Source organism: Rhinichthys klamathensis, unplaced genomic scaffold (genome assembly GCF_029890125.1).
Source record: "Rhinichthys klamathensis goyatoka isolate OS25496 unplaced genomic scaffold, OSU_Roscu_1.1 h1tg000011l_1, whole genome shotgun sequence".
Classification (NCBI taxonomy): Eukaryota; Metazoa; Chordata; class Actinopteri; order Cypriniformes; family Leuciscidae; genus Rhinichthys; species Rhinichthys klamathensis.
The window spans coordinates 5285394-5429572 of record NW_026606564.1 but is presented as its reverse complement, the minus strand read 5'-3'; the positions used below and the strand labels follow the sequence as shown (position 1 = coordinate 5429572).

At 41.7% G+C, this 144179-nt stretch overlaps 1 protein-coding gene across 1 annotated transcript; it reads left to right on the top strand.

Moving 5' to 3' along the window:
• The first annotated feature begins 39408 nt into the window (after nt 1-39408).
• tmtopsa (teleost multiple tissue opsin a) lies at nt 39409-137096 on the top strand. The gene is made up of 4 exons (XM_056264708.1): nt 39409-39928; nt 48189-48517; nt 115813-116046; nt 136368-137096. The coding sequence occupies exons 1-4, from the start codon at nt 39448-39450 to the stop codon at nt 136611-136613; spliced, it is 1290 nt and encodes a 429-aa protein (XP_056120683.1). The 5' UTR covers nt 39409-39447; the 3' UTR covers nt 136614-137096.
• The last annotated feature ends 7083 nt before the right edge of the window (nt 137097-144179 follow it).

Genomic DNA, 144179 nt, shown 5'->3' with positions numbered 1-144179 from the left:
ACAGACTTTAACGTGAACCTGTGACCGGATGGCGTTCACATGCGCATTAAAAATTGATTCTATAGTTATATTCGTTTGAATATGTGTGCGCAGGTTTGTAATTTCCCTACCAACCATGCCTAAACAAACTACTTGTATTGCCTATAAATTTGATACAGAATTTAATTTTCTCACTTCGGGGTACGCAAACCGGATTTTCAACAACGCTTTATCTGTAGAGTGGGAAAGGGATCCTCCATAGGGAGAGGATATTTGACACTTCAGCACTGCATTGTCATCGGGTCCAGGCGAATCTCCTTCGTCAGATCTGGATACGCCCTGGATCCGGCATGCTGCAGGAAAACCTCGGGATGAACAAAGACACTAAAGTTAGCGTAGATGCCATTCTTCTTATGATGTAACGAGTACATCTGGATTTAAGGGAAGTGTTCCCAGTTCCAGCTGACCTAATCTATGCAGCCTAACATTGAATTATAGAAGTCTATAGTGTGTTATGTGTATGCTAGGCCAAAGAGATGTGTTTTTAGTCTAGCTTTGAACTGACAGAGTGTGTCTGCTTCCCGGACAATGGTAGGAAGACTGTTCCAAAGTTTTGGTGCTAAATAGGAAAAGGATCTCCCGCCAGCAGTCGATTTTGATATTCTAGGTATTATCAACTGGCCGGAATTTTGATATCGCAATAGACGTGAAGGACTATAATGCTTTAAAAGCTCGCTCAAGTACTGCGGAGCTAAACCATTTAGTGCTTTGTAAGTAATCAACAATATTTTAAAATTTATACGATGTTTAATAGGCAGCCAATGCAGTGTTGACAGAACCGGGCTAATATGGTCATATTTCCTGGTTCTGGTAAAAACTCGAGCTGCTGCGTTTTGAACTAGCTGTAGTTTATTTATTAAGCGTGCAGGGCAACCACCCAGTAGAGCATTACAGTAATCTAGCCTTGATGTCATGAACGCATGAACTAATTGTTCTGCATTTGTTAGTGAGAGCATATGGCGTAATTTAGATATATTTTTAAGATGGAAGAATGCGGTTTTACAGATACTAGACACGTGACTTTCAAATGAGAGATTGGTATCAAAGAGCACACCCAGGTTCCTAACCGACGACGAGGATTTAACAGAGCAGCCATCAAGTTTTAGACAGTATTCTAGGTTATTACGTGTGGAAGTTTTTTGTCCAATTATTAGAATCTCTGTTTTTTCAGAATTTAGTAGTAGGAAATTACTAGTCATCCAATTTTTTATATCGGCTATGCATTCCGTTAATTTTGTGAATTGGTAAGTTTCGTCGGGGCGTGAAGAAATATACAGCTGAGTATCATCGGCATAACAGTGAAAACTAATTCCATGTTCCCTAATGATATCTCCTAAGGGTAGCATGTACAGAGTGAACAGCAGCGGTCCTAGTACTGAGCCTTGTGGTACGCCATACTGAACTTGTGATCGATAAGACATCTCTTCATTTATTGCTACAAACTGATAACGGTCAGTTAAGTATGATTTAAACCATGCTAGTGCAACTCCACTAATGCCAACATAATTTTCGAGTCTATTTAAAAGAATGTTGTGGTCAATAGTATCAAATGCAGCACTAAGATCAAGTAACACTAATAGAGAGATACAACCACGATCGGATGATAAGAGCAAATCATTTGTGACACTGATGAGAGCTGTCTCGGTACTATGGTGCGTTCTGAATCCTGACTGAAAATCCTCGCAGATATCATTTCTTTCTAGAAAGGAACACAGTTGTGAGGATACTGCTTTTTCTAATATCTTTGATAGAAAAGGCAGATTCGAGATCGGCCTGTAATTGACTAATTTTGTATGATCAAGTTGCGGTTTTTTAACAAGCGGTTTTATCATAGCCAGCTTAAAGGTTTTTGGTACGTATCCTAGAGACAAAGACGAATTAATGATAGTAAGAAGAGGATATATGACCTCTGGAAGCATCTCTTTCAGTAGTTTAGTCGGTATAGGGTCTAACATACATGTTGTCGATTTAGATGAATTAACAAGTTTAGAAAATTCGTCCTCTCCTATGGCAATAAATGAATCAAATTTTTCCTCAGGGAGACTACAATGCACTGCCTGATGCGATACTGTGGTAGACGGTTGCATAGTTATAATTTTGTCCCTGATATTATCGATCTTATAAGTGAAGAAGTGTTGCTTGGACACTTCTGAGCTTGAAGCTTTCTTTTTCGTTAGTTTAGCTACTGTTTCAAATAAATACCTAGGATTATGTTTATTTTCTTCTAATAGGGTTGAAAAATAAGCAGATCTAGCAGCTTTTAAAGCCTCTCTGTAAGCAATCGAGCTCTCTTTCCATGAAATCCGAAATACCTCTAGTTTAGTTTTAGTTTTCTTCCAGTTGCGCTCCATTTTTCTGGCTGCTCTCTTAAGGGCCTGGGTGTGCTCGTTGTACCACGGAGTTGGACTATTTTCTTTAATCTTCTTTAAGCGCAATGGAGCAACTGCGTCTAAAGTGCTGGAAAAGAGAGAGTTAAAAGTTTCTGTTGCAATATCGAGTTCTTCTAAGCTATCTGGGATGCTGAGATGATGAAACTGATTAGGAAGATTATTGATAAAGCAATCTTTAGTGGCAGAAGTTATAGGTCTAAGGTATTTATAACACGGAGTCGGCTTTGCAGCCTTGGCTAAATGTTATTTACATGAAACTAGGTAATGATCTGAGATGTCATCGCTCTGCTGCAGAATTTCAACGGCATCAATATCTATTCCATGTGATAGTATTAGATCTAGAGTATGATTACGACAATGAGTAGGTCCCGACACGTGTTGTCTAACTCCAATTGAGTTTACTTTAAATGCCAATCCCAATGCATCTTTTTCATTATCTACATGTATATTAAAATAATCACCAACAATTAGTACTTTATCTGCAGCCAATACTAATTCTGATAGAAAGTCAGCAAATTCTTTGATAAAATCTTTATGGTGCCCTGGTGGCCTGTATACAGTAGCCAGCAGAATTCTCAAATGTGATTTATCGTTTACACTAAATATTTTTACATTAAGAACCAACACTTCAAAAGAAGTATATTTAAAACTAGATTTCTTAGTGGTTTTGAAAATATTACTATAAATTACAGCAACACCCTCCCCCTTTGCCTTTCAGACGAGGTTCATGTTTATAACTGTAATCTTGTGGGGTTGACTCATTTAAAGTAATATAATCATTTGGTTTTAACCAGGTTTCTGTCAAACACAGCACATCTAGATTATAATCTGAAATCATATCATTAACTATGAGTGATTTTGGAGTAAGGGATCGAATATTCAGCAACCCAAGCTTTATCATTTGCTCATCTGTATTATATCTGTTTTTTATTTGTTGAACATCAATTACATTTTTAACCTGACGTTTTTTGGATTTCCAAATTCGGGGAACAGACACAGTCTCTATATGATGATATCTAGGTGAAAGAGGCTCTATGTGATGGGATTTATCTGACCTTGGTGACGTGAGGCCGCTAGCAGACGGTCGGTTTAGCCAGTCTGTCTGCTTCCTGACCTGAGCCCCAGTTTGTCATGTTTTAGCTCTAAGACTATGAGCCAAATTACTAGAGAGAAGAGCAGCACCATCCCAGGAGGGATGAATACCATCTCTTTTCAACAGGTCAGGCTTGCCCCAAAAACTTTTCCAATTGTCAATGAATTCTACATTATTTTGCGGACACCACTCAGACAGTCAGCGATTCAGTGAGGCCAATCTACTAACTATCTCATCACTCCTGCGAACAGGAAGGGGGCCAGAGCAAATTACAGTGCCTGACATCATACTTGCGAGTTCACACACCTCTTTAATATTAATTTTGGTGATCTCCGACTGGCGGAGTCGAACATCATTAGTGCCGACATGAATAATGATCTTAGAGAATTTACGATTAGCATTAGCCAGCACTTTTAAATTTGCTTTGATGTCAGGCGCCCTGGCTCCCGGCAAACATGTGACTATGGTGGCTGGTGTCTCTATTTTCACGTTCCGTGTGATCGAATCACCAATTACCAGGGCACAATCAACAGAATTCTCAGTGGGTGTTTCACTGAGTGGGGCAAATCGATTTGTTATGGGAATCGGAACGGAAGAGTGGTTCTTTGATCCGCGACTAGAGCGGTGATCTCTCACAGTCACCCATCTGCCCTGCTGCACGGGCTCTACTTCAGCCGGAACCGAATCATGTAAAGAGTTCACTATGCTAGGCGCATCCAAAACACTATCTAAAGATCTAGCATTCTTACCATCCTCAATTAAAGTTTGGATGCGTGTCTCTAGTTCTGAAATCTTCTCCGTCAGCCTGACTGTCTCCTTGCATTTATCACATATAAATCCTATATTGCCATCGGAGAAGGCTATACTAAACATATGATACGTGACACAGGTGACAATAACAGGACAAGAAGACATTACTCACCGTGTTTGTTGAATGATTCTTACTTACCTGGACTTATGAACTCAAAGGCGCAGGCGCGCGAGAGAAAATAAATAAATAAAACAGGCTAACGTTAGCGAGTTAGCGTGCTGTGTTAACAATAACGGAAGCTAGAGATGTAAGGTTAATCTCAGATGTTGGGTAAGCTGTATTTAGTAGTATAAACAACTAGAAATGATAGTAAAAGATAAATGATGGCTCAAAACAGAAAGAAATACGAGGCTCAGGCGGAGCTTACAACCTCGAAGCAAACAAACACACAGCAGGCAGCGAGGCAGACAGGAGCAATCGATCAGCGATCCAGAGGACACAGACTAAACGAGGGAGTGTCAGCCTGTTGTCACACTGCACCAAGCACCTGGGATCCTGGGGCAGCATCCAGGTCCAAGCTGTAAAACCTCACGAATGTGAGCGGTGAGGACCAGCCTGCTGCATCACAAACGTCTTGGAGAGAACTCCAGATAATACGCTTAGAAGCCATACTCCTAGTGGAATGAGCCCTGACCACCAAATGGTTGGCCAGAAGACTCACAAGCAAGAAGAATAGTCTCGACTATCTATTTGCTCAATAGGTTGGATTTTCTCGACAGAGAAGTCCGATGAACATAAGTGTCCAGTGCTCGCACTGGGCACAAGAGGTTCAGCTTTTCCTGGTCCGAAAAATGGGGGAGGACAGAAACCTGCAGCACAATAGGCCTCGGAATAATGGTAGGCACCTTTGGAACATATCCATGTTTCGGGTAAGATTGCCTTGGCCATCCCCAGTGCACTCAAGGCAGGTGGGGACCGAAAGGGCCTGAAGGTCTGACTCTTATAGGGACGAAATAGCTAGCAGAAAATGGTCTTAAAAGAAAGGAACTTCTCTGAGACCAAATCTAAGGGCTCGAAGGGAGCCCCAGAAAGGCCTTCTAGAACTATTGCAAGGTCCCAAGCCAGCACCCTAGTGCAAGTTGCAGGCCTCAGCCTCAAAGTGCCACGAAGGAAACGAGTGATGCAGGGATCCCTAAGGAAAGTGGTTCTCTGTACTGGAGAAAGCACACTCTTCTTGGCACTGAGCCTCAACCCCAACATCTGCATATGAGTGAGAACAACACCTCGGTGCATTGAACACAACAATGCACCTCGACACAACAACACCTCGGTGCCGAACCGCTAACTGTTCTGATTCCGCTAGAATCAGCCAGTCATCTATTCAATTCAGAATGCGTATGCATTGCAGCCTGGCGGGGCCAGAGCTGCGTCTACACGCTTCGTGAATGTGCGGGTGATGGAGCTAGACCGAAAGGAAGTGCCTGATACTGGTGTTCTTTGCCCCAAAGAAAACCTCAGGAACCTCCTGTGCTGAGGGAGGATGGAGATATGGAAGTATGCGTCTTTTAGATCTATCGTGACAAACCAGTCCTCTGATCTGATTTGAGTCACGATCTGTTTGAGTGTCAGCATCATGGACTTGAGTTCCAGCACCAAACACTCCAACAGACGAAGATCTAGTATGTGACGCAGCTCTCCATCCTTTTTTGGAACAATGAGATAACGACTGTAAACACCTGACGCAATGTCGGGTGAGTACACCTGCTCTAAAGCTTTCTTTGCTAACAGGGCCTTTACCTCTTGCTCCATTACCAGAGCCTGCTCGGAATGCACTAACGTGAGCAACACCCCGTTGTAGCCTGGAGGACGAGAACCAAATCTGTCTCTTACTACTAACTGCAGGACCCATAGAGATATATTTGGCAGTAGCTTCCGCGCTGCCAGAAAATCTACCAAGGGAACCAGCCCCTCGAGGCTGGCCTCTGGTGTAATAAAGACAGCCTGTTTTCGAGAGGGCGCGAGTCCGACGCAATGTCGAGTTGACGCTGCGCCAGAAGCTCGTTGGAGACCGCTGCGCCCCGAAGCACCAAGGGTGGCGGGGTTGGCAGAACGGTCCCCTGAGGGCACCGAGATGGAAAGGGCACCGTATAATGAGGTGTACACCATTCCATCCCGGTTGGGGCTGCCCTCACCGGTCTGACGCCTGTGGCGCCAGACCTTTTCTTTTGAGCCGCAGCCTTCTCAGTGTGAAGAACGGTCCTCGGATCCGGCTTCTGCTTTGAAGGCTTTGGCTGCTGTGTTGTGTATGAGAATCTAGACGGCTGGAGCTGCTCACTCCCAGCAGCCCCAGGGGGTTGGACATAGCGAGGGAGAGATTATCTTGTATCTTTCTCCATGATTCCCATCAAATTAAGCCAGAGGTGTCTCTCAGTAAACACAAGGGCTGCCATCCCTAAAAGATAAATCTGTGGCCCGACGGAGTTCTCAAACCCCATCGGGCCAAACTCCCTCACTTCTGTCCAAATACCGCAGCAGGTCAGCCTGATATGCTTGTAGCACTGCTATAGTGTGCAAGCAGGCTCATGCTAGACCCACTGCCATATATGCTTTTCCCACTAGATTAAAAAATAGTTTTCTTTAATGGTTTAGTGAGAGAAGCCGACGCCTTCAGGGACGATACTGAACCGGGAGACAGATAGCTCGCAAGCGTCTGTTCTACCCCATAGCCATACTCTCTTAACCCCCAAATATCTGAATATACATGAATCTGAGGGCTAAAAGACAAGATGAGTAAGGCTTTTTCCATGATCTAGACAGCTCGCTGTACAGCTCGGGAAAAATGGAAGGCCCCGTGATGGAGGTGGAATAATAGAGGGTAGGAAACTCGTTTAATTTATTTTATTTTTAGGACGAGTGCCCCCTTATTTCTGCTGGCCATTAAATATTTAATTTATCTACAGCCTTAGTAAACACCTCCACCAGCTTATTATTTTTTATATACATTTTTTATATATATTCACTTTATTTTATATATAATATATAAACTATCATACATATATATATATATATATATATATATATATATATATATATATATATATATATATAGGCTATATATATTTCTCATACGCTGGGGAAAGAGATGGCAAATCCACTTCCCCCATGATTGTGTCACTTTCAATGCCCAGCACATCTACCTCCTCGGAGGTAGAGCACTGAAGCATTGATTTCTCTCCCCGGGCGGAAGAGACCGCAGCGCGGGCTTCCGAGACCAGCGAGAGAGCACTGGATCCCTCGTGGAAAGGGACGAGATAAGATCCGCGGACCCGTCTCCAACCTGTAAAGAGATCCTATTCGCGATCCACAGGAATGCATTCGGCAGACGCGGGTCCTGTCACCCTGAGAATCGCGAGCCCGGCCACTTTCCTCGAAAAGTGACAGGCGGGAGCGGAGCATGCGAAGCGAAAGCTTCTCACAATGTTGGCAATCAGCCCCCTCGGAGGCTGATACCGCATGCTCTACTTCCAAACACATTACACAAAGCTCGTGTGTGTCCCTACTCGTTAAATAGCGCGAGCAGGGAGAACACAGAGTTTGTGCAATTGTTTAGTTTCCATAGTTTAAATATATATCAGACAGACAACAGTAAATATAACAGACAGATTGGCACAGATCGCTTGCTGAGGCAACAGAAGCTAATGCCGGTTTGCACCGGATGCTCTTTTATCACTTCCTGGTCATGACGTCACCCGCCCGTGACGTTCATTCCTTCCATTGGACTAGTTGACATAGATACTTCAGACGCATTCACGCTGGGAGCGTTCCCAAAGCGTCGTTGACGCATCGCGAGTTCCCTCGAAAGGGAACTCTGGGCCCAGGCTTTGTGCTCCTTACACGAGTTATGGTCCTGTGTTTTTGTGTGATGGCCTTGGATACGAGCAGTTTCCGAATGGCATCCCTACTGTAAATTCCAGGATTATGACTCTCACAATGAACAGTTTTAGAGTTAAAAACACAGAGGTGCTGATTCAGTTCCATGTTAAAACTCTTTTGTGGCATTTTGCAATTATACGTTTACATGAAGATGATAAAAGAATTGTTTTCAAAGACTAGCACTTTGACACCCGCTTTCGAAAAAGTTTGTGTTATCAGGCTGCTAAAATGAGGTTGTCGTGTAAATGAACGGCAAAAACGCATAAACATTTTTCTGTTTTTAGTTGAAAAACGGGTTTCAAAGTGCAAGTTTTTAAAATCAGATCCAAAGCATGCAATAAATAATAATAATAATACAAAGAATACCAATATCACCCAAAAGAACAAAGAAAAACACAAAGATAATGCATACTAAATGTGAAAGTCAAATTAAATATACTACTAGTTTTACCCACATAGCAAAGGCAGCAGGGGCAGCGCAACATGTAAATTACATTAGCCGTTTTGCATGAAATTGTGCCTCTTATATTGAATTTTTTTGCAGTGTGAGGATGTTCGAATGTTTTAGTTTTGTAAGTGAAATTACTTTGTTGGCAATTACCACATCTATAGTTATAGTGCAAGTTTTTGAAAACAGTCTACGTGTAAACAACAAAAACACGAATTTCTGAAGACGATGACATCATGCACATGCGTATTACGCGTTCAGTCTATAGTGTTTCATCGCCATCTAATGGCCAGGCAGCAGAATACAGCGTTTTTAGTTGTTTTCGCAGATCCGTGTGAATGGAGATCGTCTGAGTCTGAGAAGTTTTTGTCAAATCCCATTGTCAAATGGTGTCGTCTGTATGCGGAAAACTTCTCAGTTTTAAGCATATCTTTGTTGTGTAAACGGACACTTAGTAGTAGTTGTAGTAGTACTTGTTACTGATGGACCTACCATTCTGGTGCCAAAATCCCATAGATGAAGTGCTGATTGTCTGTTCTTTTCTCTAGGTTGTTAATACTGCTTATTGATGTTACTATATAAGCTATACGGTTTTTGGGCCCTATTTTAACGATCTAAGTGCATCTGGTTAAATCTGATCTGATCTGCTCGTGCGCAAGGTTAAAGCAAAGTGTATGTGCGGGACAAAGTGTACGTGCGTTGTGGACCCACCAATTCACCTTTTTCACGGGAAGCTACCCGTTATGTTTTGCGCGTGCAGCGTAGGCAGGATGCTCAAAACTTCCGGTTCGCAGCTTGACGTGTTTAGGTAGGCGTTATTGGACTGCTCTGAAACGAAGGTTTTAATCTGTTTTACTTAATTTTAATGTCCATAATGGCAACAAGCTATGACAAAATTAGTTAACAACTTAACTTTGTCTGTCCATCATCCTACAAAGTTGACAAGAGCCCTACTCCTGGATTGATGATATGAAACAATGGCCAGCAGTCACAATTGTTGACATTCAATTATCTTGTTTTGTCTGAGGGTGTCGATGGCGAGGAGCTTAAAATGATAAAAGCATGGAAGCATACAATTACTTGCACAGTAATAAAATTGGACGAATTCTTTGCCACAATCATCAGCAGATCACATTCTTAAAACCCGACATAGAGCCGAGTCAGACTATAAATAAACACAATCAAATTGCGTGGGTTATGTTACAAAATAACGGAGTAGTGGAAACAGCTGGATGCTCCTGCGTAAAAATATAATAAATATGTAATATAGTACACATATTTAGCAAAATACTCTCTATAGCTAATTTTTCTAGCCAACTAACGTGCTATATGGTCATTAAATGGCTTTCCTGAGGTAAATGTAACGTTCCATTTGAGACGCAAGGCATCCTAAGTTACATCTCTTTCCCTCTTCCTCCATCCCGTCTCTTTCTCATGCTGAGATCACCAAAATTCACCCAGAAATCTATATGGTTTAATGTATCATTCAGTATTATACATGTTTGGTATCATTTGAAATGTCTCAGTGCGACTGGTACAAATGTCTCATTCCCAAAGAAGTAAACCAAAAGGTAATAAAGTTCTTAAGAGTTTAGAGATAACTTGCAAACAGTCTTCCAGCCAAATGGCATCCTGCCCAAAAGGTGTAAACTCTGAATCAAATTCCCATTGTTAGCAAATGTTTCCATGTGAAAGAAGTTTCTGTCTATATAAAGAAATGCATCGAGAGGCTCAGCACGATTTGTAGCTCAAATTAGCCCGTGATGCGGAGTGTGGGCAAGACACTAAGCATCATGTATTTTCTACTGTCAGGTTTGCATCTTTTCTCTTTATTCCAGAGCATTTGATGTTTTGTATTTATTATCTTTGAACAGGAATTGGCATGATACATTTACCTGACATAATAAATTGTAAACATTTGATTTTATGCTGACTGACTCTGAAATTGTTTTCCCAAGTAGATTAAACGGATTCGTATGTTACCACAAGTCTGCATCAGTTTAGTGACGACTAATATTTGTAACTAATTTAAACGTTACTTTTTTCGCAAAGGCAAGAAGTGAATTTCCGTTTAGAACAGCAAAAATGCTGCTTGACCAATCTAAATTTGGGTGTCTTACCTCTGTTTTAATTTAATGTTACTTTAGATAAGTGTACGTGGGAAACCACGGCATGGCCAGTCCAAAGCTATTATAAGAGTAAGTAATGTTGGTCTGCTTATATCTGTAGTAGTGGCCATACCTCTGCCTGAAGTAAACGTTACTTTAAATTCAAGTGTATGCAAAACCACGGGGGCTATACCAAAGTATCTTTGATTGTGTAAGCGTGAATGCGACCATCTCAGGTATATAGCCAATTACCTCTGTTTAGTGACCGAAGCTGGTGAGATTGTGATCGCAAGACCCGCGTTAAACAGAAGGCGTGAGGACCTCAAAGCGACATAGCTTCCTAAAATGAACGGGTCAAATATAAGTAACCAGTTAAATAGAACAATCAAATGTATTGCTAACCTGTTATATAATTGACCAATAACCAATTGGCAATCTAACCTAAATTCGAGGTCTTTATAAAATGGAGTTTGATAAAAGCTTAAATGGATTTAAATTACTTTGCCACGGTGGAAAGAGTAACACGCAGAGACCTTCTCCCGTTCTATCGGATGCCGCCATTGAACCGATTTAGACGGGCTTACACGTGACATATTGTTCTTCAGCAGTTTTATTGACCTCTTTCCACGGTTGAAAAACACTGATTGATCGATATTATGAATGAGGGATATACATTTCGGTAAGTTGTACTGTATCTTTCAACATAGGCTACCTATTGTTCATTCGTGTTTGTTGACTAATTCGCTGTAAAGTGAGATTGGTTCACCTGCCGCTACAGCGATCTGTCACGTCACATTTAACAGCAAAACGGTATTTATTGTTTGAATTTGAGAATCTGAGCGCTGAGAATTTGTTACTGTAAAGTAGCAGTAACCTGCTCTGTCTTGTCTGTCGGTGTCAGTGTCCTCTTTTGCTCCGCGATTTGTCTCTGTGTGAGAAAATGGATGTGTGGCGTGAGAGGCGAGAGCTTGTGAAAAGTGTCAATTGCGTGAGTCTCATTGCGTGAATGCCTGAGAGTTGGCAGCCCTGCAGTAGCTGTTGTGACAGCCTTTAACGGCACAAATTCTAGAGCCTTCACTATTTGCCATCACCAGTAACGTCGTCTAGCTGATGACAATTACTAAACGGAAGTTGAGAGCATCTTACTGGAAGTCACTCACCGCTATGGCGCCCCCCACAGTGAAGTGAGGAAAAGGGTGAATTAGATAACAAAGAAAATATTGCGTCATTGACTCTAGACCAGACCAGCACGCTCATGGGTGCGCAAATGGGCGCAAATGCATTTGCTATTTAAACAACGTGGCGCAGGACGTGAAAATGATAACTGCGTCGGGCTGAATTTAGCAAAAAACACTTGTATCGCGCCTGGCGCTGCATTGAGCCAGGCGTATGATAGGGCCCTTTATATTTTAATTACAACTATTACTGATTTATTAGAGCTTTTTACACTGATCCTCATGTGTTGTTGTATGGTAATTAACTCTCAAGTTTAGGGTTAGGGTTGGGGTTAAATTATAAACTCTTTTCACATTTCTAGGCTGGAAGTCATCATACATTAGATGGGCAAACTTCTAGTGGTGAATGAACGACTACAGCAAATGTGACTTTTGCATTCCAATTTGCTCCAATAGCAATTGACCCTTCGCTAAGCCCCGCCCTCCTTAGTTACTGTTGCTACGCCTGTCAAGCTTTCGCGGCTGCCACGTCTATTACAGTGTGAATGCACCGGTGTCAGGCATTCCCTAGGAGATAATTAGTCATTTTTGGCGAACAGGTGAAATATCTGAGAGAGCAAGACAAAAAGGGACAGCAGTATGCATTCGAGGGATATATCCACGACATAATATGCAACTGATTAGAGAATAATTTCATCAAAATTGAAGCTAAAGCCTATAACGTTACGTCCCAGCGCAAGCAGCAGCCGTCTCCTTAGCAGACCATTCACATGGGAAACACACAAATTGAACAGCTATGTTCATGCACAGCAGAGTAAGTGAAATGTGAAAATAATCTAATAATTACAAATCAAACAGTTTATCCATCAATCTAACACCGGGAGAGCCGCGATCGGATTGGGGTAAAGTTGGGTAACGTTAGTAGGCCGTCGATTAACAAAATGCTGAAATATATTTTAAAGTATGTCAGTGAGCCTTCGTTTAGCCTTTAATCGTCTTATTTTACGTTCAAATATTTGCATTATGAACAAAGAACCGCCATTATTTCCAAGCAATAGGCGTTTTTTTTTTTTTTTAATCCTATCGACATTTAGTTGTGAATGGGTCTCCCACACTGCTTGATCCACGCCCGGGATTTCTCCCCTTTGGCTTTTAGGTTTCGGGAAGAGAAAAAATGCCACCCCACCGTCCAAACTTTTAGAATCCCGGGTATCAGATTTGCACAATCAATCCATACGCACAACGCGTCGGCATGTTTCCCTTGCTCGAAAGCTTGACAGACCTCCCGCGCCTAGTTACGGTTGCTAAGCCACGATTGGCCAGTGGCGGTTTTCGGGCGTGGCTTAGCGAAGGGTCAATTGTCTAACATACAGCAGTCAGAAGAAAGTTAACTCTTTTTTTAAATTTATTATTTTATGACAAGGTTAATTTTATGAACAGTGTGCAGTGTCCTACATATATAGTATATTCACCTTTAAAAAAAGAAAAGGAAAATGAAGAATCAAACAAGTCCTCACAGTGTTTGGTACTGTAACATGTATAATGTGTTTTGGTTATGTTTTCCCTGTGCCTGATATTTGATCCAGTTTCCTAGTGTTTTTGATTGTTGAATTTAAGCCCTGAGTTTACCTCTGTTTCTTGTCTTGTCTCCTTAATGTGTTGGTTGTGTTTGCCTGCAGTTCTCCATTGTGTTCTTGTCGGACATTTATTAAACGATTATTGATTTATATATCCTTATCCTTGTGTGCTACTTATTGTATAACCACCCGTGACTGTGAATGTGACTGAATGTGAGAAATACAAAATTTTCAGTTGACTTCAAACACATTTAGTGGCAACTAGCTTATTTCTTCTAAGTGTCAAATACATTAAGAAGCTCTGGTAACAGGGTTGTAAAAAATTGCACATCTCATAAAAATGAATAAAACGGCTCATATAATGTGTAAGTTTGACCTCCTGAGGTTGACATTTGTCATTTTCTGAAGGTTAACCTTTTCCTGAAAAGTGCAAGTTACATTCCCTCGTCCACTAATAGCCATTTTCTCACAGTATAGGCCTATGAAATGTTCAGTGTACATTTATGTTTATATCTGCGCTAGATAGGACCCCAGATTTTTCTTTTGGTTTGTTTTCGTCTTCAGGGACATGTTAAAGGAAGACTTTGGTGCCGAGTAGACATATCCTTATACACATAAAGTAGTGGTGCACCAAAATATGGCAAGAAACAGAAGAGACATAAACCTGCATGACGAAAGGGTCAAGGCTTCCATTCATTCACAAGTAGTGAGAAACACCAAATCACCATTTTGCATGATTTCTGAAGGATCATGTGACTCTGAAGAAGTATTTGTCATCACAGGAATAATTACTTTTTAAAATATATATATAAAAAATAGAAAACAGTTCCTTTAAATTGTAATAATTCACAATATTACAGTTTTAATGTATTTTTGATTAAAAACATTTCTTCAATCTTAATTTTTACAAACTTTTTACCTGGAGTATACTGTCATGTGTAGTCAAACACGCACGAGTCAAACATAAGAAAATCTCAGTCTTTTAATCACAAAGAAAACATACAGAAGAGTCAAAACCCCACACTCACACACAAACAATACCGGACAAAGGAACTAACTCAAACTGAGGGTTTATATACACAGAGAAAACAAAGGAAACTAATGAGTAAATTAATAAACAACAGGTGAGCGGGATGAATCAATCTAAGGAACAAACAGACACACACAGGGAGACATGGAATGATGATATTGATGATATGCTTGATACTGTAAACTGGGATCTGTTACCACAATATTTTAACATTATCATACCCATAAACACACCAGTTTGCAGATCAAATAGTTTTAATGCTAATGAATCAGACGTATCCCACATTCACTGGAAGCTTACAAAAATAAGGTGGATAGATCAATGATTCTCACCTGGGGCCCGTTTCAGAAAGGAGGTTAAGTGAAAACTCTGAGTATGTTAACCCTGAAATGAGGGAAACGTCCCGGGTTACGTATGTAACCCTAGTTCCCCGAAGGGACGGACGCTGCGTGTAATCGCAGTGGGAACGCCCCCCAGCGTAGCGCGTCTGAAGCATGAATGAAATCAGTCAATGGAGCGTCACAGCGAGTGACGTCACCGACCAGGAAGCTATAAATATCCCCTGAATACACAAGCCACCAGCTTCTAATGTTACTGAAGCAAGCTATCCAAGGGGATGCCGGGAGTATGGCAGGACACGCAGCGTCCGTCCCTTCGGGGAACTAGGGTTACATACGTAACCCGGGACGTTCCCCTTCAGGGACTACCGCTGCGTGTAATCGCAGTGGGAACGCAATACCCACATCCCCATACGACCAAATCCCCGTCGTGTGTCATAAGGAGACACAAGCCGACGAGAGAACCTGAGCCCCAGGAGTGGAGCTAAGGTCAAGGGAATAAAATCTGACGAAAGTGTGCGGTGAGGACCAGCCTGCCGCATCACAAACGTCCTGAAGAGAAGCTCCTGAAAGAAGAGCTGTAGAAGCAGCCATACTCCGGGTGGAATGAGCCCTTACAGCCAAAGGTGAAGGCTGATGGGCCGAACCGTAAGCAAGCGAGATGGCCTCGACCACTCACTTGCTCATCCTTTGCTTAGATGCTGGACACCCCTTCTTAGGTGACCCAAAACAGACAAACAATTGTTCTGATTTCCTCCACCGGGCAGCTCTGTGGACATACGCATCTAAAGCCCTAACGGGACACAGCAAATTCAGTTTCTCCTGGTCTGACGTCAAAAAAGCCGGAGGACAGAAAGCCTGCAGTACTATAGGTCTAACCGAAGTGGTTGGTACCTTAGGAACATACCCTGGTCTCGGACAGAGAAAAGCTTTTACCATACCAGGAGCAAATTCCAGGCACGAGGGAGCCACCGAAAGTGCTTGAATATCTCCAATTCTTTTTAGAGACGAGATAGCAAGAAGAAGGATAGTCTTTAGTGTAAGGAACTTTTCCGAAACTTCCTCGACGGGCTCGAAAGGAGCCAGGGAGAGACCTTCCAAGACGATGGCCAGATCCCAAGCTGGTACCCTCGTGCGAACGGCAGGCCTCAGCCTTAAGGCGCCACGAAGGAAGCGAGATATAAGTGGGTGTCTCCCGAGAGAACCTCCGCTCGAAGGGTTGTGGTAAGCAGCTAAGGCCGCCACGTACACCTTCAGTGTGGAGTGGGATAACCCTGTGGAGAGACGGTCCTGCAGGAAATCCAGCACTGTACCAACCGGGCAGTTAACTGGGTCCTGCTGGCGCTCTCCACACCAAGAGGTGAAAAGTTTCCACCTCGCGGCATATAACTTCCTTGTGGCGGGAGCTCTGGATTGGAGGATGGTCTCAACGACCTCAGTCGAGAGACCAGAATCTATGAGCTGGGCCCCCTCAGAGGCCAAGCCCACAGCCTCCATAGTTCTGGGCGGGGGTGAAAGATCGACCCACTCGCCTGAGAGAGTAGATCTCTCCTGATCGGTATCTCTAGGGGAGAGCCGTCGAGGAGAGACACTAGGTCCGCAAACCATACTCGGGCCGGCCAGAACGGGGCTATTAGCAGAAGACTGAGCCCGTCCCGGCGAACCCTCTCCAGAACTCCCGGGAGCAGAGCGATCGGGGGAAAAGCGTACAGACGTGACCTCGGCCACGGATGTACCATCGCATCCAACCCCAGTGGGGCTGGCAGGCTGAGAGAGAACCACAGTGGACAATGTGATGTCTCTCTGGAAGCAAATAGGTCTACCTCAGCACGACCGAAATGTTCCCATAGGAGCTCCACCACCTCGGGGTGAAGACTCCATTCCCCGGGCCTCGGCCCCTGCCTCGACAGGATGTCTGCCCCCTGATTTAAGTACCCTGGGAGATAAATAGCTCTCAAAGAAAGCATTCTCCCCTGGGACCATAGGAGAATCTGACGTGCCAGTTTGTAAAGTGGGCGAGAACGCAGACCCCCCTGATGGTTGATATAAGAAACCACCGATGTGTTGTCTGTTCGAACAAGAACATGGTGGCCCCTTAGGTCTGGGAGGAAGTGTTTCAGAGCCTGAAACACTGCCAACATCTCTAGACAATTTATGTGCCATAGACGGTGATGGTCCTCCCACAGACCCCGAGCTGGGCGACCACTCATGATCGCCCCCCACCCCGTGAGAGAGGCATCTGTCGTTAGCATAACGCGACGACAAGGAGCTCCCAACACCGGGCCTTGGGACAGAAACCGAGGATCTTTCCACATAACCAGGGCGCGAAGACATCGTCGCGAACTCATGATCATGCGAAACGGATTTCCACTCGGGGAGAATCCCCTGGTTCTGAGCCACCACTGTAACGGTCTCATGTGCAGGAGGCCAAAAGGTATCACGTTGGACGCAGCTGCCATGAGACCTAACAGTCTCTGGAACTGTTTTACAGTGGACGACTGGCCTAGCTTGACCTGATCTACTGCGGCGAGAATCGAAGCAACACGAGCAGGTGACAACTGTGCCTGCATTGTCGTCGAATCCCACACTACACCGAGAAAAGTGGTTCTCTGTAATGGAGAAAGAACACTCTTCTTGGCGTTGAGCCTCAACCCCAACCTCTTGATGTGAGCAAGAACGATGTAAGGTATCTGGGGTAAATCATTGACTCTGTCCTGAACGCAAATAAAGCACATTCTTCCTAAAACCCAAAGTTTTTAGGATTAATGAAAATTACTGGACTTTGGTGCCAACAAGTCTGCTCCTAACACTTTTACGACCCTGCGACACTCGCCAGAGACTAACCCTACATTCTCCCACTCACGTAGTCCAAGCTTCAAAGGAATTCCAGAGAACCCCCCCCCCTGTTGGGTGCTCAATGCACGCAGATACAAATACACACACATATATGAACTTTTACTACTCTCCTCATTTAAAGACATTTACTGAGGTATATTTGATATGTTGTTATGTTTGTCGATTGCCCAGGTCCTATGAAGGGATCTATGAGTGTGTGTTAGTTTAAAACAAACTACAAGGGCAGTTAATTATGCTTTTAACCTCTTAACCTTCTCCAGAGCGTCGGCGCACTGAAGCGTTTTTTTTTTTATTTAGTTCAAATATACTATCAGATTTAATGTTATACCTTGACAAACTATACATCATTAAAAAGATATAAGACTCAAGATTCAGTATTTGACCACTATTGTATTCTGAGAAACTTATAGTGACAGTTATGTCTTAATTTGTGTCAGGAGTTATGAAATGAAAAAAATGAGTCGATACCTTTAATATGAATTATGAGCGTCAGCTGGTCCATTCATAAAAAACACTCCGTGCTGTCGTCATGATAGCGATTCACAAAACAACGTCCCTGAGGGCTTTTAGCTCAACAATGTGCAGATGTGGAGAAATATTGATATATTCTCATAGATTCACATCATATTTCTATAGACAGGAATAATATTTATTGAATTTATACCCAAATGCGTCGATGTAATCATAATGATCGCTTCTTACTGAGATGTGCTGTGTTTTCCATTCATACCAATAGCATGGGGGCGCTATTATGTCCAATAAAAGTCCATATATGGATCATGAAGAAGACCCATAGTCATGTGACATTCCAGGACGTCACTGAGTGATACAGAAAGTACAGAGATCGCTGTAACATGCAGATAAAGATGTTTTGAAGACAATAAACATGATTGCAATGATATTTGAGTTACCTGTGTTCTTCAAGCCATGCCAGGTATTTCATAATAATAGATTATATTTATAATGTAATGCTAATCGATATAGATTTCATCATCGTTCAGAACACTAAATAATACATTTTCTGTCTGATTTTTTTTTTATCTGAAGCCAAGTTAGATCACAGAAGATTATTTAAAACACTAGACTTGCGTTATATAGTGAGTTTGGAGCGCAAACATAGTTTTAATCTCATAAATGGTCGTGTATTGATGGTGTGCTAAGCTAACATGCTAGCGAGCCCAGGCGCACCTGCCACGAGCAGTTATTGTTTTATGATTTTTTTCTAAATAGGAATGCTTACTGAAATGTTTCAGTGCATTTGATACCAGTTTCAAATATTTAGTGAGAACTTTGATAAAAGAAATTAGGGTTTGAAACCCTATGAATAGCTTGTGAATAGCCAGTCGTTAGTAGCTATAATGCAGACAAAAGAAATGCATATTTAGAGCCATAAAAACCAGTCTGGAGAGGTGTAAATGTGTGCAGGGGAGACTGAGACTGAATGGGGCACCACAAAACAATAGAGACAATAGACTGAATAGATGACTCAGAAGATGACTAAACATCAGTTTGCTAATAGAGTCTAATCAAAATAAAGTAATTTGACATGATCTTGAAAAACATTGAACTAAATACAGAGCTTTATACTTATCATTTTCAGATTTTAAATATAAAATGGTCAGACATGTGGCTTTAGCTGCAGTGCATTTCTAGATTGCTCCAGGGCCAACTTCAATTTTATTTTCATGAAGATGTTTCATAAAAATAAATTTCTAATAACTTTACAAAACTTTGAAGCTATTTAAAATTGTTTTTTTCATTATGACAATAATTAATTCTACATTTACAATAAACAACCAGGTGTCAGCTTTCAAATGAGATCATACTTGTGCTTTTAGTGCAAAGGGTTCATGAACTGTATCTGTTTTAGTTTGGGTATGTCATTTCTGGGGATTTTTCAAAAGTGGGCTTGAAGCTTAACAGGTTAATGTAACTTTGCAATATAACTCTCCTTAAATGTCTTTCTTCCTATGTTCAGAATCCTTGTGATCTGACAAGGTCATTTATGTAATTGAACAAGCCATAAAATTTTACCATCTTTGGAATGATTCTGAACAAATTCTGACTGATCGTAAAACCTGTGAATGCGGCCATAATTTAGCTTTGACAAGACAAAGAGAATTTTGCCGCCAAGAACTGGACTCGCTCTTCCTGTCCCTGTCTTCTCTCCCTTGCTGGTACCCTGGACGCGCTCTTCCTCCAACATGTGACGCGCGCTTGACTCCTCCTGCTCTCTTACCTCTCTGGGACGCTTCATCATGTGACTCCTTGGTCCATCGGGACCTCGTGTTCATGCGATGACCCATCTTTCCTTTGTTTGTCTAGTTCAGTTTTATTTTCCTTTTTGTATTCTCCTTTGTTCATTCTCACCGGCGAGTGAAATGAACTTGGTTTGAATCATTTCTTTGGCAACACCTTCAACGGACGATTTGAACATCCCGCCACACGGGCGCGCCGGAAAGGACCTCTGACCGGGTTCGGAACACACACACACGTACACGAGAGAACATGATCAGCAAGTATTCGTTTTCCTACCGAGATCTAAATACTGCTAAGATTGCCTGCCCTAATTAGGGTACGATTTGACTCTAGTTGTCTCTCTTGACGGTTCTGTGTCTGTGATGAAGTTTGCCAGATCTCTCCAGATCTTCTCTCTCTCTCTCTCTCCCTCTCTGTCTATCTCACATGATTTTTCTCGATCATCTCTCTCTCTCTCTCTCTCTCTTCCTATATGCATTCTCCTTCTTAGATGTTTTATTGTGTTTGTAAATACATTTATTCCTTGTAACGTTTATTAACCGTATACGTAATCACCTTTATTAAATACATATATTCATTGATTGATTCTGCCTGTGCTCATACTTCAAATCACTTAAATGTTTCGATCAGCTACAAGCTTTGAAATGGTATAATACTTTAAATAGTATTGTGACAAAACAGGAGAGCTATCTTTTACGGCCGTAAAGATCGTCTCTTCCTGCGAGTCTCTTAAAGGTAATTTCTCTGTGGAAATTGATGAAGATCCATGACCAGTTTGCTGGACAAACAGATTATTCGATACTAATTAATTCCATTGAGGAGTATCCTGAGAATCTATATATTCTAGATTTGTATATGTATATGATTGTATATGATTCAATTTGTATATGAATATTGAATTATAATTCGTTATGATTTGATTATTGATAAATAAAATTGATCTATCTTGCCGATCTGTATGAATAATTGATTATACATCCATTGTATTCAGTCGTTCATAACAGATTGGCAACGTAACCCCCTTTGCCGGGTGATTTTTAACATGTATTGTTATCGAGGTCAACCCCGTATCAATAGTTATTAATTTGTAATTACTAAATATTGAATACATATTCCCCAATGGCCCAAATACTTTACAACGACATCTCGGTGCCGAACCGCCTGCTGTTCTGATTGAGCTAGAATTAACCAATCGTCTATATAGTTCAGAATACGAATGCCCTGCAGCCTCAGCGGGGCTATAGCTGCATCCATACACTTCGTGAACGTGCGGGGTGACAGTGCTAGGCCAAACGGAAGAACCCGATATTGGTACGCTTCGCCCCCGAAAGCGAACCTCAGGAACTTCCTGTGTTGAGGGAGGATGGATACATGGAAGTAAGCGTTCTTTAGGTCTATCGTGACAAACCAGTCCTCGGATCTGATTTGTGACACGATCTGTTTGAGAGTGAGCATCTTGAATTTGAGCTTCCCTACAGTGCGATTTAAGAGACGGAGATCTAGAATGGGACGCAGCCCTCCATCTTTTTTCGGAACGATGAAGTACCGGCTGTAGTATCCTTACTCCCTGCTGGGCGGAGGAACCCGTTCTATAGCCCCTTTTTGCAGCAGAGTTTTTACTTCCTGTTCTTATACCAGAGCCTGCTCGGGGCCCACCACCGTGGGCAGAACCCCTCTGAACCGAGGTGGACGCGTTCTGAACTGAATAGCGTACCCGTTCTTTATAATATTCAGGACCCACTGAGAGACATTGGGAAGCATTTCCCATTCCGCCAGGAACTCTACTAAGGGAACCAGCCTCTCGAGGCTGGCCTCTGGATGAACGTCCCGAGTGACAGACACAGCGCCCTGTAACATACTGGCAGGAAACAGCTGGTCTGAGCACTCCACAACCCTCCTCGGAGGGGGCGAGCGTCCCTCGGGAAATCGCTCGCCGAGTCTCTCTACGCCCTGTATAGGCAGGGTTAGTAGAACAGACCCCTGAGGGCATCGAGAAAGACAGGGCGCCGTGTCTTTGAGCGACGAACTCAAGTCTTTCCCGATGGGGACCACCCTCAGAGTCCTGAGGTTCAACCCGTCAGGATTTTTTCGACGCGGCCTTCCTGGCGACAATGACTGTCCTCAGATCAGTCCTGCCCCGAGAAGGCCGCGCCGGAGAGCGCCCCGCCTCGTCCCTCCAGTTTGTCTGCGGGGGGGGGGGGGCACGAGACGCGACACTCCGCTTCTGCTGTGCTCTTTTAGAAGACGAACTCGACGGCTGGGACTGCCCTCGCTCAGCAGCCCCAGTGACGCGCACTTTGAGAGGGATAAACTTATGAAAAGCAGCCGCCTGTTTTTTCTCTTCCTGGAACCTCTCAGTGACAGAGTGAAGAGCGTCACCGAAGAGGCCCGCAGGCGAAACGGGAGCATTTAATAGGAGAGATTTATCTTTTTCTTTCATAGAGGTTTGACTCAACCATAAATGCCTTTCTGTGGCCACCATGGCTGCCATAGACCGGCCAACAGATTTAGCTGTCTCCCTGGTGGCCCGGAGAGTGAGATCAGCAGTCTGCCTGAGCTCATTAATCATATCTGCCGAAATTTCTCCCCCCTCACACACATCTTTGAGCAGGTCAGCCTGATAAGCCTGCATAATGGCCATTGTATGCAAACATGCAGCCGCCTGCCCAGCCGCCGAGTAAGCCTTCCCCACCAGCACAGAAGTATTTTTTAGTGGTCTAGAAGGAAGAGCCGGTGCTATAAGCGAAGATGCCGAGGCAGGAGAGAGATAGCTCGCGAGCGTCTCCTCCGCCTTCGGCATCGTCACATATGCAGCAGACTTTGCACCAAAAATATGTGACCCGTCACGGAAACCAGGGACACAAGTCGGCAGCACAACTTGCGAGCAAAATGAGAAAGAAGCGTTTTTTTCCAAAATTGGTGATTTCCGCTTTTTTGCAGAATCTGTTAGTTGAGATCATGAAGAAGCCTCTCCATGTTTGAGATAACAGTATTGGTATATTTAAAAGCGTACATTTTGAGGTTGAAATCGGCTTGTTTTTCGGAGATTATAGCATGCAGTAGGGGCGTGTCATTGTCTGTGTGTATTTCCATACTGAATAGCCGCCGGGGCTTTTGCCCCCGCCCCCCAACAGCGTGGCTACTTATTATGCAGCGCTCTGGCCGGCTCTATCTGATATCAAAATTCAATGAAGATCGATGCCGCAAAGATTGTCGCAGACGAGCTGAACCGTGGCAGTTACACCGAAAATGTTTTCGCCGCACTTTGTGGGCTCGGGAAACTGAACCAGAGGTATGGGCGCGGCGCGCGCGCCCTCGGTGCTTGAATACGGCGGCTCGGCTCGCTGACAGCGGTGGCTAACTGTTTCGTATGTGACGTCCCGATTGCTTTGAATGGGGAACGTTTTGTGAACAGGGAACAGACTTAATGGACTGGCAACAATCTCCATAGAACATGAACTGGCACAGAGAATCGAAATAGAGGATGCAGTTAAAACCTTTGCTGCGATGAAGGCCTGCCGTGCGCGTTTCTGAAACGTAAGTTAAGCTTTATTTGCTCCTTAGTCGTTATGTAAGATGCTGAACCTGCTGATGATATAATGTGCTTGCGGACATTTCATTTGTGTGTGTATACGCACATAAGAAAGTGGTGTAAAGAGATTTGCAACAGTAATCTGAGGAGGAAATATGATTATTTGGAAAATTCCTGTCATGACTGCTTAAAGAAAAATGCCAGCAGGCATTTACCTCCTGCATAAACTTTAATATTGTTGACATTTTGGGCACACGCGCGTTGCGCACTATTTGCGTTATATGTAGGCCTATGGCTTATTGGTCTTTGTGTGTTGTTGCTGGTTTTGCGTTATATGTATATGGCATATTGGTCTTTGTGTGTTGTTGCTGGTAAACGTTGCAAATAGAGGGGCAGCACAATTGTTTTTCGCCTAGAGCGGCAGAAGTGCATTCGCCGGTCCTGGGGGTGAGTTTGCATTAAACATTAAAGTTTGTCGTTTTGTTTTAATTCTAAGAACACGTACATGTTATCTCATGTTTAGTCTGTTTAGACCTTCCCATACCTACCTATTGTTATTAGCTAGCTCAGGAAAGAAAAAAAAGCTGTAAAGCACAGGGGGAGCTTTACAGGGGGTATGGCTTATCTAAATGAGATGTAAATGAGCCCTATTGTCACTCCCAGCAGGAGAGAGAGGTGAGAATGCACAATCTTTTGAGGCCGTTTTCTCCCATTTGAGCTTTTTTGAGTTCCTACCTTCAAATGGCCACAACTTCTCCAAATATTATCAGATTTCCACGTGTTACACATCGTTGGAAAGCTTGGAGACTACACTTTCAGAATCTATGAATAACTCAAAATGCCGAAGAACCGACTTGTGTCCCTAGTTTCCGTGATCGGTCACATATTGCCATAAGCATTGGATTGATTAGTATATATTCTGCTCGAAACCGGTCTAACCCAGGTCTTTGAAACCTCAGCATGAAGATCTGGGAAGAACGGTAAGCACCGGCGAGAAGGCTGAGGACGTGCAGAGAGAAATCTATCATCTAGTTTGTTTTTATTTCTAGATTCCTGTCTATCAGTTTTTCAACAGCCCGAGATAACACATCCATCAAACCTTCTTCAGCAGTATAATGAAGTGAGCTAGTTTCCTCTGATGCCAAACTTTCGACATCCAGATCCTCAGAACTGGATAATCTAAGTTCCACATCATCATGTGCCTCCACCCGGGCGGAAGTAACCGCCGCAGCGCGTGCTTCCAGAGCCGGGTGAGAGGCACTGGATCCCGCCGGAGAAAGCTGAGATAGGGCGGGGCCCGTCTCAGCGTCGCCAGTGAGATCCATCTGCGAACCCCAAGTCAAGCGCCGCCGCTCTGCCTCAACAGAAGCGGGACCCGAGCCCTGGGGAGCTCGCAACAAACCACTCTCCTCAAAGAGCGATCGCCGCCAGCGCAGAGTTCTCAAAGGAAAGTGCTCGCAATGCTCACAATCGACTCCCTCGAGAGCCGATTGGGCATGCTGAACTCCCAAACAAGCTACACATAACTCGTGAGAATCCCCACCCGTGATGTAACGTGTACAGGGGGGAACACACTTTCTATACTGCTCGCTCATTTTTTTTTTTTTTTATATATATATATAGTGAAAAACTCCTGACAGAATCAGACAAACACAATCGAAAGATATCAGACACACACAGAGCGCTGCTGAAGTAACAGAAGCTGGTGGCTTGTGTATTCAGGGGATATTTATAGCTTCCTGGTCGGTGACGTCACTCGCTGTGACGCTCCATTGACTGATTTCATTCATGTTTCAGACGCGCTACGCTGGGGGGCGTTCCCACTGCGATTACACGCAGCGGTAGTCCCTGAAGGGGAACTCTGGGTTTTCTGTTTCAGAATGGGAGGTATGTCAAACCTGAGAAAGCAGGGTAAGTCAAGCCCGTTTCTGAAAGAGAGGTAACTTATCCTCAGAGTCAGTTACCATGGTAACTTACTCTGTGAACCTATCCTGGTCTGGAGCAGGTTTACTTCCGTAAACCCAGAGTTGATTTCGGTCTCCTCCCCTTTTTTAAAGAGCAAGCGGTGTTTAAACATCTCATTCATTCTTTCGGTACATTTATTCATTGCTGTTTTTACTTTAGCTTACCTGGCTAATGTTCCGAATAAAACGGCGATAAAAATGAGCCAACCCCAGAAACCGCTGGAGTGCGACGCGGGAATCGGGAACAGGCCATTCCGTGACGGCACGAACCTTGGTTGGATCCATTGCAATCCCCTCGGAGGAGATGACCGAACCAAGGAACATGACGGACGAAGCGTGAAACATGCATTTCTCAGCCTTGACAAATAAGCGATTCTCAAGAAGACGCTGGAGGACCTGACGAACGTGCTGAGTATGTATCTTGAGAGAGGGAGAAAAAATTAAAATGTCGTCGATGTAAACGAAAACAAAGATGTTTCACATGTCTCTAAGGACATCGTTGACAAGAGCCTGAAACACGGCAGGAGCGTTGACCAGGCCGAACGGAAGAACGCGATATTCCAAATGCCCTAAAGACGTATTGAAAGCTGTCTTCCACTCATCCCCCTCCTTAATGCGGACGAGATGATAGGCATTACGAAGATCAAGCTTTGTGAAGATCTTAGCCCCCTGCAGGATCTCGAAGGCGGATGACATCTGAGGGAAGGGGTAACGGTTCTTGACTGTGATGTCATTCAACCCACGATAATCGATGCAGGGGCGTAATGTACCATCTTTCTTCTTAACGAAGAAGAAACCGGCCCCCGTAGGAGAGGATGAGGGAACTATGGTACAAGCTTCGAGTGAGTCAGATAGATATTTCTCGAGGGCTTCACGTTCGGGCGCCGACAAAGAATATAATCTTCCCCGGGGAGGAGTGGTCCCCGGTAGTAGGTTAATGAAGCAGTCATAAGGACGACGGGGAGGGAGAGAAGTGGCGCGGGAACGACTGAAAACCGCCCGCAGATCATGGTACTCCTCCGGAACACAGAAACAGAGGACACAGGAGGAGAGGCAGATACTAAACAATTTACATGACAAGGTAAATTCCAAGAGAGAACGGAACCTCTGGCCCAATTAATCTGTGGATTATGCTTGACTTGCCAGGGATGTCCCAAAACAACAGGGGTAAAAGGGGAGTGAAAAATGAAAAAAGAATTGTTCTCACGATGATTACCCGAGACAGTGAGACTCACCGGAACCGTGGAACGGTGTACCCTGGCGAGAAAACTACCATCGAGAGCGTACACCGGGGTGGAATCCTTTAAGTCAATAAGGGGAATCCCCTGATTGCGAGCCCACGTCTCGTCGAGAAAACTCTCCTCTGCCCCAGAGTCAATGAGCGCAGAGCAGGTACCGGCCGAGCCCGGCCAGCGGAGATGTACCAGGAAAGTAGTGCGACGGCATGGCGGAGGGACTAAAGTCGAAGCGCTCACCAGTAGTTCTCTTCTCACTGGTGAGCTCTGGCTTTTACTGGACAGGAGGACTGAAAGTGAGAAGCAGATCCACAGTACATACAGAGGCGTTCGGTAATCCGGCGCTGGCGTTCTGCTGCGGAGATTCGTAATCCTCCCAACTGCATGGGCTCCGTATCAACAAGGGCAGAGGAGGATGAGACAGGTGCAGGAAGGAGTGATCTATCCAAGCCCGGCGGCGTAAATCGAAGCGTTACTCTGTGCGGATGGCAAGATCAATCAGAGGATCTAGGCGTGAGGGAGAAGCACGAGCAGGATCTCGTCTTTTAAATCGGCATTCAAACCCTCTAAAAAACAGGCCACTAAAGCAGGTTCATTCCACTCACAGGAACTCGACAACGTTCGAAATTCAACAGAAAAGTCTGCTACAGATCTCTTGCCTTGACGAAGTGAGGAGAGGAGTCGAGAAGCTTCAGCACCATGGACAGAGTGGTCGAAGACGCGTAACATCTCCTCCTTGAAATAGTCATAACTGTTGAGACACTCCGAGCCAGCGCTCCAGACAGCGGTCCCCCATCCCCGAGCTCGTCCAGAGAGAAGGGAGATGACAAAGGCGATTCGGGAGCAGTCCTTGGCATAGGTGGTTGACTGCAAGGAAAAGACCACCTCACACTGTGTCAGGAATGATCGGCACTCGGCCGGCTCACCAGCGTAACAGGGCGGGTTGTTGACCCTGGGCTCTGGTGATGCGTGGAACTTGGAAAGGGGCGCTTCAACGCGGAGATGCAAAACCTGTTGGGTTTGGTCGGTCACCTGGGCGGCGAGAGATTCCACAGCGCGACGGGAGGCAGCGAGCTCATCCTCGTGGCGGCCCAGCATGGTTCCTTGCAGCTCAAGGGCGGACTGGAAATGACTCTCCTTTGCTGGGTCCATGAACTGGCCAGAGTATTCTGTCATGAAGAGTGTGGAGAGAGAACCCAAACCCAAAGGCAGGTTAAATGTCGCAATTCTGTCTTTTTTTTCTCGCAATTGCAACTTTATTTCTCAGAATTGCGACTTTATATCTCACAATTACAACTTTATTTCACAGAATTGCGACTTTATATCTCGCAATTGCGACTTTATTTCTCAGAATTGCGACTTTATATCTCGCAATTGCGACTTTATTTCTCACAATTCTGACTTCATATCTCGCAATTGTGAGATAAAAAGTCACAATTTTTTTTTTTTTTTTTTTTATTCAGTGGCGGAAACAATGCAGTGGCAGTGGCTCAGTAGACATGTTGATTGTCTACAAACCGGAAGGTTGGTGGTTCAATCCTCGGTTCCACCTGACCAAGTGTCGAGGTGTCCATGAGCAAGACACCTAACCCCAGCTGCTCCCGACGAGCTGGATGGCGCCTTGCATGGCTGCCGTCGCCCGTCGGTGTATGAATGAGTGAGTGAATGGGTGAATGTGAGGCAATTTGTAAAGCGCTTTGGTGGCCATTGGGTCTGTGAAAGCGCTATATAAATGCAGTCCATTTACCATTTACCATTTACCATTCTTGAATTGACCAAAGTGTGTAGAGGGAGAAGGTAACATTAAAAATATACCTTTTAAAAATGTATGTTAAATCCATATTGTTTTAAACAGAATTGTTCTATAGTCTATGCAGTATTTAATGCAATAACATCAGATTTTACTTTATATTACAGATTTTACTTTATATTAAGAGTAGTCCCTTTAACTGAATTACAGTATTTAGATTACTTGGTAATTAATTACACCCAACACTGTATAACAAACATTAAAATGTAAACTTAAGCATTGACTCAAACAGTTGACTTAAAACAGTTCTGCTGGTGAGAAAAATGCAGACCTCTTTTTGTCTGGCGCTGTTGCCATGGTGACTCATAATATCTGCGCTCCATTGATAATGGCTTTTTATGTGGTGCACACGCTTAACTCAGAGTCAGTCAAATTAGAGTTGATTGAACTAACTAATTTCAGCTGTTCTGTAACCGAAAACTCAGTTTCCCATCTCATGGTAGGTCAACTCAGAGTTCAAGTTTTAACTCAAGAGTTGGTTGAACCTCCTTATTGAAACGGGCCCCAGGTGTCCTGGAGCCTCCACAAAGCTGCATGTTTTGGATGTTGCCCTTGCCTTTGGATGTGTCACAGGTGCAGCAGAACTCAAATGTAGGTACAAAAGGCTGAGTAGAAGAGCATAGGTGAGGGAATACACAGTAAAACAGACAGGAACTGTACTTTATCATTTTGTGTCTTGTTTTTGCTTTACTTTGTAAAGTACTTTTTGCAAAGCCATTAAATAACCTCTAATAGGCTATTTAATAGCAGGTACCCCTGCTACAACTTACCTCATATTGTGTGGCTACATTGTTCTCACTTGATGGTGTGTTTAATGAACTGTATCTTTTTTTCTGGGTTATGACATTGGAAAGCCAAGACTTTAAGGTATGTCCTTTTGAAGAATCTTTTTTTAATAATAAACACATGGGAAATATTGACTGAAGAAATCAGTGTGCCAACTAGTACATCCCCTACATGCTAAGCACACTTATCTGGCATTATTTATATGAGGCACTAACTGTCACTGATTTGTTTGCCAACATATACAATCTGTCGTCTATATCTGTGAGGTGGTTATGTCCAAATTCTAGTGATCTCACTAAGTACAGCAGACCACTTCAATACACCAGCCATGATCAATTTCCCTCTTCCCAGTGTGTCCATAAACATGCAACACACACGCATTGTTTTAAAATGCATGATCATCGATAGAAACATCTGCATGATAGTTGCCTGTCCGTCATGTTTGTGAAATGAGACATTTGCTTCAAAATAAGAGGTTGGCTCAACACCACCACTGTGTATTGACTTCCCATACACACTCCTTGATCTGCTTTGACAAGCAATAACTTTGATTATCAAGGCCTTAATGATATGTTACCTTGACACTAATTCCACTAAATCAATAATATGCGCAACGTTGCATATTTCTCCAGATCAGGTATGAAGGTTTTTTTTGTTTGTTTTTTTAGCCAAAGGTGGACTCAAATTCTTGCATAAAAATAAATAAAATAAAATAAACAACCCCAGCTATGATTCTTATCTATCAACAATGTGCCTCGCCTAGGATTTTATTATCGCTGAATTTCTGATGTGGCTCACTAATTTGCATAAAAAAAGTTCTGGCCATATGTTTAGTAGACAAACATAAACTATAAATAAAAAACGGACACATCTGAGTTACGTTTAATGTACAGATGGGTTGTCCATTGGTAGAGAAACTCAAAATATATGCAGCTGGAGGCAGTTGGTTTGTGTACTCTACTAGTAGCATATTAAAATCAGTCAGCAGGGTGAACAACTCAAGGTCGTTGTCAGAAGTAAGGCAAATGCTGGCTCCCTGTGGGGAGAGAGGTTAGTGAGACACAGCATGAGAGTGTTAATGTTGTGTGCTCCACGTCCATTTATGAAGTATATACTGCCAGTTTTATCTTGATAAGGTTCCAAGGTTCCGTCCTGCGACAGCAGGTCCAGGATCAGATCTTATAGGCTACCTGGAGCCATTTATAAAAGTGAAAAGTTTGTCTCAAATTAGTATTTTGGTTTTGACAACACTGTGAAAAGTGACCAGTTGACTTAACTTAAAAAAGTGAGGAAACCCGTTGCCTTAAAGGATTAGTTCACTTCGGAATTAAAATGTCCTGATAATTTACTCACCCCCATGTCATCCAATGCATGTCTTTCTTTCTTCAGTCGAAAATAAATTAAGGTTTTTGAGGAAAACATTCCAGGATTTTTCTCCATATAGTGGACTTCAACAGGAACCAACGGGTTGAAGGTCCAAATTGCAGTTTCAATGCAGCTTCAAAGGGCTCCATACTATCCCAGGCGAGGAATAAGGGTCTTATCTAGCTAAACGATTGGTCATTTAAAAAAACAAAAACAATGTTTTAACCACAAATGGTCGTCTTGCATTAGCTCTGCAATGCACCACGTTGGAAAGGTCACGCGGTAAACTGATATTGGTGGAAAATGTAGGGCAGGGTGAAAAACTCATTCCACAAGACCGTAAGTGCATATGAAGTGTGCCATTTGTGACAGGGCCATAGTATACAAATAGGGTATACAAATAGAATACAAAAACCAGAATGTAGTACAAGAGGTATACTTATGGACACACCTATCACACACACTTTGATGGAAATTGACTAACATAAATCATGAAACAAAAACGTTGAATTGAACCGTAGACTGTAAAGAAAGATGTACGACGTGTCTCCACTTCCATCCACTGTAGAAAAATGAAGCCAGAATATTCCCTGCCTGGATAATTAGAAGCTATTTATCCACATTGCAGGACTCTTATTGCAGACACATCATAAGACTGCAAGATCGTCTTTTTTGTAGACCCTGGAGGATAGAGTATGTGATTCAGAATTCAGCTGTTTCGTGCTCCAAAGATATTCCAAGTGGCCATGGGTGGTTATTACTTGAAAGGAGAAATGAGAAACCTCAAACCAGTGGCGCCACTTCCCCAGCGCTAGCTTGATGGATAACATATCCTGGTTACCAATATAGCATATATATAATACCAATATATAATACCAATCATAGTTGACCTCCGAGGGGCAAGATCTTACAGGAGTAGTAGGCATAAGAGAAGAGTTTAAGAGGAGTGCCATGGCGCTGCAGAGTACTGCTCCCACGACGAAACGCCATTCACTCCACTCATTATCCACTCATTGCCCTTTCTAATGCGGTTCAAATTATAGGCATTTCACAAACCTAACTTGGAGAAAACATTCCATTTAAGTTGCATAGGTTCTTCCAAAGAGTGAGATATAGCAAGAGGGGTCGAAGGACTGAACACAGGTGACTCAGAGGTGGGACAGGGTAAACAAGACTGCATTTGGTGCGGCACTCGGATGGATTGTTAAATTTTACAGCCCCATGGAGTCATCATACCCTTACAAGACGGAGTCGGAGAGTAGTATAAAGACCCTGGCAGTACGCTGTCAACAGTGTGGGCTAATTCTAGCCACTGGCTGCTGCGAAAATGTGAAACGTCATATTATTAATGATTGTATTCCTTTTTGTAGATGATGAGGCTGTTCCCTGGCCTGGGTGTCACCTGTCGGACCAGCAAATACCTCGCAAAAATGGGCAACAAATGCTGTGGCGGAGTGTGTGATGGGACCATCCCGCTCCCATATGTGTTATCCCATTGAAGTATTTAAATGAATGAAACTTTCGCCGTCTCTGTCTAAAAACGCTGAGGCTACGTCTTGAATGTAAGGGAGCATTGTAATAGAAAGCCTCAGTAGATCAGTGGTGTGCAGAGGTGTTATGAAAATAAAACTTTTTTTATAAAATCAAATGTAAATGCTTGTCCCAGTTACCCTTAATGTTGTCAAATATTTCTGGTTTAATAAACATTTACATTACATAAAAAAGAAAACCAAATACAAGTGTTTTTTTTTACATTAACAATGTTATTAATGTACTATTTATTAAAACAAAGTATAACCAAGTATTAATCGGCTGAAGTAGACTGTTAGGCTAGAGTTAGGTGTTAGGGTTCGGGTAGGTAGAATAAGTTGACGTGCTTGAAAAGTTACTTATAGTCTGTAGAATGTCTTTTGGGAGCATCAAAATAAAGTCTTAGCAGATATTAAGCACACAGTCTACTGATACTCGATTGAGAGTTAGTTGACATGTCGTTGCAAAATTGCTTATAGTTAAAAAAAAAAGTCTTTAGATGTATTTCAGTTTCCAACACTTGGCAATATAGCAAAGAAATTGTTTGATGCAATATGAATTTTCAGACTGCCTTACTGCCTATACCAGAAATCCTGTATGTTCTCAGAATGGCGTTATTAAGAAGTTTAAGGTCTCAAGTTGATGAATGAACTTCATGCTAGCCTTCTTGCAACAGCGTGCTTCAACTGTTAGGCCTTTTGTGTAACTCTTGTATTGTTCATTTGCTAACATCAAGTAAAATATCTTCTAAGTTTATTGCTTGGCACATTGCTCCCCACAGCAAACTCTTTGTATGACTGTCCACTTTCCATGCAGCCTACTCAATGTGATTCACTCTATATCCGTCTCATTCTCCAGACATCATGATTCTTGTAAGTGGAGACGAGATATATTACTTAAGGCAATTTGTTTACCTTGAAGTAAGCAGAGACTAGAACGCAAGATTGAAAGTAATATTTCCTCTAAGGATGTTCAGTGAGGACCCTCATGTTGCTTCTGATAAGCGAAAAAGCATACACATTTTTTGATTTGACAAAATGTTGAGCAGCGCTGTATGCAAAAGCCTTTGAAATTATAGATATATTTTAAGATCAGTGCATTTATTCTGTATGTTCAATAGAAGGATTAATTAATTGACTCATGCCTTATAATCAGCCTTATAATAACAAACACATTTTATTTATAATATTAATTACAATATTGAAAATTATGTCATTTCAAAATTGGTGGCGTCACTCCAATGGTCCCCCCTTCAGGGACTTTAATTCCTCCACTATCACACTATTCGGCATTGATTTATCACTTTGTAAAAATTTGGTCATTTATCTTTTTACTGGTCTGAAAAAGTATATTTGCCACACTTTACTTGTATGTAATGTACTTAGCAATTTGCATTTTGCATGCTCTGCAAGTTATACACTAGATTAATGCTCTCAGATGCAGCTCCTGCAATTGCCTGAAACATAACAACTTCCTTGTTCATTTTTGGCTACAGCATTATTCATGCAGTGACCATATCCACACTTTTAGAGTACAAATTGAACTTCGGCCTGAGTAAAACAGAACATTGGTCCAATTTAGCTATAGTATAGAACATTGTGCTGTTGTTTTCTGTCATGTGCTTCTCTTATTTTCCATCTAATTGAACCAGAAGAAAATTACAATATGAAAAGGTTTTAACAAGCTGTACAATAAATCACTTTACCTCATGATGTGCAAGGCTGCAAAAAAAAAGAAAAAAAAAAGTCTTAAATAGTACTACAACATTTTCAATTGCCCTGCATATTGACTGGAAATCTCTTTAACTAGCACTAACTTATTTTATGAGGTGTGTATTGAGACATGATTATTCTCAAAGGGACTATAACCGCAGGTGTTGGTGTTTTGCTCTTTGCCTTGGGTAGGAGACAGTGCAGAAGAACTAATTGGATCTCACAAAAAAAAAAAAAAAACTATATTCACTGCCAAAGAAGAACGAGGCACTTCTAGACCTTCCTGAAAGGTTTATGCAGTGATCAGTGTGATTTACATTCAGAATCCCATTTTTTGAAAAACCTTTACTAGCCCAGTAAGTGTTGTCCGAAGTAGCTGAGGATCATTAATTAAATTAATGAAAAATAAAACATGTATTGTTTCACTCAATAAATATCTCATTCTCCCTGTTCCTCTGTGATACTTTCACCACCACAAATAACATTTACAGCCCAAGTTTACTTACTGGTGAATGTTCCTTTGTAAAACACTCAACATTTAAAATCAGAAATGACAGTGTTCTCAAGCTTTTTTACAAGCTGCATCCGTCTGAAAACAAACAAAGCCCTCAGCATCCTACTAGGGTGTATTTAAACTGTCTCTTCTCCCAAGATCAATTCAGAGGGTTGGTGGTTTCCCCCCCCCCCTTACAAGTCTGTGTTGTGGACAACATGCATCTGTTTTAGTCAGTGCAGATTTACAGCCATTCATAAATTTCCCTGAGATCCAAATTGAGGAACAAACAGAATCACAAGCAACCAAGAAAATCACAGGGGCTGGAGAAATGTGTTGAGATGGAAAGTGATGGGATTATGTGGGAACTTTGCATTAGACTACAAAATAAGTTCAACACTTATAATGAATATTCAACACCAACAAACTCTTTTCATGAGCTATTCAAGTTGAGCAGCTCAATTGAATTGTTTTGGCTGCAAGCTTCTTTATAATTTCATAAATTTACATAATTATTTAATATTGTCCTGGACAATAAGGGACTATGTTCACTCGTATTGCGTCTTCTAGGCGCTATGGGAAAACTCCTTTTCTCGAGAATATTGAAGCCTTTATTTTAAAACGCAGTGCAGGTGCACAGCCAGCACAATGCAGAGCTGTATAGCGTGCTGATTGGCTGGGCTGCGGGAACTTACGACAAACCTATGGCGAAGTGGCGAGGAAGCACAAACCTATCAGGGCGCTTCTCTCCTGCTCGAAGCCTTCTCGCCGTCGACGAGCCAAGCAGCGGAACGCAGCGATATGCAGCAGCAGTTCAGTGGATGGCGGGCTCCTGATCAGCATTCCTGACTCGATGGCATCATCTGCTGATTCGCCGTTTCCCTGCGGCCATCCGGCGAATAGTATCCTTTATAAGAGCAGTTTCTATAGGAAGTTTCTCTAAAAGAGCACACGGTGTTGTAGCAAATGCCACGCTCGGACTGTGTGACATGCAGAGTCATGACACCTCTACATGCCTCAGACGAGCATAGTGAGTGCTTTTCATGCCACGCTGAAGCTGCACTCACTCAGGGAGGCTGTTCTCACTGCGAGAACATGCCGCTCTCCTCTCTGCGCTCGTGGCTAGCTTTCTTTCCCCTCGCGGCCTCCTGTTTCCCGCCCTCCTTTAACTGCGGAGGAAGAAACGGCGGGGTCAGAAGATGAATGAGCGTTCAGAGATGAGTGAGCCCATGGCGGCCCTGCCCCCACGTGCCTCATTCTCTCCAGAGAGAGTCATTTCTCTGGTGCTATTCACCAAAACGTACCAGCGCCCTTCCCTTGAAGTGGCCGGCCTCGTTTCCTTTGGTGGATCGGAGGAGGATAACGATGACAGCCTGTCATTGGCAGCGTCCGAAGGCGAGGATTGGTTGGGCTCAACCATTGACCCCACCCTCCGGTCTCAGTCCAGCAGAAGTGGCGCCAGGGCGAGCACAGATGCCAAGCTTATCCACGTTCTTGCCAGGGCCACCGAGGAGCTCGGCCTCGATTGGTCTTCACCAGACGAGCCAACTAGAAGCCGCCTTGACAAGTGGTTTCTGCCGGGGTGCCAAAAGGCCCCTCACCAGCGGCCGGCGCCGTTCTTCCCTGAAGTTCATGGCGAACTGACTAAGTCATGGCGCGCCTCCTACTTGGCCCGCCTACGCTCTCAACCCTTAACGGCGGAAAAGGGGTATGAAAAACTGCCCCCCCCCCCTAAAGGAAGCGGTGACCGCACATCTCTGCCCGCCCACCGCCATCGGATGGAGGTCTAAAGTGATGCATCTATCTAAGCCATACAGGACCACTTCAGCTCTCGCCGGCCGAGCCTACACTTCCGCTGGTCAAGCTGCCTCAGCCCTGCACACTATGGTGGTCCTCCAAGTGTTCCAGGCAAAACTCCTCTACTCATTGGACAGGTCTGGACCGGATCCCACGGCCTTCAAGGATATGCGCAGCACCACTGACCTGGCCCTGCGCGCCACGAAGAACAGGCCATTGGAAGAAGAATGGCCAGCCTGGAAGTACTAGAGCGCCACCTGTGGCTCAATCTCACGGAGATAAGACTACCTTCCTGGACTCCCCTATATCTACCACTGGTCTCTTCGGTCCCTCAGTAAAGGGCTTTGCTGACCGTTTCACTGAAGCACAGAAGTCTTCGCAGGCCATGCAACACTTCTTGCCCAAATGCTCCAGTTCGGCTTCAGGTTGCCCGAAGAACGCCCCGACCCCACAGCAAGCTTAACCAGCGCCACCGGTTTCTCAGCCCCGCCCAGCGGCTGAAACCAATCGACGTCCACAGCCAGCTAAGCGCTTCCCGTTCCCGCAACGCCAAGGCCCCCGGCCTAATGTTATGCTGGACCCTAAGCCTCGGAAGCCTTCCTAGTCCAAGGACAGGAAGGAAGAGAAAGGGGTTAAGTCTCGCTGTGGCCGGACCACCCCCAAAAAGAGCTCATGTGCTCCCCCCAGCTCCCTCTTTAGTTCAGGCAGCTGGAAATGTTCCAATTGCAACCTACGGGCCCGTTTCAGTTCACGCACCCTTGAAAAAAAAAAAACAAAAAAAAACGCTCTTTCAACAGCGACAAAAATTTAAGCACAAAAAAATTCAGAAAAATAGCTCTTTTTCTTTTCAAAACACCTGGGTCCCGACGACCCGCCCCTAAATTTCATTCAGCCCCTAGTCACTCGGGCCAAGGCCTGGGAAGCCATCCCCGATGTGTCAAAATGAATTCAGGATGCTAACAACCAAACAAATCCTCGTGCAGATTCTCCCAGGAGACTTTTTTTGTCAGTGGACCTGAAAGATACTTACTTTCACATCCAGGTTGCCCATGAAGACTTAAAACTTTACTGTTAAATATTATTTTTTAGTTTTTTTTTCTTTATTCATTTTCATAATAATTTTATAATGTATTTTGTGAAGTCAGACTATGTTTGTACATGTGTGCTGAGCAGACAGCTGGTAGAGTTATATTTTGCTTAGAGGTATGCAATGTTCACTTAGCAGAGATGTTCCAATGATGATTATGCATTAAATGTGTACATGTTAAAGGAATGTTTAAATTGATGCAAATGTACCATTTGTATACCACTAATGTATACACTGAGAAATAGTTGGATAGTGGATTGTACCATGTGGATTAGGTATACATTTAATCTTTAAACATAAGCAACTTGTTTTTCTACCTTACAAGGAAGTTGTAAGTCTCTCTGTGATGTATATAAGCTCAATCTTACACCGTCCAGGGCCCCCGACCGTCCTTCGGATTAGACGTTAAACCGAGGTCCTGACTCTCTGTGGTCACAAAAAATCCCAGCATGTCTTTTGAAAGAGTAGGGGTGTAACCCCGGCATCCTGGCCAAATTTGCCCAGTGGCCTCTGTCCATCATGGCCTCCTAATCATCCCCATATACTAATTGGCTTCATCACCCTGTCTCCTCTCCACCAATAAGCTGGTGTGTGGTGGGCGTTCTGGCGCAATATGGCTGCCGTCGCATCATCCAGGTGGATGCTGCACATTGGTGGTGGTTGAGGAGATTCCCCCCTTCTATGTAAAGCGCTTTGAGTGCCGAGAAAAGCGCTATATAAATGTAATGAATTATAAAATTACTGTACAACCTCAGAGAAACATAAAGGCATGATCGGGTGAGAGGAAGGAGAAACATAGAGATGATGGGGTGAAAAGATAGAGATATGTGGAACAGAGAAATCTGGAATGAAAACCCCCTCTCATATAGCCTTATTATTAAATGCCTTAATTAATACATCTCTTGGCAAAAGTAACTGGTGTAGCTTCCGTGATTCAACAATAATAGGGGGAAGCAGGATTTTCAAATCTACAACAATCAAATCTCAGCCATCTAGAATGCCTTGGGCTCAGGATAAACTTATCCAAGAGTGTACTGTCCCCCAGCCAGCGTATAACCTTCCTGGGAACAGTTATTGACTCAGTTCAGATGAGAGCTTGGCTCATGCTAGACCGCGCTCTCTCCATTCAACAGCTAGCTGCTTCGTTCAAAGCGGGCTCTTACCTGCCCCTCAGAACGTTTCCAAGTGCACTGGGCCTTATGGTCGCCGCATCCTCAGTACTACAATTAGACCTACTGCATATGCGTCCCCTTCAATGGGTTGAAGCTGAAGCCCTGAATCCCGGCTCATACGTGGCGGTTCGGCCACCGACCGTTTTCAGGCCCAAACCCTCTTAATCAGGGCATAATATTAGGAATTATGTGTGGTTTGAGGTCTGATCGACCAAAGGAAGTACAAATGAATTATTTTGGAGGTATATATGTTTCAACAGGGCTTACATCAACATTTCAGTAACTGCAAAATTGAGTTTTCCTCTAAAAATACGCTGGCGAACAAAAATCGTGTTTGACTGACTATGGCAAAAGTTCATATCCGTTATTGGATCGGCATCGGAACACAAGTACTATCATTATCAGTTTATTAAATTTACACATTACAAATATATCACTTGTTTTATTCTTTAATACAAATCGACGCTATATCAGGAAGCCAATAATTCTCACATTGCATAGAATAAACATTTAGCACCTTGGACAGCGGTCAAACGTGGTAACAATGGTTTTGGAAATTCAAATAAAGAAAGGGATTTCAAACTTTTCCCAGTCTTACTCTGAGGATTCCTCACGAGATAAAAGTTTCGCCAATATGTCGTGTGACAGAGCAGATACAGAACAGCTGAGCTGCAGATGTTTTTGTCCTTGTGACCTGGATGTGGCGTCCAGTAAACCTCAGTAGAGCAGACAGGCTCAGACGTCAGCTGAGAAGGAGGTACTAACATCAACACAGTACAGTTCCAACCGCATATGAGGATTGTAATCATCACCACACGGTGGAGCAAAGGGACGCCAAACTTTATTCCCACTTCTGAACCGATGAACCGAGCAACAAAGTTCAGCAATTGCAAAAAAGAAAGAAAAGAAAAAGCGTCGTGATCTCTTCTAACACTTAAACTCTTCTGCAAATAATTATCCTCTCTCTATGGATTGCATTCTGTTGTCAAAACGCAAGAGCACTATAAATGTTGCGCTTTCCCCCAGAAAACAGGGCAGTGACTTTTTGTTCAATGTGCTCCCAGAACGGATTGCGATGATTGTGTCCAACTTAAGTGTGATCAGCTGCAGGAGGGCGAACAACGCGCTGTGCCTCAGTGCAGTGGAGGGACATTTGGAGGCGTCCTCCCCCTACAGCACTCTCAGTCCCACCGGCCACCTGCTCGTGGCGATGAGCTTGGGCTTCATCGGCACTTTCGGATTCCTCAACAACCTCCTGGTTCTCGTGCTCTTCTGCCGCTACAAGGTGCTGCGGTCCCCCATAAACTTTCTGCTGGTGAATATTTGCTTGAGTGATCTCCTGGTGTGCGTGTTGGGCACGCCGTTCAGCTTCGCGGCGAGCACTCAAGGGCGATGGCTCATCGGCGACAGTGGATGTGTATGGTACGGCTTTGCCAACTCGTTGTTAGGTGAGTGTTTTTGTGTAATCTATCTACAAGTAGTCTATTGTATCATAACATTCTGTTATGGTTTTACATGCATGGAAGTTTGATTTATCTGGATTTGATTTCATCTGGTATAAATCATTAAAATGATAAAACCTGTTAATCATAAACCCAAAGTGTCCAGCTTTTTTTCTCCATTTGAACGTTTAGTTTTATGAATAGGGATAACACAACTTATATGACATCTTCGTGTTGCTTACATCTAAGTTCTTAGAAATGTTATCTTTGTAATCATGTTTCGTACTGTACATTTTCGCACTACATTTTTTACTATTCAAAAACATGTATAGTCTACCATTTTCTACAAATATCTTGATTTAATGCTTTTAAAATGCAAATGGTGTAAGCATAGCCTAAATTAAAAATAATTACTTTCTTTGTACTTGGAATACACGTGAATGTGCACAACTTAATCGCTATTTCAAGGCTATACAGCCTTATCAGACAGCCCAGTTAAGCTTGTTAAAACTTGCCTTTCATACAAATGTCACTATATGCTGTTTTTTTTCCCTTTGGTTTTCATCGCGTGACAACCAAATTAATTTCTGCATGTTGGCTAGATTACCCTGACTCTTAATTTGTGAATATATTTCAATATTTTAAATCAAAACTGTGTTACAGTTTTTTTTTTAAACATAATTAAAGAGTATGCCAGATCCTATAAACATTACATTATCCAAGTTGAGTTTCCAATGTTTTATGGGGACATTCAATAGACATAATGATTTTTTTATACTGTACAAACTGTATTATTTGGCTGAAGAAGACCCAACAGGGTCGAAACTTTGCCTTTATATTAAATATGGGATTTTAAAGCAGTGTTGCGGATATTACATTTTTTTTCACTAAAGTGAGAAGGATCCATTGAATAAAGAGTCTCAGAAGAGAGAAAGAGAGATGCCAATTGAAAGACCGAGCTCAGCATGTAAAGAGTCCAAGAGCAGAGACCAGGGAAAGGACAGCATGAGCACTTTGGGTTTAATCACTATCAGCACCTCTGTGAGCTTTGGAATGCAAAATGATATTTTTTGGTGGTCAGAAAGTGATATTCTTTTAATATTTAAATGGTAATGTATTTAATACATTTAAGTGAATTAAATGTATTTCGTAATAGAGAAATACATTTCTTTGTTAATTTTCAAAACTGCAGAATGTCTTGGAAATGATTGTCTCTTCTAATCCCGGCAGTCATCACTGTGTTCTCAGGACTCAGATGGCTATGAAGATAATAACATTGATGTTGATATTGATACAGATATTGTCATCTGTCGTTCAGTCGGGAACACCAAACTCAGTGAGACTGCAGCAATAATAGTAGTGTCATCATGCAGTCACTGCAATTGTGCAGGGAGGTAATATAGGAAATAGCTTATGATAGATATTATTGCTAAACACCAGATACACTACAGTAAGTAAAGCATTAAAATGTTGGAGGTACATCCTTTGCTTCGCATCCTCTGGGATGTATAAATCATATGTGTTCTTTTTTTACCATGTTACCATGAACCTCAGGACTACACTTTACCTTGTTTTACAGTATCTGGTGTCTAGTCAACTCAAATCACACATTTATTTATATAGTGCTTTGTGCAATACAGATAGCCTATAAGCATCTTCACAGAAATAAACAAGAAAATAACAGTATTAATGTTCTTCAGTTATGAAATGAATACATCTGTAAGCACTATGTCATTATTCAGCTCAATTTAATTCAGTGTTGATTCAGTTTAGTTTAGAGTAGTTTAGTTTAGAGTAGTTAGCAAACTCTGTTCAACTATAAAGCAGATAATAGTGTGATTATTCAGCTCAAGTCAGTCAGTGTTAATTCAGTTTAGGTCAATAATAGTGCATCAAATTATGAAACAAGCGTACAGTAATTCAATTATAATCAGCTCTACAGAAGTTTAATAGTGTCATTATTCAGCACAAGTCAGTTCAGTGTTGATTAAATTCAGTTCAATAACAGTGTCGATGTTGCAGAGTTAATCAATTATGAAACAAATTCAAAATTGCCATCCAGCTATTTTCACATCAAGTTTTGTTCTCATCCAATAGTGTCAGTGCAGTAACATTTACAGTATTGCTGAATATTAAATGTCTTTTAAACCCCAACTGAGCAAGCTAAAGTCAAGGAAACAATACTCCATTAGGTGTATTGTATAAGTAATGGAGAAAAAAAAAAAAAAACTTGGGAGACACCAGGTTCAGTCAGTGGGCCAGTTCTCCTCTGGCCAAATGAAAGAACACAGTGTGATTCTGCATCACAAGTCAACTATAATGTGCACTGAAATGATTAAAAAATGTTCTTCTGCTTGAGGATCGGGATATGCCATGGCAGAATTAGGTCAAAAATGAAAAAGTCTAAAGAAGAATCACCATTGTTATATTTTCCAATAAGTCTCTTTTGAGCAGAGAATGTTTTTTGGCATCAGAAAGCTGCCAGTGAATGCAACAGACCAAGACAAATCACATTTGATTGCTTTGTTTGTGGGAAAATCATCTCTTGGCAGCTTAACATAGCCATAATATTAGATTTTGAATCCACTTCTCTCTATTGCTTGAGATCGTATGTAATTTTTTTCAGATGCATACTTAATCAGATTCATCTCCTCTGAGATGTTATGTGGACAATTTATCATTAAAATAAGCTAAAAAAGAGGCCTCATGTCTCATAAAATGTTTGTGACTGTTGGTTTTATTTGGATTCAATTCTGTCAGGAACACTATTGTCAAAGATGTTTGACAAAGTAGTATACAGTTTGAATTGTCGGTGTGGTTTTGTACTGGGCAAGAACTCCGTGCCCATCCAGGAAGCCTAGCATGGATAAGAGCAGGGAGTGCAGCGATAACCCCCTCAGGGTAAACAGAACAGAACCAACATAAATGTATCACAGATATCATTAATGTTCTTAATGGCAATAATTGAAAGTAATAACAACATAAATAAATATAAATGACAGTCTGATTTGAAGAGTAATATCAGACGGCCAAGTCCTGACTGGACGAGAGGAGGAGCTGGGGATGGAGGAGGGTAATTGGCTCCTGAGCAACACGATAAAGCTGCTGATAATACTGAATGGACCTTATAGGGATGCTGTGATGATCTGTTATGATTGGAATTAAGGGTTATTTGACAACATTAATAAACAGTATTTTCTAATTAAACCACTAAACATTTAAAACTAGAATTTCATATCTGTCAATTTCTGTGACATAAATGTGAAGGTGAGTTTATATATGTATATTATAAAAAAATAAAATAAAATGTTCCAGTTCAATTTATTCTTCCATAATTTTGTGACTATGACAATTTCCACTATTCGCTCCTTTCTTCCTTTTATTTCTGCTCCAAGAAACTGGCAGTATCCAATAATTTGGATTTGGAGTGGCATGCACTTTTCTTCTAGTGACGATTCTTCTAAAGGCACACTTCCACTTTGTGATTGCTGAAATCTCACTATATTATTGGTCCAGATAGCTTTGTTTTTCTGTAAGGTAGTATCACTTGTCTTGTGCGACATGAATCATGATATATTGCTACTGAAACAAATATCAAATAGTATTAAATTGAGTTGTTTGCTCATAAAGCTCCTTCTCTCTGTCCCTCTCTCCAATATATATGTACAGTATACAAAGATTTGGATTGCTCTAGAAAAACAGAAAAGTCTAGAAAGTTCTAAATGGTTCTAGAAAGTGCTAAGGAAGTGCTACTTATAAGCAGTAACGTTTGTTATATGGTTTTTCCAATTTTTTCTCTCGGGTGACCTTTTAAAATTTTCATTGCTTTTAATCAAAAGTTAATTTATTTATGATACAGGAAACCTTTAACAAGAAATTCATACAAGTTTGGAAAGGCTAAGTAAACTATGACAAAATTATTATTATTTTTTTTTGGGTGAACTCTTATTTTAAGGTGTCACATAACCATAGTAGTCAGACCAATGCATCTTGAGACATAAAGACCAAGTTGTTTTCCCTATAGATTCTCAGAGATGGACTATTTGGTTCTTATGGCATGGTCTAGTGGTTTAGTTAATGGATCAGCAATCGGGCTGTAGAAGGATTAGATTTCGGGTGAGCTCCACGGCGGTCATGACCTTGAATTTATGTATTATGCCCTCCCTATCACACCATCACACAGTGAGGTGAGCTCAATATCTACAGCAGGTCTTCACCCTCCCTAACACTCACATTAAGTGATAGTGGTATTGTGAGGGACTTAAATAAAAATAATAATAATTAAAAATAATTCAATAATTAAAGGAAAAATAATGAACACACCTTTGAGATTTAATTGTTTTACAGAGTCTCTGGTCTGCATTTATTGACCTGGAAATCAAAGTGTTTCACTTTAACAGTTGCACTATTTACCTTGATTACTTTATTAATTGTAGTGTCTTTAAAAAATGAAATACATACGTGACTGTGCATTGCTCCAAATCAGATTAAACTAACTCTAACTACCTTTACCTGACCAACGTAATCAGGTTTACCCAATTACATTAGTTTAATTTGTATAAATAATTAAATTTGTCATCATTTAATAGACCTCATGTCGCTCCAAACCCATAAGACTTTCATTCTTCTCAGACCACAAACAAATTATATTTCTAATATATTTTTAATCTCTCTTCATTTTGTCCCATCCTGTTAAACTTATTCAGATGCATTTGTTCTTAGTTTCATTTTCAGGGACTTTGTTTGTTTCCATTAGTCACATGTGTTCCCTTGTTTGAGTTTCCCACCACTCATCAGTTCCTATGGACACTAGTCATCATCACAGCTGTTCGTCATTTGTTATTGCCATGTGTATTTAAGTTCCTCACCTCCACTAAGTGTTTGTCTGGTCTCATTTGCATTAGTGTATGTATTACCTGTAGGACTGTTATTAAATGCTCCATTTGAACTTTATTCCTGATCACCATCTGTCTGTCTGCACCTGGCTAACACATCCATTGAAAGTCCACTCAAACAACATTTTCAAGCTTCAAAAAAATGTGTCTGTAAAAGCAGTTTAATCCGAGTCTTCTGAAGAGACATGATTGCTTTATATTATAAACAGGGTTAATGTAGACTTTTATACACATAAAGACTGATCAAGTCAACATACATAGATCTCAACAAATAAGTTTAGCAGAAGCTCAAACATCTCGTGAACAATAGCTTGAAGCTTTAAATGATAATATGATTTCAGAACAAAACACATAAACGTCTTAGACACGGTTGCTCCACTCAAGGCACAAAGTTTTAAACCAAGAACTGAACCCTGGCGAGATGATACAATACGCTCTCTTAGGCAGATTTGTAGAAGAGCGGAGCGTAAATGGAAAAGAGACAAACTTCAGGTCTCTTTTAAAATGTTAAGAGATTCGCAATATCAGAAATCGCTAAAAGTAGCCAAATCAAGGTATTTTACTGAAATTATTAATAAGAACTTTCATAGACCCAAAACTCTTTTACAAATTATTAACGCCACTATCAACCCTTCGGTCTGCTCTCTCGCTGATGTGTCTTCATCTATGTGTGAGGACTTTTTAAAGTTTTTTTGTTAGTAAGATAAATGATCTAAGATTAGGAATTATTCAATCTCCTTCTGATCCCTCAATTCACCATAGCTGTACGGCTGTTTTTAGTCGATTTAACCATATTGCTGGCACTCAGCTTCAAGAAATAGTAGAGCACTTTAAGCCTTCAGGCTCTTCTGCTGATGTTATTCCTCCTTTTTTTCTCAAACAAGTATTTGATGTACGTTCTCTTCTTCTGGTCATGTTAAATCGTTGTTTAGAAACTGGTATTATACATGAACCGCTAAAACATGCATCAGTCTACCCCTTGCTTAAGAAAACAGAAACTGGACCCCACAGTGTTAGCCAATTTTTGACCAATCACCAATTTTTAATTTATGACTAAAATTTTTAAAAATAGTCCTGCAACAACTACAAAGCTTCCTAACAGATAATGCGATTTTTGAAACTCTTCAATATGGGTTTAGAAAACATCATTCGACAGAGACTACTGTACATTGCTGAAGGTTTTTAATGATGTACTAATAACCTGTGATTCTGGCGACTATGTGGTTCCTGTGCTTTTAGATTTAACTGCTGCATTTGACACAATAGATCACTCTATACTTATTACTCGATTGGAACAGTGCACAGGCATTACTGGCAGTGCATTGGACTGGTTTATATCTTATTTTACTAACATAAGCTTCTCAGTGAAGATTGGAGAATATACCTCTAGTAAGGCTGTGTTATTGTTACGTAGAGGTGGTTGAAGCAAGGAGGAAGCAGAATCCAAATGCAGCTTACTTTATTTAAACAAACTCAAAACTATACAAAGACTAGGGAACAGGACTCGGGAACAGCACAACCAACATCAATGTAACAACGACAAGAACTCACAAGGACTGAACTAAAACACAGGGTTTACATACAAGGGCAAACAAGCTAAACAAGATAACAAGGGGGCGTAGCTAATCTGAAACACCTGGGGAGACTAATAAACGTAAAGACTGGGGAACACAGACTGACATCACAACAGTTATCGTGTGGGGTTCCTCAAGGGTCTATTTTGGCCCCCATTCTTTTTTCTTTATACATGCTTCCACTAGGTTCTATTATTAGAAAACACGGGTTGTCATTCCATTTTTACGCGGATGACACTCAAATTTATCGGCCCTGAAAACGCTTGTCAAATAGTCTGGAAACTGGCCTGTTTGATCGAAGTAAAGACCTGGTTGTCTTCAAACTTTCAGAATTTGGATGTAGTATTTGATGAATCTTTGAAATTTGAGAGGCAAATAAATTTAGTAGTGAAATCCTGCTTTTTTCAGCTAAGACTACTATCAAAAGTAAAGACTTTTCTTTCCTTTAAAAACTTTCAAAAAGTAATACATGCATTTATTTCTTCAAGGCTGGATTACTGCAACTCTCTTTACGTTGGGATTAGTCATTCAGCAATGTCACGATTACAATTAGTACAAAATGCGGCAGCTAGACTTCTGACGGGTGCAAAAAACGGAATCATATCACGCCAATTTTACATTCTTTACACTGGTTGCCAGTGCGTTATAGACTGGAGTTTAAACTTTTACTTTTCATGTACAAATCTTTAAATAGTCTGGGTCCACCCTACTTGTCTGCTCTATTGACTGAGCATCATCCAACTAGATCACTTCGGTCATCAAATCAGAGACTCCTGTCTATCCCCAAGTCAAAATTGAAGTGTAGGGGGGACCATGCCTTTTCTGTAGTTGCCCTATTATGGAATGACTTGCCCATTTCAATTAGAGTGGCCTCTTCATTATTTGTTTTTAAATCCAAGTTAAAAACATTTTTGTTTGATAAGGCATTGAACACATGCTGAAGGACCATTCCATTGTATCTCATCATTAGTTTAAATTGGTGAAGCACTTATTGTATGGTATTTTACTTATATATTATTTATTACTTATATAACAGTATATTTGTACTGTTGTTGTTTTGTTGTTAGTTTTTATGATTTTTTATTGTAAAGCACATTGGATAACGTAAATTGTATTTAATTGTGCTATATAAATAAATTGCCATCAATTGCCATTACGTTCACTTTCATATTCATTAATCTGGCTAATGGGGGAAAATGGTCAAAATTTGTGCAGATAATCCCAAGACTTTTGTAAGGCCAGTTACAGACGTCATGGTTAAAATTACAACACTACTTCAGTCCACTTCACTGATAATAGAAAATCAGTAAGAGGTAAAGTTGAATCTCAGAGACTTGAATTGATTCCCTTGACAAGTAAATGCTTGGGCTCTGTGGTGCTCTCAAAACACCAGTGGAAGACAGAAAACAGGGAGAAACTTTTTAACTTTTTAAGTTTGGTAAAACTTTTTAAATGTCATACAGTTTTGTAATTCATAAAGTGGCACAAAAATTACACACTTCAGCTTTAAGTACTGGATTGTGGATTGCTTTCACCTAAATTGTACAACAAACTATAAAGAACCAAAGCCTTACTTATCAGGCAACTCAACTGAATTCTGCCAAAATACTTTTTGAGCTGCGGTTTATCAGTCAGTGCCGGTCTTGAATTAATAGTAAGACATGAGTTCTGCTCTTCTGAATGTCTTATATGCCTGCTGAATGCTGCAGTCTGTTGGTAATGGAATGTCACATTCGACTATTTAAACCTAAATCAAATTATAACATTATTGAAATATCTTTATATTTTTTTCTCCAGGCATTGTGTCGCTTATCTCCCTGGCAGTGCTATCATATGAACGCTACTGCACAATGATGGGCTCCACAGAAGCTGATGCCACCAACTACAGGAAGGTGGCCTGTGGGGTGGTGATGTCCTGGGTTTACTCTTTAATCTGGACTCTGCCCCCTCTATTTGGTTGGAGCCGCTATGGCCCAGAAGGCCCTGGAACCACCTGCTCTGTAGACTGGACAACCAAGACCGCCAATAACATTTCTTACATCATCTGCCTCTTCATTTTTTGCCTGATTATCCCCTTCCTGGTCATTATTTTCTGCTATGGTAAGCTGCTGCATGCCATTAAACAGGTGAGTGAGACTGTCCACTGTCATTGGTTTTTTTAAATCAGTTTTTCTGCTAAACCTTTATGCATTTGTCCTTAGCATTTCAGTATTTGATTAAGGTTAGGTTGTTTGTCATTTAACAGCTGCTTATAGTCCACCTGGGGTTATGTTCCTTGTGGAAGGGCACAATGCTGGTAGGGGATCTCAATAACTTTCCAGTTGTGGATGCTAGCCAGGATCCCTAAAGGAAAAGTTCACCCCAAAATCTTCTTGTTCAACATCTCTTTTTGCATCAATCAAGCTATGAAAAACACAACACCATAAAAGCACCATACAAGTGGTCCATATGACATATCACAGTGGTTGAATTGCTTTGCTTTGGATAGTTTTTTGCATCAGTACTCAACAATGTCTCCAAAATAGATTAAATAAATGGTGCAAATGGCTTTAGTTGTTGCATGTCTTGTAACCAGTTTCGTAAAAGTGGACCAGTTTGAAATGATGCAGCAGATGGGGAGATTAAATACCTTTCTGTTCTTCATTGAAAGTTTTTTCATGGTTTCAGTTTACTTGGAATATTGTTGCCCACTAAAGCTACTTTCTGCCATATATATACAGGTCCTTCTCAAATAATTAGCATATTGTGATAAAGTTAATTATTTTCCATAATGTAATGATAAAAATGTAACTTTTATATATTTTAGATTCATTGCACACCAACTTAAATATTTCAGGTCTTTTATTGTTTTAATACTGATGATTTTGGCATACAGCTCATGAAAACCCAAAATTCCTGTCTCAAAAAATTTGCATATCATGAAAAGGGTCTCTAAACAAGCTATTAACCTAATCATCTAAATCAACTAATTAACTCTAAACACCTGCAAAAGATTCCTGAGGCTTTTAAAAACTCCCAGCCTGTTTCATTACTCAAAACCGCAAACATGGGTAAGACTGCCGACCTGACTGCTGTCCAGAAGGCCATCATTGACACCCTCAAGCAAGAGGGTAAGACAGAAAGAAATTTCTGAACAAATAGGCTGTTCCCAGAGTGCTGTATCAAGGCACCTCAGTGGGAAGTCTGTGGGAAGGAAAAAGTGTGGCAAAAAACACTGCACAACAAGAAGAGGTGACCGGACCCTGGGGAAGATTGTGGAGAAGGACCGATTCCAGACCTTGGGGGACCTGCGGAAGCAGTGGACTGAGTCTGGAGTAGAAACATCCAGAGCCGGAAGGAAATGGGCTACATGGGCATCCAGAGATGCAGGAAATGGGCTACAGGTGCCGCATTCCCCAGGTCAAGCCACTTTTGAACCAGAAACAGCGGCAGAAGCGCCTGACCTGGGCTACAGAGAAGCAGCACTGGACTGTTGCTCAGTTTTGCATGTCATTCGGAAATCAAGGTGCCAGAGTCTGGAGGAAGACTGGGGAGAAGGAAATGCCAAAATGCCTGAAGTCCAGTGTCAAGTACCCACAGTCAGTGATGGTCTGGGGTGCCATGTCAGCTGCTGGTGTTGGTCCACTGTGTTTTATCAAGGGCAGGGTCAATGCAGCTAGCTATCAGGAGATTTTGGAGCACCTCATGCTTCCATCTGCTGGAAAAGCTTTATGGAGATGAAGATTTCATTTTTCAGCACGACCTGGCACCTGCTCACAGTGCCAAAACCACTGGTAAATGGTTTACTGACCATGGTATTACTGTGCTCAATTGGCCTGCCAACTCTCCTGACCTGAACCCCATAGAGAATCTGTGGGATATTGTGAAGAGAAAGTTGAGAAACGCAAGACCCAACACTCTGGATGAGCTTAAGGCCGCTATCGAAGCATCCTGGGCCTCCATAACACCTCAGCAGTGCCACAGGCTGATTGCCTCCATGCCACGCCGCATTGAAGCAGTCATTTCTGCAAAAGGATTCCCGACCAAGTATTGACTATTGAGTGCATAACTGAACATAATTATTTGAAGGTTGACTTTTTTATTTATTTATTAAAAACACTTATTTTATTGGTCGGATGAAATATGCTAATTTTTTGAGACAGGAATTTTGGGTTTTCATGAGCTGTATGCCAAAATCATCAGTATTAAAACAATAAAAGACAATGAAACAATGAAATATTTCAGTTGGTGTGCAATGAATCTAAAATATATGAAAGTTTAATTTGTATCATTACATTATGGAAAATAATGAACTTTATCACAATATGCAAATTTTTTGAGAAGGACCTGTATATATATATATATATATATATATATATATATATAAACACACACACACACACATATGTGTATATATATATATATAATAAATATATATATATAATATTAAGCATATATGTATAATCTCATTTGGTTGCATTTATTTATGATTTCACTGGAATGAAAAGCACTCTGAAGAGAGGTGAGAAATTATATGCAAATTGTGTGCGTACCGATCACTGGCCCACAGAGGGAAGGATAATAATGTGACAGATGGATTTTAACTGCTGGTAAAAGTAGTGAAACAACTTATTATAAATTAATGCAGTCGCCTTTTTCAGCAAAAATGAAGCGTGGATTTAGAGTGCATTAAGGGAACTGAGCATTTTCCAGACCTGAGACAGTCTTGCGCATTTACTTCCTGATGCTTGCATGCGCTCTCAAGTGGCCAAGACCCCAAGTGTGGGTATTAAGACAGGACCTATTAGAAGCTTCCAGACAGGTGTGTTGTAGAAGGTTGAAGTTGAACTCTACAGGAAGCTTGTCTTCCAACAGCAGGAATGGATCCTGATTTAGATGGTCATAAAACAAATGTCACAATGAAATCATCCAAATGGAAATCCCAGATCAAAATGCTTCACTTTACAATAAACAAGTAGTTATCAACTCCGGTCCTTGGGACTCACCACTCTTCATATTTTGTATGTCTTTATTTAACACACCTGATTTGGACCATCAGCTCGTTAGAAATTAGCAGAGTGGTGGAATTAGCAGAGTTGAGAACCTCAGTTTACAGACTTTTTTTACTTAACCTGTACTGTTTTTCAACAACATTACAACCATCACCCAACAATTTCGACATCTTGAAGATAAGGAGACTGTATGGGAGGGAAGTATGAGGAGATATTTGGAATAAGTTGCCTCCTAGGAAATCATTCATTTTCAATGAGACGGCTGGGTGGAATTTAGAGCAAGATAACTTATGAATCTGAACTTGTGAAATAAGTTGAGTGCGTGTCTAAGAACATTGGGTCAGCCTAACTGTGACAGAATTTTTTTTATCTTTTATGTTCTGGTGTATTTACTTTGAATATAAATTTGTTTTCAAGCCATCCCACAAGTTTACTTATCCAACTGGAAAAGTCGAAGGAAAAGTCACAATATCTTTTTGTTCAATCTCTCTGTCTTTCTCTGGCTCTTTTTCTGCACTCAATAGTTGTCACTTTGTAGAATCTTTTAAGTGGATTGTCCAATTTAGTGAAAGCTTCTGTTGCTACTGTATTAGCATTCACTTGACCATTGCATCATAATCGCTAGTGTCATTCTTTCACAGATGAAGACAGTCTGACTTCACAAAGCGCATGCATGAATAACAGCTCAAGATTCCTGCAGCTACAGGCAAAAATAGCACTCCTTGGATATTTTATCTATTTATTTTGCTAATTTACATACATCTGGACTCTCTAGACAAATACTGCAGTGTCCTCCCTTGTTGCAGGGAGCACACTAATAAATCAAACTAGCTAATGGTGTTGAATTCCCGATTTAATAAAGCGATCTTCTTTTGACTGTATGATGCAGTGAGAGTAAAATCAATTAATCTGCTTTAAATTAGATGACTAGTCCTTTCTCTGGATTTTCACAGATGAATAATTCATTATGGAAGAAGTTGGAAGTGGAAGTCCTGAAGATGTTACGAGCTCAGGACTGCTGTTACCTTTGGGAATAAGATGCTATGAATGACGTATTTCATAGTCACAAAATTAGACTATTTGCCAAACCTAGGGAAAATCTTGTCATTAGTTCTTTGGAGTTTGTTGACCATTATATATAAGTTTGCATGCAACTTGTTTTGCTTGTATGTGCTAGCCGTTTATGTTAAGTTCACAGGAATTGTTGAATGCACTCAGAACGCTGTGTTAGATGTGTGAGAGATATGTGAAAATACATTACGTACTTTGATTAGAGAGGTCAGCTGTCTGCTGTTGATGTTTGTGCTCTGAAACCCAAGTAGAAAAACTGTGTGGGTTCTCTCTTGTTTTCTTTCTCTCGTTCCTTCTTCTTGAGGGGAAATTGTGGCTTCTCTTAAGTTTTATATATCTTATAGCTTTTATATCTTAACAGATGTATGTTTAAGCAGATGGAAGAACTCTCAGCTATGTATTGCTGCTTCTAACAGGCAATTGAAATACAAGCTCTAAATCAGTGATTGTAACAAACGGCTCTGAATATCCAAATGCAGTTTTATTGGGGCAATCCAAAATCATGATTCATGTAACTGGCAGAGGCTTAATATCAAGGCAAATAATGACAGTCCAGGAAACAGGGAAATGGGTTCAAGATCAAGACCATAAACCATGACAAGGGAAACAAGAGTAGGGATGGCTGACACGAAACAGTCGTTCCGAAGCTTTAAGAGATCCCGAAGCGCAGATGTTTCGAAACATTGATCCGAAGCGTGATTCAAAACACCCATGTCACGTGACTATGGCCAAACGAAGCCTCGAAATGTTTCACTAAGTGTTTCATCAGGTGTGATCTGCCCAGAGCCATAGAGAGAAAGATTTGCGACACGCTTTGATGTCGCCGCGACGGCTGTCACGTGGTTCATGTAAGCCCCAATAGTTCCAAAACATACGCGGGCTGTCATTGTGATGCAGAGTCAGAGACAGTCGGATCCATTTGCAGTGGTTTATTCAGGATAGTCAAACAGGCAGAAATTAGAAAACAGCATAGACAATGTAGCAGGCAGTCCAAGAGCATAAACGATACCAGGCAGAGATCAGGGCAGGCGGCAATATCCAAAATCCAAACGAGAACTGGCAAAGGTCAAGGCAGGCAGCAGACAAGGAGACGGGAGTCGATAAACAGTCACAGGTCAATACACGGGGAAATCAAAAGACAGTAGATAAACGCTTGGTAATGTTAGCCGGGACAGAACAAGACTTCGCAAAGTGTGTGAGTCAGAAGGCAGTTTATATAGAGGAGAGAAGTGGGAACACCTGTGCAGATAATTAGACCTAGGTACGGGGCTTCTGGGAAATGCAGTTCAATACTCTGGTGAAGGTGTTCTAGGATGAGCGGAGAGAGCCACAGAGGTGCAATCTATGACAGTCATGTTCTTCTATGGACAGACAGCAGCGATTGCATTATTAAATGGTAAATATAAAATAAAACACACACCCAAGTACTTTTTCAGCTGTTATCGAATTTTGTTAATGTCAGTTTTGCATTTGGAGAGGCAGGGTGACAACTTAGATAAGTTTTAGGCTATATTTTTGGAGGGAAACGCTAGTGTTCATGTTCGCATGGGTAGTAGCACTGGCTTTAGCGGCTCTAACTTAACTTTTCCATGTCATTCATCTGATGATGGACGTCTCATGATATTTATTTTAGCACAACTGGGCTGTATTAGGCTATTGATTCCGTGATCTTGCTTATAAATTCCGCTTCGTGATCACGCAAAGAGGTCTGCAGTCCGTTCAGAATTCCAACCAACATAAAATATAAATAATTACGCTGTGCATGTACAAATGAATGATTTAGGAGGGAAATAGACTGCTCCCATAACGTAGAAACCAACGACTATATACAGCAATGTTCGGTAAATATTCAACCGAAATAAAACCAATCTTCATAAAATTAAACCGGAGAGATAGTTAATGAGTGAATTAACTATGATCCTAAATACATATAAGCACATATATGCATAACCCTAACCCATTTAAATAAATGAATTGTGTGTGTGTGTGTGTGTGTGTGTGTGTGTATGTATATATAATATTATATATAGGCTATATATATATATATATATATATACATACATATAAAATATAATTAAAAATATTATATATTATATACATCAGTTACCGTAAGTTAGCTAACGTTAGTGAAGTGTTGGTCACGTAAGCTATAGCTGCAATTAACCTATTATCTTCCAATAAACATTTACTAAAACTGGCTACATAAAATATAACTACAGACTAGATTCACGAGAGGTCGGCTAATGTGTGTAAAAATAAAAAAATACAGTAATTTCATTAATTTACCAGCGAGCGTACTTCGGAAGCACTGAAAATGAATGGGGTTCAATGGAGAAACTATCAGTTTTTGGAATTATTGGCTGCTCCACGACACGCGTTACTTCCGCATTCCAAAGTTCCTATGGCGGTCTATGGGAGTGTCGCAACTCTTTCTCTCTATGGCTCTGGATCTGCCGAATCAGCGTTTGATTGACACGGTCGGGACCTCGTGGGTTTTTGTGAGAGGAGTTTGATTTTGAGATAGCGGATTTTGGTGATATTGTGACATATAACCAATTGGCTTCATCACTCTGTCTCCTCTCCACCAGTAAGCTGGTGTGTGGTGGGCGTTCTGGCACAATATGGCTGCCGTCGCATCATCCAGGTGGATGCTGCACATTGGTGGTGGTTGAGGAGATTCCCCCTTCGATGTGAAGCGCTTTGAGTGTCCAGAAAAGCGCTATATAAATGTGATGAATTATTATTATTATATAGTGCGATTTGATTAGTTATGGGCTATTTAGGCTTAGCCTACATTTAAATTTACACAACACATTGACTGATAGGCTAGAGACAGACAGTATAGCCTACATATAGTGACACATTAATAGATGCATAGATATAAATATAGACAGATAGATTAATAGATAGATTTGCCCAGAACTCATGATCCACTAACTTACTGGAAAGAGAGAGCAGTAATCTTTCCTCATTTGTATGCCCTAGCTAAAAAATATCTTTGCATGCCAGCAGCAACAAATTTTTTCAAAGGCTGGAGAAATTATCTGTAAAAAAAGAAGTAGGCTAAGTCTTTCCACAGCAGAGAAATTCATATTTTTGAATAAAAATCTCTAAAAAAGTGAGACATTGTGGGTTGATTTCTTTTATTAATATTCATTTTGCAGGACCAAAATAACATTATGCACAGTGAGGAGCCTATAGGTTACAAGCTTCACATATTAGAAAAATACAATAATAAAAAAACAACACATTTTTTAATGGCTCGTCAAGGTTGTTTCAGATCAACACCTGCAAGTGACCACTTGGTGTCACAGTGGAGACGGGTGTCGGATTGATTTCGAAGCCTCGAAACAATTTGGCCCATTTGGTTCAACTGTTTCATTGCTTCACGAAGCCTCGATCTGCCCATCACTAAACAAGAGAGCACACTCAGAAATGCAGTGACACTAGCAAGACTTCACAAAGAGTGAGAGAAAACACAGGGTTTATATACACAAACATTAACAAGCTAATTACACACAGGTGGATGTAATCACATGATAATGAATCCAGGCAAAGGTCTGTGGGAAATGTAGTTCATGATGGAATGGCAAAAGACCAGGGAGGAGTGCCCTCTGGTGGCTATCATGTTCAAATAAGATTTTTAGACTATTTAAACTACAAACTATATCTGTCCAGTTCCTGAAGACCTGAAGAGGTTAGCCAAGCTCTTACGGACACTCTGGAAAAAAAGGCATGAACCTAACCTGGACACTCGGTGACGGCTGCTTTGTACCTAAAGGACAGAACTCTACAGGACTCGAAGAGTTCAGAGAGATCTCCCTATTGGATGTTGAGGGGAAAATATTCTGGTCCATTGTTGCTAAAAGGCTTACATCGTATCTTCTCAACAATGAGTACATCGACCCCAGTGTCCAAAAAGGAGGAGTTCCAGGATATTCTGGATGCCTGGAACATACATCAGCGATCAGCCAGATCATCAAAGAAGCAAAGAGTAATAAAAACACACTCGCTGTCGTCTGGCTAGATCTTGCTAAAGCCTACCCGAGTGTACCTCATCAGCTGATCCAAAGGGCATTGGAACACTACCAAGTACCAACAGAGGTGGTTACGCTGGTGATGTCACACACGGATTCACTGAAAAGGAGGTTCACAGTGGGAAACTTCACCACCAAATGGCAAAGGCTGGAGAAGGGCATCATGGCAGGATGCACTATTTCAGTGGTCATGTTCGTGGCTGCCATGAATCTTCTTCTGAAAGCAGGAGAGATGCAGTGTAGAGGTCCTAAAGCAGATGGCGGAACAAGACATCCTGCTTGCCGGGCTTTCATGGACGATGTGACTGTGATGACCCCAGCAATTCAAGGAACACAGTGGATCCTAAGTGCACTAGAAAAGATGGCGACATGGGCACAGATGGAATTTAAACCGGAGAAATCCAGGAGCCTCAGTATCCACAAAAGAAAGTTGATGAGAAAGTCCTTTAGCATCCAAGGCTCAGAGATCCCAATAATCCAAGACCAAGGGATCAGATGTCTTGGAAAAAAACTATGACCACTCCCTGAAGGACATCAGCAGTCTCAAAGTCCCAAAGTCCAACTGAACATCTGGCATAAGGCAATTGACACCAGCCAGTTGCTTGGGAGGTACAAGGTATGGTTCTTTCAGTATGGCATTATACCCAGACTGCAATGGCCCTTCCTGCTGTACGACTTTCCTATGACACAAGTGGAAGCAATGGAGAAGATGTGCAGTAAGTTTGTGTGGAAATGGCTGGGTGTTCCCCCTTCCTTTAGCTCAGTGAACCTACAAAGCAAGACCTCCAAGCTCCGCTTGCCCTTTTCATCAGTAGCTAAAGAATACAAGGCCACCAAGGCAAGAGCAGTCAGCACGCTGCTCCTGTCAAAGGATGGGAAAGTGCAGCACGCTAGCAAGTCTATCAGGTGCGGCAGGAAGTGGAAGCCCCAAGAAGCGGTGTCGGAAGCTGAAACACACTGGAAACATCAGGAGATTGCCAAGAGGTCTGCCAAGGCTGCATGGTACTTGGACATTACAACACCAAGAGGTGGAGCAAGGCCAACACCAAAGGCAAGAGAGAGCTTGTGGTGCAGAGGGTCCGAGAGGCAGAAGAAGAACACCGGCGTGTGAAAGCGGTAGGGCTGGCCTCTCAGGGGCAGTGGATGCAGTGGGATCAGGCACTCGAGCGATCACTGTCCTGGAAGGAACTCTGGGAAATCGACCAAGGCAAGCTGACTTGCTTGCTACGTGCTGTGGCTGACCTCTTGCCAACCCCTAGTAATTTAAAGATCTGGGGCAAGGAAGAAGATCCATCATGCAAGCACTGTGGAGCAGTGCTATGTACACTAAATCATATCTTGATGGCATGCCCCAAAGCACTGGGAGATGGTCGATACAGGTGGAGACACGACAAGGTACTGACAGAAGTCGCCAAATGGGTGGATCTGCAGAGGGTCAAAGCCAACAACCACCTGGCACCACAGTCTCCAAAATTCATCAACTTCTAGCCTGAAGGCAACCATACTCCCACGGTAAAGGCAACTGCCAAGCACCCTGCCATCCATTCTACAGTGAGCTTTTGATTGGGAGATACAAGTGGACCTGGGAAGTAGGCTTGTCTTCCCACAAGGCATCGCATCAACCTCACTCCGTCCGGATCTGGTCCTGATTTCCAGGAGCAAGATCCGTTACCATCTTAGTAGCTGAACTTACGGTGCCATGGGAGGACAGGCTAGCTATCTCCCATCAAATCAAGAAGGCCAAGTACCAGGACTTGATCGATGAGGCTCTCACCAAAGGATGGCACGCAACCATGTTTCCCATCGAAGTCGGCTGTCGTGGTTTCCCAGCAACATCTTTGCACTATTTCCTACAGAAGGTTGGCCTGGATCCAAAACATCTGAAAAAATAGTCACTCATTAATCATTGACATCCTTAATTTAACTTCATGTAAACAGTTTAAGTCAAGTCAAGTAACCTTTATTTATATAGCGCTTTTTACAATACAGATTGTTTCAAAGCAGCTCTAAAGAGATAAGAGGGAAATAATGTTGTAATAATATTGTTAAATATAAAATTATAGTAATTGTTTAGTAATGACTCAAGTCAAGTCACCTTTATTTATATAGCACTTTTTACAATACAGATTGTATCAAAGCAGCTTCACAGTGATAACATGAAAATAATACAACAAAGTTTGTTTCTAGAAGACAATTGCGTCATCGTCCACCTTAAGTAAGGCAGATCAATAATATTGTTGAATATTAAATGTCCCCAACTAAGCAAACCAAAAGCCAAGGCAACAGTGGCAAGGAACCAAAACTCCATCAGGTGACAGAATGGAGAAAAAAAACTTGGGAGAACCCAGGCTCAGTCGGGGGCCAGTTCTCCTCTGGCCAACGAGCGAACAGTGTATGATTATGATCCAGGCAGCATCACAGGTCAGAAGTCAGATTGGATAAGAACATTCAGAATATTAATCCAGTTCCATCTGGTTGGAAGTCGGAGTCATCACGCCGGTGTGGAGACGAGTTTGTTGAGGATCAGTGCCAATGGCTGCCGTGTCGATGAGGCCTTCACAGGGCTGATGAGGCTTGAATTTCAGGGATGTGTCATGCATTGGTCCAGGTGTAGGTTCACCATCTGATCTGGATACGGCCGGGATCCGGCTGACTTCAGTAAACAGGAAAGGGACTGGTTGACACTTCAGGACTGCGTTGTCATCGTGTCCAGGCGCAGGTCCTGCATCAGATCTGGATACGACCTGGATACTGCCTGGATCCGGCGGACCTCGGATAAACAGAGAGAATAATATTAGCATAGACGCCATCCTTCTTATGATGTAACAAGTACATCAGGATTTGTGGGGAGTGTTCCCGGTTCCGGCTGATCTAAACTATGCAGCCTAAATTGAATGCTAGGCCAAAGAGATGTGTTTTTAGTCCAGATTTGAACTGACAGAGTGTGTCTGTTTCCTGGACAATGTTACAAAGATTGTTCCAAAGTTTTGGTGCTAAATAGGAAAAGGATCTACCGCCAACAGTCGATTTTGATATTCTAGGTATTACCAACTGGTCGGAATTATGAGATCACAATAGACGTGAAGGACTATAATGTGTTAAGAGCTCGCTCAAGTACGGGGAGTTAAACCATTTAGTGCTTTGTAAGATTTGTAAAAATTTGTAAAAATGTATACAATGTTTAATAGGGAGCCAATGAAGTGTTGACAGAACAATAGACGTGATGACTAATGACTAATATGGTCATACTTCCTGGTTCTGGCAAGAACTCTAGGTGCTGCATTTTGGACCACCTGTAGTTTATTTATTAAGCGTGCAGGGCATCCACCCATAATAGCATTACAATAATCTAGCCTTGATGTCATGAACGCATGAACTAATTGTTCTGCATTTTTCATTGAGAGCATATGACGCAATTTAGATATATTTTTTAGATGAAAAAAAAAAGTGGTTTAACAGATGCTAGACACGTGACTTTCACATGAAAGGTTGTTATGAAAGAGCACACCCAGGTGTCAAATGCAGCACTAAGATCGAGTAACAAAGAGAGATACAACCACGATCGGATGATAAGAGCAAATCATTTGTGACTCTAATGAGAGCTGTCTCAGTGCTATGGTATGGTCTAAATCCTGATTGAAAATCCTCGCAGATATCATTTCTTTCTAAAAAGGAACATTGTTGGGAAGATACTGCCTTTTCTAGTATCTTTGACAGAAAAGGTAGATTCGAGATCGGCCTGTAATTGACTAATTCTGTAGGATCAAGTTGTGTTTTTTTAACAAGCGGTTTAATCATAGCCAGCTTAACTTTTTGGTAGCATCCTAATGACAAAGATGAATTAATATCTTTGAGGATCTTTGACCTCTGGAAATATCTTTTTTATTAGCTTAGTTGGTATAGGGTCTATCATACATGTTGTCGATTTAGATGATTTAACGAGTTAAAAAAAATTCTTCCTCTCTTATAGTAATGAATGAATCAAATTTTTTCTTAGAGAGACAACAATGCACTCCCTGATGCGAAACTGTAGTAGACGGTTGCATAGTTATAATTTTCTCCCTGATATCATCAATCTAATAAGTAAAGAAGTTCATAAAGTCATTACTGCTGTGCTGCCTGGAAACTTCTGGGCTTGAAGCTTTATTTTTTTTCGTTAGTTTAGCCACAGGTTCAAATAATTACCTAGGGTTTTGTTTCATTTCTTCTGATAGGGTTGAAAAATAAGCAAATCTAGCAGCTTTTAAGGCCTCTCTATATGCAATCTAGCTCTCTTTCCATGAAATGCGAAAAACTTCTAGCATTGTTTTCTTCCAGTTGCGTTCCATTTGTCTGGCTGCTCTCTTAAGGTCCTGAGTGTACTCGTTGTACCAGGGCGTTGGACTATTTTATTTCTTTAATCTTGTTTAAGCTCAATGGAGCAACTGTGTCTTAAGTACTAGAAAAGAAAGAGTTAAAAGTTTCTGTTGCAATATCGAGTTCTTCTAAGCTATCTGGGATGCTGAGATGAAGATTATTAATAAAGCAATCTTTAGTGGCAAAAGTGATAGGTCTAACATATTTGTAACACAGAGTCAGCTTTGCAGCCTTGGCTAAATGAAGTTTACACGAGACTAGATAATGATCTGAGATGTCATCGCTCTGCTGCAGAATTTCAACAGCATCAACATTGATTGCGTGTGATAATATTAGATCTAGAGTATGATTACGACAGTGAGTAGGTCCTGACACGTGTTGTCTTACTCCAATAGAGTTAACAATATCTTTAAATGCCAATCCCAATGCATCTTTTTCGTTATCTACATGTGTATTAAAATCACCAACAATTAGGACTTTATCTGCAGCCAGTACTAACTCTGATAGAAGGTGCAAATTCTTTGATAAAGTCGGTATGGTACCCTGGTGGCCTGTATACAGTAGTCAGCACAAATCTCAAACGTGATTTATCATTTACACTATATTTTGTTACATTAAACACCAACACTTCAAAATAATTAAATTTGAAACTAGATTTCTAAGTAATTCTGAAAATATTACTATAAATTACAGCAACACCTCCCCCTTTGCCTTTCGGACGAGGCTCATGTTTACGACTGTAATCTGTTGGGGTTGACTCATTTAAAGTGATGTAATTGTTTGGTTTTAGCCAGGTTTCTGTCAAATACAACATGTCTAGGTTATAGTCTGTAATCATATCATTAACAATAAGTGCTTTTGAATTAAGGGATCGATATTCAGCAACCCAAGCTTTATCATTTGCTCATTTGTATTATATCTGTTTTTTATTTATTGAACATCATTTAAAATTTTACCCTTAGATGGGTGGTTTTTTTTTTGTATGTCCTAATTCGGGGAACAGACATAGTCTCTATATGATGATATCTAGGTGAAAGAGTCTCTATGTGATGGGATTTATCTGACCTTGGTGACGTGAGACACCTAGCAGATGGTCGGTTTAGCCAGGCTGTCTGCTTCCTGACCTGAGCCCAAGATTGTCATGTTTGAGCTCTAAGACTATGCGCCATATTACCAGAGAGAAGAGCAGCACCATACCAGGAGGGATGAATACCATCTCTTTTCAACAGGTCAGGTCTACCCCAAAAACTTATACAATTGTCTATGAATTCTATATTATTTTGTGGACACTACTTGGACAGCCAGCCATTGAGTGAGGACAGTCTACTTACTGTCTCATCACTCCTTTGAACAGGAAGGGGGCCAGAGCAAATTCCAGTGCCTGACATCGTACTTGCAAGTTCACACACCTCTTCACCTCTTTAACATTAATTTTGGTGATCTCCGACTGGCGGAGTCGAACATAATTAGTGCCGACATGAATAATAATCTTAGAGAATTTATGATTAGCATTAGCTAATCACTAATAACTCTCAATTGCCCTCCTGTCCTGTTTTCGTACAGGAAGTTACACATGAGTGTCATCAGCATAACAGTGAAAAGATACTTCAAGACTAGAATCACCAGAATTAATAAAAATATCATTTAAAACTTTGGTCCCACTTTATATTAAGTGGCCCTAATACCTGTGAACTTACATGGTTACTAGATATGTACTTAGTATGTAACTACATTGTAAATACACATTGGTATTTACAACTGTAATATTTGTGTAACTACACATATGTAACAACCCACGGAAAGGTATATGTAAGTACAAATGTGTAACAGGACATTGGTAACAACACTTTTCCACTACAGTAAGTACACATGTGTAACAGGCATTATGTAACTACATTTTGTAACAACAATATGTATTCACACAAGTTGTTCCACTTCCACACGCAGTCTTCCATACTGTAGTTACCAGTTAAGAACACACTGAAACCATGATGATTCCTATGTGTATACCATGTATTTACTATATGACCGGCAGGACTTATGTTGAATTACAGCTAAAGTTTTCCCTTGTGGTACCAGTGTACTTACATGGTAACTCCTCAGGAACTCTGCACTTGATACAATGTGTTAAACTGTCATAACTTACATGTATTATGCAAAACCCAAACCTCTGTGCAACTGTACTAACAGTGTACTTACATGGTAACTCCTCAGGAATTGTCCACTTAATATAAAGTGTAAAACGGTCATAACTTACTGTGTATTATGCAAAACCCAAACCTCTGTGCAACTGTACTAAAAGTGTACTTACATGGTAACTCCTCAGGAACTGTCCACTTAATATAAAGTGTAAAATGGTCATAACTTACTGTGTATTATGCAAAACCCAAACCTCTGTGCAACTGTACTAACAGTGTACTAACATGGTAACTCCTCAGGAACTGTCCACTTAATATAAAGTGTAAAATGGTCATAACTTACTATGTATTATGCAAAACCCAACCTCTGTACAACACTGTATTAACAGTGTACTTACATGGTAACTCCTCAGGAACTGTCCACTTAATATAAAGTGTAAAATGGTCATTACTTACTGTGTATTATGCAAAACCCAAACCTCTGTGCAACTGTACTAACAGTGTACTAACATGGTAACTCCTCAGGAACTGTCCACTTAATATAAAGTGTAAAACGGTCATAACAGAGACCATCTCAGCAAACCCAAACCTCTCATAGTTTTATTAACAATAGCATTAAAATATATTTTGAGCCACTAATCCTACTCATTCCCCTAAACCTACCCATAACCATTCCTTAAAACTACGTAGGCTAACGTTACACTTATGAAGAAAATAAAAACACAACAGACAGACAAGTAACGTTATAAATTTCATAATAATTTGTTTATTGCGAAAATGTCAAAACCGGTACCAAAAGTCGTTCACATGATGATGCGTTGCAGCCGCAGTCCTCTCTGGCAGTATTATAATAATTGTGTATGAGGTACAGATCAGAATATAAATTATAAATCCATGAAAATGTTAATCCGGTTTCGGTTCGCTCTGTGAAGGCGCACGCGCTTCTCAATTTCAAATGTGCTACACCGACTGAAACACGGCATGTCGCAATCTGTGACGAAGCAGGCGAGAGCCAATGAGCGTTTGATATCATGGCCGTAAAATATGTCGTAACGCTTCTTGAAGGCGCATTTTTTTAATTTGAATTCATCACCAGCGCGCCTGAGCGCCGGATTTGACGTTGGCGGTCGCTGCTGAGAAATGGAGATGAAGATCATAAAGGGCTGAATTTGGATCTGTTTCTTGCAAACAACGTATGGATTCTAAAGATTTGGATAACATCAGGCTAATACAATTGATGTTTTTTTGTGAATTTATGTTGTGTTTTATTGGAGAAAACGCTTTTTGTGTCTCAAGGTAAATAAACTAAATACTACAAAATGGTTAAACGATTAAACAAGGTATATTTAAGGTTTTAAAGTGTAGGCTATTCTTGTTTATTGTTTACAGAACACTGTAATTTACTTTAAAGGCAAATAGGTCACCACAATGTCAAATCAAAAAATCTAAAATAAAGAGTAAATCTTTAAAAGTGCTATGCCGTAATATCCCAAAATCTATCAAAGCATAACTATCACATTTATATTTCAGAGTTTACTATCAACTACGTAACCTTGTGTTTTGCATTTACTGTGGTACACAACAATGACCCTAACAATTACACTTTATATTAAGTGTACAGTTCCTGAGGAGTTACCATGTAAGTACACTGTTAATGCAGTGTGGCACAGAGGTTTGGGTTTTGCATAATACACAGTAAGTTATGACCATTTTACACTTTATATTAAGTGGACAGTTCCTGAGGAGTTACCATGTTAGTACACTGTTAATGCAGTTGCACAGAGGTTTGGGTTTTGCATAATACACAGTAAGTTATGACCATTTTACACTTTATATTAAGTGGACAGTTCCTGAGGAGTTACCATGTAAGTACACTTTTAGTACAGTTGCACAGAGGTTTGGGTTTTGCATAATACACAGTAAGTTATGACCGTTTTACACTTTATATTAAGTGGACAATTCCTGAGGAGTTACCATGTAAGTACACTGTTAGTACAGTTGCACAGAGGTTTGGGTTTTGCATAATACATGTAAGTTATGACAGTTTAACACATTGTATCAAGTGCAGAGTTCCTGAGGAGTTACCATGTAAGTACACTGTTAGTACAGTTGCACAGAGGTTTGGGTTTTGCATAATACACAGTAAGTTATGACCGTTTTACACTTTATATTAAGTGGACAGTTCCTGAGGAGTTATTATGTAAGTACACTGTTAGTACAGTTGCACAGAGGTTTGGGTTTTGCATTATACATGTAAGTTAACTTATGACAGTTTAACACATTGAATCAAGTGCAGAGATCCTGAGGAGTTACCATGTAAGTACACTGGTACCACAAGGGAAAACTTTAGCTGTAATTCAACATAAGTCCTGCTGGTCATATAGTAAATACATGGTATACACATAGGAATCATCATGGTTTCAGTGTGTTCTTAACTGGTAACTATATGGAAGACTGCGTGTGGAAGTGGAACAACTTGTGTGAATACATATTGTTGTTACAAAATGTAGTGACATAATGCCTGTTACACATGTGTACTTACTGTAGTGGAAAAAGTGTTGTTACCAATGTCCTGTTACACATTTGTACTTACATATAGGCCTACCTTTCCGTGGGTTGTTACATATGTGTAGTTACACAAATATTACAGTTGTAAATACTATGTACCAATGTGTATTTACACTGTAGTTACATACTAAGTACATATCTAGTAACCATGTAAGTTCACAGGTATTAGGGCCACTTAATATAAAGCGGGACCAAAACTTTAACCAGGGTCGTTTCTGTACTGTGATTTGCTCTGAACCCAGATTGAAAGTTTTAAAAAATGTAATTTTGATCTAGAAAAGCCTGCACTTGGCTTAATGCTAACCTTTTCTAAGACTTTAGATAAAAATGGCAATTTTGAGATGATAATTTGATAAAACACTCGGATCCAAACTTGTTCTTTTCAAGGGGGGCTGTACAATAGCATATTTAAAACTCATTGGAACCACTCCTGATGTGAGACTTTTATTAACTAACGTCAGTAAACTCAGTAAAATGATTTTTGATGGAACAATTTCACAACAGCAATTTGTAGATTTCAGCTGACCAATTATCTCAGCTAAAGACTGAAGGGAAAGAGTGAACTGACTGAATACCACATAAGTAAAACGAGCAACCGAAGGGTCATATGAATCGGGCACAATCTGCACCCTGATATCCTTAGTATTCTGAACCAAAAATAAAATAAAAATCATTACAAGCCATAGCAGGAAGAGCAGGAGAAGTGACAGACGGATTAAGTACTGAATTAATCGTATTAAACAGGACTTTTGAATTCCCACTATACCTTGAAATGAACTAAATGAGCGAAATAGTTTCTTTTAGCTTGTATAGAGATTCTATGTTGTATGACATCTGTAACTTATTCTTCTTCCACCTATGCTCACCTCTCCTACATGCTTGTCCCATGTCTCGTGTGTCCTTGTTTACAATACAATACAATACAATATTTATTTATAAGGCACATTTAAAAACAACCAAGGCTGACCAAAGTGCCGTACAGGACAGAATAAAAAAATAAGTAATAATAATAAAACAACCAATAAAGGGAAACACAACAATAGATAAACATTAATTACCTAAATTAAGCAGTGTTAAAGGCCAAAGAAAATAAATATGTCTTTAAAGAAGATTTGAAGGAGGAAACAGACAGGGCTAATCTAATGTGGAGAGGTAGACTGTTCCAAAGTTTAGGGCCTGCAGTTGCAAAAGCGCAAGATCACAGACTTTTAGAGGGAGTGTACGGGCGAAGTAGATCGGTCAGGTACTGAGGGGCCAATTTGTTGAATGCTTTATAAACAAATAATAAAATTCTAAAATCTTAATTTGACAGGTAGCCAGTGCAGTGTGGATAAAATAGGGGTGATCGACTCATACTTGCGGGTCCCTGTGAGGAGTCTAGCAGCTGCATTCTGCACTGTAGACGGGAGAGGGAAGACTGAGAGACACCAATATAAAGAGAGTTACAATAGCCTACATGTGATGTAACAAAAGCATGGATTACTGTTTGGTTAAAAAAGGTTTCACTTTAGAGACTACAAAAAGTATGATGTTACAACAGTACTGATCTGTTTATCAAATTTTAGGTTAGGATCGAATAGAAAGTCCAGATTTCTAGCGCATTGAGTTTCATATGGAGCAAGTGGACCACGGTCGACAACAAGCACACAGTTTTCCCTGGGCCCAAAAAAAATTATTTCAGTTTTATTTTTGTTTAAATTTAGAAAATTACTTGACAGCCAAAGCTTAAGTTCATTTAAACAGGCCATCAGAGATTGTAAACCATTTTTATCATTATGTTTTAATGGTAAGTAGATCTGAGTATCACCAGCATATAGATGAAAGGATACTCTGTATTTATTTAAAATGGAAGCCAGAGGTAGCATATACAGGATAAACAATACCGGGCCAAGGTTTGATCCCTGTGGGACTCCACAATTTAGAGGTAGACTAGAGGAGGACTGATGACCGATACGAACACTAAAACATCTGTTGGTCAGATAAGAACAGAACCACTGTAAGACTGCGCCACGAAAGCCCACAGATATCTCCAGACGTCGCAACAGGATCTCATGGTCGACTAAATCAAATGCAGCACTCAAATCTGACAAAACTAAAACAATGGATTTACCAGAATCAGTTTCTGTGAAAATATCGCTTGAAACTTTTAAAAGGGCAGTTTCAGTACTGTGTAAAGCTTTAAAACCAGATGAAAAGGTTTCATGCAGAGAATTTACAGCCAAGTATGATTGTAATTGAATCAGTGCAACTTTCTCAAGGATCTTCGAAATAAAAGGTAGATTAGAAATAGGATGGAAGTTAGAAAGAGAGGAAGGATCCAAGTTTGTTTTTTTAAGATATGGCGTCACCACAGCAACTTTAAGACTGTTAGGGAAGGAACCAGTAGACAGACAGTTTAACCAAGGTTCTTATTTGGTTTTACAGCTCTTAACCCTTAATGGGGCTAGTGACTTTAGGATAAAGGAGCATGCAGATTTTAAGATATCATAAGAAACATTCACATCTAAAACAGCACAGGAGCCCTCAAGAGTACCAGTAATGTCAATTTCAGAAAATAAGGTCTTAAACTTCTCAATAGTAGCCATGTTTACATTTCGAACCTGAGAAACTGGAGGACTAACACTCCAAATGACACATGGAGTAGTAACAGAACTGATAATAAATATGTGATCTGAAGAAACTGAGTTTTGAATTTCAATGTCCCCAACAGAAAGGCCCAACATTAGTATAAGTTCAGGTGGTGTCCATGTTCATGAGTAGGACCATGTACATGATGAACAAAGTTGAAAGAGTCAGTCAAATCCAGAAAATCTGGACAAACATGCACATTGAAGTCCCCCACTATTAAAAGTTTATTATATTTTAGGCAAATATCACCTAAAAAGTCAGAAAATTTTATATTTCGGAGGATGATATACTAACTTTACAGACTATTGGGTTTGTCTGATTGAACTGAAACATCTGTAGTTCAAAACTGGTAAAAATTCTAGTATGCAGTTTACGACAGTTCAAACTGCTCTTAAAAATAGTTGCCGGACTACCAAAGGCCCGGGGGAAAATCCAAAAACCACACTGAAACGGGAGCAACTCCGAAAACGAAATTAAATCACTAGTTTTTAACTAGTCAAGTCAAGTCAAGTCAAGTCAAGTCAAATATATTTATATAGCGCTTTTCACAATACAGATTGTATCAAAGCTGCTTCACAGTATCAATCAAAACAACTTAATAGTGTTTGTTTATTACTGGAAAAAGACATCCAAGTTTGGTAGTGCTGATCAGTGGTATGATGGGTCATTTAATTTGAATATCCCCAACTGAGCAAGCCAAAGGCAACAGTGGCAAAGAACCGAAAAACTCCATCAAGTGACCCGATGGTGTCCTAAAACTCCATCAGATGACCCAATGGAGAAAAAAAAAAACCTTGGGAGAACCCAGGCTCAGTCGGGGCCAGTTCTCCTCTGGCGTTTATGAAGTAGAGGCCGAATTTACAGTAACTGTAATTTAAAAAATGTATATGAATGCCTGGCTAAATAGATGCGTCTTTACGCATCTAAAGGTCTCAGTAAAAATTACAATGTCCAAATTCTGAGTATTAAAAAAGTCCTTTAAGATAAAAGTTTTATTTGGCATGGACTCTACAAGACACAATTTTAACGATCTAAAACGCAAGTGTCAAGCGCAAAGCGCAAGTAACTTTGTGGGCGGATCTCGGCGCTGTTGCTATATAACCGGCGGGATAAATGACTCTTGCGCTCGACGCAAATCTAAAAGGGGTTGGTCTGAAGTAGCTTCATTATTCATAGGTGTGGTTTGGGCGTAACGGGAAACAAACCAATAAGAGCGTCATATCACATTCCTTTTAAGAGCATGATGAACGAGGTGCGCTTGTTTCATGGCGCAATACTATTATAACGGCGCATTTACCAGGCGCGCTTTAGAATCGGTTCACAGCCGAGGAGATCGATGTTCTCGTCAAGGCCGTAAAAGAAAGAGAAGTGACATTGGGGATGGGACAAACCCACCCAAATTAGCTGTTAAACATGCATATAATAATTTGGGTAAATGTGTAAGCTTTATGCCTATTTTTCCCATCGTCATGGACACAACAATGATTTCCCTCGTGTTTTAATATTTTTCCTTATAATAATGTATCATTTGCAAAAAGTAAAATGCATCTGTGTAGATGAGAGAATCATCTACAGTGTATGCACGTTGTTCACATTCTGTATTATGGCCAAGCATGCGCGCTTAAAATAGCATCTGAATGTACGCGCAACACGCCACTGACTTTAGACTAGGTTTTTTCTGGTCAGTGGCGCAATTGTTATCTGGAACTGCAAAATAGCACCAGGGATTGTTTGCGCCGGAACAGGCCTCCTTTTTTGCACTGAACCGCCCAGGGAGTGCAAGTTCATGCCGGCGTGTGTCTGTGGAGAAAAAAGTCCGCTTTGCACGGGTGCAAAATACGAATGATACATGCGTCGGTGTACAAAGTCAATTGCGCTGGGTGCAAGATAGGGCCCACTGAGTGCCAGATGTACTAACCCTTTTGCGCCCAATTCAGGCGTATTTGTTTCGCAAAGTGCGCATAAAACCATGGCGAGGTATGTACGAACGGGACACACCGAGATGAAAACGCAGACTGCCTGTCGCGGGAACTGAAAATGTAAAAATGCGCTTTTCGTGTCATGCATATGCATTATTGGGATGGTCAAGGGGAAAGTGGGAGTGTCACATAAAGAGATGGGAGGGGAAGCATAAACTACACCTAATTATATATTCCGCGTTATGTACAGAAAAAGCCGGTGAAAGCGCGCCTCTATTTTGACCTGGAAATCCCCCGCCTCTTAAAAGCAGGTGTAATTTAGGAAGCGGGTTTCCTGGCATATGCCTCCTGGTGAAATGGCAGCAGTAATCCGAGCAAGACGAAACTGACGAGCTGAAAAGATTTTTGCTACAAGAATCACACTTTTTCAGTTGAGTAAAAACTAAATCATTAAGCGTTACAGATTAAGCAGCTACGCAATATTACAGTTACTGGAAGAAATCAAAGATGACATCGAATCTCCGACTCACATTCACATTCCATTCCAGCAGTTGTTAAACTCCTCGCTACATTACAATTATTGGCAACAGGATCATTTCAAACAGTCTTAGCATCAGCAGTGGGAATATCGCAGTCTGTACTCAGCCGTATCACAGTACAAGTACTTGACGCGCGCAATTTACGGTATAGTGGGTGGGGACAGGCGCTGATTACCTGATGAACTGTAGGTTTGGTACATAACACGCACACTGCGGTTTCACATCAAACACTTTCTGCATCTTGGCCATGGTGCTATTAACGCTGCGTTCGCAAATGTACGTACATCTGGCCCTGAAGGTGTCCTGTTGTGTCTGGCACCAAGACATTAGCAGCAGATCCATCAAGTCCAGTAGGTTGCAAGGTGGAGCCGCCATGGATCGAAATTGTTGGTCCAGCACATCCCACAGATGCTCAATTGGATTAATCTCTGGGGAATGTGGAGGCCAGGGCAACACCTTGAACTCGTTTAAAACCTCATGTTCCTCAAACCTTTCCTGAACAATGTGTGCAGTGTGGCAGTGTGCATTATCCTGCGGAAAGAGGCCATTTCCATCAGGGATAACCATTATCACGAAGGGGTGTACCTGGTTTTTAACATTATTTAGGAAGGTTACACGTGCCAAATACGCAGAATACAGCAGAATACGATGCACTGTGTTGTGACAAATTCTTCTCATATCCATTATCACAATTTTGTGTGACTTGTGCCACACTGACCTTCTGTTGGCTCGGACCGGACAGGATAGCCTTCGTTGCCCTCATGCATCAATGAGCATTAAGCGCCCAACACCCTGTTGCCAGTTTGTGGTTTGTTCCTCCTCGGACCACTGTTGGTAAATTCTCACTGCTGACCGGGATCAACCCACAAGCCTTGCCATTTCAGAGATACTCTGACCCAGTCGCCTTGCCATAACAAATTGGCCCTTGTGAAAGTCACTCACATCTTTATTCCTGCCTTTTCTCCTGCATCCAACACATTGATTTTTTGCATCTAATCTCCTCAGACCATAATATGTGGCCTTGTTAGTGTTACGGTACGTGGTGGTAGGAAGGACGAGAAGACGAGGAGGAACAGGTAACAAGGATTTAATCATAAAACACAGGAGTAACACAACGCACGCTACACATTAACGAGAACAGACAAGGAATGAGGGAGAACACAGGGTTTAAATACGCAGGGAACAGATTGGGGAAACAAGGCACAGCTGGGGCAAATTAACTAGACACAGGTGAAGGAACTGAACAGAAACGAGGAAAGGGAAAACTAACACAGGACTAAACCAAATACACAATGAACGGGGGGAAACTCAGGACACACATGTAACATAACGCCCCCTCCAAAAAGGCGCGTCCTCGCACCGTATAACTTCAATAGGGGTGGGGGGGCGGGAGCAGGCTGGTCAGGGGGCCATGGCGGAGTAGGAGACCACCCCTCGGGCGGTCCTGGTGGAGGAGAATCCCCTTCGGGCGGCCATGGCGGAGAATCCCCTTCGGGCGGCCATGGCGGAGAATCCCCTTCGGGCGGCCATGGCGGAGAATCCCCTTCGGGCGGCCATGGCGGAGACGCACCTTCGGGCGGCCATGGCGGAGACGCACCTTTGGGCGGCCATGGCGGAGACGCACCTTCAGGTGGCCTATATCCCCCCCCCCAAAACTTTCTTGGGGGAAATCACAGGCTCTGGGACAGGCTCTGGGACGTGGACAGTCTCTGGGTGGGCAGACGGGACGTGGAAAGTCTCTGGGTGGGCTAGCGGTGAAGGCCCGGCTATGCTGGATGGAACCAGCGGTGAAGGCTCAGAAGGGCTGGACGGGACCAGCGGTGAAGGCTCAGAAGGGCTGGACGGAACCAGTGGAGAAGGCTCAGAAGGGCTGGACGGGATTAGCGGAGAAGGCTCTGGCTCGGCAGGTGCGCAGGTAAGCTCAGGCTCGGCAGGCGTGCAGGGAAGCTCAGGCTCGGCAGGGCTGCAGGGAAGCTCAGGATCGGCAGGGCTGCAGGGAAGCTCAGGATCGGCAGTGCTGGACGGGACCAGCGGAGAAGGTTCGGCTGGGCTGGACTGAACCAGCAATGAGGGCTCGGCTGGGCTGGACGGAACCAGCGGTGAGGGCTCGGCTGGATGGAACCAGCGCTGAAGGGTCGAGTGGGCTGGACGGGACCAGCGGTGAAGGGGGCTTTGTGCTGGACGGGACCAGCGGCGAAGGATCAGCGGGCTTTGCTGGATCCTGGGTGAGGATGGACGACGTGGCGAAGATGGCTGGAGCCATCACTGGAGTGACGGTGATGCGGAGACCTCTCTCAAACATGATCCTGACGAGGTAGTCAGTCAGGTCATGGCCAGCCAAATCCATCTTGTATAGGGTCTGTTCTTCTGTTACGGTACGTGGTGGTAGGAAGGACGAGAAGACGAGGAGGAACAGGTAACAAGGATTTAATCATAAAACACAGCAGTAACACAACGCACGCTACACATTAACGAGAACAGACAAGGAATGAGGGAGAACACAGGGTTTAAATACACAGGGAACAGATTGGGGAAACAAGGCACAGCTGGGGCAAATTAACTAGACACAGGTGAAGGAACTGAACAGAAACGAGGAGCGGGAAAACTAACACAGGACTAAACCAAATACACAATGAACGGGGGGAAACTCAGGACACACATGTAACAGTTAGGAGATTATCAACGGTATTCACTTCACCTGTGACTGCTCATAATGTTTTGGCTCATCAGTATATGTTAAGTTTGGCCTAAATGTTATTTTTACCATCAAATACATTTTTTTTAATGGTAAACAGACTCAGGAAAAATCTTTTCATTCGTAACTTTTCTGGAGAAGTTTGATGACTACGATGAATATACATTTTGCATGCTACTTGTACTGTTAATATTTACATCTTTATTCAGTTCTGTCATACATTCTCTGTGTTGACTCTTGCTTTGACATCTCAATCACTGTTTTCGTGCATATTTTACACTGATCATAACCATAGAGTCATGATCTAGCAGCTGTTTAAGCATGCTTTCTAAACCATCAACTTGACATTTTTGACAGCATTTTCAGTAATCTCCAATGCTTTATGTTTGTGTACTAGCGGCTAACGTTCTGATCCTTACAAAATCAACAAATGTCTTCAAACCAGAGTTTCCACTAGAAAAAAATGTTGCCGGTCAAAGTGACCGGCAGAGGTTTCGTTTTACGAACATTTTGATGATATGCTGGTCAAATATCGCCTCTTAATTAGTCAAGTTGAGGAAAACTGGAGGCAGGCTATGTAACTTAAAAAATGACATAATCAGGCCGTATAGAATGTAACATGTTTATTAGCCTAACTTTCAAATAGATGGAAAAAAACATGAACGTCCGATTGGCGTCAATCAACACCAATTGTTTTTTACTGTGGTTTCACACACATTCACTTTTTGAAACATTGTGCACTTTATTTGAAATGCAGCATGCGATGTTGTTTAATAACTTTCAAACGGTAGAGCCTGTTCCTTTATAACATAGCCAAAGGTTGGTGTATTGTTGCTTTATACATTTTGATTTTAGGCTTATTCTCAAATACAGATTGTGTTAGGGGGGTGGGATTATTCAGCAATTTTAATCGGACAATTTGACCGGAGAGATTTAATTTTGTCTGACATTTCATTTTTTTCCTGGCCAATGTCCGGTAATTACCGGACAACGGAAACCCTGCTTCCAACAACAGTTTAGTTTTGAATTCAACTATATAACTTACAATAATTTGATTAGTGTCCTGGAAAAATCCCACAAATCTCTGCTCTGTGACAGCTCATTTCCCTGTAAAGAGCAAAACAGGGTCAGGATGTGTTTGGATTTGCTGTTTGGAATCTTTGGACAGCAAAGTAAAGGTATGGTTGGAATCAACAAAATGGCTGAAATCACCCAAAGCACTTTTGATATGAGCAGAAACTCTGCAATTTTATTCGGCAATTTTAATCGTCCTGATGCTTTGATGCTGCCCATGCTGCTCATCATAATGCGACAGTAAAATGCTCAGAAAACACGGGCCGCTACCAATGTCACTATACTAAATCACTTGTTTGATAGTACACAACACTATTACGTGTACCACAACGTCTACACATATCAGAACACGGGGGGACATGCGCTGCTTGTCAGAAGAAGCTGGGGATGTGTAGATATAATTTCTAATTAAAAAGCGATTGTACTGGTGCATGGTTCCTCACTAGTCTGGGTTGCATCACCAACAGGGCCTGCATTGGTGTGATTCAGCAGTATGTTGAGACAGCACAGTGTAGGACATGACAGAACTAAGAGTTTGGCCTCGGGTGCTGGATGTGTTAGTGGGCCTACAGAGACATTGGACGGACCAGTTTGGACATTATCAGGCCTGCTGCAGCTGTGTGGAGGTTACATTCTGGCCAGCTCATTGCCCTGGGCGCAGGCTCCTCGCACACAGATACAAATCCACACGTGTTTTTACAGCCTCAGGACTAACACTCCAACCTACAGGGGTGAAAAGGAGAGAAAAAAAGTGTAGTGTGCAAAGAGAAAAGGAAACAATAGCTCCTGTTGGTAATTCTCCACTGAAAAACTCTACAAGGATTTTCATGAGGTGATTTTTGATTGGATTTAATCAGCTATGAACTACAGCTAATGTTCCTGGAGTTCTAAGTATGACCATGTTCTAGATGTTTGTAAGCTCAGAAAGTGGCTCTCTCAGGCTTCCCTTACATAAGGTTACGTTCACTCTGATTGGCAAAAGCAGCGTGTAATTAGCCTCCTCTGGAACTCAGATTACTTAGCACCTTGTGGATTGTATGCTGAGATTAAATCTACTATGATTTGCAGTGAAGTGCAGTATGTGTGCGTGTATATTATTCAGACCCGGGGAACATATTATCCTTATATTAGTATAAATTGTACCTGGCAGATTGTCTGTACCAGGTGTGATTAGCAAGCCATGAGTATGCATGAGAATCCAACTTATCTCCCCCCCTCCTGGCTGTGAGTAGCATATATAATCATATTGTCATAGGGGTTCTAAGGTATATTTTGTCATTCTTTGTTAAATAGTATTTTTGTTAGATATATCACTTTATTTTAAGGTGATGTAGTTACACGTTGCTACATGTACTTTCTATAATAACAGTAAATTATGCATAATTACAAGTAACTAACCTTAAACCAAACCCGGTAACACTTTGTTTGACAGTTTCCTTGTTACAAATGTTACATGTAAATCATGCACAATTACATGCAACTAACACTCAACCAAATCCTAATCTTACCCTAACCCTATAGTAAGTTTACATGTAGTTAACTATTATTACTCAGTTGTTACGTCCCTATTTAGTCTAGGGTTGAAGGAACGGGTAACAGAATAAAATGAAAAAAAAATAAAAAATAAATGATGTGATGTGTGGAGGCAGCATAGTTCAGTGCCCAACCCTATAACAAAAATAACCCAAGACAAACTCAATAGTTGTTAGGAGTATGGGAGGATTTCAAGCTTCAAGAGGGGGTGATGGAAAAATAACAAACAGAAACCCTCTAACTAGTATGGCGGAAACTAACTAGACTGCACACATAAAAAAGAAAAGAAAAGTACAATAAATACTCTAACTCCCTAATAACTTAACCAGGAGAAAACAAGATACCATAAAGAAAAACACCCACTCTCTACCAATCCTTTCTCCAAAGACTTAACATAGAAATAAAAATAATAAATACTTTAACACAGATAAATGTTAGTAAATCATAACTTACAACATAAGAAAATCTTGTCGTAGGCACCAATTTCCCAAGGGTGTTTAACAAGATAACACTGAAGGGAATCAATCAACCAGCCAAATATAATTAAGAAGAACATTCAACAGAACTTCGGGATTGAGATATGGAACCACGCGATGCAGCCTCCACACACACACACCCAGATCTGTGGAAGCATGCTGCTTAATCCCCACAGCTTCCTCTCCTCCTCCAATCACATCAGGTTATCAATCATTGGAGTCAGGTGGCAGCCATTACTTCCTGCTTAGGGTAAAAAAGAGAGAGAGAGAGAGAGAGAGAGAGAGAGAGAGAGAGAGAGGAGAGGAGAGAGAGAGAGAGAGAGAGAGAGAGAGAGAGAGAGAGAGAGAGAGAGAGAGAGAGAGAGAGAGAGAGAGAGAGAGAGAGAGAGAGAGAGAGAGAGAGAGAGAGAGAGAGAGACAGGGCATTGACAATAAAACCAAAAACCAATAAGTCTTTGGACGTAACACAGTACTTAAATGCATAATTAAACTGTAACACTTAAAATAAAGTGTAATCCCAACCCTAACCGTAACTCTCTAGTAAGTACATGTAGTTAATTAATATTACAATGTAACTACGTCATCTTAAAATAAAGTGTAACCGATATGTATAAACGTAATGTTTTTCAACTAAAACCATGTCGTATTAATCAATAACTTCTCATAAATGGGTGAATGAGCAAAGAGCAAAAAAAAAAAAGGAATGTGACCATTTTATTTCATTATCAATTACATTTTCTGTGAATTTTTTAATTTTACATGAACAACAGAAAACAACACTGATGCAAGAAAAAATATTCATTGTTCATGATTTTTTGGAATATATCATTATATGATTTTTTTAAGAACTTGAGAATTACTAGCATTAACTTAAATAATACAAAAAATAAAAAATAAATTAATTGTATTAATTAACTTCAATTAATTTTAATAAAATAAATTGATTTAATTTAATAAATTAATAAAAACATTTTTTTTAAACTTATAACTCATGATTGCTCAAAAACAGTCCAGATTTTTGGAACCTACCAATTCTATAACAAAAAACTACTGGAATGTCTTTAAACAAAATGTATGCATTTTACTTGAATAAACTTAGTTTTCAGATACATTTTTTTTTTTTTTTTTTTTTTTTTTTATATTCATGCTTATCAACAAAATTCTGTCCCTAAAGTGTGTGTGAGAAATGTGAAAGTCACTAAAAATATTTTACAAAAGTATTTCTGAGACAAATCTAACTCAGATTAAAAAAAAGTTGTGCATAACATGCGTAAAGGGTGACAATTTTCATTTATAGATTTGCTCATGTTAAATATAAGCCTCTCTAACCTAGGTGTGTGAGCAGTGATACATGTAATGGTAATAACACCCAAAGCCCATTATTGCTACTTACAGGCATTATCAACTTCAGCAATTTGCATTTCATTATATGCAATGGACCAATCATAACTAAAGTTCATGGGACATAACATCATGCAATCTTTGAGCACTTAGGAAGATAAAAAATCCTTGAAAGCAGGTTTCCTATTAATTCAGTGTCATTTTATTTAATTAAAATATAATGTGTTCCCATATGGTGTGAGCTTTGACTGACACACTGAGGCAAAGATAAATAATTCACCTGTGAGAAATCCTTTTGTACATAGCTTCTTTTGAGAGTCAATGACAGTGGTTGTGACAGGAACTTGAACTCATCAATAAAGCTAGTGTCCCATGCCTGTAATTTACATTCAATTATATTGCCTCTTACATCTCAGTTTGTTCTGCAGAAATTGCTGGAATGAGGGTTGACGGCTTCATTTCTCAGATAATTTCCTGTGATTTGTTCAATCCAAATGTCTTTGTGTGCAAGTTGTGAGGTATCAAAACTATTTATTCAGATGACAGTTGACTTGGAAAGGAAAATAGCTTAAATTTACTGTTCTGTGACAATAAAACAACTGCAAAATATGATGTATAGTGTGTGAGAAAAAAAGATCTTTGAGTAATTTTTTTTTACAGCAAATATTTTTATGCCGTTCATATGGCACCAAGAAAAAGTACATTTTTATAAAATAAATATCTATCTATCATCTATCTATCTATCTATCTATCTATCTATCTATCTATCTATCTATCTATCTATCTATCTATCTATCTATCTATCTATCTATCTATCTATCTATCTATCTATCTATCTATCTATCTATCTATCTATCTATCTATCTATCTATCTATCTATCTATCTATCTATCTATCTATCTATCTATCTGTCTATCTGTCTGTCAGCCCTACAACCTGGTAGCAAGGTACCTAATAAAGTGGGCCTTGAGTGTGTGTGTGTGTGTGTGTTACCGGGGATATGTATATGGGATATATATATATATATATATATACACTCACCGGCCACTTTATTAGGTACACCTGTCCAACTGCTCGTTAACACTTAATTTCTAAGCAGCCAATCACATGGCGGCAACTCAGTGCATTTAGGCATGTAGACATGGTCAAGACAATCTCCTGCAGTTCAAACCAAGCATCAGTATGGGGAAGAAAGTTGATTTGAGTGACTTTGAACGTGGCATGATTGTTGGTGCCAGAAGGGCTGGTCTGAGTATTTCAGAAACTGCTAATCTACTGGGATTTTCACACACAACCATCTCTAGGGTTTACAGAGAATGGTCCGAAAAAGAAAAAACATCCAGTGAGCGGCAGTTCTGTGGGCGGAAATGCCTTGTTGATGCCAGAGGTCAGAGGAGAATGGCCAGACTGGTTCGAGCTGATAGAAGGGCAACAGTGACTGAAATAACCACTCGTTACAACCGAGGTATGCAGCAAAGCATTTGTGAAGCCACAACACGCACAACCTTGAGGCGGATGGGCTACAACAGCAGAAGACTCCACCGGGTACCACTCATCTCCACTACAAATAGGAAAAAGAGGCTACAATTTGCAAGAGCTCACCAAAATTGAACAGTTGAAGACTGGAAAAATGTTGCCTGGTCTGATGAGTCTCGATTTCTGTTGAGACATTCAGATATTAGAGTCAGAATTTGGCGTAAACAGAATGAGAACATGGAACCATCATGCCTTGTTACCACTGTGCAGGCTGGTGGTGGTGGTGTAATGGTGTGGGGGATGTTTTCCTGGCACACTTTAGGCCCCTTAGTGCCAATTGGGCATCGTTTAAATGCCACGGCCTACCTGAGCATTGTTTCTGACCATGTCCATCCCTTTATGGCCACCATGTACCCATCCTCTGATGGCTACTTCCACCATGTCACAAAGCTCTAATCATTTCAAATTGGTTTCTTGAACATGAAAATGAGTTCACTGTACTAAAATGGCCTCCACAGTCACCAGATCTCAACCAAATAGAGCATCTTTGGGATGTGGTGGAACGGGAGATTCGCATCATGGATGTGCAGCCGACAAATCTGCGGCAACTGTGTGATGCCATCATGTCAATATGGACCAAACTCCCTGAGGAATGCTTCCAGCACCTTGTTGAATCTATGCCACGAAGAATTGAGGCAGTTCTGAAGGCAAAAGGGGGTCCAACCCGTTACTAGCATGGGGTACCTAATAAAGTGGCCGGTGAGTGTATATATATATATATATATATATATATATATATATATATATATATATATATATATATATATATATATATTTAAAATTGAGCCAGCTGTCGAAAGCAAATTTATTCAATGTAAATGTACCAACTTACACAAAAATCACCATCATTGGGCCAACCTAATTAAGCTGCGGATTCTGGAGAGACAATATCTGTAGGCAGCATTGCAGCTCTCAGACACACACTCCACTTATCTATCACACTTTCGCAGCAGTTTTATGGGATTGTGCCTGCTCTAAATTCCACCTACCGCTCTCATTGAAAATGATTTGTGTCAGAGTGCCCCATCTTACTTCTGTATGCACATTAGCCTCTCCTCACCTGTGAGGGGCTGAGCATAGTGGGTGATGGATGTTACAGTACAGATCAAGTTAATGTCAGTAAAATAATTAAGCAAACACAACAAAACTGCACTCTTTAGTTTATTGTAAAATAAAATGAGATTTGAACGAGCATGGTAATGATTTAATTGAATGGAGATTTTTACCGTAAAAACGATTAACTGCTGAGGTTTGTGATGGGCTGGTATACAATAGTTCACGGAATCCATCCATGCACATAGACAATACGTTTCTAAGTTTCACTGATGAAGTGAAATATTTTTAATGATCTTGTATAGGTGCATGTACAGCTGAGTTTCACTATGAATTCATTATCTATTTATGCCCAGCGCTTATTCCATTAGTCAGCAGAAGTCAGATGTAGTATTTTACAGTCCTTCGACCAGGTTGAAAACAAGTTGTCACAGACATGAGTTTAGTGAGTGTTTTTTCTAATTAACCTTCAGAATGCCCTTTTCGGGTTTTAATAATTTATTGGTTTATTGGTTCCCTATTTGAGAGTGATACATGTAAAGTTTGTATTAGAGAGGTTCAAGCACAAGTTTCCCTCCTTTAATTACACAAATAAAAATGGAATTGCGGTGGTGGAGGGATGCCCTAACATTTGACACCCATATAAAGCACCCATGTACAGTATATACAGTATCTGTTATTATTAAGATTGGGCAACATTATGAATTTCAGAAATACCTTCTTTCAATTCAATATTTGGAATTTGAATTAAAAAGAGGATGAGGAATTAAACACACCGATTTTATAAGTTTAATTATTATTTTTGTACTTATATTTTATTACCACAAAACAATTTGCGACAAAACATTAATTAACAATTATGTTATAAAGTTGGGCTACATAAAGCCCTATTTATTCCATGATAATGATAAGAAGAAGACCTTTTTATCAATTGGTTAAACATCTCTGTAAATTGTTCATTATTATCAAAACAATTACCAGCCATCGAGACATCAATGTCAGGGGATGGTTGTGTATGTGCAAAGGGACGAGGAGCAGCAAGAATCTAATTGCAGAACAGTTTAAGATAAACCACACTGAAATTCCTGACCAGAAACAGGAACAACATCCATATTATGGGACCACAACAGCTTCACACAAACATACAACTAAATTAATGACTGACAAAATTAACAACAGGTGTGAACTGAACAGGGTAACTATGGTAACAGACAAGGGTGATCATGGGAGCAAACCATGGAGCTATTGCAAACAAGGGGACACAATGAGAACAGAGAGTGCATTTCAACATAAAAGTCCATACAAAACAGACGACACGGAACTGACATCATGAAAAAATACTCCATTATAGCCTCTGTGGCCATAACAGGACTGGCAAGGCAGGCAAGGCAGGCAGTCTTTCATCACGGCCTCCTCGGCTGAAACACAGGAACTCAAAAAGGCCTCTCTGGCTGGAATGAAACAGGCAGATAATTCAACAATGGCCTCCGTGGCCGCATCAAGACAGACAGGAAGTTGAGGGATGACCTCCATGATCGTATCTGGGCAGACAGGAAGTTCAAGGACGATCTTCGTGGTCATATCAGGGCAGACAGTAAGCTCACGGACTGGAACCAACACAGGACTGAGCTCTGGGACAGTAGCGGGTTCTAGAGCGAACTCATGGGCTGGAGTGCAGTGTCAAACACTGGGCCCAAACACACAAAATGGCTGCCAGAGAGTACTGAGGACAGAGAGGTTAGGAAAGGCTAATGTTAGTCTTTCTGTTTATTCCGAGGTTTACTGTAGTCAGCCGAATCCGGGCCGTATCTAGATCAGATGGTGGACCTGCGCCTAGACACGACCACAACGCATGATGTAGTCAGCCGGATCTGGGCAGTATCCAGATCAGATGATGGACCTGTGCCTAGAAACGACCACAACGCATCCCTAAAGTATCAGCAGAGATTGTGTCAACTAGACTCCCCCCTGTGAAGACCTCATCGACACGACAGCCATCAGCACTGATCCTCAACAAACCCGTCTCCATACCAGTGTGATGACTTCGATCTTCAACCAGATGGAACTGGATAATATTCTGATTGTTCCAATCCAATCTGACTTCTGACCTGTAATGTTGCCTGAATCATAATCATACACTGTTTGTTCGTTGGCCACCGACTGGCAAGAACTGCCCTGGTTTCTCCCAAGTTTTTTTTTTTCATTCTGTCACCTGATGGAACTTTGGTACCGTGTCACTGTTCCTTTGTCACCTTTGCCTTTTGTTGGGTACACTTAATATTCAACAATATTATTGGTCTGCCTGTATTGACACCATTATATGAGTACTGAACTGAGCTGGACGATGAAATCACTGTTTTCTCCAGAGCGGCTATATGTATATAAATGAACTAAATTAATAACTTTTTTACAACAAAATTGAACCATCACTGAACTTACTTAAGCTGGACTATGACACTATTTTCTTCTAGATCTGCTGTACAGCAGAAACAAACTTTGTTGCATTATTTTCCTGTTATCATTGTAAAGCTGCTCTGGAACAATCTGTATTGTAAAAAATGCACTATATAAATAAAGGTGACTTGACAGGGGAACAACATCTGGGACAGGCAGCGCAGAAACCGGCGGGCTTGAGAACACTGATGCCTATGGGCCAGATGGTGCTGGTCTTGGGATGCTGGCTTCTCGCTTCAACACCAGCTGGGGATCTGCCACACTGGAAGCCAGTTTCAGACGCCTAGGGACTGCCTTAGTAGCTTCAGGTGCAACATTCGTGACAGCTGGAGACTCTGGCGTGGCGACCATGATGGCTGGAAACTCTGGCGCGATGTCCATGATGGCTGGAAACTCTGGCGCGACGTCCATGACGGCTGGAGACTCTGGAATGGCGGCCATGTCGTGAAGAAGCTCTGGTGTGGTGGCCATGATGGCTGGGGACTCCTCCGCGACTCCCACAGTGAATGCATAGCCGCTTAGCTGCAGTGCCAGAGGCCAATGGTCTGTATACAGGGAGTAGCCTATATATTCAGACCATTCATATACAGGGCCATTCACACAGAACAGGCAGTGGAACGGGGAAAAATTGCAAGGTCTCGAGACTCGTTTTTTAAAAGTTCAACTGATTTTAACTTGAGCGCTGCGTTTTTAGAACGCAATGTCATGCGTGAGAAGCTGCAAAAGACTCGAGACGCGTAGTGAGTAATAATAATTAACTACATGTACTTACCATAGGGTTAGGATTAGTGTTATGTTCGGGGTTAGTTGGATGTAATTATGCACATTTTATAGTAATTCCTATAGTAACTACATATAACGTGTAACATGGACACTTTAAAATAAAGTGTAACCGGGTTTGGTTTAGTTGCTTTTAATTATGCAAAATCTACTGTTGTTATTATAGTAAGCACATGCAATGTGTAACAAGGACACTGTAAAATAAAGTGTTGCATAATTTCATAAAAGTGTTGCGTAATTGTAATTTATAGAGTTGACTGAAAACAGTGTGGTGGATTTGTTTATAACTTGCCACAGTTCTATGGATTTGGGCCGTCTGTCTCTTCATATCATTTCAGCCTGACTCGATGGTGAGATCAGATCTTTGTATGGGCCTAACCATCTGTTGTAGGACACTTTGTTTATTAAAAAAAATTGGATTATTGCAATGCTTGCAAAAGAAATGTTTGGAAATATAAAATGTATATTTCCTATTGGCGCTCTAATACAAAGGATATAAATATCTTAAAAATGTTCAATTTAAAATTCAGAAGCCTGGAATTAGATGGACATGCATTCAAAAACCCCATTCCCTGTATGATTTTGTAAAATTAATGATGAAAAAGCTTTTACTTAATGTTCTCAGATGCAAGATAAGTCAATTATTCTATCTCTACATCCATCAAAAGCTGCTTATATGAGAGTTAATTGGTTAAATCAGTTTTGTAATAAAAACCTTCATCTGGAGAGGACTGAAGTAATGGCCAAGAGCGGAATTATGATGCTGTGTTTTGATCTGTAAACACTTTTTCACATGCGAACAGAGAGCCAGATGATTATGTCAAGCAGCGCACACCATCTGCGTTTCTATCTTCCATCCAACCCCCAAATGAAGATGTGACACATTTGGAAGTTCCAACACAGTGACAAACCACCAATGGTTTTGGACATGACTGCTGAAGTGACAAACTAATTCAATCAATGCAGTCGGTTTATTTATTGTGAATGATGTGGATTGAATTCTGAAGTAATTGGTCTCGAGGGTTTAAGCTGAAACAAGCAGTTTAAGCAGTATATGTCCATCCCTTTAGTCTGTCTCAAGACTTAAGGACCATTCACACTAAGAACAATAACTATATTAGCATACACAGCAATGATATTGTTTTTCAGTGTCACTATTGTTGTAGTTGTGATGCGGACTCTGTGTTAGGTTTTTGGATGAGTTTTGGCAACTAGAGGCCCTCATTGTGTTTCATTTCAGTTTCCCGCCATTTTATCATGTGCTATTGTTCTCACCTGTGCCTCATTTCTAGTGAGTGTATTTAAGTTGCTCTGTTCCTGTTTTTTGCTCAGTGTTTGTTATGTTGATACCAACTTTTCCAGTCTTTTGGTAAATTCCTCTTGTGATTTTCTCTGGATTCTCTGGATCTGACTTTTTCATTTTGTTGTCCTTATTTTTTCACATGGAAGTTTTGGGGTTGTTTCTTTTACCTTTTTGGGAAACATAATTTACCCTTTGGTGTTTCTAGACCCTCTTTTGGAATTTTTTGGGATTGACTCCTTGGGAAAATTTGGAGTTTCTGTTTGCAGCTACTTTCTGGACTAATTAAATGAAACATTACGTGTATTCCCTGACTGAGCTCTCATTTCTGCAACTGGCTTCTCTACCTTCTCCTACATTCAGCCCTCACAGCTTTGTTCTAACCTTGGTTCTGACAGTCTGCTATTTTACATTTAGAACCATTTTTTAAAACTATCTTAAGTCATGACTGAAAGTCTTTTTTTGTGGAATGTTAAGGGTATTTGAGGCAATTCTCATTCCTTTGGATAAGTCAAGTTTAACTCCATAAAGTAAACATAAAGTCCAGTCAGCTTCCAGGTCCTATAATTCCCTTAATTTGCTGCAATCAAAAGAAATGGCACATCGCAAGATCCTTTGTGCAAAGGAGTTGAATTGAGCATCTGATTGTAATTTGATGTTAATCTCACATCTGATCATCATGTGGGTCCCTCGCCTTCTGCCAAAGATTTGTGAAATTAGTCACTGAGGCCTTGCTAATTCATTTAGGTTGTCTGCACCACTGTGGTTTTGACGATTAAAGACGTACTACAGCCCTTTCTCTCACAACCACAGTCCAAAATCAAATGACTGGGAGAAAGTGCCGAACAGCCTGTGTCCTCACTCCCTGGCATTTGTAAAAGGACACGGCTAATGACATGTGGTCCTCGCAAATGAGTGAGACTGGGACTCAGCGTATACTCTGTCACTTTTAATTTCTACTGCAGGGAGTATCAATCCCAATTCATTTGAGAGTTGCACGAAGGAATCAGGGCAGGGACTCGAGCTGATTATCAAATGTTCCATTCGACCTACTTTCACATATGGACTTGTAATGCTTGTAAAAATAGGTAGGTATTAATTCAAGGGTCTATACTGTTGAGTTCTCGATCTTTTTATGGACTCACTGACCACATTTACATGCACGTTATTTTCCAATTAAAGTGGTTCACCTAAAAAAAATAAAAAAAAATGTTGACATGCTTAACACCTATTGGAATATTCCAGTAAATACGTGATCTGAATAAACTAAGACAGGTGTTATTCTTATCTGGAAATAGTACAGATACTCTTTCATTCTTTATTAGGCGTTTTTAATGGAAACGGATAGACCTTGTTGTGCATTATTTGCACGAAACTATTTTCTCAGACAATCTGCTATTATCATGATAAGCAATTATCTATGTTAAAACATTAAAACACAGCATGCCAGAGGAAAAGTGGGTAACACTTTACTTGAAGGGGTGTCCATAAGACTGACATGACACCTTCATAATCATGACATGACACATGTCATGAATATAAAAGAGGTTTTATGCATGTTTATAACAACTGTCATTAAGTGTCATTCGCTCAATTATGACATTTTGAATGCAAATATGACATTGTTTGAGATGTCTTGGTAATGACAACTTGACATTACCAAGACAACATAAATTGTCATAAATATGTCATAAACATGACATAGCAGATTAATTATCAAACTTAAGAAACCACTTAGCTTTATGGGTTAACATTACATTAAACTGTCAGGCGGTTGGTTTTGACATTGGCTGTCATGAGGCTATTATAACTGTGTCATGAATATTTTTCTTGACCTCAACTACAGTGGTACAAATTGAATTTGTCATTGAAATGTTATAATGGCCTCATGACAGCCACTGTCAAAACCAACCACCTGACAGTTTAATGTAATGTTAACCCATAAAGCTAAGTGGTCATGTTTATGACATATTTATGACAGATTGTGTTGTCTTGGTAATGTCAAGTTGTCATTACCAAGATACTGACAGGTTATGATGTATTGGTTTATGTCAAGTTGTCATAACAAAGACATCTCAAACAATGTCATATTTGCATTCAAAATGTCATAATTGAGCGAATGACACTTAATAACAGTTGTCATAAACATGCATGAAACCTCCTTCATATACATGACATGTGTCATGTCATGATTATGAAGGTGTCATGTCAGTCTTATGCACTCCCCTTCAAGTAAAGTGTTACCGAAAAATGTTCAAAAGCATTGCATCCACAAAAAATATTTATATTTATTGAATATAAACATGTTGTAACTTCTCAGTAATGATTTCATGTAGTTTAAGTGTTTAACACCATTAATGAGAATGGCATATTTAATCTAAATGTTTATATCAGAAGTAAAACATAGTTTAAATCATTATTTTATTTATTTAAACTGTTATTGTGAACATGCACTGTATTTATGATTAGGACTCATAATGAGGATTTACGGTTTTACTTCATCTGCCGTTAAATGCGTCAGTTTCACTAAATGGCCCAACGCGTTCGCTGACACGGACATTTAAGAAGGGAGGAATATTTGCTTCAAGTGATAGGCTTGGTGAGTGAAATTATGTTTGTATTATCCTTCTGTTTGTATAATTTTCTTTAGATTTTCTGTCTAAAAGTGACCAAAAAGACATTTAACTCCAGCTCACCATCGGTGTCGCCAAACTGCTCCATCTCCAAAACGTTTGTACGCATGGGTCAGAGTTTGCGTGCAGGTGCGCACATTTTCCCATCAAGTTTGTTTTTGTAAATCACAATTTATGCGTCAGAAGTGGCATACGCCTCTTTCAGGGCCTGTTTTGTGCTTACGCAACGGTTATAAATGAGGCCATGGTCCTCTCTCGTCTGCCACTGTCGTCACACCTCCTTATATCCTTCCAGAGCTCCTCCATGGGACTCGAGACCTGTGTGTCGCAGGTGTGTTAACATTCACTCCACCGGCCTCGCTCCGCTCCCACGGCTCTCGGCCTCACCCTGTTTGCCACATGTACATAAACAGAATATGACCAAATTCTGATTGTATTTTGAATAATTTTCTGCAAGTACTTTGCAAACTCTCTATGAGAAGCCAATATTGCAGGTGTTTACATGCATTTGGCAGATGTTTTAATCCAAAGCAATTCATTTTTATTTCAGCTTTGGTAGTTGTTTTTATAGTTTCTAAATATATTTACTATACTGTCATAACAAATACCATATTTATTTTTTTAACTCTATCCAGGAGATGACCGATACTTTGACCAGTAAGATTAAGGTGTCCCAACTCAGCCCCACTGTAAGAATACTTGAACTTATTTGCTCTATATAAATGATAGGTCAATTAACTTTGCAGATGTATTTGATGTTAAAATCAATAAATGTATCTGCATCTCAACTCAAAATCAGAGCTTTACTAGCATTACTTTATCTACATGGGCTATATTATCGCCAATTGCAATTTTTGGTCTATACAATAACAATATCACTACCATTATTGTTACTGGCTTTCAAGTTTACATTTTAAAAGCCACGCCTAGCTTGTATTGCCAAATAATACCACAGTGCTGATACAGTCCATGCAAAGTGATTCCAAGTTTAGGATTAATTACTTCCCTTTGTTGACCAAATTAACCCTCTACACTAGGTTCAATATTGATACTCATTAGTTGTTTAAAATGTGTGAACTGAAGGTAAAGTAACTTAAAAAAAAAGTTATACAGAATCACTGAAAGTTTTTTTTGTACTGTTTGTCTGTTCAGAACGTAATACATTTGTTTGTTCGGCTTTATTAATCACCCATGTCCCATTATTTGCATAACATTATTCATCATTTTAATGAGATTTCTACAAAATTTTTAGTGTTCTAACAAGATATTATGATGGAGTGAATAATAATTCAATGAATAATAATCAGCTCTTTGAATATGATTATAGCCAGCTTAATGTCAGCATAAGTGCATTTGTATTTATACAATCGTAGGAATGAGATTTACTGTCACACCAGCTAAAACTTTATTATATTTAGTAGGATGCAGTCTCTGTTAAATATTCATGATATCACAAGGCTTTTTGCAGATACCTGAAATCACTGATTAACAAGAGAGCAGAACTGAGTGTGTGACTGAATCAGAAAGTACCTAATATGCAATCTATCTGTTTACATTGGGAGGCAGCACATTTTTTCCCCGCATCATAGTTGCATTCAAAGGGTCAACACTTCTTTGCTGATTTCTTTAGATTGGGAGCTGCTAACAAACAATGCATCAGTCTAAGCATTTACTCCTGTCAGTACTGCAATTTTCCTTGAAATAATAAGGGTGCATTTGCTCAGCTTTTGGACTTCTTCGTAAGTGGACATCAAAATTACAGGATTGAAATAAGTGTTGTTAGATGCGTTTGGCGCATGCTTTGGTTATATACCACAGGCCTTTGAAACATAGACAAGGAGTCACTATAACTGTTTCGCTACCACTTTTAGCCTCTTCAAGGCATTGTAGATTGCAGTGTTTTTCAACATAATGCCTTAAAAGCTTTATTTTGATTGCATTTTTTTCTTCCTTTTTAAAGGATTATAATGTTTCCCATCCGTTGATAGGGCAACACCGCTACATACTGAGATTTTAAGAGGCATGAAAGACATGGGTAGGGGGATGGAGTATCGAGCATGTCTACACAGAGCAAAGGCTTCTTTCTGAAGAGAAGCCTGAAGCTGTCTTAGCTGGAGACATGAAGTCCTGACAGGGTGAAGAAGCCCCATGTCAGCAAACATACAAGACCTGGGCATTCAGTACGTCAGATTTAGGCCAATAGAGACAAGATTGACAGATACTCCATGTGGAGTGTGGACACATAGTTAAGGCAGAGACTAATTTCTCTTTATTCTGCTTCTCTTGTTCTCGCTCGCTGAGTGAATCTGGCTTTGACAGTGCGCATAAAGCAAATGTTTATATATATATACACTCACCGGCCACTTTATTAGGTACCCCATGCTAGTAACGGGTTGGACCCCCTTTTGCCTTCAGAACTGCCTCAATTCTTCGTGGCATAGATTCAACAAGGTGCTGGAAGCATTCCTCAGGGAGTTTGGTCCATATTGACATGATGGCATCACACAGTTGCCGCAGATTTGTCGGCTGCACATCCATGATGCGAATCTCCCGTTCCACCACATCCCAAAGATGCTCTATTGGGTTGAGATCTGGTGACTGTGGAGGCCATTTTAGTACAGTGAACTCATTGTCATGTTCAAGAAACCAATTTGAAATGATTAGAGCTTTGTGACATGGTGGAAGTAGCCATCAGAGGATGGGTACATGGTGGCCATAAAGGGATGGACATGGTCAGAAACAATGCTCAGGTAGGCCGTGGCATTTAAACGATGCCCAATTGGCACTAAGGGGCCTAAAGTGTGCCAGGAAAACATCCCCCACACCATTACACCACCACCACCAGCCTGCACAGTGGTAACAAGGCATGATGGTTCCATGTTCTCATTCTGTTTACGCCAAATTCTGACTCTAACATCTGAATGTCTCAACAGAAATCGAGACTCATCAGACCAGGCAACATTTTTCCAGTCTTCAACTGTTCAATTTTGGTGAGCTCTTGCAAATTGTAGCCTCTTTTTCCTATTTGTAGTGGAGATGAGTGGTACCCGGTGGAGTCTTCTGGTGTTGTAGCCCATCCGCCTCAAGGTTGTGCGTGTTGTGGCTTCACAAATGCTTTGCTGCATACCTCGGTTGTAACGAGTGGTTATTTCAGTCACTGTTGCCCTTCTATCAGCTCGAACCAGTCTGGCCATTCTCCTCTGACCTCTGGCATCAACAAGGCATTTCCGCCCACAGAACTGCCGCTCACTGGATGTTTTTTCTTTTTCGGACCATTCTTTGTAAACCCTAGAGATGGTTGTACGTGAAAATCCCAGTAGATTAGCAGTTTCTGAAATACTCAGACCAGCCCTTCTGGCACCAACAATCATGCCACGTTCAAAGTCACTCAAATCAACTTTCTTCCCCATACTGATGCTCGGTTTGAACTGCAGGAGATTGTCTTGACCATGTCTACATGCCTAAATGCACTGAGTTGCCGCCATGTGATTGGCTGCTTAGAAATTAAGTGTTAACGAGCAGTTGGACAGGTGTACCTAATAAAGTGGCCGGTGAGTGTACATATATATTAATCTCTGTATTCATGCACCTTTTTACAATAGAGCCCAATACTTCCCACCACGTGGTTCCAGAACTATTTTTTCCATGGGGATTGTTTATAATAATGATACAAATAATAATAATAATTCTTTATTAAAGTGTTCTAAAACATGAACCAAACCAACCAATTCTATAGTGAATCGAAATATCAAAAGAAATGATTTGAAGCAAAAAACTATTTGAAAATTGGGTAAAAGGACAAATGACAGTATTTGGGTTTTGCATGTTCTCCCCGTGTTGGCGTGGGTTTCCCCCATAATCCAAAGACATGCAGGATGGATGAGATGATTAACTCTTTCCCTGCCATTGACGGAATTTTTTATGTCGCTTCCCTGCTATTGACTGCATTTTCCGGCAATCTATGTTTTCACTGTTATTAGGTAGGGGGGCGCTATTACGCATCCCCTGAAAGAGTACAGAGTTTCCGGATCAAAAAATCCGGAGAAACACAACAAAAAGGAAGCAGAAACAAGCGATAAAAGCATTGCTTATGCACATTGTAGTCTTTGTCCAAAACAATTCAGCTTTTTGTTCAAAATGTTGCTTTTTTATTAAACTTAACCACATTCAAGAGTTGATAAAAAAAAGTAAATATAAATGGTTTGAGAGGGTAAGAAGAACAACTCTGATTTAATTCACAGTACTTAATGGTAGTGGGGTGTCTCTGCAGAACTCTTTTGGCTCTTTCATTTATTTGACTCTTTTTTTATTTTATTGGTTCTTCCTTGTTGTTTCTCAGAGGGTGCATTTACATCTAGTGCTGCACCAGAAGCAATTGATATTTACCTTGAGCTGTCATAATGACTGAGGAGAAGAGCTTCCTTGGATTTAAATAGAGGTAGACTTTAAACCTCATTCACTTCAAGTTTTTTACGACTCCAAACAGATAGTAGCAACAACAACAGAACAACTGTTTACATCACTGGGGTTGCTTTGATATAACCAACTTCACTTGACAATAATCCGCTGATTAGTGTGTATTTCTGATACTTTCTCGTGATCATGTTTAATGTATTTATTCGCCCTTTTCACTGTTAAACTATTTTTAATGGAGTTGAAATCATGCAGAGTGATGGCTTCAACAAAAACAAATGTATTATCAATGAGCAACCTCTGCCCTCAGGTCTATCTTTAAAGGTTTATGAGTTGTCAGAAAAATCAATTTCTCTATGGAGAAAATTAATGGGATATTTATTTCTGGAATGCAAATAGGCCTACTGTGCTCTATGAAAAAGAGATTTAAGTAAGAAATGCAGTGAATATTGGGTAAAAGGACAACGAGTTTGTAAAAATCGGAAACTGACTACAAAATCACTCATTGTAGTAAGAGAGTGCGCAGATAATTAGTAAGGCTGGTTTGATATGGTTGTTGACCATTTCTTTGTGTTTCTTTCTTTTTCTCTGTTTAGAAGCGGCACCATTTCTCTATTTGTTTGTCAGACGGTCTTATGGATTGATTCAGCCTGTACTATTTTGGGGAGTGTGGTGAGTCTTTGGGCGAAGTCTTCCTGTAGATCAAACAGCATGGTGCTGGCAATGTCAAAGTCATGGCTTTCATTCCCAGGGAAAGCAATAACTTTTAAAATACCCTCACTTGTGTATCCTTACTTGGATAAAATCGTCTGCCTAATGTGAAAATGTGAAGTTTATTTCCCTATGCCCTGCTCACTTTGAATGGCGGAAACCCTTGAAGTGGGGGCTCTGGTGGGAGCTAGGCAATAGAGTCTCATGATGTGGCAATGAAATGCGAGCAATAAAAAACAACATAATTTTCTTTTTATCTGGAATTACCCTTCATATGGCGTCCCCTTCTTCAAGTGCCCTTCAAGGGAGCATAAACAACATTTGGAATTCACCTTTTGTTTGACTATGGTTACGTTCAGACTGCAAGCAAATGTGGCCCAAATCCATTTTTTTGCTCATTTGTGACTCTTTTTCTAATGACAGTGTGAACAGCACAAACCACATGGAATCTGATCTTTTCAGTTCCGATTTGTGGCACTTCCATATGTGGTACTGAATCTGATACAGGTCAGATGTTTTGCAATGCGACTGCAGTATGAAAACAGTCAAATCGTAATTCATGCGACATTTACGTCACTCTAGAGCAACATTTATCACAATTCTGCGCTCATGGGAGTCACTTCAAAGATTTTACATACTTGACGGTATCAAGACATTTGCGAAAGGTATTAAGTAAAAGGACAGTGGTGTGTCAGAGCTCATAAGTATTACATTGCCAGCTCATAAAAGCAAAACACGAGGGCTTGTATCATAAATGTTTAAAAACCCTACTCTCTTTTTTCGCATTATTGTCTTTTATTTTATTTTATATTGCCTACGCATACATTTGCTGGCTTCCGTGGCAGATCACACTATAAATAAATGCATAATCACCTACTTCAATTTTATCCATGTTTACTTCCAGGTTTTTTTATCGTTCGATTTGAATTGATTTGATTTATTAGACAAAAAATAGTGAAATTATTTGTCAAGGATAACACAATACAGTTAAAAACGTGTTTCCATTGCGGTCCTTGATGTGAAGCACAAACTTCACTCATAGTGACAGGTTACTTTGGCATTGCATACTATTAAATACAAAGCGACAATAGGTTTCCACATTTGCAAAGTTTACAATCCCAATTAAACATCCACACAATTCTGTTTTACCTAAATGCAATAAGAGTTTATTTTCAGAGAGTTCATTTATTTTCCTCTGATCTACTTCTACAGTCCAGAACCCTAATTTTGACTTCCACTCAGCTGTGGGTTGCTGTTTGCATAGCAGGATATGTTTTATAGCTTAGGGCTTATGAGAACCTTGAGGACGACTGTGTGCCTGTCCTTCGCTGAAGACTCTCTCTTGCTCTCTCAGAAACCATCTGTCTTCATATTGACTGTAAACTTCACTACAGTGAGAGACAGACTTACTGGATTCTTTTGATACAACCTGGCTCAGTTTGAGAATGGGATCAGCTTCACCTTTACTATTGCTTTTATTGCAGTTTGTTTTATAGAGAATATGTGGATGGGCAAGAAAATGGTCCCATGAGAACTTTAACTGGAAGTGGTTGGCAGAGGTCCATATGCACTGGTCCAAACTGGCTTTAATGTTAGCAGCGTCAATTTGTAAAAACAATCAAACAATCAATTAAAATTAAGCTCACAGCCAGGCTTGCTAAAGATGTCACAGCATGCCTCGCCTAAATAGGAAAACTACCATTGTGCCCAGAGCCGATCAGCCCTAGGGCCTCGCAAATTACTCAAGGCCCCTTGTGTCAAAGCAGGTCAATCAAAGTTTACAACATCGATGAGAAAATTCAGCGAAACTATCCTTCTGGCCACGAAAAGAGAGAGAAAAAAAAAACACCATGAGAGTGAATTGCGGGAACAGCAATCAGGCAGACTTGTGTTCTTTCCTCTCCAAGTTTTATGTCAGCAAAGAACAGTAAAGTTAAGTTGAAACGCATCTTTCTCTAGTCTGTCTGTCTTGCTGACCCAGCTTGGCAGTGCATCTTTTGGTCTTTCTGTGTCTTGCTGGCTAATGCCGGCAAATTCCAGGGCTGTGTTCTGTGACTTAGTGCCTGACAAAAAAAAAAAGAGAGAGTGAAATACAACTATTTATTACATTTGATAAACGACAAAAGGCAACGGTGATTGTTTATAAACTGCAGCTCGGAAAAGATAACCGTGTCGTGCGTTAACATGCGTTTATGTGCGCGTGCACGAAATGAAATGCACACTTTCCAGCAAAACATCTGTTGGGACCAGTACAATATGGGTGTGATGGCACTCCTCATTATAGGCACACATACTTTTAAAACAAGACAATGATTATCTAGTCGGTTTAGTTACAACTCTGCAATAAAGCAAGATGGAAAGCAATGTATTGACATTGACTATTGATTTATAGGCTATATTAAAACAGTGACATGCTATGGCATGCCATTTTAGCTTTTATTCATTCACAAGATGCATTGATATCAAAGTCAAAGTCAAAGTCAGCTTTATTGTCAATTTCTTCACATGTCAAGACATACAAGAGATCGAAATTACGTTTCCTCCATCCCACGGTGTACAGACAATATACTGTATGCCTACAGTCAGTATAAGTAGTGCAAAAGTGCAAATAGTGCAAAAAGTCTGTTGTTCCAGTGTGCAATGTGCAATTTATGCATACAGTCAATATAATAATAGTGCAAAAGTCAGTTTTCAGGACAAACAGGACAGCAACAGCAACGCAAGTCCAAAGGATGTTATGTAACTGGGGGGAGAAGGGGAAGAGAGTTCAGCATCCTAACAGCCTGGTGTATGAAGCTGTTGGTGAGTCTGGTGGTGCGGGCGCACAGGCTTCTGTACCTCTTACCAGAGGGCAGTTGCTCAAACAAATTGTGAGCGGGGTGGCTTGCATCACTCACAATTGTGATGGCTTTGCGAGTGAGGCGGGCGGTGTAAATATCCTACAGGGAGGGGAGTGGGAGTGAGGCACCAATTATCCTTCCAGCTGTGTTCACTATGCGCTGCAGGGCCTTTCTGTTGTAGTCAGTACAGCTTCCGCCCCACACAGTAACACAGCTGGAGAGGATGCTCTCAATGGTGCCTCGGTAGAATGTGATCATGATGGCTGGTGGAGCACCTACCCGCCTGAGTTTCCGCAGGAAGTACAGGCGGCGCTGAGCCCTCTTTGCCAGTGATGCAGTGTTGGTGGTCCAGGAGAGGTCTTCACTGATGTGAACCCCCAGGAATTTGGTGCTTCTCACTCTTTCCACCACAACACCGTTAATGGTCAGTGGCAGGTGTTGGGTGTGGCCTCTCCGGAAATCAACAACAATCTCCTTAGTTTTGCTGACATTCAGCAGGAGGTTGTTGTCCCTGCACCACGTGGTCAGAAGGTCGATCTCCAACCTGTATTTGGTCTCGTCGCCCTTGGTGATAAGACCCACTAGAGTAGTGTCATCAGCAAATTTCACTATATGGTTGTCGCTGTAATTTGCAGTGCAGTCATGCGTCAGCAGGGTGAAGAGCAGCGGACTGAGCACGCAGCCTTGAGGGGCCCCCGTGCTCAGTGTGATGCAGCTTGAGATGTTATTTCCAACACGTACTACTTGAGGCCTCTGGCAGAGGAATATCAATCAAAGTACATATCAATACTTAAATTTGTACATTTAAAAATGTGAATTCTTGATATTAAGTACTTTTTCTAGTAAGTGTCTATTTCTGATATCAGGCATTACATTTTCATTAGTACTAGGAGCACTGGGGTGTCAGGTGTGACTGTGTGGCACTGGCAAATGGTTTACATTGTTCATGGGTCAGATAGGAGGGCCCCTTAACAGAATTTTGCTTAGGGCCCCAGGGAGGTCAGGATCGGCTCTGATTGTGCCTAAAATGCACAATATGCACTACATTTTCAGGTCCTCTAGGATTTTGCAATGGCAAGAATATCCAACTTTGCTTGCAATTAAGAATGCAAATTAAACAAAAAATGTATTTGTCACATTTCTGATCAATCCCCATTGTGCCCATAAGTAAGACTGAAAATTCTGTCATCATTTACTCATCCTCATGCCGATCCAAACCCTTATGACTTTCGTTCATCTTTGGAATGCAAATTAAGATATTTGTAATGAAATCTGAGAGATTTCTGTCCCTCCATTGACAGCTACGCAACTACAACTTTAACGTTTAAAAAAAAAAAGAAAAAAAAAAAGATTGTAAAACAAATCCATATGAATCAAACAGTTTAGTCCAAATTTTCTGAAGAAACACGTTCACTTTATAAGATGCACAGATTGAATTTAGGCTTTTATTCATATATAAACATTGTTAAGCGAACACAAACAGAGCTCATCCGTACTTTCTTGACGTATGAGAACAAACCTCATTGGTTTTTGCAGAAGCTGAAACGTGCTGCGTAACACAAGAATGAACCTTATTGGTTCTCGCACGTCAAGCAAGCATGCTTGAGCTTCTGTTTACCAAAACTGAGGTGTGTGTTGACATATGTTTAAATGTGAATAAAAGCCTAAATTCAATCTGTTCATTATATGAAACGATCAGGTCTCTTCAGATAATTTGGACTAAACCGCTCAATTCATATGGATTAGTTTAAGAGTTCATCTCTTTATGAACTTTTTGTAGCGTCAAAGTGGTAGTTGGGTAGCTGTCTATAAAGGAACAGGATAGATCACCCAAAAATGAAAATTATCCCATGATTTACTCACCCTCAAGCCATCCTATGTGTATATAACTTTCTTCTTTGAGAAGAACACAATCTATATTAAAAAAATATCCTTGCTCTTTAAGCTTTATAATGGTAGTGAATGGTGCTCCTGACTTTGAAGTCCAAAAAAGTGCACCCATGTGCCCTCAGTGCATATACGTTCACAGAAATTTAGCATATTTTATCACATGTCCCTATACCCTATCACATCACTATTTATTCTGAAAATTATTATTGAATATAAAATTACATACAGTACATTATGATATACAGTTCAGTGTAAGTAAATATATTGTCACATATTTTTCAATAAATGAAAAACTGCAATTCCCTATGTATTGTATTATTTAATAGTCTATATTGTAATATATTAACAAAATGTATTATTTTGTTTATTATAATTAAATAATATATTTATCCTTCATACATCAAGTGAATATATATTTTTTGCGTAAGGGCAGGTGGGGGAAAAAACCTCGAGTAGCGTGTATGTTGTTGGGAGACCTTGCATTAAGCCACTTCACTGGACAGCTTTGAACACAGGGGTTAATGTTTGATTTTCCAGCTTGTTCCAAATAACCTCAAACAAAGCCACTTTTGTGTTTTGCACCTAAATTAACTACTGTCCAGCGCACCCGGTGCATGCTTAATATTTCCTCATTACCTTTTATTGCATCTCTTTTTCTTCTGACCACTGATGGCTACGGCAGGATAAAATGTGTAGGACAAGTTTATTCTCTTCACCATATTCATTACACTGATCCCCAATAGCACACAAACTAATGAAACTATGAATTTGTCAACCGCTAGCCTACATGTATTCTTACAAATGTGATTTGTGTTATATTCATGAGCTGAGAGAGACCAGTTCTCAATAATAATTTAATCAACACTATGGTGATTTGTTTTAGCTATGTAGCTAGCTAGCATTACACTATTTCTTTAAATGCAGGGGCTATTTAAGTGTGAAGGAAACGGTAGATGCTTTTTATACAAACGAGTATATTGGTTTATAAATCCTTCAAGCTGGGATCAGAAGTTACCTGTGTAAAAATATCAATACTCTCTATCATTTCTTTTTTTTTTTTTTGGTAGTTTTTATGTGGTTCGACTCCATTGTTGTAGATGACACTTAGTATTCTTCAGTAGTGAACAGATCATGATGACTGTGTCCAGATCAGGTTCTCACTCCAATAGAGAATAAATCACTGGGGTAAAAAAAATCTTTATAAATAAATAAATCATTAAAATTAAACAATTTGACCTCTTCTGACCTATGTTGTCTTCCTGCTTCCTCCGGTCTGTTGGTCTGTGCATTTCCAGCAGCCGGATGATTCTCTTTGTGACAGGTACTGTGACGCCTGGTTTATACTCGCCGCGACCCCATTTCGCGTGGTGGTGTGCACAGCATTTTTTTTTTTACTTTGCACGCAGCTCCACTTACGAAGATGCCACGACTGCAAGGCAACTCTGGGCGAGCAAGCATGTATATCTGTACTAGCACCAGACTACCATAGAAGAAATAAGTAGTATGTAGTGGGTTTGGTGAAGTATACCAAAAACAAACATCGTCGGAATACGAAGTCGCCCCCCTATACCCTTAAATATGCCGCTATTTGAGGAGACAGCCATTTGTAGTAGTGTCCGAACCATAGTGGACATTATTGAGTGCACTTTTTCAATCCCACATTGCACTGCAAAAATGAGTGTACAACCGATGTACGCTCAACGGATGTCTAAATTCGCTCACTCGTTTTCATTCACTCCTTCAAGTGAACAGTATTAGTGGACTAACGTAGGGAATAGTGAATGAGGGTTTAGGGGCCGATTTCGGATTCAGCCCGTGTGTACATATAATCCCAGTGTTTCCTGTGTTGTTTGTCAGATCTTGTCCATGAATGGATGTCTTGTTGGTTTCCTCAGTTTTGTTTTCTGTTTTCCTTGCGTTCATTTGTGTCTTGGTTTTCCGAGTTTGTTTTTTGTATCTGATTTTTCAGACTCTCTGCATTTGGATTCTGCTCACCCCGGTTTCTGAGTTCACTGATGGTACAGTTAGCAAGAAAAGACTAAAATATTAAATGTGTTTTATTTAGTGTATGATTGCATAAAATTAAATGAAAATGAAGGTGAAGGTCGAATGGACACATGTTTAGTGCTAGAGAGCAGGTCCTCATGGAATCTGCACCTATAGAACAACTCAGAAAGTTCTGCAGTAGACTATTACGATACCTGTCAATCACTTCTGCATCCTGCATCCTTCAATTCTTTACACTCTCAGCTTGTTTTAAGACATTTTACCATGTTTACTATGTATTCAATAAAAATAAAAAATAAAAATTCTGGGCAGAAAACCATCTGTGAATTACACCTGGGCCTGCTGATAGGCCACTAATCTTTCCTAAACACCAAACCCAATGCTATTCCCAATGCTAAGAACAAAACAAAAATTACATTACTGTATGGTGGGTGATGCAGGAAGCAGGTTATATATATATATATATATATATATATATATATATATATATATATATATATATATATATATATATATATATATATATATATATATATGTGTGTGTGTGTTCAATCCTGCTGTTTCCATACATTATGTCAGCTTAGTAACCTGGATGCACAAAGCTGTGAATTAAGCTGACACCTCATGCTGACTGACGACCTCTGGCTCAAAAGGTCGCATACTGTAGTATGGCAGGGAGTGAATATACAGTGGAATCAGTGCAGACATGCCTCAAGGCCTGTTTCAACTCGTATGTTCAGCATTAAAATACGATTTGTGGCGATTAGGTGGTGCTTATGGAAAAGCAGAAATACAGTGGTATAATATTTGCTTATAAAGATGCTGATAGACTGTATTTTTTTGTCTCAGTATTTGCTTTGCTATGTCTAATATTTGCCATAATATATGTTCATTGTTCAAGATGTTGCAATAAGCACACACGCACGCATGTACGCACGCACACACTCGCACACACACACACACGGCAGCTTTGTGCAACTTTTCATTTCTGACACCGGCTTGTCATGGTGAAGTAACAAAGTCAAACAGCATTCACATGATTTCAAACAGCCATTCAGTTTTTTTTTTGTTATCCATTATGATGTCAAATACAAGAGTAGAGTACGGAGAATGAGACCTGGGTCCAGATTCTTCCTCAACTTTTCACTGTCACTTAGCAAAATAGTCTGTTTGTAAGTGCCACCAAGGCAATGAAAGAGATGAGAACAAAAGTCAATTCACGAGTTCATATTTACAATTTTGTCCAAAACCAGAGCACGTTTGGAGAGAATAAATGACAATTTTAATTTCACATTAACAAAGATTTGCATGAAAATTTTAAATTTTAGAAGATGTTACATCTAGTTGTTGTATGAAAAAACACATCAAAATGGAATCCATTGTCAATGGGGGAAAAGTGGAGTTGGTCTGCATCTGGCTTTCATTGACTTCATAGCAGCGATGAGAATGTACTGTAGGTGCATCTTATCACATGCTGCCTGGGAAACGGTGAAGGCACACCCCTTCATTTAATCACCCATTCCCATTGTACATCTGGATCTGGAACAGTATAGGAGGGTCAAAACAAAAGGTGGTGGATCACCATCACAATCCTTAATTATAAGTGGCTCTTCTTTGTGTTAACTGACAATGGGGGTGACATGATGAGGGAAGATCAGCTGGCATGGTGACATGCACATTTGAAATCTCCTTTACCGTGTCTCCTTCAGCATATGTGGGTTGGTAATTGTCAATTATCAACACATGACCTAATCTATGGTGCACACAATTACTTAATGTCTTTTTTGCAGTGCTGAACCACAGAAAAATGGTTTTCAGGTAGCTAATTAACCTGTCCTTCCTCCCTCCCTCCTTCCTTTTGTTCTCAATCACAAAAAATGTTTATTAATGTGATAACTCTAAATAAAAAGGTTGTAAAAGTCAATAGAGTGCTGCAGTGATGACATTTTTGTAGGTCAAGCCAGAAGTGAGAATCACCCTGGTTCCCTCGACAAACCCCCAACAGATTATTGCTGAAATATTTCCTATTTTAGGATTTTTTTTTATATTTCCTCTGGCGACAAAGTGGGCATTCATTCATACATACACATCATGTATCTAAAATAACAAAAACAAATAAAAGAGATTCACAAAATTTTTTACATCTAAACTTAAAATTACATCTAAACTTCACAAAGTTGGTCATGTAAAATCACAATCAACTAATATATTGTTGCACAACATCACTAAACATTCAATTTAACATTAATTGTGAGACAGTTAACAACACAGAGTTTTTAGTAAAAGGCATAACATTTACAGTAACGCTTTTAACCACATCACATCCAACATCATCACAGTTAAGCTTCCAACAAGCTTGTTTTAAAAAAACGCATTTTCCTAAGATTTTGCATTAGAATAGTTGCCTGTTTATAAACACGATGAGGCTGTAGAAGTGGACTAGTGAGTAGGTGAGTTTACCTGTTTGGCTGAAGATGTTTAATGTCCCAAAAAACCGGAGTCTTATTTAGGCACTTGATAGTGTTACAACCGGCTCACAATTGCAATATGGATGAGAGGCAACACGGAGGGGCAAGGAGTGAAAGAATGAATTTATTCAAAGAAATAATCAAAATGAACTAAAGGTGTTCAAACAATCAGTAATCAGAATTAGTGGAAGTCATTATTGAAAGTGTGTCCCTCTTCTCCCACGCTCCAGCAATCCGGATCCTAGAAGTATACTTTTAAGGAGAAGGAAGAAAACGGCACAAGAACAATACCCCACAGGAGACTCTCACTGACCCCCGACTCCCCTGTATCATTCAGAGCAATGAGCACGAGACAAAGTGTCAGCAAACACGTTGTCTGCGCCTCGAATATGCTTAATTTGCAAATTATAAGGTTGCAAAAACAAAACCCACCTCATCAACTGCTGACGGCCTTTGCAACGAATGTAGAAAGGTCAGTGGATTGTGATCTGAATAAGTGACAATTTGAATACACACCGAAATGTTGAAGGGCCCATATCACTGCAAGTGCTTCTTGTTCAATGACAGAGTAGTTTGCTTGATAATAATTAAATGTACGCGAAAAATAGCTTACTGGGTGATCAATCCCATCCATCCCAGCCTGCAGAAGAGACGCACCTGCCCCGTTCTGGCTCGCATCCACCTGAATCTTAAAAGGTTTATCAAACTGTGGCGCCACTAAGACTGGAGAAGAGGACAGCAAAAGCTTTACATTGTCAAAAGCTTTTTGACAACCTGGAGACCAAAAAAACTTAACAGAACCTTTCAGCAGATTAGTTAATGGGCAAACAACAGACAAAAAGTTTGGGCAAAACCCCCAATAATATCCAGCCATACCCAAAAAGCGCATTGATTCTTTTTTCGTCGAAGGAACAGGGAATCGTTCAATCGCACACACTTTTTCTTGCAATGGAGGCACGCTCCCGGGTCCCACCTCCCTTCCCAAGTAGACCACATTTGTTTTCGACAATAAGCTGAGCTCCAGTTAAACTGGGAAAAAAGAGCAAACACGCTCCAAATGCTGTTCCTAGGTATCGCTGTAAACAATTACATAATGTAAATAAACTGCACTGCCCGCAAGTCCTTACACAACACGGTTCATCAGTCTCTGAAACATTGCTGCTGCCTTTCTTAATCTGAAAATCATAACGGAGCATATAACCCAGAGGATGTAATGAAGGTAGTAATTCCTTGCATCCAAGATGTTAATGGAACCTGCCAATATCCTTTTAACAGGTCGAACTTACTGACAAACTTAACTGTTACGCAGTCCTCAATCTGGTGAAGGGGAAAAGCATCAGGCTTTGTAACCATATTTACCTTTTGGTAATCCGTGCAAAGTCTGAAATAATTATCAGATTTTTTAACAAGTAAACACGTTAAAACCCAGCTAGAGCAAGATGGTTTCGCTAAACCATTATCCAATAAATATTGAACCTTAGCCTCTAATGCTTGTTGCTTCACAATTGGCCCACGGTACATCCACATCATGTTCAATTAAATGTGTATGCAATGGGGTATCTCCAAACAAAGCTGGAAATTCATGTATTACCTTTATTAACTCTCTCTGTTGAAAACGTCTCAGGTTACGACTGTAACCGTAGTTCCCTGAGAAAGGGAACGAGACGATGCGTCACTTGACGCCTTGGGAACGCCCCCAGCGTGAATGCGTCTGAGCATCAATGTCAACTAGTCCAATGGAAAGAATGAGCGTCACGGGCGGGTGACGTCATGACCAGGAAGGGATAAAGGCTCACCCGGTGAAACGCGGCATTAGCTTCAAAAAGTCGAAGCAAGCCGATCACAGGGAAGCAGGAAGTATGGCAGGGTGACGCATCGTCTCGTTCCCTTTCTCAGGGAACTACGGTTACAGTCGTAACCTGAGACGTTCCCTTTCGAGGGAACTCTCGATGCGTCACCTTGGGAACGAGAATACCCAAAACGCCAGAATTCCAAGTACCTGAGTGTCAGTCTGTTGGAACTAAGCACTAAGCACCTGAGAACCTGGGGCAGCATCCAGGTCCAAACTGTAAAACCTGACGAACGTGAGCGGTGAGGACCAGCCTGCCGCATCACATACGTCTTGAAGAGAAACTCCAAATAATAAGGCTTTAGAGGCCGCCATACCCCTCGTAGAGTGAGCTCTGACCACCAAAGGACACGGCTGGTCAGAGTACTCGTATGCAAGTGAAATAGCCTCAACTATCCACTTACTAACCGTCTGTTTAGAAGCAGGAAGACCCTTCTTAGGTGATCCAAAGCAAATAAATAACTGGTCGGACTTCCTCATAGACGATGTCCGATGAACATAAGTATCCAGTGCTCGCACTGGACACAAGAGGTTCAGCCTTTCCTGGTCCGCAGATGTAAAAGGAGGACAGAAACCTGCAGCACAATAGGCCTCGGAATAATGGTAGGCACCTTTGGAACATATCCATGTTTCGGGTAAGAATGCCTTGGCCATCCCCGGTGCACTCAAGGCAGGAGGGGACCGAAAGGGCCTGAAGGTCTGACTCTAATAGGGACGAAATAGCTAGCAGAAAATAGTCTTAAAAGAAAGGAACTTCTCTGAGACCAAATCTAAGGGCTCGAAGGGAGCCCCAGATAGGCCTTCTAGAACTATTGCAAGGTCCCAAGCCAGCACCCTAGTGCAAGTTGCAGGCCTCAGCCTCAAAGTGCCACGAAGGAAACGAGTGATCAGGGGGTCTCGACCCAAAAATGTACTACCCACCAGGGCGTGGAAAGCCGCAATGGCCGCCACGTATACCTTAAGCGTGGAAGGACACAGACCTGATTCAAAGCGTTCTTGCAGAAACTCGAATACTGTGTTTACTGAACAGTTAACCGGATCCCACTGACGCTGGTAACACCAAGAAGTGAAAAACTCTCGAAATAGTGAATATAGTTTCCTCGTAGCGGGAGCTCTGGAGCTTAGAATGGTCTCAACAACCTCGGTTGAGAGACCACTCTCTATGAGTTGGGCCCCCTCAGAGGCCAAACCCACAGTTTCCAAATCCCCTGCCGGGGGTGCAATATTGCATCCCCTGCCTGAGACGGAAGGTCTCTCCTGATCGGGACCTCCAAGGGAGGTCCGTCGAGGAGAAAAATTAGGTCCGCAAACCAAATTCAGCTCGGCCAGGGTGGTGCTACTAAATAGGCTTATTCCATCCTGGCGGAATCACTCCAGAACTCCTGGGAGCAGAGCAACAGGGGGAAATGCGTACAGACGTAGCCTCAGCCACGTCTGCACCATAGCAACCAGCCCCGTGGGGAATGGTTGAGTGAGGGATAACCAGAGTGGACAGTGCGTCGTACTTTTGCTGAGACGAGAACAAATCCACTTCTGCCTGGCCATAAAACTCCCATATTTGCTCCACCGCCTCGGGGTGGAGTCCCCTGGCCTCAGCCCCTGCCTCGACAGGGTGTCTGCTCCAATATTCTGCCCCCCCTGGAATATACACTGCCCTCAGACAGCGTAATTTCCTGAGGGACCAAAATAATAGGCCACCAACGTGTTGTCTGTGGGTCAAGAACCAGAGTTTCCTCCATATAACCAAGGCGCGGGGATACTGCCGCGTGATCTTGATCGTACGGAGTGGGTTTCCCCTCAGGGAGAACCCTCTGGTCCTGAGCCACCACTGTAAAGGTCTCACGTACAGCAGGTCAAAGGGTATCACATTGAACGCTGCTGCCCTGAGGCCTAACAGTCACTGTTTCAGAACAACACATGATGGCCCCTCAGGTCTGGGAGGAGATGTCTCAACGCATTGAAGACGACCATCATCTCTAGGCAATTCATGTGCCAAGCGAGATGATGACTCCTCCCAAGCCCTGAGCTGAGCGGCCTTCCAATACCGCTCCCCAGCCGGTGAGGGAAGCATCTGTCGAGATAGCAACTCGATGGCAAAGAGCTCCCAACACCGAACCCTGGGTTAAGAACCAGTGTTTCCTCCATATAACCAAGGCACGAAGGCACGGCCGCGTGATCTTGATCATACGAAGTGGGTTTCCCCTCGGGGAGAACCCTCTGGTCCTGCGCCACCACTGCAAAGGTCTCATGTACAGCAGGCCAAAAGGTATCCCGTTGGACGCTACTGCCACAAGACCCAACAGTCTCTCGAACTGTTTTACAGTGCGTGACTGGCCTAGCTTTAGCTCTATGGTGGCTGTCAGGATAGCAGCTACACGAACGGGCGATAAAGTGGCCCGCATCGTCACTGAATCCCATACCACACCAAGGAAAGTGGTTCTCTGTACTGGAGAAAGAACACTCTTCTTGGCATTGAGCCTCAACCCCAACATCTGCATATGAGCGAGAACGACACCTCGGTGCCGAACCGCTAACTGTTCTGATTCCGCTAGAATCAGCCAGTCATCTATGCAATTCAGAATGCGTATACACTGCAGCCTGGCGGGGCCAGAGCTGCGTCTATACACTCCGTGAACGTGCAGGGTGATAGAGCTAGACCGAAAGGAAGTGCCTGATACTGGTGTTCTTTGCCCCAAAGAAAACCTCAGGAACCTCCTGTGCTGAGGGAGGATGGAGATATGGAAGTATACGTCTTTTAGATCTATCGTGACAAACCAGTCCTCGGATCTGATTTGAGTCACGATCTGTTTGAGTGTCAGCATCTTGGACTTGAGTTCCAGCACCAAACACTCCAACAGACGAAGATCTAGTATGTGACGCTGCTCTCCATCCTTTTTTGGAACAATGAGATAACGACTGTAAAGACCCGACGCAATGTCGGGTGAGTACACCTGCTCTATAGCTTTCTTTGCTAACAGGGCCTTTACCCCTTGCTCCATTACCAGAGAGATTACCATTACCCATAGAGATATATTTGGCAGTAGCTTCCGCGCTGCCAGAAAACCTACCAAGGGAACCAGCCCCTCGAGGCTGGCCTCTGGTGTAATAAAGACAGCCAGACCTGAAACATACTGGCAGGAACCACCCGAACTGACTGTTTTCGAACCCCCCTCAGAGGGCGCGAGTCCGACGCAATGTCGAGTTGACGCTGCGCCAGAAGCTCGCTGGAGAACGCTGCGCCCCGAAGCACCAAGGGTGGCGGGGTTGGCAGAACGGTCCCCTGAGGGCACAGAGATGGAAAGGGCACCGTATAATGAGGTGTACACCATTCCACCCCGGTTGGGGCTGCCCTCACCGGTCTGACGCCGTGGCGCCAGACCTTTTCTTTTGAGCCGCAGCCTTCTCAGCATGAAGAACGGTCCTCGGATCCGGCTTCTGCTTTGAAGGCTTTGGCTGCTGTGTTGTGTATGAGAAACTAGCCGGCTGGAGCTGCTCACGCCCAGCAGCCCCAGTGGGTTGGACATAGCGAGGGAGAGATTATCTTGTATCTTTCTCCATGATTCCCATCAAATTGAGCCAGAGGTGTCTCTCAGGGACCACATTTCTTTGGCTGCCATCCCTGAGAGATAAATCTGAGGCCCGACGGAGTTCTCAAACCCCATCGGGCCAACTCCCTCACTTCTGTCCAAATACCACAGCAGGTCAGCCTGATATGCTTGCAGCACTGCTATAGTGTGCAAGCAGGCTCGTGCTAGACCCACTGTCATATATGCTTTTCCCACTAGATTAAAAAATAGTTTTCTTTAATGGTTCAGTGAGAGAAGCCGACGCCTTCAGGGACGATACTGAACCGGGAGATATAGCTCGCAAGTGTCTGTTCTACCCGGGGTATTGCCCCATAGCCATACTCTCTTAACCCCCAAATATCTGAATATACATGAATGTGGGGCTAAAAAATGAGTAAGGCTTTTTCCATGATCTAGACAGCTCGCTGTGCAGATCGGGAAAAATGGAAGGCCCCGTGATGGAGGTGGAAAAATAGAGGGAAGGAAACTCGTTCAATTTATTCTAAGGACGAGTGCCCCCTTATTTCTGCTGGCCATTAAATATTTAATTCATCTACAGCCTCAGTAAACACCTCCACCAGCTTATTATTATATATATATATTTTTTATATACATTCTTTATATATATACACTTTATTTTATATATAATATATAAACTATCATATATATATATATATATATATATATATATAGGCTATATATAATTCTCATACGCTGGGGAAGAGATGGCAAATCCACTTCCCCCATGATTGTGTACACTTTCAATGCCCAGCACATCTACCTCCTCGGAGGTAGAGCACTGAAGCATTGATTTCTCTCCCCGGGCGGAAGAGACCGCAGCGCGGGCTTCCGAGACCGGAGAGAGAGCACTGGATCCCTCGTGGAAAGGGAGGAGATAAGATCCGCGGACCCGTCTCCAACCCCGTAACGAGATCCTATTCGCGATCCACAGGAATGCATTCTCCGCGCTGCCTCGGCAGACGCGTGTCCTGCACCCCGAGGATCGCGAGCCTGGCCACTTTCCTCGAAAAGTGACAGGCGGGCGTGGAGCATGCGAAGCGAAAGCTTCTCACAATGTTGCAATCAGCCCCCTCGGAGGCTGATACCGCATGCTCCACTCCCAAACAAACTACACAAAGCTCGTGTGTGTCCCCACCCATTAAATAACGCGGGCAGGGAGAAGCACAGAGTTTGTAAAGTTGTTTCGCCATAACTCTTCCCAATAATATCGAACAGACAACAATAAATAGACAGAGACAGAGTAACACAGATCGCTTGCTGAGACACAGAAGCTAATGCCGCGTTTCACCGGGTGAGCCTTTATCCCTTCCTGGTCATGACGTCACCCGCCCGTGACGCTCATTCTTTCCATTGGACTAGTTGACATTGATGCTCAGACGCATTCACGCTGGGGGCGTTCCCAAGGCGTCAAGTGACGCATCGAGAGTTCCCTCGAAAGGGAACTAGGTTTTAACAGATGGTTTTTACAGATTAGCATGACAGAGCTGAACAGATTTATTTCGATCGGGTGTAGAAATAAGATAATCCAACTCCGATAGTGACAGTATATGGTCCAGAGTATTTTGTACAAAATGGTGAAGCAGGCAAAGTCAACAATACCAGACCTGATGGCCTGGAGAAGACTCTCGCAGTTCAAAGTCATGATCAAATAATCTTTTTTTTTTTTTTTGTGTTCTCTCGTGCATCTCCTCCTAAACCCATTCACACCACAGGCCCACGAGCAAAAGATGCTCAAATGGTTGCCCCATAGCTGGTATGGGACATAACGGAGCCGGTTTAAGAGACTGATTTGGAAAGCTGCTTTGAAACAATCTGTATTGTAAAAAGCGCCATATAAATAATGGTGACTTGGTTTGACCCATCATTTGACATATACGACACATCTTAATAAACTTAGAAACATATGTTTTTAATAGGGGCCAATAAAAATGCCTCAAAATTCTGTCAGAAGTTTTTGTAACACCTAAATGCCCTGCAATCGGACCATGTGCTATGTTGAGTACTTCATCTCACAATTTTGTGGGCACTACAATCTGCACCAAAGACTCACCCCCGCTGTTTTTGCTCTGGGACATCCATTTCCGTAACAGCGTCCCATCTTGCACAAAATACCAGCTTGCGGCATTCTGCTCATCATCCAGGGACAACATAGCATCAAATAAACTAGACAGCGTTGAGCCCTCCCGCTGTGCAGCTACCAACTCTGCACGAGAAAAGAAAAGAAAGGCCAGGAGCAGCATAATTACAGGACTTTTGCACAGGCGCTTGATCAAACTCTCCCTAAATAGAATTCTTAACCGCTTTTGTTTTAGAACGAGTCACAGGACATGATGAAAACACATCTGGAAATTCCTCAGCAGCAACATCAAACGAATTGACAGTAGGCAGTGGAGCGACAATGGGTGACAGAGATACATCTGGCCACACACCCTCTCCGGCCAGATTATTACCCGAAATCACATCCACTCCTCTCACTGGCAGTGATGGTCGAACACCCATAATCACCTCACCTTTACCAATTCAGATTGCAAAACAACTTTGTGCAATGGAACGGACATTCTTGTAAGTGCTATTCCCTGAACCAGTACAGTTTTTCCCAATTAATATAGGTAGAGATTCTCAGGAATAATATATTTAAGCTGCTCATTGAGAATCAATTCTTGCAGGCTCTAAAATGTACGGACATTAAAAGTAGCACGCCAACACTTAAAATTAGTTAATTCACGAAGAACTTCAACATGGGTTTGTTGCAATTTTCTACCAAGTGCGAAAACGCGATTGATATGCCTCTGGAACTAATTCAAAAGGTTTACGAACTTGGGCTTTTACCTTCATGTAATATTTACGATCCTCCACTGAAAGCGCAGTATATGCTTCTTGAGCTCTACCAACTAATTCTGACTGAAGCATAATTGTTCGATCAGTACTAGGCCAATCTCGTTCATTGGCCACACTCTCAAATAATGAAAAATAAAAACTTTTGGGTCTTTCTCATTAAATTTTGGTAGCAACTTCAAATTACTTTCTCTAACTCCATCTGCTGATAGTCTTTCATCAGCCATGAGTTTCAATCTTTCTATTTGTAACTGATCATATTGAGCCAGTCGATCTGATACTAATCTTTGTTCATGTTTAATTTTTTCATACTCAATTTTACGCTGCTTTGCCAAATCATCAGCCTTAAGTTTTGCTAATTCAATGTCCTTTTCATTTAGTTCTTTCTCGTGCTCCGTAGCCTGCTTAATTTTTTTTTATCATGAACCTGCTGTAAGGCCAATATTTCCTTTCGCTGTTCAAATGATAAATTACTCATCGAAATATCAGGTTTCTGTGATCCTACATCAGAACCTGCTATTGCCGTCTCTGACACACCAGTCATCGCACCACAATCAATCATTTTCTTTTTAATCAACGCTCTCTTCATTAAAGTTTATCGACTGAATTAACAACCAGTTTATAGCTCTCTACAATCCTCCATAATTTCCTACATTCCATTTTCTGATGGGGAATTAACGAATTCTTCTAAAAACGCCATACATAACCCAATCAAATAATTTTCAAACTAACACAGTGACTGACAAATAAAATCACGTCATTTACACTCACAATCAAATATCCCCCTGACTATCCCACATGCCCAACAAACTAACTGAACCCTAATTCTTCCTGGTCTTCCTTTCGGTCGAGCCTCTTTAAGCATCTAATACAGCTGGTGCAGAGCTGAACTATCGGTCCAGACCTGCCGTGCACTCAACCGAGGAATACACCAACAAACAAATAAAATAAAATTACAGCCTACCCGGGGAGCATAACAAATAAATGATGAGCCACCTGTCCGAAGCCAAACACGAACAAACTGCTCCACTTACTACGAGCGCACCTGATTCTCTTCACTAATTACCATTCCATGTGCCTCTAGGGGGGAAAAAAAGCGGACGAGCCCCCATATGTAGCAATAGCCTTTTTCAAGACAAGTAACAGCTTTAAAAAAAAAATCACAAGGGGTATTAATGATGTATTTTATGTTGTAGAATAACATGTGATAATATCTTGAGCTTGTTAACCACAGACCTTATGTTAAGATGATAGCAGAAGAACCCAAACGCAGACGGTAGACAATTACACAACGTTATTTATAACAGAAAAACAGGGGAAAATAAAGCCCACGAGGGGGCAAAACAGAGGCAATACAAACGAGGGATAACTAAACTAGATAACACTTGACAAACACTAGACTATTAAACAGCAAACACAAGATCAAGACATTCTTCAAAGACAAGGTACTCACAGGTAGACTCTCACAAAGTGTGACACAATAAACCGGCACAGGACAGCAAACACAAGGGGATGAAATAGGGGAACACTAATGACAAAGACAGGTGAAGCTGACTAGACAAGGACAGGTGAAACTGACTAGACAATAATGACGAGACGAGGATAACAAGGGGGCGGGGTAACGTAACGAGACAACACAAGCACATGGCTGAAAACACAAGACCATGTCCTTGCACACAAAACATGATTCTGTCATGATCCTGCCTCAAGACTAGAGAAAATCAAGGACACGAGGGCAGAATCATGACAGAACCCCCACCTTAAGGAGCGGCTACCAGACGCTCCAAAAGAGGACATCAAACACGAGACATGACAGACTGGGAAACAGACACAAACCAACAAAACATGACAAATAACAGTAACGGCAAACACGAAAACACAACAACAGGGTTAGGATGAAACATTAAAAATAATAAACAAGGAAGAGGTGGCGGAGGAAACACAGAGTTCATGGGGGGTGGTCCAGGGTGGATGGGTGTGCTGGGGGTCTTAGGTCCACGGGATGAGGGCTTGGGACGAGGATTCCGGGCGGACTTGGGTGGAGGCACTCGAGGAGAAGCCATAGGGGAACCAGACTGAGACAGGGTGACACGTGGAGAAGCGCTGGGGGAACTTGACTGGGACAGGGAAGGAGACAGCACAGGACAGGAGACAGGGTGAGAAGTAATCGACTCAGACTCAGATGTAGTGCTCATATTAAACTCGGAAGCGCTCTCCTGTGCAGTACTCTCAGGAGCTGGAGCAGCGAGCTCGGAAACAGCTCTCTCAGAAGTTAGCTCAGGAACTGTTCTCTCAGCAGCGGGTGCTGGGACCGCCTTCACAGCGGCGGGCTCTGTGACTGCAGCGGGCTCTGTGACTGCAGCGGGCCCTGTGACTGCAGCGGGCCCTGTGACTGCAGCGGGCTCTGTGACTGCAGCGGGCTCTGTGACTGCAGCGGGCTCTGTGACTGCAGCGGGCTCTGTGACTGCAGCGGGCTCTGTGACTGCAGCGGGCTCTGTGACTGCAGCGGGCTCTGTGACTGCAGCGGGCTCTGTGACTGCAGCGGGCTCTGTGACTGCAGCGGGCTCTGTGACTGCAGCGGGCTCTGTGACTGCAGCGGGCTCTGTGACTGCAGCGGGCTCTGTGACTGCAGCGGGCTCTGTGACTGCAGCGGGCTCTGTGACTGCAGCGGGCTCTGTGACTGCAGCGGGCTCTGTGACTGCAGCGGGCTCTGTGACTGCAGCGGGCTCTGTGACTGCAGCGGGCTCTGTGACTGCAGCGGGCTCTGTGACTGCAGCGGGCTCTGTGACTGCAGCGGGCTCTGTGACTGCAGCGGGCTCTGTGACTGCAGCGGGCTCTGTGACTGCAGCGGGCTCTGTGACTGCAGCGGGCTCTGTGACTGCAGCGGGCTCTGTGACTGCAGCGGGCTCTGTGACTGCAGCGGGCTCTGTGACTGCAGCGGGCTCTGTGACTGCAGCGGGCTCTGTGACTGCAGCGGGCTCTGTGACTGCAGCGGGCTCTGTGACTGCAGCGGGCTCTGTGACTGCAGCGGGCTCTGTGACTGCAGCGGGCTCTGTGACTGCAGCGGGCTCTGTGACTGCAGCGGGCTCTGTGACTGCAGCGGGCTCTGTGACTGCAGCGGGCTCTGTGACTGCAGCGGGCTCTGTGACTGCAGCGGGCTCTGTGACTGCAGCGGGCTCTGTGACTGCAGCGGGCTCTGTGACTGCAGCGGGCTCTGTGACTGCAGCGGGCTCTGTGACTGCAGCGGGCTCTGTGACTGCAGCGGGCTCTGTGACTGCAGCGGGCTCTGTGACTGCAGCGGGCTCTGTGACTGCAGCGGGCTCTGTGACTGCAGCGGGCTCTGTGACTGCAGCGGGCTCTGTGACTGCAGCGGGCTCTGTGACTGCAGCGGGCTCTGTGACTGCAGCGGGCTCTGTGACTGCAGCGGGCTCTGTGACTGCAGCGGGCTCTGTGACTGCAGCGGGCTCTGTGACTGCAGCGGGCTCTGTGACTGCAGCGGGCTCTGTGACTGCAGCGGGCTCTGTGACTGCAGCGGGCTCTGTGACTGCAGCGGGCTCTGTGACTGCAGCGGGCTCTGTGACTGCAGCGGGCTCTGTGACTGCAGCGGGCTCTGTGACTGCAGCGGGCTCTGTGACTGCAGCGGGCTCTGTGACTGCAGCGGGCTCTGTGACTGCAGCGGGCTCTGTGACTGCAGCGGGCTCTGTGACTGCAGCGGGCTCTGTGACTGCAGCGGGCTCTGTGACTGCAGCGGGCTCTGTGACTGCAGCGGGCTCTGTGTCTGCAGCGGGCTCTGTGACTGCAGCGGGCTCTGTGACTGCAGCGGGCTCTGTGACTGCAGCGGGCTCTGTGACTGCAGCGGGCTCTGTGACTGCAGCGGGCTCTGTGACTGCAGCGGGCTCTGTGACTGCAGCGGGCTCTGTGACTGCAGCGGGCTCTGTGACTGCAGCGGGCTCTGTGACTGCAGCGGGCTCTGTGACTGCAGCGGGCTCTGTGACTGCACTCGCTGGAGTGGGATCTGGGATGGCGCTTGAAGAACGGGAGGCTCCCCTCTTCCTCCTCTTTCTCCTAGGTCGAGAAGCAGAGACCATCGCCGGAGCTGAGACGGGTTGGGGAAGCACGGCGGCGACTGTGTCGTGCGAAGGAGGGGTTATCTCTGGCAGGATTGACTCCGACGCTGAGGACTCTGAAGGAGAGTCCCACGAGGTTCGCCTCCCTCTTCTCCCTCGAAGACGGAAGGGGGTAGATGAAGTGCCAGGAGTCGTGAGGGCGCCAGCCTGATCCCCGAGCGTCACGACGCCTATCATTCGACCCTCGGGAATAGCTGGCAGGCAGGCAGAAGGTGGAGAGCCCGAGGAAGAAGCCTGCGGAACCTCCCGGGAAAAAAGATCCCAGAGGCGGGCATAATCCCTCATGATCTGCTCACCCTGGGACGGGATAGGGCAAACGACCCGTTCTCCATTGGTTGGTGCGGACAACCAGCATCGCTCACGGAACTCCGTTTGGAACTGGAGTTGGGAGGTCATACTGTCTGCTGGGTTCTTTGTTGGCCGGTTCATTCTGTTAAGATGATAGCAGAAGAACCCAAACGCAGACGGTAGACAATTACACAACGTTATTTATAACAGAAAAACAGGGGAAAATAAAGCCCACGAGGGGGCAAAACAGAGGCAATACAAACGAGGGATAACTAAACTAGATAACACTTGACAAACACTAGACTATTAAACAGCAAACACAAGATCAAGACATTCTTCAAAGACAAGGTACTCACAGGTAGACTCTCACAAAGTGTGACACAATAAACCGGCACAGGACAGCAAACACAAGGGGATGAAATAGGGGAACACTAATGACAAAGACAGGTGAAGCTGACTAGACAAGGACAGGTGAAACTGACTAGACAATAATGACGAGACGAGGATAACAAGGGGGCGGGGTAACGTAACGAGACAACACAAGCACATGGCTGAAAACACAAGACCATGTCCTTGCACACAAAACATGATTCTGTCATGATCCTGCCTCAAGACTAGAGAAAATCAAGGACACGAGGGCAGAATCATGACACCTTACTTCAGGCTTTTAACCAAGATCCCATCCAAAAACACCTTTAACTGGTTCCTAGCTTTTGGCCTACAAAAATGCATCATCACTGCAGAAATCTATAAATGGTGAAGCTGACAACTGTACCAATGAGAGAACTTGAGAGAAGAAATCTTTAATTACCTTGTTGAAAAGTAAAATTACTTGTGGTTCCCTTGGCATATGAAGTCCCTAAACCTTTAGCATCCCATCTACAGTTGTTGAGCAGTTTCAGGGGAGGATACTGATTTGCTCTTGATTAATACTTTATTGATCCTCCTGGGGCAATTCAGTTGAAAGGAAGATTTCTTAGTCAGCAGTGTTCTAGCCATTACCGAGAAATGGAGAATGGACTTAATATCCATCACCTAACCACTTGACCATGACTAATTAGCTTAACAGATTCTTTTTCAGCCAAAATGTATTGTTGCTATACCAGATATTGATGATTTAAAAAATGTGAATAGTATATACTATTTTGATATTCACTGTTATATTATCAACCTATAATAAACAGTTAAACCTACTATACTGTGGATAATTTTTTAGATCTATTTTACTGATATTATTATTAATTAACAATGTTACTGATGATCAGTCTCTTTATCTCCATGAAGGTCAGCAGTGTGAACACGACTTTGAGCCGCAAACGAGAGCACCGGGTTCTTCTCATGGTGATCACCATGGTGATCTTCTATCTACTCTGCTGGCTGCCCTATGGGATCATGGCTCTGCTGGCCACTTTTGGAGCCCCTGGACTGGTGACTGTGGAGGCAAGCATAGTGCCCTCCATCTTAGCGAAGTCCAGCACTGTCATAAATCCCATCATATACATCTTCATGAATAAACAGGTGAGCATAAAGAAACCAGGAACCCCAAGGTTGGGCAAAAAATCTGAAGTTCAGAACCTAAGGATTGTATTTGTAAGTGAATTTGAATTTAAATGACTGGTGGAATGATTTTTGTACAAAGAAATTTAACAGTCAACAGTAGAATCAGGCGTTCTGTTTAATGACTTATATGTTATGTTGTGCTCCATGTTGAGACTGAGGTAAATTATTCTGTGGTAAATATGTTTCCTTCTACAATGGTCCATAAAATTGAAGTACACTAAATTGATTATTCATTTAAAATGTGATGTAATTAATTTCAACTTAGATGTTAATTAGATGTTAATTTCAACATACATTTTAACATTTCAAGTTGTATTCATTTACATGAGCGAACAATCGTGTACTTATAACCCATTTTTTACAATCACTTTGGCACTACTAACAAAACCTTTTTCAATCAGATTTTTCAAAACTTTTGACACAAAACTCACAACCGATGGTCAAAATGAAATTTCTTTTCAAAACCCTTAACACATTTATCCAGTTGCTTGGATACAATATACATAAACATAATATAATTTGTTCATGAAACTAAAATCACCTGTTCAAAATGACAAACTTAAAAGCATTACTATTCCAAAATTAATCAGATGATCTTTTTATTTCAGGCCCCTAGCTGTCTTGAGAACCTGTATCCAAAATATAGGGTTAATGGACATTTAAAGGTGAACTAAGTAACTTTTTTACCTTAACCGAACAGCTTTGGAGTCATTGTAATGTTTATATTACTGATTTCGTGTTGAATGGTGGTCGTCTCGCACCCCCTTGGTGCCTGTGAGCCGCAAAACCACCCTTGCAACTTTGGGCCGGCGAGCCGCCGGCCTGAGTGTTAGGAAGTATCGTGTGATTCAGGTCTCGCGAGGTAACGAATTGCTTTACGGCAAAAAACAGATCTGATAAAATGAGCATCAAACAGAAATAACCCGGCGCCGTATACATGTGGTGTTGGGCGCGCGCAGCTCTTAAAGGGGCCATACCTTATTTCCACTCATTACAGCGTCCATCCTACTGAACAGCTACCAGTGTACAGGGGAGGGGATCCGGCCGTGAGTGCGAGCCTGTCTGCGTGAGTGCTATTCACGACAGTACAAGTGCTCCACAGCGACTCTAGGGGTCGCTGTTTGACAAAAACGGAATTCTTACTGAGTGCTGCTTTAAGTACATTCAGTGATCAATCCTTTGTTTTGCATTTTATGGTAAACCAGGCAAGAAATACTGCAAAGGAATTTTCCTTTTAAAGTGGAACTTTAACACTGCAACTGATAACGATGCTATGGGGGAACCAGTATCGTGACCAGTATCTGAATATGTGTAACAAAGCACCCGTGAGAATAACAGGGTCCCTGGAAGACACATCATCAGCTTTTTTGTCTTCAGGAGCTGCTTTCTTTGTATGCGCATGCATAAACTAGAACTGGGAATGCCCTCTGGTGGCTCTCAAGGGTACTCCAGCTGGTGACCATTACAGCAGGACAGACGATTTAAATTAATTAGATTGTAGTTTTTTAAATTACTTATTTAAGTAAATGATTCTGCAAGTGCAAGGTTTCTTTAAAGGTATGAATGCACAATGCATTGTTTTGAACATTGCACAGCCTTAGTTACAAGTGATGACCATTTAAAAAAAAAATTGTAGACACATTCTGTGTGGGCTTGCTCAAAACGGACTGATTCTCCAGACTTTTGCTTACCAGCATGAACAGAAAGTATCTCCATCAAAGCTGAGTGTGCTGAGCCATTCGTTGAGTCTCCAGAAACTGGGTGCCAGGGATGTTGTGGTCCAATCTATCTACACTGTCAGCTTGATAAAAGTGATGCGACTGGTTTACTGGCCTACTCTCATGTGAAACAATCCAATTCATTGTGCTTGTTGCACCATCCGTCAAAGTGTCAGTTGTGCCATGTGGCACTGATGAAGAGGGTAAATAGCAGCTCTACACTTCCACTTGTGGTTAGGGACCTACTATTTATGTAGTCAATTCAAGCTTTTGCCAACTGAGGAGAAGGTATTATACGTTAACACTCCCCTAACTCTATAAAGTTGACTCTGTTTGGCTTTGAGAGATGTTTTTTAGGGCAAGTATATTTTTTCCACCTCTCGTGGAGTGTTCCACTGAGTTGTCTCAATGCAGGAAAGTAGGTCTCACTGGAGTAAGATGGAATTCCAAGCAAAGGTCATAAACGGTCTGTCAGCTCTGCAGTCTGAAAATCCACATCAGAGAGATGCTTAACTTCCACTAAATCCCAGATATGTTTCACTCTAGGTACCAAAACTCTGGTTTGATTGATGGAGCTTGTCATTTGTCCTGTCTAGTTTTGTGTATGAATCAAAGAGCACAACATGCATGTACACATTCCATGTTGCTACAGAATGGAAAGCTAGTACACCCTCCCTCTAAATAAAAACTTTTTTTTGGAATCCACTCTTTTGTGTAGCCATGAAAACTAACCTTGCTTGCAAATTATTATCATTGGCGGTGCTTGCTAAGGTATTTTCAATTTTGTTGTACTTTTACATGCACTGTACTTTTGCATGTAACCTCTGCTATAAAATATATAGATTGAAATGTACTGTATATTAAAGTGGAATTAAAGATATAGAATGAACTGCATGTTAGCTTTCTTATTGTTCCTAAGCACATGATCTATTTAATTGACAGCAGCTTGACAGAGCACTTCCAGACCACAAAACTGATAAGTAGTTGTTTAACTAGTTGTCTATGGGTGTGTATCCCAAATGCATTATTTGTCAACTATGGTCACATGTTCCATTAGTTATCAACATACTTCAAATAATTGTTTCTTGAAATCTTAGTTCCAACAAAAATTCACAAATAGCAACAAACTTGTAGTAAGAAGCATAGTTCCCTTTCAAGGGAACTCGAGCTGCATCGAGACGCGGTGGAAACGCCCTGCGTGATTGCGTCGTGAAGCAAGTGTATAATCAGTCCAATGGAAAGACGAGACGTCATAGGCGGGTGACGTCATCGACCAGGAAGCTATAAAGCACCCCTGAAAACAGACCGCGTCAGCTTCTGCGCCTTCAGCAAGCGATCTGTGTATTCTGTCCTTGTCATATTTATTGTTGTCTGTCAAGTTGCAATATATATATATATATATATATATATATATATTATGGCAAAAGAGAGCAAGCAAGCTTTGTGTTGTTCCCTGCCCACGTTATATCACGGGTGGGGACACACACATCAGCTTTGTGTTGCTGTTTGGGAGTGGAGCATGCCAACAGTCAGTTCTCGAGGGGGCTGACTGTGAGCATTGCGAGAAGCTGTCCGTGAGGACATTCCGCTCCCGCCGGGCGTTCTTCGAGGAGGACGGTTTGGTTCGCGTTCCCCGCGCGGGTCCCGCTGTTGCCGAGGCACGGCGGCGACTCGCATTTCGGGGTTCGCAAACGGATCTGGCAGTGTGGGCTGGGACGGGCGCCGCCCTATCTCAGCTTTCACCTGCCAGATCCAGTGTGCTGCGATTTCAGTTCCGAGGAATTGGTATCGTTAGTGTTTTGTTAAGAAAAAGAGAACAAAACAAATATAGATATTAAGAATAAGGCAAATGTTTGAGTTTTCAATTAATAAATAAATAAGTCAGCTCATAACTCTGCTGAATAAAGAGGAGCTTTTAAAAGGAGGTTTTATCTAATGCTGTTGCCAGTTAATATTTACTGACCAACTGAACATTATGAGAGTGAAAATAAAAAGAGTTTATTAGATGAAATATATCTAAGAAAACAGGAAAACTCTGTATCTCAGCCTCCTCGTCGAGGACTGCCGTTTTTTCCCTGAGGTGTCGAGATCGTGGAATAAACCGGTTTCTATTTTATGTGTTTAATCCCCAAACGTCTAACTATAGTAATGTTATAGGTATTAAGTATCATGGTATGACAGTGCCTCGGGTTAAAGAGACACTTGCGAGCTTTCTCTCTTCTGAGTCGGCATCATCATTATTAACCCCGACGTGACCCACCAGCCATCTTAAATAATAAATACGTTTTATTAGGCAGCGCTGATGGGTAAAGTATATAGGACATGAATGAATGTGAGGATGTCAGCACTGACGCTATTCAAGAATTGCATCGTGCAAAAACAGATAAACTATACCGGGGAGGGACGGTTTCGAGAAATCGTTTCTCCTCTGCGTCCTCTGGAGGGGCGACTCTCTGAGGAGGGTCGCAGCGCTGCCAGTTCGGTTGTTTTCCTGCTGGTGGCCACGGAGTGATATATATATATATATATATATATATATATATATATCACTCCGTGGCCACCAGCAGGAAAACAACCGATATATATATATATATATATATATATATATATATATATATACATTTTTCTGATATAAAAATAAAGGAAAATAAAGATAAAAATATATCTGTTCTTCTGGACGCTCCGCTTTAAAAAAAACTAAGAAATAAACCATTCAGCGGCGTTCCAGAGTTTTCTTCCTCACCAATCTAATGTTCCTGAGACTGCTGGGCGAGAGCAGTCTCGGCCTACTAAGCTCCTCGCAGCACAGAGTGCAAAAGAGAGCGTCGCCATTTGGGCTCCTCCACAATTGAGGGGGACCTGGGTGGCGGTCGCAGTCTAGCCAGTTAGAGAAATGCAAGATCTGAGGACTGTTTTATTTCGAAAATAGCTTGGACAAAGAAGAAGCCCTGACGCCGAGGCTATCAGGCTTCTGAGGGTGGCCCCTCCGGGGAGAAACGGTTTCGAGAAATCGTTTTTCCTCGGCGCCCTCTGGGGGGCCACTCTCCGAGGGGAGTCGCACCGCTGTCAGTTCGGTTGTTCCCTGCCGTTTATCCGTTTCAGGGCACCGAGGTGTCAGCGTTCCCAAACGATCCTCCGAGGAGGGTCATGGAACAGTCAAGTGGGTCGTTCCCTGCCGGTTATCCGCTTCAGGGCACCGAAGTGACTGTTCGGTTAAATTCAGAGGCCAGTCTCGAGAGACTGGTACCCTTAGTAGATTTTCTAACAGCGTGGAAGCTACTGCCAAATATATCTCGTTGGGTCCTGCTCACTATAGAAAAGGGTTACAGAATTCAGTTCGGTTCTCATCCACCCACATTTCTAGGGGTCCTCCCTACGGTGGTGGACCCCGAGCAGGCTCTGGTTATGTTATCATTCCTGGGAAGCGACTCACTGAGGAGGGTTGCAGCGCTGCCAGTTCGGTTGTTCCCTGCCGGTTCGCCGCTTCAGGGCACCGAGGTGTCAGCGTTGCCGAACTAGAACAGTCAGTTCGGTTGTTCCCTGCCGGTTCGCCGCTTCAGGGCACCGTAGTGACTGTTCAACCAAAACCAGAAGCCAGTCTTGAGAGACTGGTTTCCCTAGTAGAATTTCTGTTTCTCAGTGGGTCCTGCACACTATAGAAAAGGGTTTCAGAATTCAGTTCGGTTCTTGTCCTTCCAGATTTCTAGGGGTCCTCCTCACAGTGGTGGACCCCGAGCAGGCTGTGGTTATGGAGCAGGAAGTACTGACACTTCTGCAAAAGGAGCTGTAGAAGGGGTTCCTCCTCCCAGCAGACGGTCAGGGTTTTACAGCCATTACTTCACTGTTTCTGATAGAAGATGAGGGGTTGCGTCCTACTCTTGACCTGCGTCAATTAAACAGCAGGTTTCAAAAATCTCAAGTTCAAAGTATGCTTACGCTAAATATGATTGTGTCACAGATTCAGTCCGAGGACTGGTTTGTCACAATAAACTTAAGGGACGCTTGCTTATCTATCCATCCTCATCACAGGAGGTTCCTGAGGTTTGCTTTCGGGGGCGAAGCATACCATTATCGGGTTCTCCCATTCTGCCTAGGTTTATCACCCCTCACCTTTACAATATGCGTGGATGCAGCTCTTGCTCCTCTGAGACTCCAGGGCATTCGTGCAGTATACTATATCAACGATTGGTTGATCCTAGCTCAATATGAGCATATGGCAGTTCTGTCTCATTTAAAGATGTTGGGGTTGCCGCTCAACGCCAAGAAGAGTGTGCTCCTCCCAGCTCAGAGGACCACTTTTCTAGGTGTAATATGGGATTCGACAACGATGTGGGTACGATTGTCTCCAGCACGTATTTCTGCGATTCTCACAGCCGTAAATGGGGTATATCTAGGCCAGTCACTCACTGTGAAACAGTTTCAGACTGGGGGTCTCATGGCAGCTGCGTCCAACGTAATTACTTTTGGCCTTCTGTACATGAGACCCCTGCAGTGGTTGCTCAGGACCAAGGGGTTTTTTTTTCCAAGGGGAAATCCGTTTTCGCATGATCAAGGTCACGCGGCTATGCCTACGTGCCTCGGTGATGTGTTGAAGAACCTTGGTTCCTCGCCCAGGCCCAGTGTTTGGGGGCTTCTTGTCGACGCATAATGCTATCGACGGATGCTTCCCTCACAAGTCGGGGGTGATCATGAGTGGTCGCTCGGCGAAGGGTGTTTGGCAGGACCATCTACCTTTTAGCACATAATTGGCTTAAAGTGATGGCGGTATTCCCGAGAATCTCAATACTTCCTGCCAGACCCGAGAGGTCACCATGTGTTTGTCCTTCCGGACAACACACTGATGGTCTCGTATATCAGAGCAGATATCCTGTTGAGGCAGGGGCTGAGGCCCAGGGAATGGAGACTTCACCCCGAGGTGGTGGAGCTTCTTAGGGAGAACTTCGGTCAAACTCAAGTCGACCTTTCGCATCGTACAACGCATTGCCCTATTTGGTTCTCCCTCACGCATCCAGCTCCGCTTGGACTGGATGTGATGTATTAGGTGTGGTTGATGCTACACCTGTACGCATTTCCCATAACTTTGCTCCCGGGAGTTTCTGGGATACAATGTTTCACCCTCATCTGGAGTTATGGATACTGTGGGCTCGGCCTCTGAGGGGGCCAAGCTCATAGATTCAGGTCTCTCGACCGAGGTCGTGGAGACCATACTCCAGTCTAGAGCTCCCTCCACGAGAAGACTAAATATGCATTGATATGAAAAGTGTTCTCTGCCTGGTGCAGAGAACGCCTTCTGAATCTTGTTTCTGCCCTGTTGGTACAGTACTTGATTTCTGTAATGAATGTTTCTTTGCTGGGTTATCTTTGAGGAGAGATCCTTAAATTTGTCTTCTCCGTGGTACATGAGGCTGAGGCCTGCACGTACTTGGATTTGCACCTGGTATGGTGATAGTATTTCTTCACTCCAGGTCGGGTTGTATTTCTAGGTCCCTACTAAATGTGTGGGTCATTTGTGCTGCAGGCCTTCTGTCCTCCACCTTTAATACCCCAGATCAGGAAAAACTTAATCTGTTATGCCCTGTCCGGGCTTTGGATGCGTATGTCCACAGAGCTGCTCTGTGGCGTATATCAGAGCAATTACTTGTCACCTAAGATTGGTTGCCCTGCATCTAAACAGATGATGAGCAAGTGGGTAGTTGAGGCTATCTCACTTGCTTATGAAATGGCCGGACAGCCTTCACCTTTGGCTGTCCAGGCTCATTCTACGAGGAGTATGGCTGCCTCTATGGCATTAATCTCGGGAGTTTCCCTTCATGGCATTTGTGATACGGCAGGCATCAAGTCCTCACCGCTTACATTTGTTACATTTTATTACTTGGATCTTGGCTCCACTCCAGGGTCTAGGGTGCTTGCTTCTTAGTGTGTGCATTGACTTCACACAGAACAGGCATTTGTCATATGGCGTCGTGGGTATAGGGTTCCCACCGCGTCTCAACGCAGCTCGAGTTCCCTTGAAAGGGAACGTCTCAGGTTACGTATGTAACCCTGGTTCCCTGAGAGGGATACTGTTTGTTTAGATATATTTGGTCTGTTTTGCGTTCATATTTCAGTCGGACCGCACCAAAGTTCATTTGGTAACAGACAAAAACCCACTTGTTCTGCTTGTTTGGTGCACACTAGGGTTCAGATGGCAGCGTCCACACTTATTCAAATGATCTGCAATAACAGAGCAATTGAACCAAACCTGCCAAGTGTAAACACACCCCGTAGTACCCTACTATATCTAATTCAGATTTAATTTTTTAGGCACTTTTATTGTGAGACATAGCTGATTTAACCTATAATTGTTTAACCTAGCTGATTTAACCTATGGAGAGCGTTCAGATGAAAGATGAGGAATGAAAAATTTGCTTAGTTTGTCTGTTATCCACTGACCCACAGAGGGAAGGACAAAAATGTAACAAACTCGTAATTAAATTTTCCACTGCTGCTAAGGGAAGGATTTAGAGTCAAATGGCCTGTTATAATTTGCTGCTGTAGCTGTTTTCACAGATTTTTAAAGGGGTTAAAGTAGTCTGAGGCAGATTTTTAATCGAGTTGAGATACAGTAAACGACAGGGGTGCTACATTTTCTACATAGGGGTGCTATGGTGATGCACTTTTGACTTGAAGTCACCAACCTATTTTCTAGAATACCCTAGCAACCGCCTAGCAATGACTTAGCAACCATCCAAAACACCCTATAACACCCTTCAAAACATACTGTTATTGCTCTCCTGGATTTAACAGTTAGAATATGCTGACTGTAATTTGTTGTTTGATCCAGTCTCTTTTGCCCAATGTTATTGTGATTCTGAATCAGCGAGATCCCAAAACGTTATGCTTGATCCAGCAGAAATGCAGATATTGTGTTTTGACACTATATTAGTCCATTTTGTTCAGCTGAGGTTAATTAATTTTGTGTCCTGCTCTAAGCATCCTGCTCTTACTTCTTTATAGTCTTTCAATGACTAAGGGAAAGAGGAACACAGCATTCACCCTGCTTGATTAATTACCTCATTGTTTTGATGTGTTTTCGTGCTGTTTTAACATTAGACTTTGGCTGTGTGTATCAATGTAGAAATAATAGATCTACTGCAAGTTGCTTTAATCCAAGTTGAGCAAACTTCAGAATAGTTCAGAAAATATGTCATGCCAGTTGCATACAGATGGACCAAACGCACAGACAACCAAAGAAACTGCAGAGAAGCATGTAAAGTCATGTCTGTCATTGAGACAGATCTCTCAAGACTGTTCAGTCATCCTTGTCAGATACGATATCATATCAAAACTTCTGTCCTGCTTTGTTGCACAGTTTTTGTCTGATGTCTGAAGAATTGCATATTCTAATAGATTAGCCTCAATGAGCAGTGTGCTTGTAATAGGTTTAAAACTGTCTAGGCCAGTGTGCATTTAAGCAATTTCACACGAGTAAGAATATCTGAATATATGCTGAAATCAGAACAGCTGTGATTCAGCCATAGACACTATGGGCCCTATCTTGCACCCAGCGCAATTGACTTTGTACACCGACGCATGTATCATTCCTATTTTGCTCCCGACGCACAGCGGACTTTTCTCTCCACAGACGCACATCGGTAAATTAGGGAATGAACTTGCGCTCCCGGGGGGCGGTTTAGCGGAAAGAGGAGGCGTGTTCCGGCGCAAATGTTCCCTGGTGCTATTTTGCAGTTCCAGAAAACAATTCCGCCACTGGCGCGTTATTCAGATGTTATTTTAAGGGCGCATGCTTGGCCATATGGTGAATAACATCTGAATAACGCACCACTGACTTTAGACTAGGTTTTTCCTTGTCAGTGTGCACAACTCGCATACATATTGCTTCTCTCATCTACACAGACGCAGCAGTTCTCCATTTTTGCAAATCATACATTATTACAAGGAAAAACATTAACACACGAGGGAAATGATTGTGGTGTCCATGAAGATATGAAACAATAGGCATAACACATTTACCCAAATTATTATAAGCCTGTTTAACCGAAGCTAATTTGGGTGGGTTTCTCCCATCCCCATGCAATGTCACTTCTCTCTCTTTTACGGCCCTTTCACGAGTTCACACTTACATACAATTAGAGGGAGTAAAGTTGAATGCGTATTTAGCGTGCTGTCCGGGGGGAGGGCTCAGAGCTCGGAGTTCGGCCCGAATCCAGAGTACTCCCCCCTGTAAGTAGTTAGGACTAGAAGTGTGGAGAAGTGGTGGTGGAGGGGCGCTGCTAAACTGTCAATTGATTGAGGTGAGACTGCTGAGTCTATATATACACCTCTTATCATTGATTGTTGAGTGCTCTCCACCCGTGTTAATTATCTGAACGTGCTCCTCCCGAACTTTGTTAATAAAACATCATGACGAGAACGTCTGTCTCCTCGGCTGTGAACCGGTCCTGGGGTGTACATGGCGAATCCGTCATGGAACAAGCGCCCCTGCTCTTAAAGTGAATATGAGAAGATGCTCTGATTGGTTTATTGCACGTTACGCCCAAACCACACCTATGAGTAATGTAGCTACTTCAGACCAACCCATTTTAGATTTGCGTCGGGCGCAAGAGTCGAGATCCGCCCATAAAGTTACTTGTGTTTCACGTTTGATACTTGCGTTTCAGATCGTTAAAATAGGGCCCTGAATGTTTATGTCGAATAGAGTTGTCAAAAGTACTGACTTCGGTACCAAGTTGGTACTGAAATTGAAAAAAATGTGATGATACCAGCATTTCCATCTAGCATTTTGAGCGCTGTTGGACGGATTCTTAAACACCTCTGGCCATTGTGTTGACGTGCTCAACATATGTGTCTCTGATTGGCCATTGTGTTCACGCACTCAACATATATGTCTCTGACTGGCCATTGTGTTCACACACTCAACATATGTCTGTGATTGACTACAATGATCAACGCTTCAAAAACACATTGTCTTTGATGCTCTTCACATGCTCTTTGACGCTCTTTGACGCTTTGACGCTTTGACGCTCTTCCGTCTATCAGCGGATCCGTCTATCAGCAGATATATTAGGAATCCGCTGATAGATGCCTGCTTTTAAAAACTCCTGTGTAAGTGCTCGGCGAAGAGCGTCAAAGATGTCATTGTTGATCATTGTAGCCAATCACAGACACATATGTTGAGCGCATCAACACAATGGCCAATCACAGACATGTATGTTGAGCGTGTGAACACAATGGCCAATCAAAGGTGTTTAAGAATCCATTCAACAGCGCTCGAAATGCTAGAGGGAAATGATGGCATAGTCACATTTTTTAAATTTCAGTACCGACTTGGTGCTTTTTGACAACTCTAATGTCGAATATCCATCAGTTCTATAAACGACTTCATACTGAGCAATATAAAAAAAAAATTATATTTTACTCCATTAACCCTTACCCTAACCCTAACCCTACACTTTCAAGTATTTAGTTTGGAAAACTTCCAAATTCCAAATGTAGTGTAATTCATTAAATTCCAAATCATATCTTACATCCCTCTACATTTCAGAAAAACATGGCATTCCTCTTTATTTTGATGTGCAGAAAATCAATATCTCCCATAGCGGTCGAATAGAATCCTTTTGAGCTTTTTTTTTTTTTTTTAATCACATTGAATGGTTCAATGTTGTGAATTTGAAATCTGATAGCAGCCGTTAACTCATATAATTGAATGATATGGTCAGGGCGAGTCTCAAGTCTCAAATGACTGGTGTGTTCTTGTCCAACAGAACATGACCAGAGAACAGGGAGTAAAATGAGAGAGCTGCCTTCTAATAATTCATAATAAATAAAATTAAACTTGTCTGCAGGCCATGGCCAGATTCTTTGTCAGCCTAGGGATTTCCAAGCTTTTATGTCGGAACCCATTTGGCCAAAAATATTTATGAATTTAATATTTTAATAATTTAACAGCACATTCGCATGCTCATGGATCTCTGTTATCGGTTAATGGCCAATGGTCACATGCAGGTAAAAATTGCCTTTATTTTACAATTATTTATTTAATTTTAAATTATGATTTAAATAATGATTAAATGATTTAATGTACATTTTTAGCTTTCCATCAACTCACAAACCCCCTGTTGTTCCCTCGTAAACCTCAGTGTGGGAAACTGGGTTTAGCCAGTCAGAAGGCTATTGAGAAGCTTTCTCCCTGTCAATGATTTGCCAGTTCACAGCGGGCAGTCCACATATGTGAGGAAGCTGAGGGTGTAATCCATGAACTTTAATTCAGTGGCCAAGTCTGGTGGAAGTTCTAGGCCGGAACCGACTGTTGCCTAAAATGCAATAAATTGCAGATAATTATTTAGAAATATTTTTTTGAGAAACAAGCTTCTACAGTAGAATTGTTTTTCAGAAGGTCACTAAAGATGCAGGCATCCATTTTGAAATAATCTGCATTCAAAATAAACCACAAAGATAAACTTTTTTTTTTCTTTTTCTTTTGCATGAAGGGTTAGTCATGCACAGTGTTACATGTCATACAAATTCTGTTTGGTACAAATCCATATGAAGGAATGAGTGTTGTTTCCGGATATACATCACACTCCAGTCGATGAGGAAAGATTCTCCTGTATGTCATTTTCAGTCTTCAATTCCTCCCAGCCCGTAACTATGGAAACTGTGAGTTGAGGCGAGTTGAAGACTAAAAATGCTGTACAGATACAAGTAACATTTTTTGGCCAGCAACGTCCATCAGAGAATGCGGGAACAGAACATCTTCGGTGAGTCTGGGCCTGTGTTTTCTACTATAGTATTTGATGATTGTGGCTCGAACATCTGTTAGATATGAAACTTGAGCAATGGATTTTTTGACATGTTTCACTAACTGTCGAATTACTGTAATCTTCAGTATAAAACACATGAAAAGCAGAATTTATTTGAATACTGGGATGTATAAGTATGCATATTACAAATGTTAATGTCTGATGTTGCAAAACTGTGCTCCTGACATAACATTTGCATTCCATTTATGACTCAGAGAGCAAAATATTCTTGGAAGTGGAGAGCCATCAATATTTATTATCACTTTTGCACAGTTGTGGAATAGTTCTCAACATCTGAGATTTTATTGGACCCAATTAAGTAGTATTGCTGTCATATGAAATGCTGGAGAGGAAAGCTATATAATGTCCTCTTTACTATTTTTATTAAGTAATGTAAGCTATATTAAATTGCAAATTGAAGATTTCATAACTCATCTAAGCACGCAGAGAAAATTGCATGTGTAAATTCAAATTTAGTTTTGCTTGATTGTTTTCTTGCCATATTATTCTGATGAAAAAAATAATTAGTAATGTTATGTCTACAGTCTTTTCTTTAAGACCATGGTAACTACTCTTTATCTAATACTATGTTTTCATACTAAATATGAAATTTCATAAATTTCAAATTTATACTGCTTGCATAAGCAGAGTGATGCTTAGGAAAAATGCTCCACAAAACCTGTTTGTCAATAACGCACTGAAATTATGAATAAAATTATAATCATAACAATAATCATATTCATATGTCCAAATAATCCTTAAAGTCCCCCTGTAGTCATTAAGTTTATCCCTTTAAACTCATTTTTGATCACCAAAATGACATTAAAACGTTATTTCCTTGAAAAAAAATATATATTCATGCCTTAAAATAGCTTGAATGTATACAGTATATTGTGTCATGTTTATCAAAATAAAACTGATACAAAAAACGTAGACCCCACTACATTGATACTATAGGCTTATGTCAAACTTTATTCTTGTACAAACAGACGCTGTATTAAGCAGTACTTATAAAGTATTGAAAAAAGTGTCCGACTTCATGTCTCCGTTTTCAGCTCCTCCGACTACTCTCGCTGCTCGGATACATCCAGCCGCAGCCGATGTCAGACACACCTTTCCACTCGTTGACGATCACATGTTGACCTGATTTGTTACTACCTGAAGGTAGTTTGTGACGTCAGAAACATTTCAAACTGCATTTTTGAGACTGTCTTTGGTTCACTGCAGTTTTAAGGAGAAAATTCTCAGCAATGACTTATGACTTTGCAGCATATTAAAAACATCACATAGACATATAAACAACATTAAAAGCTTGATTTTCACCACAGGGGGACTTTTTAAATCATTAACTCCCCTACCCCTTTCATCGTCATCTCTTCTCGGATGATGCGTACACCTGCAACCTATCACTTGAAAACAATCCAACGAAATCAATCAATTCTCGATGGACAAAATCTAGTCCTGGTTTCACTCTGATATACGTAACAGTAGGGAAGATGATTGCAATTTTCGTTTGTTCCCATTTCTGCCTCAGAGTAAAACAAAAAAAAGTGAGATGAAGTATAAAGTATAAAATAAGAAATAAATGTACATTACGAGAAACAGTTGCATTTGTGAGGAATAAAGTCACTTCCCTTTTTTTATGTTACTCTCTGGTAGAAACAGCCTTCCATATTTCTGTTCTGCTGCAGAAACACTCTCAGTGTGAAAGGACATCACAAAGCCTGCTGTTGCTCACGCATGTGGTGTGAAACAACCCTCTGGCTTTTCTGACCAGAGCCAAATAAATGTGTCTCTGACCCAATCAGAAGTGTTATGAATAAGTGATGTTCAGTGATGTCCCATTCCACTTTAAAAATGAATGAACTGGGTCAGATACTTGCTAAGTCTTAACACAACAAGCAACCTGTCAGTCTTCTTCCCAACAAAGAGAAAACAACAGAGGTTGATCATTAAATGATCACAAGCACAGAAAGGTGATAGAAGCTCTCATAGTTTTTATTTTTTTATTTTAACATTTTAAATTGATTTATCTTTGTACATAAAACGAAGTGCATGCCCTTCTGAAGTGCAATACTAGATGTTTAAATCTTTTCATACCCTTGTCTGGTAGAGCAGGACTGTCCTTAATCACGTTGTCACAGTTAAGCTTAGTTTTGTTTTCCCATCACTAGTTTGACTCATTTGTTGTTTTATTAAAAGTTATCTATTTTGATCTACTGCCACTCTTTTCGTCTTCTTCATGGACTACCCGTGACACACGTATACAGTGAATGATCATCATTGCACCTTTCTATTTCTTGAGGAAATGTAGTTGACTATAAGTATACTTAACAGAGAGCGTATACTAAGTACACTACGTTTTCTTAAGGGAAGTGACATCACAAACCTGGCAGTGTAAAAGAGCACTAATAACTTCTCACTTGTCTAAAGAAGAATCTTATTAAAAAGGTTTCATTTAAATGTTTTTTTTTTCCAGTAACACTTTACAAGGTGGTTTCATTTGTTAACATTAGTTAATGGATTAACTAACACAAACTAACAATGAGTTTACAGTATTTATTAAACTTTCTTAATGTTAGTTAATAAAGATGCAGTTGTTCATTGTTTGTTCATGTTAGTTCACAGTGCATTAACTAATGTTAACACATACAACTTTTGATTTTCATAATATATATCAGTAAATGTTGAAATAAACATTAACTGAGATTAATAAATGCTGTAGAAGTATTGTGCATTCTTAGTTCATAAACTAAATTAGTTTACCAATGTTAACTAACGAATCCTTATTGTAAAGTGTTTTTAAACAGTTCAATGTCTTTCAAACTTTGGTCCTCCAAAGTTGACAAATCAATTGTCTGTTATTTTGTTTAATTAAAAATTCATATGTTTGTTCTCCACTCTTCAAGAATAATTGTATATATACACTCACCGGCCACTTTATTAGGTACACCTGTCCAACTGCTCGTTAACACTTAATTTCTAAGCAGCCAATCACATGGCGGCAACTCAGTGCATTTAGGCATGTAGACATGGTCAAGACAATCTCCTGCAGTTCAAACCGAGCATCAGTATGGGGAAGAAAGGTGATTTGAGTGACTTTGAACGTGGCATGATTGTTGGTGCCAGAAGGGCTGGTCTGAGTATTTCAGAAACTGCTAATCTACTGGGATTTTCACGCACAACCATCTCTAGGGTTTACAGAGAATGGTCCGAAAAAGAAAAAACATCCAGTGAGCGGCAGTTCTGTGGGCGGAAATGCCTTGTTGATGCCAGAGGTCAGAGGAGAATGGCCAGACTGGTTCGAGCTGATAGAAGGGCAACAGTGACTGAAATAACCACTCGTTACAACCGAGGTATGCAGCAAAGCATTTGTGAAGCCACAACACGCACAACCTTGAGGCGGATGGGCTACAACAGCAGAAGACTCCACCGGGTACCACTCATCTCCACTACAAATAGGAAAAAGAGGCTACAATTTGCAAGAGCTCACCAAAATTGAACAGTTGAAGACTGGAAAAATGTTGCCTGGTCTGATGAGTCTCGATTTCTGTTGAGACATTCAGATGTTAGAGTCAGAATTTGGCGTAAACAGAATGAGAACATGGAACCATCATGCCTTGTTACCACTGTGCAGGCTGGTGGTGGTGGTGTAATGATGTGGGGGATGTTTTCCTGGCACACTTTAGGCCCCTTAGTGCCAATTGGGCATCGTTTAAATGCCACGGCCTACCTGAGCATTGTTTCTGACCATGTCCATCCCTTTATGGCCACCATGTACCCATCCTCTGATGGCTACTTCCACCATGTCACAAAGCTCTAATCATTTCAAATTGGTTTCTTGAACATGACAATGAGTTCACTGTACTAAAATGGCCTCCACAGTCACCAGATCTCAACCCAATAGAGCATCTTTGGGATGTGGTGGAACGGGAGATTCGCATCATGGATGTGCAGCCGACAAATCTGCGGCAACTGTGTGATGCCATCATGTCAATATGGACCAAACTCCCTGAGGAATGCTTCCAGCACCTTGTTGAATCTATGCAACGAAGAATTGAGGCAGTTCTGAAGGCAAAAGGGGGTCCAACCCGTTACTAGCATGGGGTACCTAATAAAGTGGCCGGTGAGTGTATATATTATTTATGTTACATAAAAACACTCATTCATTGATACAGCACCATTAAATGACAAGTCTGGCTTTGCGCTTTTTTTTTGTATGCCTGACCAGTTATTATTATGATTTCACTGCCTATTAATGTCATTTACCTTTGTTGCATTCCCAATGACCCATTTTTCCTTCTTTCTTTTTCTTCTCCACTCTAAATGGAACGGACACAATAACTTCATTTTACTCGCAGACATTTAATTACGGCCATGGAAATGATAGAGCCAGTGTACATTATCAGCAATTATTCAGTTGCAAATTGCATAATTGTTCTGTTTAGAGGTAAAAGTTAAATGTGATTAAGGGAGAGTTCAATATCATTTAGAAATGGTACTGATGATGAATGTGAAAAGGATATCAGTCTCTTACTCTCTTTGCAAAAGGCGGCTGTGATAATGGGGATGTTTGGATAAGAGAAGAGCCCTTTTCTAATCAGAATTCCTAAATGAGCTGTAATTGTTGTGTAAGCCCATCCATGGCTGATGGGCTTATTCTTTGTTGCTAGCAGGGGGAACGACTCATTAGCGGTATGCGGTTCTTATGAAGTCCAGGTACTGAAATGAATGCGAATGTTTTCATTTGCAAGATCATATGAAATCAAAGCACAAACTTACTGTAGTGTTTGATACAATGGGCTCTATCTTGCACTCGGCGCAAATGACTTTGTACACTGACGCATGTATCATTCCTATTTTGCACCCGCGCAAAGCGGACTTTTCCCTCCACAGACGCACGTCGGTTAACTAAGAAATACACTTGCGCTCCCCGGGGCGGTTCAGCGCAAAGAGGAGGCGTGTTCCGGCGCAAACTTTCCCTCATGCTATTTTGCTGTTCTATAAAACAATTGCGCCACTGACCAGAAAAAACCTAGTCTAAAGTCAGTGGCGCGTTGCGCGTTGTTCATTATGCTATTTTAAGCGCGCATGCTTGGCCATAATGTAGCGGGTGCACAACGCGCATACACTTTGATTATCTCATCAACACAGATGCAGCAGTTTTTATTTTTGCAAATCATACATTATAACAAGGAAAAATATTAACACATGAGGGAAATCATTGTGGTGTCCATGAAAATTTAGTTTTTTTTCCTCCCACGCCTGTTTAACCGACGCTGATTTGTATGGGGATGGGAGAAACCCACCCACGATAGATAGATAGATGGATAGATAGATAGATAGATAGATAGATAGATAGATAGATAGATAGATAGATAGATAGATAGATAGATAGATAGATAGATAGATAGATAGATAAGTCTGATTTGAACGTTGAATTTCTTGTTATTTCTGCATGCATTCTACTTCAGACAGTCAATAAACAGTGCCGTCTGAGGGTGTTTGCATGAGGGTTTATGCCATAGTTTACAGGTGCACGCAAAACACGCAATACAACGTCACTTCTCTGTCTTTCACGGTCCTGACAAGAACGTCGGTCTCCTCGGCTGTGAACCGCTCCTGACGCGCGCCTGGTGAATCCGCCGTTATAATAGCAATCCGCCATGCAACATGCGCACCTGCTCTTAAAGGGAATGTGAGATGACGCTCTGATTGGTTTATTCCACGTTACGCCCAAACCACACCTATGAATAATGAAGCTACTTCAGACCAACCTCTTTTAGATTTGCGCCAGGCGCAAGAGGCATTTATCCCGCCGGGAAAATAGCAACAGCGCCGGGATCCGCCCACAAAGTCACTTGCGCTTTGCGCTTTGACACTTGCGTTTCAGATCGTGCGCTGGGTGCAAGATAGGGCCCATTGTTTCAAAGTTATGAGAAGAATGCTCTCTGAAGTATTGCTTTATTATAATGCACAAATGAAAAAGATTAGTGTTACATTTAAAAAATAACATCAACAATACTATAGAGGCTTAACGTTTTAAGAGCTTATGCTGCCTTCGTGTGCTATCGGGATTATCGTAAAATATTACTGGGAAACTTTCGATTTATGTGCATCTTAAACATGACGGAGGGGAGAACGATTTCACGATTTCTGTTGTGACTGCTATTCTTTATTGTTTTTTTCCACAACAGCTACATCGCCGTGCATATTTACGCAAATGAATAAATATTTAAAGCAAATTGTATTTTTTGGGTGTGCAATGATACTCTCATGTCACGATTCGATACATATCACGATACTGAACTCACGATACAAAATTCTTGTGATACTCCAAGACATATGATAAAAGATTAACAAAAAATTTACTGTTGGTTAATATTCTAAATTTTATATTAGATTGTGTGTGTAAATGAATAGGCTCGGACTTGGTGCTGGTAACCCAATGCACAGGACAATGGTGACACCACCAGAATAAAAATATTGATGATTCTGAAGCTGAAAATACAGAATTATTTTAGACGAATATGCTTGCACTCTGTCACTGAGTAGATATATTTAAAATAATGTAGGCCACTTTTTACTGGTATCAGGACCCACAAATATTCCCCCATTACATTATTATACATTATATTCATCATTAGTAGTACCAGAGACAATTTATATAGAGACATGCCACTTCCCCAATCCTTAATACAACTATATAGGGAAAACCCGTAACGCCAAAGATGGCGGTTGTATGCACATGCCCCACCCCTCCCGCTGGAAAGCCAATCGTCTGCTTTTAACAGTCAAGCCGGAAAACATTTTAGCCTATCGTCTGGTTCCACCGACGCATGCGCACAGTTGAGGTTTGCGACAGCGGAAAATATGTTACTGTTTGAAAAGGCGGCAGATTTGATGTGTTAGTTGTGTAAATATCAGACATCCCAAGTCTCCCGGAAGTTCCGGGAGTCTCCCGCAGATTGATAGCGGCTCCCTGATGACCGCAAATTAGTTCAGAGAGCGAGAGAACCCTTGCGCATGCGCAGTAAAAGTATAACCTGTGGGGAAAAAGGCGTTTTAAACCTTATTTTGGGGCAAAGTCATCACACTTTTTCAGCGATTTTTATCATATTTTATTAGTGTTTGTATACATGCAGTTTTTATGTCCCGGTGACCAGTGAAAGTGCAGTTCTGGGTCTCTGCCCATTCATTTAGATAGGAGCCTGGTCTTGTTAGTCCGAAATAGCTGCCCGGAGGCGTTGCCAAGATGGCGGCCGAGTGGCATGACTTGCCTAAAAGGACTTTGGTAGTACTGACACTAAAACTCGTTTTCAAACTTATTGAAAACCTGATTTTTTTTTTCACACAGAATTTTAAATTTTAGGTTAACTAATATCCAGTATATTGTCACTATCCACGATACATTTTAATGCATTTTTGTATTGCGATATATTGTGACACCCCAAATGTTTTATACACCGAAATAAACATGTATTTGACCGAAATTCCAGAATCGTCAGCAAGTGTGAAAATGTATTATTAACATTTATGTCAGGATCCGTAGACCACTTTATCTTGCATATATTTTGACTTTTTGTGAATGTTCTTACGACTTGTGAAGCACATTCAACGTGCATGGGAACGTCTAAATGAAAGCATAAAGAACCAGGTGTACAGTATGTTTCCTGCAAACTGATAAGTGCATGAATGAATTTCAGCATTTATGTTCTCTAATGCCCTTTACTTGTTTGTCTGGGTGTATCTGTGTTAGTTCTACAGGTGTTTCAGAGCACTTCTCAACTGTGACAAACCCCAGCGAGGTTCCAGTATGAAAAGTTCTTCAAAGGCAACTAAACCTTTTCGGCCTGGACGGCGCACAGACAACTTTACATTTGTGGTGGCTTCAGTGGAACCCACAGCAGTCCTCAATAATACAAACCCAGTGGAGGACGGCCCTCTATCAACAGATAATGCCAGACCTGCAGTGGTCTCCCTTGTGGCCCATTATAATGGTTGAGAGTTATTCTGTTTCAAAAATGGCAAGACTTGAATAAACTTTTCACACAAAATGAGGTAAATGCAGTGTGGGATTTGGAGGATTTTACAGGCATATGGCGTATAAAAACTATGAAAAACGAGAAAAGGAAAGAATCCGGAGGGAAGCTAATTTTGTGAAGTTTATTTTTGTGTTCAATATGTGTCTGCTATCCAAACAACAAGGTGTTATATTCTAGTAGTAATATGTAGCTAGCAGTTCCTAATTCTGCAGATGTTGATATTACTATTTTTGTAGACATGTCCAAAAGATCTGTTGAGAAAAAAATACTATTCTCAGTACAGTAAACAACAGCTCTTAAATGTCTCTTTGAAAAGACATTTTTTTTGTAATAGTCCTGAAAAAAAACAAAACAAAAAAAAACGATATTTCTAACAATGTACAAGTTGTTAATTGTTTTAATGGTATTAAAACAAAAGGGTTCCCTTTCAGTCGCTCATGTTCGACGTAGTCATCATGGGCGTAGGTTTGGTCTCAGCTTTGGTGGGGACATCCCCCCCCATCTCAGTATATTGTATCCTGACCCCGATACACCATCCTGTATACTGTCAATAAAGAGCTAGTATAACTGTATAATCTCAAAAATGCACTCTCAAAAAATAAAAACCTGAGACTGTAATGCTGAACAACCAAACATTTTATTTAACATAAATTATTATGTATCTATCTTCGATTCTATATCAAATTCTATTGATATATTCTATCCTTAAAAAAAAAGCAAGTTTAACCCTCCTACCAGATATTGTTATTTGGATATTATCAAACAAATAATGATTCATTATATTTGAATAACCAACAGTGACAGTGTTTACTTTTGCCTTTTTAACATTGCCAATGTTTTTCCAGACATGTGTCTAGCAAGTAGGCTACACTCACAAATACAATACATAAACAGAATGTAGAAACGAAAAATGTCTCAGATGATCCACTGTTTATGACTGCAAGATTCTAAGTTAAGGTAGGCTAATTAACATTCAGTGACTTGCTAACGTCTATCATGATAGTGCGACTTCTATGAGTCTATCCGTGCTGCACACACCCCTAATTAATGCTCCTAATCTTGAAAAATTGCAGAAGCTAGGTTTAACTGTAACAATATCCTGGGTAACCAGGATCACCAGTTAATACTATTTTCCACAGTAGAATCTGCATTTGAAAGCATGGTCAGTCACTACTACTGCTAGTTATTTGTGTGGCTAGTTATTTTTGCCTACTTACACTCTGCTTTATGAAAAAGCTTCGTATGTCCCCTTTCTTCTTCTTGGGTGACATAGCTGATCTACTACAAAGTACAAAAAGGGGCAAAAAACGGAATATTAAAATGTATTACCCTGGCCTTTGTATATGCATGGATATGTGCATGCAGAGAGACAGCCCTGGGAACTTGCACACACACACACACACACCCGCTCGCTGCCAGTGAGTGCAAGCACAAAAAGTTGTCCCGGCCCGCGCGTGTAGCCTGCCTGTCAGATACCCCGCCGCCAATCAAATTAATCTTGTACTAAATTAATACCAAGGGCGTATCTTGTACTGTCGTCGTCCTGGCCGTTGGAATCGATCCAAATAGCAGCGCAAATATCAAAATAGCAGTTCAAAGGAGCTTGCTAAATATTGGTGGGGACAAATTTGTCATCTCAAAATATTGATTGGGACTAGTACCTAGCGTCCCCCCCTAAACCTACGCCCTTGGTAGTCATACGTTACGACTGATTGGGATCACGCTTAGGGAGCCTGTCATCTTCGAGTACTGTTAAAACGAGCCAATGGACATTTGCATCTCACACTCCGCCCCACAGCGTGGGTATAAATACGGAAGTGGATGCACGCACCAGTTGTCTTTCGCTTCGGAGCCGATCAGTCTTCATGTGGATGTCTCTGAAGAGTGTTGTTATATTACAATGAGCGAGTGTGTCTGTGCTTTTTCAGGAAGTATCTCCTGGTGGTTCTACAACGCGAGTACAGCAGTGGTCGCGAGCTTTCTGAGCTCTCAACTGCTGTTTTAACAGCATCACATTTCTGTTTGTGTTTGTTTGTCTGACGGCCGGTTCAGGGCAAAGAGAGTGAGTGCTTCACTGTTTCAGGCTGCACCATCCCTGTCAGTGTTGCTGCGATCATTCCCCTGTGTGCTCCGGCACTGGTGAGAGTTTTCAAATCCTGAAAGAGCAACACGGGTGCGTTTGCGTCTTTTTCAATCCACCCGTGCGTTTCTGGATGCGGTCGTTCCCTGTCCCCTTTGACGGTCACAATTGTTGCATCACGTGTTTGGGCTTACAGCACGTTAAAGAAGCTTTTGTGGATGGCTCATGTTCCCATTGCGGGAATATGACTGTCTCGTGTTGAGATTGAGACTCGCCTTTGTTCGCGAAGGTGGAGTCCCCACTACCATGCCCCACCCTTGGGTGCCGTGTGGGATGGGTGATCGGAGAATAGTGATGAATACCTGCCCGGTCCCCCGTTGAGCGCGCTGGTCCCTCTGTAATGGACCAACCAGACGTTTCATTCCTGGTCCCTCCAGAGGACAGGAGGGAGGCAGTTCCGCGGCTGGCTCCCCGGAGTCCAGCGGTACCCGAATTGTTGAAAGAGCAAATTCCTCCGTTCCTGGGTTCCAAGAGGGTCAGATTGGCGGTGTGCGACCCTGTAAAGCCTTGCACCCCTCTGTCCCCTCTTGTGTCGCCAGCCGGCAGCCGGGTGCGGTTCGAGGACCCGACTACGCCTTCTCCCGTACCCCCTGCCGACCCGTGGAGACAGGTAAGTGTTACATCGCACACTCAGACCTCGCTTCGGGCGGAACGTGTCCAGTCGGTGCTGAACAACCTGAATACTGTCAAGAGCAGAATAGTGGTCCCACTGAAACTTTTTCAGAGGCTCCTGGGGCATATGGCAGCCGCAGTAACACCGCTCGGTCTGCTCCACATGAGACCGCTTCAGCACTGGCTTCATGGCCAAGTCCCGAGGTGGGCGTGGCAGAGCGGCACGCTCCGTGTGACAATCACCCCGGCCTGCCGCCAAACCCTCAGCCTGTGGTCAGACCATTCATTTCTCCGGGCCAGAGTGCCCCCTAGAACAAGTGTCCAGGCATGCTGTGGTCACCACAGATGCCTCCAACACCGGCTGGGGGGCCACGTACAATGGGCATGCAGTAGCGGTGATCTGTATGGACCCCCAACTGCATTGGCACATCAATTGCCTCGAGTTGTTTGCAGTACACCTTGCTTTGAGACCCCTCAAAACGCCGCTGCTCGGCAAGCATGTACCGGTCCATACGGAAAACACTGCGACCATTGCGTACATCAACCATCAAGGTGGTCTATGCTCCCGTCGTATGTCACAACTCACCTCGTGCAACGTCGCCACACAGCTGGCCCCGGGGCCTCCGCAAGTATGCGTTTCCCCCAGTGAGCCTTCTTGCTCAGACACTGTGCAAAGTCAGGGAGGAAGAGGAGCAGGTCTTGCTAGTTGCCCCTTATTGGCCGAACCGGACCTGGTTCCCCGAACTTATACTCCTCTCGACAGCCCCTCCCTGGCCCATTCCTCTGAGGGAGGATCTTTCCTCTCAGGGACGGGGCACCGTATGGCACCAGTGTCCAGACCTCTGGAAACTCCATGTCTGGTCCCTGGACGGGACACGCAGGTTCTAGGTGATCTACCACAATCAATCGTAGACATGATCACTTCTTCGAGAGCACCCTCTACGAGGCATGTTTACACCCTGAAGTGGAACCTGTTCGTTTAGTGGTGATCTTCTCACCAAGAAGTCCCCCGAAGGTGTTCGATCGGCTCCGTGCTTTCTTTCCTGCAAGATGGGTTGGAGCGAGGGCTGTCTCCCTCCACCCTCAAAGTGTATGTTGCCTCTATTGCCGCACATCACAATGCAGTGGATGGGAGATCCGTAGGAAAGCACGACATGATCGTCTGGTTCCTGAGGGGAGTGAGGAGACTGAATCCTGCTCTCGCCCCCCTCTCTTTAAATCCTGCTCTTTAAAAAACGTTCTCCTGCTCCTGCTGCTCCATCAAGAGGGTAGGGGACCTGTACGGATTTTCGGTCGACGAATCGTGGCTGGAATTCGGGCCTGCTAACTCTCACGTTATACTGAGACCCTGGCCTGGATATGTGCCCAAGGTTCCTACCACTCCCTTTCGGGACCAGGTGGCAAACCTGCAAGCGCTGCCCCTGGAGGAGGCAGACCCAGCCCTGGCTTTTCTCTGTCCCGTCCACGCATTGATTCTATAGCTTACATGTCAAGCTGGTTATTTCCCGTGTGCTCTCTTCACATGAAGCCAGTTAACACCGTAGCCCCGCTCGAAGTGTCGGCTTGCCCTCCATTCCATTCCCCTCCTATGGACTGGATACGTGCCCCATTCTTGCTCTAGTTGAGTTCCCCTTTTACCAAACCCTGTTGAGTTCCTCCACACCCCTTTGGCATTGGACGTGGTGGGGCCTCTGATGCTAGGCTTACCACTTGTATGCACTGTGAAACTTGTGCTAGGCTGGGTCCATATGTTGTGATCCCTACGACGATCCCATATGTGTATTCTTCCACGGTACGGCTCCCTGTGGCGAGCCTGTGTCTTTCCCTTGGCAGAGCTCTCTATCATCACTTTCCGGTTGAGTCTCCCCCTGTCATAGGCTGGAAGCACCCTAGTGACATTCCATATGTTGTTCTGCCCGGTCATCCGCCCAGTCTATATGTGTATTCTCCACATGTTACCTCCCTACGGGCAGGATGTGGCTTCCGCAGCATCCCTTCCTTCCATTGATAGGGTACGCTTTCCCAGTGTTCCAAATCTAATTGGGTCTTGCGGAACAGCAGTGACTTCCCTGGACTAAGCCCTATCCCATCTCCGCCTCATTTATTGCGGGGGGATTAGAAGGCTTTGTCTAAGCACTTGAAGGTGACAGCACTAGTGGCGTTTTCATGGGGATCCCAATCAGTCGTAACGTACGACTACGTCGAACGTGAGCGACTGAAAGGGAACGTCTCGGTTACCTATGTAACCCTCATTCCCTGAAGGAGGGAACGGAGATGGTCCCTTTGCCACTATTACTGGACCACCGTTGACTCCGGGCTCCGCTCGGCTCCTCAGCGAAAAACAACTGGTGCGTGCATTCACTTCCGTATTTATACCTGTGCCGCGGGGCGGAGTGTGAGATGCAAATCTCGCACGCCAATGTCCATTGGCTCGTTTTAACAGTACTCAAAGATGACAGGCTCCCTAACCGTGTTCCCAATCAGTTGTAACGTACGACTACATCTCCGTTCCCTCCTTCAGGGAACGAGGGTTACATAGGTAACCGAGACGGTTTTCTACATATATTGTTTTTTTTGTTTGTTTGTTTTTCAGAAAAGAACAAAAAACAAAAAAAAGAGGGAAGTTGTGTATGACGATTTTTCCCCCAAATGGCTTCTAAACCTGTGTGGCCTGTATACAATGAATGTAATCATGTTTTTTTTTTTTTATGATCAATGTTCAAGGCTAATTATAATTATATTATATTTATGAATAAGTCTAAAAATATTTGAAGAGCTGGAAAGCTTATAAATATTTGCTAATTTATGTTTATGTAAAAACAAAAAGTTGAAATGTGTACAAATTACAAATGTGCTCTTTAGACCAAACAGAGTGGAAAAAGGAAACAGAAAGAAAATCATCACTATTGTGTTAGGCCATTTAACATTACTGTTGCAAACCCGTACATTAGCACTTTATATTTAAGTATACTTTACAAACATACATTTTATTTATTTATTTTATTTTTAATATCCTTTTTTTTTTTATTAAACTAAAATATTGATGTATACATTCTTTTTTTTACATATACAAGAAAAGGTCTAAATCCAAATCTGGCCTCTAACAATTTATTATAGCCGACCATATTAGTCCTCCATGTTGGAAGTGTCTTCTGAATTTTTGACTTAGAAGTTATTATAAGTGTGTGTGTGTGTGTGTGTGTGTGTGTGGTGGTGAAGAACTCCAGCTTTATCATTCAATTAACATTAAATTAGTCACGCTCTCCAAACACATTCCATTTAGAAACACGCATCTGAAATTTAAGATGTTCTAGATGAGCAGAACATAGGTTCAAGGCTCTGTAATATTTTATGAGAAAGATGTTTTTAAAAGCTCCTTTAAGCATTTTAATCAGCTTTGCTTATTTGTGCTCAGTGTATGGTTTATATAAATTAACTTAATTAGTTGTGCATGACCTGTGTTTCTGTTCATTCACCCAGAGATGCTGGAGTTGCATTTGCTTTATGTTCGATACAATATTTTTTTTTGCCATAACAGTATATCAATAAACATAAAGGACTACAGGGAGGTAAAGAGATGTGGAGGACCTGCACATCAAGTGAAAATTCTGAGAATCATCTACTGTAGCTTAAGACTGTTTAAGTGTTGTTGTTTTTTTATTATAATTCTACTTTGAGCAATTAATAATAATATGAAAGGAATATGTAAAAAATTGTTCACATTATTAATTTATAAAATTCCAAACATCACTTGTCCACAATGCCATATAGAGATTGAAAACGGACTTTTATGACCTTTGTGAAGTGAATCATTTGATTGTTTAGTCTTATATGATTTGAAATTAATTAATTTACTATTTTTCTTTGTTAAGTGTGAAAATCTCAATCCAAAGTTGTTACATTTGAGATTGCAAACACAGTTTGATCAATAAAGATCTTTTGAAAGCAGTGTGGCACATTTTCACATGAGAATTATACATATATATTTTTTTGGCCTTCCAGAACATAACCTCTGGCTTCTGTCAACAGGCAAAAGTCTAGTGAGCTTCAATCATCCCTTAAATGTGAAGATGATCGCAGTGTGTAAACTGTCAGTCAAGCAAAAGTTTATTGCAGACTTTCTGTTTTTATTGACCTAAGAAATGAACTTATACTTTGAAGTTAACTTCAAACTGTTCCAAACCAGAAGATGATTCCACTTTAGTAAATTTGCCATTTTATAAAATAATAATAATAATATAGACTCAAAACAAGTAAACAAACAGTCAGCAGGCAAATGAGGAATTTATGGTTTACCAAAAGATGTCATCTCTCTAGAAGCCTTGTTTTTCTCCTGATATGCATGACGGTTCCTGTTTAGGTCTAAACACTTCAAAGCATGCCTTCATCAAATCTCTTTTTTATGAAGGACAAGACACTATTAGACAGAATCAGTTGCAGCGATCCATTCGCAGCATCTTGAAGCATAAAATTGGTTTCACATAAGACAAATACCATCAGAGCTGTTTGGAGTCCATGTGCCCAGACAGGCAATGGCGAAGTCACAAACACACTGGCTGCGTTCCAAATAACATACTAATTCATACATTTTGTCCTCTGGCCTCATGGGAAAGTTAAGTGTCCACTGTATGCACACTTCAGAAGTAGGTCATCTGAGTACTTTTAGGCTACTCTTTTTTTGAGTACTGTGAATTCGGACATACTTCTTTTGTCACATACTGTCATTCACCTACTATATGGTAGGGAAGTATGCGATTTCGGACGCAGCCACTAT

Excerpts from the sequence above, each read along its gene's own strand:
- tmtopsa (XM_056264708.1), top strand. The coding sequence starts at position 39,448 with ATGGATTGCATTCTGTTGTCAAAACGCAAGAGCACTATAAATGTTGCG. Across the intron at positions 39,929-48,188 it reads CTTTGCCAACTCGTTGTTAG|GCATTGTGTCGCTTATCTCC; the intron begins GTGAGTGTTTTT and ends TTTTTTCTCCAG. Across the intron at positions 116,047-136,367 it reads ACATCTTCATGAATAAACAG|TTCTACAGGTGTTTCAGAGC; the intron begins GTGAGCATAAAG and ends TATCTGTGTTAG.